General features: G+C 38.9%; 2 protein-coding genes and 2 long non-coding RNA genes across 6 annotated transcripts; 1 reads left to right on the top strand and 3 right to left on the bottom strand.

The window, feature by feature from the left end:
* The first annotated feature begins 23,922 nt into the window (after window positions 1-23,922).
* Window positions 23,923-133,792, top strand: LOC105841896 (uncharacterized). Its single transcript, XM_012691674.4, has 6 exons — window positions 23,923-24,145; window positions 103,513-103,875; window positions 111,210-111,327; window positions 121,541-121,710; window positions 128,233-128,304; window positions 129,066-133,792. Exons 1-6 carry the CDS (start codon window positions 24,064-24,066, stop codon window positions 129,128-129,130), a joined length of 870 nt encoding a protein of 289 aa, XP_012547128.1. The 5' UTR covers window positions 23,923-24,063; the 3' UTR covers window positions 129,131-133,792.
* On the bottom strand, window positions 68,050-70,774 carry LOC134200013 (uncharacterized). Its single transcript, XM_062671916.1, has 2 exons — window positions 69,545-70,774; window positions 68,050-69,089 (listed from the first exon to the last, which is right to left on the bottom strand). The coding sequence occupies exons 1-2, from the start codon at window positions 69,761-69,763 to the stop codon at window positions 68,886-68,888; spliced, it is 423 nt and encodes a 140-aa protein (XP_062527900.1). The 5' UTR covers window positions 69,764-70,774; the 3' UTR covers window positions 68,050-68,885.
* On the bottom strand, window positions 78,513-80,283 carry LOC134199924 (uncharacterized). The gene is made up of 2 exons (XR_009974592.1): window positions 80,146-80,283; window positions 78,513-78,586 (listed from the first exon to the last, which is right to left on the bottom strand). It is a non-coding gene; the product is annotated as an uncharacterized LOC134199924 (long non-coding RNA).
* Window positions 121,701-135,240, bottom strand: LOC134200014 (uncharacterized). Of its 3 annotated transcripts, XR_009974758.1 has the most exons (3): window positions 134,935-135,240; window positions 122,680-123,009; window positions 121,701-122,187 (listed from the first exon to the last, which is right to left on the bottom strand). It is a non-coding gene; the product is annotated as an uncharacterized LOC134200014 (long non-coding RNA). The 3 variants fall into 3 exon arrangements; XR_009974757.1 differs by lacking the exon at window positions 122,680-123,009; XR_009974759.1 differs by lacking the exons at window positions 121,701-122,187; window positions 122,680-123,009 and adding an exon at window positions 123,056-123,129.
* Window positions 135,241-144,179: the final 8,939 nt, after the last annotated feature.

Genomic DNA, 144,179 nt, shown 5'->3' with positions numbered 1-144,179 from the left:
TATGTGTAGTTGTTTTTGAAGCTCTCAACAGCTATTTAGAGAAATTATTTAAAAAAATCTCTTCAATTAATCGAAATACTAAATTTGAAAAGTCATTGACATCTAATTCTCATCTCGTATATGTGTATGATTCTGACACTTAAAATAGAGCAGAAATTTCTAATGTGCTCGATGTTGAACGTTTATATTGAGCTAAATTGAATTCTATTTATAAGCACATATAGCTGAATTTAAATTTAATGTAAAATCAAATTTTATAAAAACTTGGACGCCATAGCTTAGAGACTAGCCAGTCAATCAGCTTAAAATCTGTGACACAGTTAAAAGTGCCAGGTGCTCAAATCTGGCGCGCAGCCAACATTTTTCACCGCGGGATAAACAATTCTGCTTTCCGGCCCGAGTTTCCCAAATCATAAATGACGTTAACTAATGATTAGGTTGAGCATGTGCTATGGTTTATTTTATCTTATATCTTTAAACGATATAATATATATAATCTGAACCTCGGAATGGACGTTTTTTTTATTGCTTAGATGAGATGAGTGGACGAGCTCACAGCCCACCTGGTGTTAAGTGGTTACTGGAGCACATAGACATCTACGACGTAAATGCGCCACCCACCTTGAGATATAAGTTACCCCACCCTTCAAACCGAAACACATTACTACTTCACGGCAGAAATAGGCGGGTGATAACCTAGCCGTGCGGACTCACAAAAGGTCCTACCACTAGTAATTACACAAATTATAATTTTGCGGGTTTGTTTTTTATTACACGATGTTATTCCTTCACCGTGGAAGTCCATCGTGAACACTTGTTAAGTACGTATTTCATTAGAAAAATTGGCACCCGCCTGCGGGATTCGAACACCGTTGCATCGCTCGATATGATATAATATTATATCAATATGTAATTCGTATTTAAATACAATTTCTAAAAAAAAAAATGTGTGCGTGTACTAGTGTACACACGTAAGAAGTGAAACTTGTTTATGGCCTTATTTTTCGAAAAATGATCTACATGCAACTTTCTAGAAATTGGTTAAATAAAGTTAAATTAGATAAAGTTTAAACAAAAGGATTTTATTATCATAGACATGAATACAAAAAAGTTAAATTAGATAATGTTTAAACAAAAGGATTTTATTATCATAGACATGAATACAAAACAGATGGCGCGTAACGGAAAAATGTGACGCGTAACCGAAAAATGTGACGGTAAATTTTTTTCCAACGCCGATAAGGAAGTTTCACTTCAACAATTTATCAAAAAAAAAAAGAAGAAAAAAGAAAGAAAGAAAGATAATTTACTCGCTAAGCATGGTGAAAATGAGCTATAACAGAAGTTAAAAGCAGCGTGTATGCCTTGTCATTATTTGACATGCGAATTTTAGTGCAGTGCAAGATATTATAATATTATATAATTTACCATTCATTCATCCATAATTCAACTAATAATAAAAAAAAAATCATTTATTTTCAATGCCGTCCCTAAGAAAATCAGAAAGATAGACTATGTTCTCTGAAACATGGCTGATACTTCCAAAGCCATACAATCTACATCAGACGTTTCTATTTGTTAATATGGTACAAACATATCTAGTTTATGACCTAAAGAGAATAGATGGTATATTTTCTAATAGCCATTGTTACGTATTTTATTCTTGTGAACTTATAACCCAACGATTTAAGCTTAAATAGTATAGATGAAAAGCATTGCTTGTCAACTAACCTAAAAAAAGTTAGTGTATATTTTAAGCAAATATACTTTTACAAAGGTAAAATAACATATGAAACAAATGAAAACAAAACTTATTTGTATGCGAACAAAGCTGGATTTATTGCAGCATTAAAGTAATGGGGCAATAAGGGAATGAGTCTACAAAACAACCATAGCTTTTAAGCGAACAATTTTAATAATCACTACTCTCGGTATCGAGGTTCTAATGTTGGACGTAAAGTGAGAGCATAACGCAAGGAAACATACGAATTGGATTATCGAATGTTATTGCTGTAGGTTTTTAACAGAACCTTTTAATATTTTTCGTTTTGAATTATCTATTTTTTTATTGCCCTTGTAAGCAGACGAGCATACGGTCCACCGTATTGAGGTGAGTGATTACCGTCGCCCATGGAATTCATCAATGCAAGGGACAGAGCCAAAATACTGCCTACCATTAGGCCAGCACAACCTCGATAAATGTACAATCTAAATATATTCTAGTCATTTCAATGTGTCTAAAATCTGCTGATCATTTAATGTCTTCTTGACTTCGTGTTACAAAAGCACAGAAAATTTTGGAGAGCCATCTCTTAATATAAAAAGGGCTTGGGTTTATTTATGGAAATATGCATTTGTAACATTTAAAATGTTGTTTTTGTGCCCAAAAACTTATTTAATTTTACTTAATGATTTCCTTATTATAGCTATTTATGGAACATTACAGAGCATTAAAAGCTTATGGAGCGGTTCTTCAAAGATAGTTTTTAATAAATCTATGCTTTTTTGTTAATTTCTTCCCGCGACAGTTAATATCTGAATACTAAGCCCTGTGTTTCCATTCTAAGGTGTGCTGCTTGTTGGCACAATGCCAACCTCGCACTGATTCCGGTAGCTCCCAGCAGTATTCTCTAGGTTATTGCGTTTAAATGTCACGTTTTGTACTATGTTCACACTCCTCATAGCCGCTTCTGTGTCACCCGTTTAGTGAGCATCGCTTTGGGAGACGTTGTCTATTTTGGTTGATGGATTCTATAAAAGGACAAGATATTTCATTGCTGCAGATTTCAGCTAACCAATACGTGGCTTATAGATGACAGCTTATTTTTAAGGCACATTATCTATTACGCTAGACTAGTGAGACATTGATGGGTAGCGGGTGAATGAGCCTCATTAAAAAGGTCATGTGGCTGCCGATTATTTTTTATTTGTTAATCTCAATTAGACAGCTCAATACGCAGTCTGATCTTACTCAACTTCTGTAATCTTATGCAACTACAACACTGTCAACCTACTCTGGATACCTGTATACATTGGTGTCGATGGAAACGAGGAAGCTAAACTAACAAAAGTGAATCCTGATTAGGCAACGATAGAACTTGGACCATGCATGATCAATCCAATGAGATGCGTATGTAGTTAATGCACTGATAGATTAGTCCCAAAAATAATTATGGAATGGAGAAACACCGCGCCGCTAAGACATGCTAAAACGTTTTTAAGTATTACAGAAGCCAAAAGGCTGTATTGAAATCATCTAACATGTTGTCTCTGGGCTCTCATGGGGAATTTCCGCATTAGGAAATACGTATGTAAATTGAGATGAGCCGATTCAATATAGGAGAGATAGATTACATTGTTGGCATGCTAACTGGTCTACGACAAGAATGAACATCTTGATAATGGCTTTCATGACCAAGATGTCTATAGGGTCTTGTTAGGAGATGAGGAGTAGAATACAGAGAAATAATAAAAAGACTCAACCCTTTGTAAAGTCAGACAATCGCTTGCTCTTCCCCTTAAATCTAAGATAAGTTAAGAAATTTTCATTAACTCTAAGTCTTAAAGTGCATATGTATGCACTAGGTTTGTGTTCCTAATTCTTCTTTCCTTCTGCGGGCCTACTGGAAGAGATTTCAACATGAAATAAGTAGTGCCCTTGTACTCCGTATCCTTATTGTCGTGTTTCATCTAACAGCTGTGTGTACGAAATATATTAAATAAATAAAAAAAATACAGAACATTTTGTTAATTCAGAAATCTTAAAAAAATTTGGAGTCCCAATTTCCTAAACGATTCAAAAAAAAAAGATCAATTTAGGAATGCACGCGCAAAACACTGTTCACTAAAAACAACGCTTTTCAGCATTGCACGGCGCAGTTCCGATGTTTTTGTCAACCTTTTAGATTCGGACCGTGAGGATTTGTTTTGGCTTTTTGCCGGTACCTTGTGGGTCCAATAACTATATTTTGTTCGTTATGGCCAATTAATGTGTCGTGGACACCGTTAAAAGCCCGTGGACAATCCTCGACGAGCGTTTAAGGCTTCAGAATGTGTGTCTCTGGTCATTTTGTGATTTATTTTGTTTCCTGTTTTATAACTCGAGCTTAAATCTTTTAAGGGTCAACTCGCGAGTTCTGTTTTGGCTTGAAGCTTAAATATACTAAGCATTAGCTATACTTTGATCTCACGTAAAGAAGAGGCTGGAGGAAAACTTGAGGTTTCATAATGAAAGGCCCCAAGCTAGAATTTTCTCCGGTGTTGTGCGTGCCAGAAATAAAAGCAAGATAAGAACAAGTCCCAGATTCTGAATACTTTTAATAAAGCTACTGATTTCCTTGTGGACCTCTAAATCCACAGTAGCCAAAGTCATTGACTAACAAAAAAATTAGATATTTTCGTAGATTTTTTAAACAAATTTAATAATATAAAAGTGCTGTCCATACTATGTTACCTTAACCATACCTTACTTTATCCATAATTATACTACTCAGAGCATTAAATTAATGAAATATGAGTGTAATTACCGGTCTAAGCTGTTGGCAACAGAATTTGAACACTGGAACGACGCCAGGATATCACCTACAGTCGTTTCCAGTGGATTAACAAAGTTAATTTCTCGATTATATTGTTGTGTTCAGTAAAAAATTGTGAATGTTATCTAATGTGGACATAGCAAAGAAATTCAGAAGTGGAAAATTTATTTGTTAAAACTATCATAGTCGAAAAATGTCTTAATCACGTTTGAATCGGTAGAGTAACACAGATTAATATCCATCGGTCCGTGGTCTGCTCCCAAAAAAAAATAGTTTAATGCGGTATTGAAATAAGTACGAAAACTGGACATTTCTATAAAAAACCCAAAAATCGATAAAGTTCTATTCTGCCTATTAATGCCACGAAGCATTAATCCGTTTCGGTTTGAAGGGTGGGGCAGTCGTTGTAACTATACTGATACCTTAGAACTTATAAAGGTGGGTGGCGCATTTACGTTATAGATGTCTATGGGCTCCAGTAACCACTTAACACCAGGTGGGCTGTGAGCTCGTCCACCCTTCTAAGCAATAATAAATAAGTTGTAAAATAGTATCACCCGAAAAAAAAAACATTATTTTCAGTTTACTTACTCCCTTACCAGTTTTACTGGAAAAAATATTGTCATTCGTACCTAATCACCACCAGCTACGTTTCACTGTATCTATATTTGAATGTATAAAATACACTCATTGTTGAAACTAAGCATGCACCAATGGCGAATGCTGATAGTTGTATAACAGATACTTGTTTTACAGTGCCAAAATCACATGTATCAAGGTTTATCACAATCAAATGCTTATGAACACATAAAGAAAAAACAGTACAAATATTACTTGCCTATTACCAGAGATACATAGTAGATAGAAAATAGAATTATCAAGTATATAAACAACAAATCAAATGTTTGATCAATTTGAAAATTATTCTGAAATTTCTCGGTACAGCTCACTTGATTTTAGATTTCTATTCATTTAATATACGAACAGTGTTTTGTTAAAGTGGAAATTAATTGATTTCGTAATAGAAACTAAATTAACCGAACACACGGAGTGTACATAACATATTGATGTTAAAAGATGAAGGGGTACAAATTAGCTTTCATTCAATTAATGTTGTAAGCCTATCAACATTAATTGAATGTAAGCTAATTTGTACCTGGAGCCACTGCGGTCATCCATAGTGCGTTTCCAGAGGTCTTTTTTGCCACGTACCATCCGGCTACGGAATGAGCTCCCCTCCACGGTGTTTCCCGAGCGCTATGACATGTCCTTCTTCAAACGAGGCTTGTGGAGAGTATTAAGCGGTAGGCAGCGGCTTGGCTCTGCCCCTGGCATTGCTGAAGTCCATGGGCGACGGTAACCACTCACCATCAGGTGGGCCGTATGCTCGTCTGCCTACAAGGGTAATTAAAAAAAAAAAACATGAAAATAAATCGTAAATAACTATTTATTTTTATGTTTGATAAGCTTACAATATTAATTGAATGTAAGCTAATGTAAGCTAAAAAAAAAGTTTAGAACGCCCCGATACAACACAGATCGCAAGTAGAGGGATAAAAAAAAAAACATGTGTGCAATTCACACGTGGTAGAAGTGAAACCTTCCAAAATTAAAATACAACTATCCTAAACGTCTTAAGTATATGTAAAATTTTGTCATTAGTAAATAATTGTAAGGTAGCGCCCTCGGTGAATTGATATTTTAATTTCACGTATAATCCTAAATTAAAATTCACTACAAGAGCTTTCATACACACGTTAGTATTAAAAAATCTCACAGATGGCGCTGTATTAAATAGTATGTATATTTCTGTCTCATTATTTGCTGGCTTCATCCTACACATTTTTGTATTTGTGTCTCTTACCTGTCGTTTTTTCCGTTGCATCCGGTTTGAAATCACAACGATTCTAAAGAAGTTTTCACTTCAATAAATGGTCAAGGATACAACTTTCTCATTGTATCTCTCTGTTTATCTGTATCTTTATTTTTTATATTATATCTTCTTATGCACAGTACAGAGATAATTTAAACTACTTTTTAAGTTTAATCTGGTGTTATTATATGTTTTTCGTGATAATGAACTAACAGTAAACGAAGTAGAAAAGGAATAAAAGGAGTATATGTATTGTAATATATTTATAACAAGACAAAATAATTCCCAGTAAAAAAATCTCTGTAATATTGGTCATAGGGAGCAGTCAAAAAAGCTAAACAGTGCTTATGGAGCGAAGCATTCGAATCTAGCGATGCAACGGTGTTCGAATCCCGCAGGCAGGTACCAATTTTTCTAATGAAATACGTACTCAACAAATGTTCACGATTGACTTCCACGTTGAAAAAATAACATCGTGTAATAAAAACCAAATCCGCAAAATTATAATTTGCCTAATTACTGGTGGTAGGACCTCTTGTGAGTCCGCACGGGTAGGTACCACGACCCCGCCTGTTTCTGCTGTGAAGCAGTAATGCGTTTCGGTTTGAAGGGTGGGGCAGTCGTTGTAACTGTACCTTAGAACTCACATCTCAAGGTGGGTGGCAGCATTTACGTTGTAGATGTCTATGGGTTCCAGTAACCACCTAACACCAGGTGGGCTGTGAGCTCGTCCACCCATCTAAGCAATAAAAAAAGCAGGTAAGAGATTCGCTTTGTAATTAAGCTATTATAATATTACAATGCAACATAGATAAAAATCTGTTCGTTCCAGGCTTCTTCGACGACCTTATTTGGTAAGTGATATACAATTATAACACAAAAAATAATTAAATTGGCATTTTCAAATTTCTCGAGAAATTAGAAATTTGAAATTTTCTAATATCAACAGTTGGCTTCAAAATTTAATAATACTTTTCAATTTCAGGATACGAAAACTATTACAACAAATTCTTCTATAATCCGAAACGTGTCTTAAACAACTTCATCTTAAACACACGTAGCTCGGATCGGAACTTTAATTAAGTTTAAATCCAGGAGGGTTGTGACCCTTGGAGCCGTAAGACAGAGCCACAGGGTGCCAAATACGACACTCCATTAACGCGATATAACGTTGCATCTACCATTAAAAGACGATTTAACGCTCTGTTTATGTGGCATTTTTAGCGAGTTATGACACTAAATTAGTTTGGTATTTTTTATTTATTTTTAAGATGAAATGTGAACGTGGTTGTACAGTAAAGTGTTTTTTTTATAGTGTGTTAATTAATCACCCTTTGATGTGAGTGAACCGTAATAGCTTCATAATACAAAGTTGTAGATAGTCGTTCCTGATTTGTTAATAATTATGTGCATGTAAAAATGAAATTACTGGTGGGAGGACCTCTTGAGAGTCCGCACGGGTAGGCACCACCACCCTACCTATTTCTGCCGTGAAGCAGTAATGCGTTTCGGTTTGAAGGGTGGGGCAGCCGTTGTAACTATACTTGAGACCTTAGAACTTATATCTCAAGGTGGGTGGTGCATTTACGTTGTGTAGATGTATATGGGCTCCAGTAACCACTTTACAGCAGGTGGGCTGAGAACTCGTCCCCCATCTAAGCAATAAATAAAAAAAAATTGGCAAAAGAATTGATCATAATTTTTAAAATTATCAATATATTTCTAAGGTTTAAGCCAATATTCGATATAGGAGTAAAGATAAAGAAAATCCTCAATAAAACTACACATTACTACAGGTGAATCGAAAGAGAGAAAATAAACGCGACGCTTTCTAATAATCGTGTATGTACCATATGACTACAGTGGAATTCACCTTTGTTTTCACAAAAAAATTATAGACAGTACAAACAAAAATATTGTTCAAGGATTTACCAAAGCTTTCCTCGGGGGCTTCTTTACTTACCTGAGCAGAAATATGCCGACAATAAGACTAATAGAATGCTGATGTAACGAATAAGTAGAAAGCTAAGTACCCACTAAATTTTTATGAAGCATAAAGGGAAGTTGGCGACGGAACAAAATAACACGAACATGAAATAATAATAAAAAATAGAGCACTCGCAGAGTCTTTGTGAGTTTGTTTTGGGAACTGTTGTGAGGACGAAGGAAATTTGGGGGACATGTAAATTTGCCTTCGCGGTTCTACACAATGAAAAAGTTGTGATTCGTCTTATGCTCGACGAGTACGTTGCAGAGATACGTTGAACGTGTATAAACAAGCAAAGTAAATAGGGAATGTTGTCATTATAAATTTAATGTATGAGTTTTCTATATTCGGTTATTGTATACTGTTTTTTTAACGGATGTCTTTTCGGTAATGGTATTCTTATATCGTTGGCCTAGTTTTTATGTTTTGTTGCTGTTTTTTTTTATTGCTTAGACGAGTGGACGAGCTCACAGCCCACCTGGTGTTAAGTGGTTACTGGAAGCCCTGCGCCACCCACCTTGAGTTGAGATATAAGTTCTAAGGTCTCAGTACAGTTACAAAGGCTGCCCCACCCTTCAAACCGAAACGCATTACTGCTTCACGGCAGAAGTAGGCAGGGTGGTGATAACTACCCGTGTGGACTCACAAGAGGTCCTACCACCAGTAATTACGCAAATTATAATTTTGCGGGTTTCATTTTTTTTACACGATGTTCCTTCACCGTGGAAGTCAATCGTGAACATTTGGTTAAGTACGTATTTCATTAGAAAAACTGGTACCCGCCTGTAGGATTCAAACACCGTTGCATCGCTAGATACGAATGCACCGGACATTTTATCCTTTAGGCCACGACGACGTTGTGCAATAGATGAGTTAACGTGTTCACGGTCCACTTGCTGTTAAATATTTAATGTTACATACAATATGGTGTTTTAGAGCTGATCACAATTATTTCTAAGATAATTCAAACTAATGGAAGGCAAAAAATCATAGACCGTAAATGCACCATCTGTAACTAACAGACCCAAACAAGCTCTGAACACGTAACAAAATTACAGCTCGGTAAATTTAAAACGAAGTAAACATTAAAACATCCCCCAAAATTTAAACGTCAAGGGTAAAATTGGAAATAATTAAATTAAGAGGGATGTAGAGTTTCCTCGAGAAAAAAAAATCATAATGAAATGCCACTTCCCAAATTCGATTAACGTCTTCTAAGGTAAAAGCCAACAATAGTATATTAAATTTAGGGTCCCGCAATAAATAAGTCCAAGGGCAATTTGCTTCAGCCGTCTGGTTTGTTTGTTTGTCCGGTCCTTAATCCAAAGTAACACAGTTTACCTAACGGTGGCCGACTCGGTTCGTATTTGTGTTTGTAATTTAGCTTACCTACGTGAATAGGTGTTAAGGTTGCTGCAGATATGAAGTATACTAGCATACATATACACAATAAATTTAAGAACTGTGCTTATACAGCGGTATAAGTATGTACAGAAATGTTTTTGGCTTTTATTAATCGTTACAAACTAATCTCCCATATAATATTAAACTATTTAATTTTGTTTGGGTTAAGGTTGCTAGCCTTGTTAAGCTCTAAGGAATTTTAATGTATAAATTATATATGCATCTATTATTTTTTCAAATAAATGGTGATTCGTGTTATTTCTCGGTAGTACGAGATGTGTAAGAAATTTTTTTAAAGATTTAATTGAAACATTCTGAATAAAGTAGAATTTGAATTTTACCGACAAAGTGTAAATATATCATAGCTGTTTAATAGTTCCCTTATTTGCTCATCGTCTAGAACAGATCGTTCAAGGAACAAGGCAACTCAATTGCATTTGTATTTTAAATTCAATATTTTTGCTAACGTGTGCAAAATTTTCCTGTTCGTAACTATGAATAACTAACAAATACAATACAATAACTGTTGTCTTTGTTTGGATTTTGCTAGAGCTATAAACGGAATAAAGGCTTAAGAAAAAATTACAATAAATAATTAAATGAATAAAATACAAATGACCCATTTAAAATAAGGCATTTTTTACTTTAAAAACACAGGGTTGTTTGTTTTTTGTGTTACGGTTTGCAGAAGATAATTATAAACACACTTAGACCCTAATGTGAAATAATTGATAACCACTGTACACTTGATTACAGGTCCAATAAGGCAATCAGATAGTAAAATTCATCAATAAAAACATCTCACGCCTAACCTAAAGCAATTTGTAAGTTCGACAATCGTGGTTTAACAATTTTTCCGAAGTCGAATAAGCGACAAAGCGAAAGTTGAATGTTGTATGTGAGGTCACGAAGGGTAAATCCGGTGAATGTATGCAGGGAGCGAGACCCCGTAGTCGTATCTGATCGAATGAAATGCGCGCAGGTTACAAACGACGCTAGAAACGGGTTTCAGGGCTTTCAAAAGGCTCTCGTTTGTTATTTCAGTTCAGTTTTGTTTCATGAAGGCCAATAGCTTTGGATAGCTGAGAAATAGAATACCTAATTTGCGTTTCGCATCCAATATTTTCCTTGTTGGTCTATATGATGCCAAGATCATTCACAGAACAGTTTTAGAAGGAGTGAGAGGTAATTATCACTGTGCACTTTTTCAAAATACTCACCATTTTTGACTATAAGAAGTTTTGTGAACCTATTTTAATAGCTATCATTATTGCCGTGAAGCAATCAGATTATCCAGTTTGTAGTGCCAAAAGAAGTGTCTTATAATTTAAGTAATACTTCAATAAATACCGGTTTTCGGATCGTAATGTATATCGGCCCGTATAGCTATATGATATCAGGTTAGCCTCCAGTATATTACGAAGATATTTTAAATACTTAAAATACAGAACTACTTCCTGCATTCTGCTATTCAAGCAATCCTGGCGTGCACTATTCGTGGGGACGATCGTAAAACTTCATATTTCGCTTCGGACACAGCGGATTTCGGGGACCGCAATCACAATGGACGCTGTCTGGATGTCGGGTGTCGGAAACTCGCAAACTTTCCAACCAGTTTGTCACTTGGTACCAAAGTTTGACCCTTTCACTTGAAACCGTTCGACTTTTAGCGATACGAAATGAAACTTTCGCAAGACACTGCTTTTATTTTATGAAGGGTGTCAATTACGGAGATTTTCTTTTGTTCTGTAGCTGGAAGTCGGAAGCTGTGGTTAATAAACAAAGTGCCGTTTCTCAGAGGGTTCTTACTAAGCTGGCGGTAATAGGGTAACAGAAATATTCTTGTTAAGTATTTTGACCTAGAGTCAACAGTAACATCAAGTTTTCAACGCTGTAGATTTGAGATCTTCATGTCACAATTATTAAGAGGATTAGTGTAGTTTTAAGTTAATATGAATCCAACCCATATTTAGCAACGACTTTTATGATAAAGAATAAAAATTGTAAAAATCAAAACAAATTTTTAGCAATTTTAGTACAAGTAACTCCTAACATTTTTTTCAACAGTCAGATAATTTTATCATCCACCTAGAGTATTAAAATTCTTAAACGTAACGTTAATATCATTATCGCACTATTAGAATAAAAGATAAGGTAATTAATTATTCGTGGTTGAAATATACGGATTGATAGCTTCGAGCAGCCATCTTGCCGCATGCTTTACCAATATTTAGGAAAATTCGTAATTTATTTAGATTCGATTATACAGGGTGTCCCACAAAAGGTATAAAATATTAGGCCAAAACGTGGCTATAGCATCAACAATGTAAATTACGTTAAAAATGTTTTTTTTTATTGCTTAGATGGGTAGACGAGCTCACAGCCCACCTGGTGTTAAGTGGTTACTGGAGCCCATAGACATCTACAACGTAAACGTGCCACCCACCTTGAGATATAAGTTGTAAGGTCTCAGTATAGTTACAACGGCTGCCCCACCCTTCAAACCGAAACACATTACTGCTTCACGGCAGAGATAGGCAGATGTAAAAAAACTTTAGATCGCAATTAGTAGTTTCGTACAAAAAACTATAATAGCTTATTAATTGTTTCAATTGTTCGATGACAGCCCTGACTTTATGCAACAAAAGTACAATTTATATAACTTAGACACAAGTAGGTACCATCTAATCAGATCGGAGCTAGATTTCAACTAATCTATATATTAATACGTGAAGTAAAAACTTTGTATCCCTTTTTACGAAAATTGCGCGGACGGAGGAGTATTAAATTTTCCACACTTATAGAGAATATAGAGAAGAAGTGCACAATGCTAATATGTTTTTTAAATAATGCATAAAAGATACATTAAATCAATAAAAAATAAAATAATATTAAAAGTATTTAACGCACACACGCATGCATACTATTTATTGTCAAACTTTTGTTCTTGACGTCTGTTGTCAAATTGAGAATAGATTAAATATTGTTTGTCTTTGTTAATATTTTTTATAGTGTAGTCTTGGCGAAATTTGTGATTATAGAAGTATAAAATACTAGCGACCCACCCTCGCTTCGCTTCGGAAACATTAAAACACACATGAAACCAAAAAAATAAAATAAAAAAAAGTAGCCTATGTTCATTAGGGACAATGTCGGCTTCTAATGGAAAAAGAATTTTTCAAATCGGTCCAGTAGTTTCGGAGCCTATTCGAAACAAACAAACAAATATTTCCTCTTTATAATATTGTTATAGTATAGTATAGACAATTATAATAGTGTACAAACTTACAAATCCAATTAATTATAGTCGAATCTCGACTACTGCGGGACCTCTAGTTACATAAATAACACGCAAGGTGAAATTTAACTTGTGTCAACTCTGTGTGTAATCAGTGTGTATGGATGTGTGTGTTTCAATCAGCTGAGATCACGTGCACCTTTTTAAAAGTTCGGTGAACCCACTGGATTAAGCAGGGCGTACAACCTTCGACCTCCAAAAGCAACCCGTACTTAGAATGTTAACAATATTGTTAACATTAATTATAATACATTTCTACAAAAAATTGTACCCTTTCGTGCATTGAACTTGACTTTCAGATATAAGCCCTTGTGATGTAAAAGAGATTCAAGTTATCACTTACGTAACCTTCCACTACAAGATATAGATAGTTTATCACGTGCCCAAGAGAGTTTAATGAACGTGATATAGCGAAAGTGCTTAATGAAAGTAATTTTTCAAATGAGATACGTACTCAACAATAAAATTGCTCACGATTGACTTCCACGGTGAAGGAATAACATCGTGTAATAAAAATCAGATCCGCAAATTTAATTTTCGTAATTACTGGTGGTAAGACCTCGTAATTACTGGTGGTGAGTTCGCGCGGGTAGGTACCACCGCCCTGCCTATTTCTGCCGTGAAGCAGTAATGCGTTTCGGTTTGAGAAGGGTGGGACAGCTGTTTATACGAGTATAATAATATTTACCTGCGACAATCGGACTTAAAAAAAAAAAAACATCAGAATCTTCATAAATGACATTTGACATGATGAGCGGAGCGGAAAAAAAGTTTTGAATTTTAATTTCAATTTTCGAATCACATAATCATCGAACCTAATTAAAGTACTTCTAATTTAGGCGTCCCCTATTAAGGTAAATAACTCATTGACGTTTAATTAGCGGAAAATTGTTTTCAACAACAAAGGGTAGGTTTTCTCATCAAAAGAACCATCAGGTCACGTTTTCGATTTTGTATGTTTATTAATAAGCCATGAATGCTCCCACTCCCTGCTTCTAATAACTGCTAACGATGGCGAATTAAATGCATAAAAAAGTCACATATAGGATATGCTAAAACAAACTTCACAGTAAAATTTTCTCCGGTCTTCGCGAGTAGTACACATAGTTAATTTAAAAAAAAAATTGATACATAAAATTAAAACTAACCTTACCTACGGTTCGTGATCAAACCGTAAAAGTTTTTTGACGTGACAACTTCTTATAATTCGATGGAGCTGGCTGCACGCACGAAAAAACATGACTCATGCGGCGTTACCTCACCCTGAGGCGTTCTATTTAAGGCTTGAAAGCGAGAGCGCGCAACGAGCGACAAAGAGGCACAATCGGCCTCCGCGTTCGGCAGTGTTCGAAATCTGTCTCTCTCCTACTTCCGGACAGCTGCTATACAATAATACATTTACATGTTTTCGTCAAGTATGAAGTTCAGTGAAAAGAGAATGTGGTGTCAATTGTTTATAGCAACGATAATTGCGATAATTGAAAAATGAAAGCATTCCATCAGTATTTTCTTATGACGTTGTCACGTTCAACTACGAGTATCGTCAGTAAACCGACTTTACAGACAACCGATTTTTTATTTACCTTCTGTTATTTCCGATATTTCGTATATTTCTTATTTAAATCGAAAAGTCGTCGTGACCTAAAAGAAAAACTTGTATCGAGCGACGACGACGCCTGTGTTCGAATCACGTACAAATATTTCCAAAAAATACGTACTTAATATATATTCACGAACAACTTCCACAACGGAGATATAAAATAAAAACGGGAAGATTTGTAAATTTTGTAATCCGTTATAATACAGCTGGTAGGGGTGAGAGAAGGGAGGGCGTGTCCACACGTGAACCCCTATATCTACTGCCCATTTCTGTGGTAAAGAAGTCTAGAACTCTGATTTTTTCATTATTCACTATTGAGACTTCAAGTTCATATCCAAGATGGCAGAACTATAGTTGCGATGACTCCGGTAACCACTTAACACTAAATAGGCCGTGAAAACCGTCTCTCATTTGTACCATCAAATAAAATCTCTAAGCTACGATATCAGAATTAAAATATAAAAGTAGTGCGGTCAATACGCCGCACGAATCTACTTAAGCCCAGCTTAGTCTCTGGAAGCTTTCTTTATGCCGAGGAAAAGCTCAAGACGTCAGAAACCTGAACGAATGTTCCTATTTTCTAAATACTGACGTTTTAAAATCCTGGTATGGAATAGAGACTAGTCAGGTATTCCTAGAAATTCGGTATGTACGGGATTGAGCTGAATTAGCTACAGTGCATTCTGAGTGCTTTGACGTCATGGTCTCGAGAAAAGGTTCAAACAGAGATGAGGGAGAAATAGGGAATGATAAATAACCACCTGAGTGCTCCCCAACGGTGACACTTACCGTCGAGTGGCTCGTATGCTTACCCGCCTTCGCAAGCTAAGAAACAGAAGTAAGAAATTAAATTCATTAGTTTTATTTAATAATTGCATTTCATTATTTGCAACATTTCAAATACTTTACAGTTTTCGTGGTCACAGATAAGTTCTGATTTCGATGACATTCGAATTGTGTACATAAGTAAATAAAGATGTAAAAAAAAATTAAAATCAACATTGAACCTTACAGGTAGTAAAAGTATAGGATAGTAAAGGTAGTATAGCAAAGGTATAATAATCAGATTCGATATTAAGTACACTAATTAAAATTGCGTAAAATAGTTTTTGAACATCAAAAAAAAAATCAAATAAACCTAATATATTTTGTAAGCTAGATTCACTAACTGGGCTTTTAACTTTGTACCAGTAAAGAATGCCTCATTTTGTTCGAAAGCACAATAGGTGTTTTTTTTCAAAGCCACCTGATTGATGATGAAATAGGCTGAAAGGGGTGAACAAAAGCCAGTCTGGTTAGCAAAGAACCCAAATAATTTAGACGAACACACAAAATCTACTCTTTTATTTGACTTAACGCTTTTGCTTTGTAATGCTGAAACTTGTTTTTCGAAGGAATTTTTTTCGGGGAAGCGGCAAGATGATTCCACCGGTATTAAAAGCAGCTGGGCATTTTTTTAATTACAGAAATTAGTGAACGAGCTCGCAGCCTATTTCGTACTAAGTTTTTTTTATATTTTTTTATTGCTTAGATGGGTGGACGAGCTCATAGCCCACCTGGTGTTGAGTGGTTACTGGAGCCCATGGACATCTACAACGTAAATGCGCCATCCACCTTGAGATATAAGTTCTAAGGTCTCAGTTACAACGGCTACCTCACCCTTAAAACCGAAACGCATTACTGCTTCACGGTAGAAATAGGAAGGGTGGTGGTACCTACCCGCGCGGACTCACAAGAGGTCCTACCACCAGCAAAAAAGTGGTTACCAGAGTCTATACAAATCTTAACAACAAATCTATTTCATTACGGCTGTCCCACCCTTCAATCCAGAACGCATGAAGGCTTCACAGCAGACTTATGAAGGGTGATGGTACTTACCGATGTGTGCTCTCGATTTATTCAGAATGCTCTAAGAATTTTAAATATATACATTGCTAACTTCTGTTCATCATCACACCGGACCAGAGTTCATTCGCACTATAGAACCACTGCATTTATCCACAGTGCGTTTCCATATCTGTTTCCGCCAAGTATCGCCTGATTTTGGAATCTCTCTGCTATGAGATATCGTTTCTCAAGAGGATCTTTGGCAGCAGGCAACGGCTTTGCTGGGCCCCTAGCATTTCTGACGTATATAAGCAACGGTGACCTTTCACAGTCAGAATTGGATATACTCGTCTGCTTTCTGGCAACAAAAAATATAAACTAGCCACAAAACAATTGGACAAACAGAATTTCAACTGTACAGCATACTTTGATAATGGAAGCAGCATAAGTATGCAAAGCAGACGTGTGACCTTGTAAAGGTTGCGGGAGGCGTAATGCCTCGCCTTAACATGCGGTCTGGTGACTTGGGGATATAACCTCTCGACTTAAAGGCACTACTAAGCTAACATATACGGAGTAATTTGGAGCGTGTAAAATAAATACATTTTTATAAATTCTTACGAACTATTTAAATAAATTCCTTTTTTTATGCTTAGATGGGTGGACGAGCTCATAGCCTACCTGGTGTTAAGTGATTAGTGGAGTCCATAGAGATCTACAAGTTAATGCGCCACCCACCTTGAGATATAAGTTCTAAGGTCTCAGTATAGTTACAACGGCTGCCTCACCCTTCAAACCGAAATGCATTACTGCTTCAGGGCAGAAATAGGCAGGACGTTGTTACCTACCCGTCCGTCTCACAAGAGGTCCTACCACCAGTACCTAATTACGCAAATTATAATTTTGCGGGTTTGATTTTATTACACGATGTTATTCCTTCACCGTGGAAGTCAATCGTGAACATTTGTTAAGTACGTATTTCATTGGAGAAATTCATCCCAATGAATATTAGGAAATATGTGAACGAATTTTAACTCAGACATTTCTTGTTGTCTTGAAGAGAAAACTTGACATAACCAACATGACGAATCAAGTAATTTTATTAACATACTGCTCAGCACAACATAGCTTTTTTGTATAACATCTACTAAAATCACTGTGTTTTACGTCAAAATAGTGGAAAATACTAAATTCGAATTTCTTGATTCGGTTTCAGAGAATATAGGAATGGTTTTTTATGCCAACGTATAATTTTATCGAAAGCCTCACTAAAGCTTAGACATAATCATTTCAACATTTGCCAAGCGAGCTTTATGCAAATAGAACTGTTAAACTTTTTCATTTCTATCTTGGAATATAATTATTGTACTTGAAATAAATTTATTCGTAACAAAATAAATCTGTGATTCCAAATTAATATTTGGTAAGCTATGGATACTTGTTAAATTAAGTAGTTTACTTTTAGATAAAATGGATTTTAAAATAATTAAAAGTATTAAATTCGTATTGTAGATGAGATAGGTATCCCGCCTTATCATCAGTAAGATAGACCTCATGTATCAAATTTGGTGATGGCATTCACGTTGTGCCACCAATGGGCTCCGGTAACCACTTAATTGAGGCCGTCAACACAAAACTGCCCTAACCCACAATTTTTCATACCTGTGCTTATATATTGCAATTTATTTATAACATAATAATTTTTGATGGAAAACCGACCTATCCTTAGTTTCACGCATAGATAATAGATGGTTTTATAAACATTATTTTTTCGCGTTAATAAATTTTGATGGAAAAGTTACTTTCACGCATAGATAATAGATAGCTTTGTAAATATTATTTTTGCGCATATTGTTTTTGCTTACCAAGCCGTGTTAAAGTAGGTTCGAACTTCATTATCTCCATAATAACTATGATAAGCTTAGGTCACTTTTGCACTGACGGCCAAAATTCCAGGTGAGTGGTGAGTTCGTTCACTCTTTTATAATATCACTACATAGTATAAAACAAAGTCGCTTTCTCTGTCCCTATATCCCTATGTATGCTTAAATCTTTAAAACTACGCAACGGATTTTGATGCGGTTTTTTTAATAGATAGAGTGATTGAAGAGGAAGGTTTGTATATCCATTAAATAGTGGAGAAATCAATAATAAATTACAGTTTCCGAAGCGAAGCGAGGGCGGGTCGCTAGTGAATATACAAAAAAAAACATGTACATTGTATGCGTATGAATTGTCTACTTATGAACATTTAAAATGTAAAGTTATTTATCGCTATGGAGAGGCCTAAAGCTCGCATGCTGTTATGAGAGAAGGCTACGCTTTTACTAATGGAACTATAGTTTTTTGCTCCCCCTTTAATGGACGCACTTTATAAAAACACATAAGTAGCAGCAATGTAGATTAACTTAAATATTTTTAATAGTACATCTCGACGCTTGAAAGGCAAACGTGACTAAACGACAATAACTGCTTTGTACATCAATTATAGGCAATAACCATATTCGATGCGCAAAAAATATATGTTTCTAGGTCTATTAAAATCATTTCAATCCTACAGCTAGATTCGTTAACATAGATTTTTTTTCAGATATTTCAACTTTAAATTAGTCTACTGTAAAGTTCACGCATTGTCGCTTAGTCACGTTTGCCTTTCAAGCGTCGATATGTATGAAGGGTTTTGTTTGAAGGGTGGGGCAGCCGTTGTACTGTAACTGAGAGCTCATATCTCAAGGTAGGTGTCAGTATTTACGTTGTAGATGTCTATGAGCTCCGGTAACCGATTAACATCAGATGGGCCGTGAGCTCATCCACCTATCTAATCAATAAAAAAATTAATAAAAACACAGTCACGATAAGACGAGTTTATACCTTACTTAGTCGTAGAGTGTTCACCAAAAACTTTAAAAGTGAAGCTTAAAGTCAAATCAAATCAAATCAAATCAAATCAAAAAAAATCTATTCAACATAAATGAAAGTACATACTTGTTGAACGTCAAAAAGAACTACCGCCAATTCACAAAAACTAACCTCCGTCCTGAGAAGAACTGGCAAGAAACTCAGCGGGGATATTGTCTTTTTTTTTTTTATATTAATTTTTACAATGAGTATTATAACGTAACAATTATTGCAATATTGAAAGTTCTTATTAATAACAACATGCCCTAACAATACCACTTTATCATTTACTGACGGTAGACCGTTTTGTGAGTCTACACGAGTAGGTAAAGCCACCATGTCTATTTCTACCGTGAAGAAGTGTTTTGGTTTGAAGGGCGCGGCAACCGTTGTATTGTAAAAACTGAGACCTTAGAACTCATCTGTCAACGTGGGTGGTGGCATTTAGGTTGTAGATATTTATGGGTTCCGATACTTAACACTAGGTGGGCCGCGAACTCGTTGATCCATCCAAGCAATAAAATAATAATATCTTATTTATTTTTTATTATTTTATTATTATTATTTAAAAAAAAATCTCATTTCTTTAATCTAACCCCCCTCAGAAAGTATTATTTAGAAATAGTATTCCAAGATATTGCATACCTGTATTCAGTCATACGATAAACATGCAGTCTACCTGTGATAGCAGAGTTGCAACAATACCGAAATATAGGAATGTTGAAATCGTGATAAGAACGTGTTAGATATTGGTATTTGTAATACTTATACCTAACTTTGTATGTCTAGTACTAAAATTTGGCTAGTGCTAGCTGCGACAACAAACCAAATATATCCCATAATTAAACCAACTACTGTTAGTGAACCCTAACAAAATTGATTCAACAATATTTCGAAATGCTTAATTAAAAACAAACATTTTGATTCAAAACGCCCAGAGCGTACCTACACTGTAAAATTACAAAATACTGTTGGAATTATTTATGTTTGCTGAAGTCAATTTGAAGGTTTTAGTTAAAAGAAAATTCGTCTAGTTCAATGAACCACCTTCATTCAAACGCAATCGAGACTGTACCCATATCGTCTTCTCGCATTAAAACTGTATAATTTTAAAACTTACTAATTTTACAGGAGTGTGTTTTAAAGATTTAACATGTAGTATTTTTATTATTAATCATCTTTGCAACATTTATTTTTTATTTTTTTACCAGTTACATTATCTGTCTTTTAAAGTAAGATAAAGTTATGTATTAATTTTGTTAATAGTGGTCGAAACATAAATAAACTAAAAAAAAGCTGAAACTAAACTACGCTCTTTTGACAGTATTTATGAGAAAAATACTGGTGATACCAAATGTTTCCGCATAATATTAACTCAATTTCGAATATTTTTGGAAACTACATTTTTTAATGCGAAAAGGCGATTTGTTCTCAAAAAAATCTCTTAATTGCGTCCTGGATTGACTAATTTCCCTGTCACACAAATACAGTGGTGACCATTCTTTATCAATAGCATCTTGCATGCAAAACAAAGCTGAGACAAACTAAAAATCCCGAAGTAGTTTAACTATGACTCTAGCTACTTAGTTAACCACGACTTCCTATATCCATTAACGACAATGAGAATATAATCCATACTAAAACCGTGCGCCACATAAAGACGCACTAAGCTTACTCAGCCATTTTAAAAGTAATAACTGCACTATTAGTTTACGCTTAACTTAGAAAATTAACTACATAAACAACTCATGGTACAAGAAACGATTTCTTTTCATTTGAAAACTGAACTAGTTAAAGTTACTGGTGGAAGGACCTCTTGTTAGTCCTTAGTAGACCTTAGAACTTATATTTCAAGGTGGGTGGCGCATTTACGTTGTGGATGTCTATGGGCTCCAGTAACCACTTAACACCAGGTGGGCTGAGAGATCGTCCAACCATCTAGGCAATAAAAAAAATCATCATAATTCACAGGTGAACGAAATTAGTCCTGCTCTTTTTGTATTTAGCAGATTGCCTTTGTACTTTTCTATTACTTTGTAGTTGTTGAACTTTCCGTGCATCTAAAGTTCTATTCAGTATTTCTAAAAGACACGACATTCAAGGATGCCATCATTTGAAAACTCAACTATTTCAGTGGTAATAAAATTGTCTACTAAATCATGGACGTTCATAACGCATTCTAAGAGCAGTTTCCTCATGCATTTCACAGTTAATATAATATATCTTCAGAATGAGACTATACTGAGTTGGTGGACATTTAGTTACGCTTATTTCAAAATGCATTTATATCTGCGAAGAAAGCTTACATACCTGAACGATGCCAGAAATCATTGATATTAAATTTCAAATTTACAGTTCACTTAGAATCAGGCAGCTAATGTTACAGGAGTAAATTTTAGTAACACGTATTTACAGTCGTTGGTCGCAACTGAATTTCTCTTTGGCAATAGTCGAGATTCCCAAATAACAACTTATGAATAATGCAATTGCACTTTCGGACAGCCTGTATATTCATAATATTATATGTATTAAACTAGTGTGTAACTGATAACATCGTAAGGCCTATTACGTTCATTGATACAAAAAATAACTAGGACAGAGGAACTAGTGTGATTAAGATTCGGCCAGGAATCAAACTATGCTCAAGTTATGACCACAATTTCCTTCTTATAAGTCCATTTAACCCATAGACAGAGCCCACTGAGTTTCTCGCCGGATCTTCTCAGTGGGTCGCGTTTCCAATCCGGTGGAAGATTCTGCGAAGCACTGCCCTTACTAGGGTCAGTGTTAGCAACAATCCGGTTTGAGCCCCGTGAGCTCACTTACACACGTTAGGGTGAAGATGAAATAGCCTCTCAAGGCTATCAGCAGCATAGGTAGGGAAAAAAAACGAGTCCATGATATGGTAAAATCTTTGCCTCATTCTATGAGTAATTTTCTTTTCACTCAAATTATGATGCCTACTTTAAGTACTGGCAGTAGTGTAAATATGTTCTTCCTATAGTTAAGAAAGCCATAAGAGCGGATAGTAACATTCTCTGAGTATCTTTAAATCATACGTAATTTTTTGTTTTACTCACAACCAAAGTGTAGTGCGTGGTACTTTGGTATTTTTTATTAGTGGTAGGACCTCTTGTGAGTCCGCGCGGGTGGGTACCACCACCCCGCCTATTTCTACCGTGAAGCAGTAATGCGTTTCGGTTTGAAGGGTGGGTCAGCCGTTGTAACTAAACTTGAGATCTTAGAACTTATATATCAAGGTGGGTGGCGCATTTACGTTGTGGATGTCTATGGGCTCCAGTAACCACTTAACACCAGGTGGGCTGTGAGCTCGTCCACCTAGCTAAGCAAAAAAAAATCTGAATAGAGTTATAACTGCATCAATAACACCATGATTTACATCGCAAAAAAATGGTAATTTCAGGTTTAAGTCTTGGAGTTTAAAGTATAAATTCAATTAACTCAGAGTCAGATCGGTGTTGAGACTCCAGAAGAGATCAAACGTCTGCCATTTGTCAAATCAATTCAAACGTCTCCAAGCACTTCGCTCAGTAAAACGGAACAACTCCGCTTCTCTATACAAATCGCTTCACACTTTTTTGTCCGATGTTCATAAAAGTTCACGAATCGTGTAGTAAACCTCCAAAGTTACTGCCATACTTCAGCACTCGGCTTTTCCGAAGTCCCGGTATCAAGGCCCAGGGACCGACAAAACTTGGGCCATCGTCGCCGACTTTAATACGAGTTTCGTGGTATTTCTGAGACGTTATCGTTATAAAATCGACGCCATGTTTTCTTTCTTGCAGCTTTCGGACGGAAGTTTCGAATATTTTTGTTTGTTCTCTTGTTCACGTGAAACAGCCGAAGGTCTTAAATTTCAGCGAATTTAGGTACAGAAACAGTGATTTGCTTTTGTTTTATCGATGTTTCTTTCTTCAATATGTTCAATTCTTCTTTCTTCAATATGTTGTTTGTTCATATTTCGGAAGATGATAATGAATTTTGAAATTTTCCGCATATTTATGATTTTAGTTAACAAAAGCATCCAAAATGTTTGACGTTAGTGATACAACTATAAATACAGATACAAAAACTTTTGAAAAAAATATTTGTTTATTGATTATTGATAAGAAATAATTTTAAGTTCAAACGGAAAAAAAATCATAATATATAGATCACTCCACAGTACATCCAAACGAAAACTGCCTGGATTGTAAAATGAAAACACCAAACTGTGAAGCAAAACAAAAAAGTCGCTCAATTAAACTCTCTGAAACAGTGGCCGGAAATCAACAGGGGAAGCTACGATCGCCACTAATGATGTTCCATTTAACGACTACAATAAAAATACAAATAGCCCTCGCGACGGTCGAGACAAAAATTGACTAAACACGGCACGTGGTCCCCACTCTTTGGGAAATAGCTGTGTGAGGATTCGAAGCACTTGATACTATACTACTCCCCGCCACCCTCGAAGCCTTCGCACACAGTGTTGCCTTCAGTTATACGGGACGCTCTGAGCAGAGCGGACGTCTCGCCAGCTCCTCCCGAACTTTCTGTTACGTCACACGATATAGCCCGGGGTGAAATTCGGTGTTGTGTTCCGATTTAGTGGGATGGTGATTCAATGATACAAGTGAAATGGTGCGACGGTTGGTAGACCGGCGTGTTTCGTTCACGCATCTGTGCACTGTCTTTCTATGGCTGGTCACCTGCTTCAATGGTAAGTTCAGCTTAGGGTCAAATTTAAGGGGTAGTAGAGTAATTCGATACGGTTGGTTGACTCCAACGGTTACTGTCGGTTTCCCTTGTTTGTTTAGTTTTAGGTGAGTTCGTATTATTATTTTAAATTCACTTAATATTTTTGTGTACGTCTGAATTTTGAAATCGCTGCGGGCTAGTTCTTTGAGTTTTAAAAAACAAACATTCTATTAGCCAGTCTGGGTTAGGGTTTATTATTTGAGATTTCTAAACTTCTGTCGGTGAAGAGTTCGTGGAAGTTTTGACAGATACGTGTTTTGCTTTTTTTTTCTTATTTCAATGAAGTTTATTTTTGTAGATTCTGTGTAATGTTCAAGTTCTACGATCTGGAAGTGACGATAAATATTCGATAAAGCTTTCAGTCCGTGTCACCGTTTTCGTTTCGATTGAATGAAATCGAATAATACGCTTTACGATTAATTAATCAATGTGAACATGAGGCATAATGAATGGGTGACGATTTGAAAGGTATTGAGAAAATGAATTAGAACAATTTTTTAAGAAGGATTACGAAAATATTGGTTTCGGTGTTGGTTTTGAAGAGTTTAAAATAAAAACCGTCAAAGTAAATGATTGTATGAATTCCGCTAGAGGTATATATAACATAGTTCGATTTTCTATACTAATATTATAAAGAGGAAAGATTTGTTTGTATTGAATAAGCTCCGAAACTGCTGAACCGATTTGAAAAATTCTTTCACTGTTTGGAAGCTACACTATTCCCGAGTGACATAGGCTATAATCTTTTTTGAAAAAAATAATAGGGATCCTTACTAAAACTCCAATAATATAACCCAACGTGTAATTTTTTTTCTAAAATATTCTTTACATCACGTGCCCTGCGAAAACTATTGATGATAGAATAAAATAATGTACTACGACTTTCTAGAACACATTATTATTTACAAAAAGTGTCGTGACAGCATATATCTAACTATTATAGCTATGCCGCAATAAGTGTTCTTTTATTTAAAAAAAATAAAACAACGTCAAATATCGTTGAAATCTTTGTTAAAGACCCGAGCGGAGCCGGAGCGGGCCCCTAGTATTTAATAAAATCAAACTATTACATATCGAATCGAATAATAAATTTTGTTATCCGTTCATTCGTATTTGTGTGTGTTTTCACGAGTGGTATTATACAATTCATATAATTAAAAACGGCATTACTGCTTAATCTGGAGTTATTTTATTTTCATTTTAATGTTACAGACGCTTAGCATAGAAAGAAGTACAGTATCTTATGGTCTGGGGAACCCTCTCATCGTAGCCGCTGGAAACAACATACCCGACCCAGTAGACCGAATGGTAAACCGTCGACGTCATCCAAAGCACGTCATTACGGATCCTCCTGATCCATTAACGGTGCTTTTAGGCACCACAAGCACCGGTCACTGTCCTCGTCGAACCCGTCGCTTGCGACGAAGGGCTCGACGAGCGAACTAACCCATAGACACAGCCCACTGAGTTTCTCGCCGGATCTTCTCAGTGGGTCGCGTTTTCAATCCGGTGGTAGATTCTGCGAAGCACTGCTCTTGCTAGGGTCAGTGTTAGCAACTCTCCGGTTGAGCCTCGTGAGCTCACCTACAAACGTTAGGGTGAAGCTGAAATAGCCTCTCAAGGCTATCAGCATAGGTAGGAAAAAAAAGGTCTGGGGTTCGTTTGGTCCCATTTGGTATGCCAACCACAATCCGCGGTTCATTTTCATATAAAGATTCTATTTATAACCAGCAAGCATCTCCTCTATTAGACAATTGTAGGATGATTTTTTTTGTAATTACGCGCATAGTTAAATACTTGTTTTTGAGTATTTTAATGTTGCTCTTTTTTTATTGCATAGTTGGGCGGACAAACTCACGGCCTACCTGGTGTTAATTGGTTACCGGAGCTCATAGACACCTATAACGTAAATGCCGCTACCCACCTAGAGACATGAGCTGTAAGGTCTCAGTTTATTTAACAGTACAACGGCAGCCCTACACTTCAAACCGAAACGCATTACTGCTTCACGGCAGAAATGGGCAGGGTGGTGGTACCTACCCGTGTAGACTCACAAGACGTCCTACTACCAGTAAAATTCTTAGAATATAGTTGGCACTATCGTCCAGAGAATGTTGACAAAATATCTCATCAAAAAATTTCTTCCCATTTCTTTATATAGTTTACAGCTCTGTGAACAGATGGCTCTATATTGTATCCAGAGAATTGTTTGTTATGGGCTAATTAGTAGGTACAGAAGTTTGTTTACTAAATAACATATTAGTAATCACTCTACTCTACTCTTACTCTATTAAAATTGTAGGAAAAATTCGTAGCAAAATGTTTATGTGTTTGTGAAAACATGATTCCTTTTTGTCAATACTTTAGTAAATGAAGACTTGGATTAAATAAAACCAGTTCCCCGTTCTTTTCTAATTCACTACGTCAAATAAACAAACCTGATACCTATATAAATATAAGAATTATAAGAATATTCCTTCTTATAAATATAAATCTAAAAAACATATTATGTCATAAGGGATTATAATATAACGGAAGAGAAATAAATGGTCAATAATAAATTTACGAATACGTAAAAAAGTTTTTCATATGAAACACGTACAACTGCCGATATCAAAAGGGATTATGATCGACGTAAAGAACCAGATTACGGACCTTTTCAATGGGAATTCCCTATTTTTTTCCTTCTCATTGCCGAAACCTTTTTGTATTAGAAGCTAAATGATTATTGAAAGTATTATCGTTATGATACGTTTTACGTAATATGCTGTTTCTGCATGAAGTTCAAAGAATTTGATTTACCAGATTATTTCTCTTTAGCGATTAGACTTTTTTGGATTTTGAATTGCTTTTTTTAAATGAAGCTTACAGCTTTAGCTTTTCCGAATGACAAACAGAAGAGAATACATAGAATTGGTTTGCATTTTCCGAAATTTTTGTAATGAAATATAATTTGTCTTCTGCGCCTAAATAAACTTAATTAGCTTTGAGAAGTTAATTTGCGTTCCACGAATACTTCTCTTTGTGTATCAAATTTGGCTCAAAATTTTCACATACCTGATTCCGAATATTCACATAAACTAGTAACGTTGCAAGAGTTCTATGTCCCATTCTCACGGATTGTTTGGAACCTCTGGGTCTGCGGAGGGACTTCGGTTCCCTCTGTATTTTGTACCGTATGTTCCATGGGGAGTGCTCTGAGGAATTGTTCGAGATGATATCGGCATCTCGTTTTTACCATCGCACCGCCCGCCACCGGAGTAGAGTTCATCCATACTACCTGGAGCCACTGCGGTCATCCACAGTGCGTTTCCAGAGGTATTTTTTGCCACGCACCATCCGGCTATGGAATGAGCTCCCCTCCACGGTGTTTCCCGAGCGCTATGACATGTCCTTCTTCAAACGAGGCTTGTGGAGAGTATTAAACGGTAGGCAGCGGCTTGGCTCTGCCCCTGGCATTGCTGAAGTCCATGGGCGACGGTAACCACTCACCATCAGGTGGGCCGTATGCTCGTCTGCTTACAAGGGCAATAAAAAAAAGGTTTTTACTGTATGACTTCAAATAGGTCTGGTTAAAGCAATTAGCAAAAATAGAATATTTAATTCAGGATTGGACAACGTAATTTACAACTGACCAAAACTTAATTGGATCTTTGCTAAAATATATATACACTATAGGCATTTCGAAATTAAAAATATTTTACATTTATCCATATAATAATATATTTTGTAGACACCACTTTACTGGTGGTAGGACCTCTTGTGAGTCCGCACGGGTAGGTACCACCGCCCCGCCTATTTCTGCCGTGAAGCAGTAATGCGTTTCGGTTTGAAGGGTGGGGCAGCCGTCGTGACTATACTGAGACCTTATAACTATATCTCAAGGTGTGTGGCGCATTTACGTTGTAGATGTCTATGGGCTCCAGTAACCACTTAACACCAGGTGGGCTGTGAGCTCGTCCACACATCTAAGCAAAAAATAAAAAATAAAAAAATGTTCTTAGATGGTTCCATTTGTTAGAGCATCAACATAATATCTAGAGATACAAAACATAGATATATACATTGTTAAACTCATATCGAGCAAGATCGAGGGACTGCTACTTAATAGCCTTTGCAGTAGGCACTTGGGAAAGACTAAACATTTTTTTTAATAAGTAGTTAGATACTAACGTGTTAGGTTTTTATGAATAAAAAAAAGAACCTATTGAAGTATAAAACGTATATTTTCTTAAAACGTTATTATCTTATATCTTATCTTATATACATTTAAACGAGCAATTCTTGTATATATATAATCTGAACCTCGGAAACGGCTCCAACGATTTTCATAAAATTTTGTATACAGGGGATTTCGGGGGCGATAAATCGATCTAGCTACGATTCATTTTCAGAAAATGTTATTTTATTCGTGTTTTCAATAATCAACTCTTCCCGATATCTATTGGCGAATAATAATACTATATTTCTTAATTGAGGGCAACTAGCCGCTTTAAAGACACAACAACATGGCGTTATAAAAAAAAAACCGAGCAAAGCTTGGTCATCATCTAGTTTTCTTAAAACGTTCATTTACAAAAACGAATCCTTGTCGAAGATTCTCCTTTGATTTTTTTTCTCATAATAAAGTATACTACCACGCGGAATCAATTTCCGAACGACGAAATATTTCAGAGTTCGTTATCTTTGTTTGCGGTTACATTGGATTTGATTCTTGGGAAAGGACCATTTTTTTAAATTACAAACGTTCTCGGTCGAATCATTTTTCGGTGAATGTTTCTATACGTATTTTATTTTAAGCTAGCTGCCCCGGCAGACTTCGTAGTGCCTCAATAGATAAACCCAAACTTTTGTATAAAATAAACTTAAAGCAAACAAAAGGAATCCGTCCGACGGGGGACAAATCAAAGGGAAAACAAAATTATTATTTTTATTTAATTGCGAGCATTTTCATATTTAACTACCTTTTAAATCTTCTCTGGACTTCCACAAATAATTCAAGACCAAAATTAGCCAAATCGGTCCAGCCGTTCTCGAGTTTTAGCGAGACTAACAAACAGCAATTAATTTTTATATAATATATAGATAGACTAGCTGACCCGGCAAACTTCGTAGTGCCTCAATCGATAAATAAAAGACCCAAACTTTATTTAATTCCAATTTTCATATTTATCTACCTTTTAAACCTTCTCTGGACTTCGACAAATAATTCAAGACCAAAATTTGCCAAATCAGTCCAGCCGTTCTCGAGTTTTAGCGAGACTAACGAACAGCAATTCATTTTTATATATAGTTATATAAGTAGAGATACGGATGGATTTTTCTTTAAATTCTGTTATCGGTCAAACAAACAACCCAAATGGCGTCATATTTCTTAGGACATAATTCCTAGCCCCCTTCTACTGAGAATAACCAATACTCAAAGTTAGTGGTCGGCAAACCGCGATTCGCGAACCGCACGAAGCTCTTTGACGCCTCGGTTACAAGTCCTCCGCGAAACGCTTAGTACGAGCGCGGAATATTACTTATCTTGCCTTGTAAGAGACGGGTGAATATTTTTGAAACACAAAGCTATAAAAATATATGTAAAAAAAAAAAACGGTTGTCTGTAAAGTCGGTTTACTGACGATAGTTGAACGTGACAACGTCATAAGAAATAAGAAAATATTGATGGAATGGTTTCATTTTTCAAAAGAAAATTTTATTTATTTGATAGATATTTTGTATAGATATAGAGAAGGAGGTAAATGAAAATTATTAATAAATAAATATTGGACCTATAAATATTGGACGAAAACATGTAAATGTATTATTGTATAGGAGCTGTCCACGCGGATGCATGGCTCACTGAAGTAGGAGAGAGACAGATGTCGAGCGCTGCCGAACGCGGAGGCCGATTGTGCCTCTTTGTCGCTCGTTGCGCGATCTCGCTTGCATTTCAAGCCTTAAATTGAACGCCTCAGAGCGAGGTAACGCCGCATGAGTAATGGTTTTTCGTGCGTGCAGCCGGCTCCATCGAATTATAAGACGTTGTCACGTCAAAAATTATATTTGGCTCTTTGACAAGATTGCCGTCCACTGCTCCAAGTGGAAGCGGGAGAGCTAAGTAGCAACACTTTCGTTATTAGATTAGTACATTATTATTTACGTATTACCGGAATATTACTGGAATTTACTGGTGGTGGGACGCCTTGTGAGTCCGCACGGATAGGTACCTACCACCACTCTGCCTATTTCTGCCGTGAAGCAGTGATGCGTTTCGGTTTGAAGGGCGGGGCAGCCGTTGTACTTTAAAAACTGAGACCTTAGAACTATTATCTCAAGGTAGGTGGCAGTATTTACCTTGTAGATGTCTAAGGGCTCCGGTAACCACTTAACATCAAGTGAGCCGTGAGCTAGTCCACCCAGATAAGCAATAAAAAAAAATATATATATACTAGTGATAGTTTGAGAAAGGCGTGGGTCTTTTGATAAATAGCTGAAGAGACGTTTCCCATTATGTTGGAGTGGCAACCAGAATTCCTCTGTTTCAGTATATCAATAATATTATTGAATAATAATGTTTATCCCACCCTTGACATCAAAACGCGTGATTGCTTCACAGTCAAAATAGATGGTGAGATTCACCCGAGTGACGTGAATCCAGCGATAGATAATTTGCGATCATAATATGTTGCTCAACTAAAATAACACAATTTTAGTATGGACGGAGGAGATTTTACTCTACGCCCACCTTATTGATTGATAGACTATAGCTACGTTGTAAGTGTTTGTTTAAATTTTTAGTATTAACCACACTATTGTCTGTAATGAAAAGTGTAAAACAGCTGAGCAGTGGTCTAAGCGTCTCCTGTTATCTTTTTTTTTTTATTGCTTAGATGGGTGGACGAGCTCACAGCCCACCTGATGTTAAGTAGCTACTAGAGCCCATGGACATCTACGACGTAAATGCGCCACCCACCTTGAGATATAAGTTCTAAGATCTCAGTATAGTTACAACGGCTGCCCCACCCTTCAAACCGAAACGCATTACTGCTTCACGGCAGAAATAGGCAGGGCGGTGGTACCTACCCGCGCGGACTCACAAGAGATCCTACCACCAGTAATTACGCAAATAAGAATTTTTGCGGGTTTCGCTTTTATTACACGTTGTTATTCCTTCACCGTGGAAGTCAATCGTGAACATTTGTTGAGTACGTAATTCATTAGAAAAAATGGTACCCGCCTGGGATTCGAACACAGCTGTATCGCTCAACACGAATGCACCGGACGTTTTATCTCTTAGGCCACGACGACTTCAAAATATGTCTTCAAATTATAATCGTTAATATAAAACAATCCATGTCATGCTTTAGTAATAACTCAATTTGGTACCCGTGATCAGTAAACATAGCCTATATAAACATGTCCGTGTAGCTGAATCACAATTAGGTACATACGACTTTGAAATTATAGCCTTCGTAGCGGAGGAATTTGACGTCAGTTTTTTTGTTCATTTAAAATGGTGACATTCATTTTTTTGGCCAAGAGAATAGAAAACATTTTTGTGTTATTTTTCTCGAGTCGCAAACGTCTCTTTGGTTTTGAATTTACGAATCGAGCTGGTCTTGCGTATCACGTACGGTTCGAGGCTAAAACATAAGTTTCTGAGAAAAGCTTTGAGCTGTCAGCGTGGCTTAAATCGCTGGACTGATGAAAATATTTTGAAGATGTTTTTTCATGTTTAATTAGATGCTATCGGATTCCCTTTAACCATTATTGACGGTTAAAATAATCGCGATACTAATGTCGATTACATAGAGAGAAAAAAAAGTATTTTTATAATTGCAAATTTAAAAAATACCAGAAATTTTAGGGAGGTCCTTAAGTATGTTTAGAGTACTGTGATAACAATCAGTATAGAATAAATTTTATATTATTATTATTTAATTCAGATCTCCATTACAAGATTAGCACACAGCTCATTGTGTGTTAATCTGGGACTCAGAGGTTGTCAGATTTTTTTTATTGCATGTATGGATGGACGAGCTCACAGCCCACTTGGTGTTAAGTGGTTACCGAAGTCCATAAGCATCTATCACGTAGATGCTGCCACTCATCTTGAGATATGAGTTCTAATGTCTCAGTATAGTTACAACGGCTGCCCCACCCTTCAAACCGAAACGCATTACTGCTTCACGGCAGAAATAGATAGATTGGTGGTTCCTATCCGTGCGGACACAAGAGGCCCTACGGCCAGTAATTACGCAAAAATTTATTGATCAAATATTTCATTCTGATATTTATTGATCTCTATTTTAGCAGGAATGATAATTGCATTAAATAATAAGAGCGTAATTTACCATTTTTAAATTGGATAACAGTATTTGCGCAACTTTCCCTAGATCGATTTGGTAAATGATAAAGTTGCTAAGACAACTGGTCGTTTTGACACTTTCGAGATTTTCCTTTTAATGTTGTTGATGTTCGTGGATTCGTGAAATTTCAATTCTATGCCTTACTAACCGAGTACTAAGTCGAGTTTAGCATGATATCTTGTTAATTAAAATAATTGAACTGAATTATTTTTTATAGACTTTTAAAATTATTAAGAAAAAGACTGCGCAGGTTGAAATATTTTAAGTATCCCATAATGTTCCCTTACAACTCTATCTGAAAAAAATATTCAGAGGAGGACTAACAAGTTCTTCTTTTTTTTGCTCAGATGGGTGAACAGGCCCGCCTGGTTTTAAATGATCGTCGGAATCCATACCGCCCCACCTACCTTCAGAAAAGAGTTTTAAGTCTCAGTTCTGTTTTACCACGGATGCTCTACCCTGCAACTGGCTTCATGACAGAAATAGCCAGAATACTGGTATGGTGGTAGGATGATAAGTGAGCCCACACATCATTCTACTACCAATGATGATAATAATTATTCGTGATAAATTCACCAGAATACTGTCTTTATATGAGACTAGCGACCCGCCCTCGCTTCGCTTCGGAAACATTAAAACACACATGAAACAAAAAAAATAAAAATAAAAAAATAAATAAAAAAAGTAGCCTATGTTCATCAGGGACAATGTCGGCTTCTAATGGAAAAAGAATTTTTCAAATCGGTCCAGTAGTTTCGGAGCCTATTCGAAACAAACAAACAAACAAATCTTTCCTCTTTATAATATTAGTATAGATTGAAGCTTCAATTACGACTGTCCCAACGTAATAATTCTGTATTATTATTTACAAAAAGTTTCTATACAATTTCGGTAGTCATAATCAACGCCTCCATCACAGTAATTCTTCTTTTGACCTTCATTTAACATCTGGTAAATTAATGGCTTGAATGGTTACCAGCGCTATTGAACTTTAGTACTAACGCTCGAATAGAAGCAATGGACTAATAGAATATGATGGACCGACCAAACAAAGGCAGCTCTAAGCGGTCCCGTTAACGAGTGCACAAGAAGGGCCGCGGTACGCGAGGAATGGCGAAAGGCGAGGAATGGTGAATCGCACTACTACCCGAAATGATTACCACGACCACTCTGCCAAAAGTGCATACGACTGGGCGTAGCAGGAATAGTCCCTTAGGCTACCAGCAAATAGGTAGGAAAAAAAGGATACCAAACAAATGTAAGGTTTGTTGTAAAATAACTATATTATAAATTTATCATGTTAAAATTAGAAACTTTCGCAATGCCATGTGGCAACACTGTTGGTGTCCCCACTGCTTCCAATGGCAGCAGTGGGGACGAGACATAATAAAAAAAGCGGTGGTCGGAAAAAAAGCGGGCTAATGGCGGTGTATTCTATAGTGAGCACATATCCAAAAGTGGTAAAGTGGATTTAAAAAATAAACGAGGACAGATTGAGGAGAACTACTGCAATCTATGTGTTATTTCCTGACTGCTGGAAGTGAAGTTTTACACAAATTATAAACAAAAGTACATCCAGACCACGAATACAAAATACATTTCATAAAAATTATAGTTGCGATTTAGTTGTTAATATTGTTTTAAATTAATTTAAAGTTTTAATTGAGCTCGATGGTTTTGCGCCAACTTATACAAAGATATGAATACATATTACACTATGTGAGTTATTTAAAACTCCAGCACCTGCCTGCGTGCTATGCAAGGCAAGCGTGCCGCTAATTGAACAAGTCACAAGTTCGATACTGGACACGCATCACTTCATTTCCTGTTCCTCTGAAATCTGATTAGGAATACTCACGGTAGGTATTCATTTCGTTGGTATTATTCACTAATGAATGGTTTAGTAGCTGCCATATTTCTATATTATTGCATTAACGGGTGGAGAAGCTCACGGCCTGGGTATATAAAGTTCCAATTCTTTAACTACCGTGCCTCACTTCAATTCGGACTTCACGACAGAAATAAGCTAATATCTACTCTTTTCTTTGGTATATTGGTAAATCAGTTCACAGTCCACTTTCACTTGGTGATAAGTGCGTAACCTTGCACGTGTAGATTTCACCAACCTACCTGTTTCTATTGGAAAGCCGTTGCATTTTTCGGTTTGAAGGACGGGATAATCGTTAAACAATAAAATTGCGGTTTTGACTTCGTGTTTCCAGGGGGGTTATTCACGTTGTGATGTCCATCCACTCAAAACCAGGTAGGCCATGAAATTGTTCAGCCATCGATATCTATACTTATATATATAAAAATGAATTGCTGTTCGTTAGTCTCGCTAAAACTCGAGAACGGCTGGACCGATTTGGCTAATTTTGGTCTTGAATTATTTGTGGAAGTACAGAGAAGATTTAAAAGGTAGTTAAATATGAAAATGCTCGGAATTAAATAAAATTAATAATTTTGTTTTTCTTTTATGTGTCCCCCGTCGGACGGATTACTTTTGTTTGTTTTAAGTTTATTTTATACAAAAGTTTAGGTCTTTTATTTATCGATTAAGGCACTATGAAGTCTGCCGGGTCAGCTAGTAATGAATAAAAAACCGTCTCCTCTAGCTTCAGTTGCTACTTCAAAGTAAATACTTCATTATCGGTTATCAAGCAAAACAACTGCTCTGTGCTTGCAAACCCAATTCGCCCCTTGATGATCCTTACATTGACTTCAAATAGGGCTGAATATATCGGGGTGGGTATGGTTAGTCATTTCCCTAAAATATCCTTGGGCCCGCGGTCTACTCCTAATATCTGCAGACGTTCAAGACCCACATATTCCGCGGTACTCCTAGGCGCGGGCAAATCTTATGAGGTTCGTCCCGGAAAAACTAAAGCGTATGGTTAGTCATAATCGCTGCACCTAGAAAGTCCTGGTGGTTGCAGTAGAGATAACTAAGAGCTATGTTATTCGACATCTTCAATGAGTAAGTAGAAGAACAGATGATCATCGTTGATAGTTCTTCTCAAGAGGCAGACGCAAGGCTTGTCAAGGTTGTAACGAATCATTTACAGCACACGCATTGTTGACAAAATTGGATGAGTGCTATGTCCAGCAGTGGAGTGTATAGGCCGGTGTAATAATGATGATGAAAGTCGCCCGTTCAAAGCATTGAATTAGGGCGCGCACTAAATCGCGGTTACAACTCTAAAGCAATTTCGTATGCTACATAAAAATAAAGTTTTGATAATCACGACATTGTTCTAGTAACAATCTAACCAGTCCATATCGCTGGCAATAAATCATTTGACAGTGACAGTAAAAGAGCAGTAAATATAACGAGATATGATAACTGCGATTCCCTGAAGATTTACGACCAATGAAACAAGTTTTTCAACCTATATAAATTCGGAGCTTAATGTTTCAAGTTCGTCTGATTACGGTTTCGTTATGGTATTTTTGTTCGTTGATTTCTGGTGGTAGATTTGAAGATGAACATATTGGCCGTGTGCTTGTTAATAGAATTATATAATATACATTGATTTATGTGACTGTGCTGGAACTCAAGCTTCTACGGCATGTACTATTTTTTTCCAAGTATTCACGAACGGTTTTCATAAATAAAATGATATAAATTAATTTTTGTAATTAATCGCAGCAGGTCGATTTTTGTGGCCACATGAGTAGGTGGTGCTTTTATAATACCTTTGTGTGTGCAGATAGCATAAAAAGTGGGTTTTGTTAAATTTTAGTAAATGAAGTTTAAAGATAAAAGCAACAGAGATACTAACGTTAAAAGAACAACAAAAACAAGGCAACTATAAAGAGCTATCGCAGCGGTGCTCTTCAAAAGGGGTCGCCCTCCGAACATCACTTCGAGCATCCCACTCCGTAGTAGGCGCGCAAACACCTCCGCCGTTAGTCCCATCACTCTCTTTGGCCAGCCCATTCCGTGGGTCTCGAAGGTCAAATATCTAGGCGTCACCCTCGACAGAGGGATGACATTCCGTCCCCATATAAAAACGGTACGCGACCGCGCCGCGTTTATTCTAGGACGACTCTATCCAATGCTTTGTAGTCGAAGCAAACTGTCCCTCCGTAATAAGGTAACTCTCTACAAAACTTGTATACGCCCCGTCATGACGTATGCAAGCGTAGTGTTCGCTCACGCAGCCCGCACCAACTTGAAATCCCTTCAGGTTATTCAATCACGATTCTGCAGGATAGCCGTCGGAGCGCCTTGGTTCCTTAGGAATGTGGATCTCCACGACGACCTGGAGCTCGACTCTTTTAGTAAGTATCTACAGTCGGCATCGCTGCGCCATTTTGAGAAGGCGGCACGACATGAGAACCCTCTCATCGTAGCCGCTGGAAATTACATACCCGACCCAGTAGACCGAATGGTAAACCGTCGACGTCGCCCAAAGCACGTCATTACGGATCCTCCTGATCCATTAACGGTGCTTTTAGGCACCACAAGCACCGGTCACCGTCCTCGTCGAACCCGTCGCTTGCGACGAAGGGCTCGACGAGCGAACTAACCCATAGACACAGCCCACTGAGTTTCTCGCCGGATCTTCTCAGTGGGTCGCGTTTCCGATCCGGTGGTAGATTCAGCGAAGCACTGCTCTTGCTAGGGTCAGTGTTAGCAACTCTCCGGTTGAGCCCCGCGAGCTCACCTACTAACGTTAGGGTGAAGCTGAAATAGCCTCTCAAGGCTATCAGCATAGGTAGGAGAAAAAAAAAAAAAGTGCGTCAACCACACGTTGTTTGAACAACTGATTTATAGATGGCGCTATCACACACATACGGCGCCGGAAGCTCGCCCCTCTTCCGGTCGGGCTCCGAAACATGCGTATCGGTTTATCTTTACTACATTTTGGTTGTCGTTATACTGAGCTTGGAGTTTAAATAGAACAGCTACAGAATACTGTTATAAGGCCCTAGATATTAATTTGGGTTGTATTGAAAGCATACGCTACATAGGTTTCGACCTCATGTCTCAAGGATAGGTCTCAAAATTTCGGCATTCGTTCTAATTCTTCAATGCTCCGAACACATTTTTTTTTATTGCTTAGATAGGTGGACGAGCCCACCTGGTGTTAAGTGGTTACAGGAACCCATAGACATGTACAACGTAAATGCGCCACCCACCTTTAGATATAAGTTCCAAGGTCTCAGCACAGTTAGAACGGCTGCCCACCCTTCAAACCGAAACGCATTACTGCTTCACGGCAGAAATAGGCAGGGTGATGGTACCTACCCGCGCGGACTCACAAGACGACCAGTAATGTGCTTTTTTTGTTTATCTATTTACTTTAACGACAGTACATAATAAAACAATAAAACATAGTCAATTAATAGTGGGCTGCTGGATCGTTACAAAATGTTTTCGATTCGAAATTACAAAAAACAACATTATTACATTAGACAAACATTAATTTAATTTCTAATTAATAATTAATGAGTTTTCGTGATACACGTTACGTTTGATGTTTTCGTTTCAAAGCTGTTAAATGTTTTTAAATTAATGAGAGTGATCTAAAAACGTTTTGAAATGCAAAAAATAAATAGGTTTGTAAAAAAATTAATAACGATTTTATACTTAGCTTAAATATCTCATTTATGTTTTATTAAAACGCCAAACCTAACCGAACTGTGAGTTTTGTTAGCTGTATGTAACATGTCTCTTTATACAAGATGCCTTGCAATAGTTTATACGTCTCATAGAAGGCAAGAGTGCCGTGGGCCACGCCAGCCAGATGGTCAGATCTGGTTAAGAAAGCGGCTGGTAGTAGTCTATACCACGTGGTCCATGTCATCCGTGATCGAGTCCAGGCGGGTAAGTACCACCACCCCGTCTATTTCTGCCGTGAAGCAGTAATGCGTTTGGGCTTGAAGGGGGGGGCAGCCGTTGTAACTATACCTGAGACCTTAGAACTTATATCTCAAGGTGGGTGGCGCATTTACGTTGTAGATGTCTATGGGCTCCAATAACCACTTAACACCAGGTGGGCTGCAAGCTCGTCCACCCAGCTAAGCAAAAAATAAGTGCATATAAAATTTTCTTTATTGGTTTAATGTATTTTTTATGCATAATTAAAAAAAATTATTAGGATTCTGCACTCCTTCTATACATTCTCTATAAGTGCCTTCAATTTTATATAGATTTAATTTTCATTTTCGAAAATAATGAACACAAATACAAATGTATGCTAATTATTTACATACATTACATAATATAATACATTCACTTCAAAATGAAGGAGCAATTTCAAATTGGACCGGCAGCATGCGTGTCCCAAGTTTGACTTTTTGCCGAGAAAAATGATGTCCTTGCCTTATGAATATTTAAAAGGTAGGGATGTGGGCAAAATGTTTTCACAAAGGCTCATTCACATTGATTTTTATACTATTATTTATTGTTTCTTATAATCTGAACTATAAGATAATTAGAACTTTAATTAGTTGATTAAGTTTTTATTGGTAATGCTACTATAATGTAATGGCTAAAGGTAACAAAGTTTTTCATGACCTATGCACGTGTAGTGTTATCTCACGCGGCCCGAAGACACTTCTAATTTCGTTTCTGCAGGATAGCCGTTGGAGCACCGTAGTATCTGAGGCATGTTGATCTTTAAGACGACCTAAATCTAGAACGGATACGTAAGTATCTTAAGGAAGCGTCAGAACGCTATTTTGATAATGCGGTGTGACACGATAATCCTTTATCGCGGTCGCTGCCAATTACCGATCCGATTATCCAACACAGGCAACGGGGCAACGCAAAGCTGCCGTTGCCCAAAACATGTCTTGTCAGGTCCTCCGGATCCGCTCTCGGTGCTTTTAAGCTCTTCAAACATCGGCCACAGTCCTAGTCAAACTCGTCAATTACGACGTGCGAACTAACCTGAGTTTCTCGTCGGAACCTGTCCGTCACTTATCGTTCTATGAGTAGTTCAAATAACCAACCAACAGGCTTTCAAAGATTTTTAAAAATCATATTTTTTTGATCTTTCACGTATAATTTCGGTCATAGAGCAGCTAGTATACTCCAGCTTACAAGCTTAGTGTGCTTACAAGAATCCGTTATCAATTTAACTAATCATTAATGCATATTATTATTGAAAATTAAATAAAGCACACTTAAAAAAAACGTCATAATGTCTTTCAGGCTAAAATTTTCTGTTGTCGAAAATTAAACCTTATTATTAAATAATTAAGCCCTAGGTTATGTGTTCCGTTAGGTCAAATGAATTGAAAAGTAAGTTTTCGCTTATCTCGGTTTCGACTATATTCTGTGTAAGCGAGCCCTTACACAGGTGTATGCAAAAAGAGTTTTGTCAAGCGCTATTTGGGTAGGACGGGTCTTTTGAAATATTCCGTATATTTTTCCGGTTCCTCGCTAGGAGTTAGCCGTGACGTAAGACCTAATTTAATTTACATCTACTTTACCTTCTCTTGTTATTTTGACGAGTTTGTCGGGTTTATAAACTATGAGCTTGGAAAAGGCCTTTTTTGTATTATCGTATTGAATGTTAGCCAAATTTGTCCAAATTACCTAAATTGTACTAGAAAGTGCAGTCGAATTGTATTTGGTATATAATTTAAAATTTTTAAAGCGTAATACATCTAATTAACGAACAAAATATCAAAGTGTTTTTAATCGGCGGCTAATTAAATTAACTACACTTTTTTTTACATTTACTTTGTAATCGTATTCCTGTTTTATTGAATGTTTTTTTAATTTGAATTTTTTATCAAAACTTGGGTTATAATTGCATTTTTAACTCAAATAATCTGCCTGATCCCAAAATACTGCGAATTACCTCTTTTTGTATGTATTGTAAAGATACTAAATGTCAATATTTTTTTTTAATTGGGTGTTTGTTGGCTATCTTGGTCGTGGCGATGAAAACGGTAATGTAGTCGAGACGTTTGAAATAATAAAACGAAAATAATAAACGCCAGATTGAATCATAAAAGCAATTTTGATTATGTCCACGACTCGTGAAAGCCGAAGGAAGTACTAGAAAACAATTAATTTGGCAAATTGAATGTCGAAGTATTTGCAGTCCAATGAGAAAGATAGGTACCGTCATGGAGAAATGAAATTATATTGATAGCAACTACTTTTAAATATACACGCAAAATATGTTCACGAACGTATTTCATGACATACCGATCACATTGTATAATAAAAATCAAACTTCATCTAAGTATATGTAGCTATTATTGTGTGTATACTTATAGATGTATGTTTGTAAGGAATTTGTATATGTATATGTGTGTATGTATGTATGTATACATATACATATATGTCGGAGATGGTCAATAGTTTGGTAGCTAAACGAAGTCTGAGACTGCATTAGTTTGGTAGCTTAACGAAACGGACCACGATTCTTTGGATTTTACGATCCATTTTTTTTTGTATTTAATGTTTCGCATTGTTTCTTTTGCTGGTGTATTCTCTAAGAATACTCTCTCTCTTTCTCTCCCTCTATCTCAAAATAAAAATCATGGTAATATTGTAAAAAATATTAACACACATCCAGTTAAGATTTTTGCTAAATTTTGAATTCCTTTTTGGGGTTTACTCTCTATTGTTACTTTGTACTCGATCCCGAACAAATTTTGTCCTAAAAATTTAACAGTAGCCCTTCTAAAAGATTAATTAAATACATGCTCTCATTCAAGAATTTGAAGATTAAGGCTATGTCGTTTAATATGTAAATTCACATCAATGTCTCACATACACTAGTTATATGTTAGTTATATGTCGACTGCAGTCTTATTAAAAATGGATATCAATTTAAAATGCTGTAGAGTTTGATCTCTAATTTTAGATTGTCTTATTGAAAGTTAATTTAAAATCTCTGAAGTACCTTTCAAAGCCCACCTTCAATTCGCCTACGTCACTGAAAATGTGTGTCTTACTGTGTCACTTCTTAATTGAGGTCGATGGGTAAACGAGATCTTGGGAACCTAATATTAATCGTCCGCTATAGTTTATCGAAAATAACTGTTAACTTTTGATTAAAATACTGAATTGCGACGATTCCCAAAATCTATTTTCATTTTTGTTCTTACGTATTTCGTGAATGCGAAATCTATCCCCGATTTAGATTTTGGGACTGATGAGGAGCTAACGTAGGTTTTGGTGAAATTCAACCTAGGTCACCAAGGATAAAGGTAGGTAATGAGTTCACCCTGTATGCCAACAAAGGGGCAGTCCGAAGCGCAATCAATACCGTGTTTTTCCGCATAAACCATAATCAATAGCATTTAACACGTGAACTTTCATTGACCTCCGCATTTATTGGTTCTGAAATTTCACTTGAGATCTATTGCTGGCTGTGGCGGTTAGCCATCATACAACGCAAGATGCAATAACAGATGGCTGAATCTCGCTTACGATATTTTCAAGATAAGCTTGCATATACATATACAAGTTCCGAACAATAGCATTCGGACCGTCGGTCTACCGAGCAATATCACCCGCTCCGTGGAAGATCTTCCTTTCGTCGTCAAAACTCCAAACTGGCTACAATATATTAAAATTTAATTAGTTCGGTAGTTTTTCAACTGAACAATGTTTCCTATTTATGTTAAAGTAGTTTAATAAGTATTCCCATATGGCTTCGAGAACAGATAAACTACGCCATATATTAATTGCTTTACAGTAACTTACATCTCTCAAACCTGGCTACATTGAATCACAGGGGAAACAAAAGTAAACACAGACGAAAGAAATTCATGTATGCATAACCAAAATTTCAAAGGTCTAGATTTTTACTTAGTACCTACCTACTAGAATTATAATTACTAAGCATAAACCCAGAGAAAATCCTTTTATTAACAATATTTTCAACAATTGTAACAATATTGTTAACAATATTTTCTGCTTTTTAATAATAACAGTAAATTATATTAGTAACAGTAAAAATAGCAGTAAATAAATTAATTCGTAGAAGTTTGGAGGCGAAGTCGAAGAGCAGGGACCTTAATTAGATTGTCATTTTTCTCGGACTATTTCTTGCGACTGTGCCAGTCATTTTTTTATGTCATCTTCCCAACATATTAATGGTTTTCTTTTGTAGCAACTCGCGGCCTTTTCCTGGTCGAATCTGCTTTGTTCAATCTGTGATTATTGACAAGTGCTAAATCCGACCCATTTACATTTGGCCTCCTAACATGACTCATAATATCAATTGCTTTTGCCTTTGTTGTGCATTTTATTGTTTTATTGTTGCATTTTATTGTTTTATATACAGTGTAGTTAGGCTAGTTGGAGAACCTGAATCCGGCAGAGCAAGCAGCAGACTCCGAAATTTCGAAGTCGTCGTGGCCTAAAGGTTAAGACGTCCGGTTCATTCGTATCTAGCGATGCACCGGTGTCCGAATCCCGCAGGCGGGTACCAATTGTTCTAATGAAATACGTACTTAACAAATGTTCACGATTGACTTCCACAGTGAAGGATAACATCGCGTAATAAAAATGAAACCCGCAAAATTATAATTTGTGTAATTACTGGTGGTAGGACCTCTTGTGAGTCCGCACGGGTACGTACAACCACCCTGCCTATTTTTGCTGTGAAGCAGCATGACCTTAGAACTTATATCCCAAGGTGGGTGGCGCATTTACGTTGTAGATGTCTATGGACTCCAGTAACCACTTAACATCAGGTGGGCTGCCACCCACCTCACCTCACCTATTCAATGAAAAAAAATAAAAAACTCCCATTTGTTAAGATTACTCACATACTTTTTGAGTTATTTGTATAGTATCAAATACTTTCTCCCAACACCAATAGCAATAGAATTGAACGCACAACCTCACAGACTAAAAAACAAAGATACTTTTTTTGAAAATAAATTGAGTCAACCCTATTTCACAAAGCATAAAACATCACGTAAAAAACTAAAATGAAGGTACGACGCTAATGCTTTATACTTTATCCATTTGTGAATAAAATATGAGTAAGACAGGGGGCTAAACGACCGTCGTCCAAATATGAAATCGATCAAAGAAATCACATTTCATCCCTATGAGGTAGGGTAGGTATGTTAGATAGAAGATATTCAGAATACAGGGTGCAAGAGAACGTTCTTTGAAATTGAACTGCAATGAACTCTAAATGTTTACTTAAACAAAAAAAAAACAGTATACATTTAATAAGATAGTCGTAAATACATATGTTATTTTAGTAATTTCAAATGTGAACATAACGCGATAATGGACGAGATCCGTCATGCCGATCCCACAAATCCGTTGCTGCCAATGACCAGTTTGTATTTGTTTGTATTGTATTGCATTGATGTATTGTATTCAATAATGATTAATGAAATACAATTTTCAAAACCTGTTTTTTTAAAAGTAATGTTATTGTGCTAGGAATCACTTTTACTATCAAATAATAAATAATTTTAATTTTTTTATTTTTTTTTTATTGCCTTTGTAGGCAGACGAGCATACGGCCCACCTGATGGTGAGTGGTTACCGTCGCCGATGGACTTCAGCAATGCCAAGGGCAGAGCCAAGCCGCTGCCTACCGCAAATTATAATAATTAATAGTAATAAATAAAATTGTTTTATTTTTTCGGCAACTTTCAGATACGTCCTGTATAATTTAGTACATGTTACAATTGTGTAAAGTTTCGAATAGTTTTGAAACCATGGCTCGTTTATTTTATCATTGTTTACATTTCTTTAGGCAATTTAGTACTTTGTATAATTTGGACAATTATTCAACCGATCGTTAATATTTTTAAGAACACAGAACACAACATATATGGTAGTGTAATACTCAAGATACTGAACGTATTTAGAAACATGTTAATGATGAAAAAGGAAATCGAAAATGAAAATAATCAATAAAATTAAAAAAATATATATCATTTATATCAATACATTTTTCGCACGCACACTTATTCGTTTGACATCATTTATTTTATGTGAGTAAAAATCATCTTATCTTATCACCTCACTTTATTTATAACTTGAAAAAATGAACACTCCTTGATGCCGATAGATCAGTAAAAGCGCTTTAAGCCAAAAACATAAACCCAGATATATAATCATTTATTTATGATATCAGGCATTACCACCACAACACATTCGCTCGACATTAAGTCATTTTGAAATATCAACAATTTAATCTACACATTAAAACAGTACAAATAATAACATTTATTTGAGATGATAATGTTTCAACGCGGGCTTAATGGCCCGCCTGGCAATTTGTGCGGACGCACAAGTTAATAATATTTTGGCTAAATTTGTATCGTTTCATTTTGTCTCATTATTGATGGCCGTTCGTGGAGTCTGATAAGCATACTGATGCTGGTACTCGTGAATTTGTATGGGTGTTTTAAAAACAGAATTTCGAAATTGGAATTTTTGAAGGAATGGGGACGAATGGTGACGATGCGGAGGGGTGTACCCTAACCGGGAAAAAAACGTCCGTAAAGTAAGATTTTTATTATTTATGTATAGTCTTAGTATGATGGCTATACAGTGTCTAATGTATATGGTATACTCTACGTGATTATGGTTATTATTATTATTCATATAAATAGCTGTTTTTTTGTATATTATGACTATTTTTTTTTTTATAAAACACTGTGAATAAAATAAAGTTGATAACTTTGTAAAGTAGTTTTTTTTATCAATAAAAAAATCATAATAAAAAATGTATACCCGAATAATTATTTTCTTTATACCTCGAATAGAACTTAAAATTAATATTATTTTCTAGCGTCTTATTTTTGTTCCTGATCCTTAATCTAGTACTATTATTGATCGAAGATTATTTTAGAACTTCGTTCCTATCCGGTGTCTCACGACACCACACATCTTTTTTAATTGTACATTTAAATATCGACTGGCCACTTAGAACAGGAAAAGTTAAACACTTATTCTAAATCAAATATTATTACGAAGAATGTTTCTTTCAAGTGACTGAAGTGTTAAAATTGGCTATCAGTTAGTAGTGTTGGTTAGTAAATCAATGGTATCATTTAGTTTCTGGGGAATAGCTATCATACAACATAAGCTATTCGACATATGCCTGAATCTCGCTTACGACATTTTCAAGATAAGCTTGCATATATACAAGTTCCGAACAACAACATCTGGACCGTCGGTCTACCGAGCAATATCATCTTAGTCGTAAAACCCCCAAAGGTTTATGCTATCATTTTATTGGAGATACAAAAAACTTACTTTTCCATATATACTATACTAGCGACCCGCCCTCGCTTCGCTTCGGAAACTGTAATTTATTATTGATTTCTCCACTATTTAATGGATGTTATTATACATATAAACCTTCCTCTTCAATCACTCGGATGTTATTATACATATAAACCTTCCTCTTCAATCACTCTATCTATTAAAAAAACCGCATCAAAATTCGTTGCGTAGTTTTAAAGATTTAAGCATACATAGGGACAGAGAAAGCGACTTTATTTTATACTATGTAGTGATTAGCTTCTTGGTTTATAATTCAGGAGGTGTCTCGAGATACTTTTACTTATAGGTCATTTATATAATATTATTATCTTCGTCCTAAGACTTTCATTTGACAATTTACATTCACGTGGTACTTAATATCTATGCGTGGCCTCTGATAATGACGTCATAATATTGGTACTAACACCTACGACTCACCTACGAATACGACTACGAATTGTATCGTATCGTATTGATCCTGTATAAATGTGTCTCAACACCCTGCCTATACTGTCGCATAGCAGCAATGCCGTTCGTAAAATTAGAAATGGGTATTTAAGTGGAAAAAATATAGAGTGAGTAGCGCTAGTGACAGGCAGGGATTTTGGTAGGGTGCGACTTGGCTCTGCCTCTGACATTAGTGGCGCCCATGAGCGACGGCTACCACTTACTATCAGGGGGGCCGTATGCTAGTCTGCATACAAAGGCAATTAATATATAATACCTTTATCACGTATAATGCGAAGATCTCACATAAGCTTTTCTTTCTTTTTCTTGCTTCTTAATTTTTTCTTGCCACGTACCACCCGGATTTGGAATGAACCCCCCTCCACCGTGTTTTCCGAGCGACATGTCCTTCTTCAAACGAGGCTTGCGGAGAGTACTTAATGGTAGGCAGCGGCTTGGCTCTGCTCCTGGCATTGCTGACGTCCATGAGCGACGGTGACCACTTACCATCAGGTAGGCCGTATGCTCGTCTGCCTACAAAGGCATTAAAAAAATAATAATAAAAAAGTTGGAATTAGGGCAAGAAGTAGAGCAGTATGCATGGATATGTACTAGTATGACTTAGATTTCATAGATGATGATCTAAAGTTGATGACGTCATTGACATTGAATATCTATGGACTCCGGTATCACTTAACACGAAATGGGTCATAAATTCATTCAACTGTTTATGCAAAAGCTTCAAATTCAACTAAAAAAAGCCCTAAAACACAGTACACTTTAGTTCTAAAGAATAAAAAAAAACCGAAACAGACTTCGAAAATCTACTCTATGTGAAAGCCGATAAAATACAAATTGCCTTATACCCTTGCAGCCCCAATATTTCAGAACAGTCATTAACGTCAGATTCAAGATGGCCCAATCGTTAAATTTGTTATTGTAATATCGTATGAAGCCTTTCGAGTGTGCCCACTTTACATATTCTTTATGGAATATAAGCTGCAAAATGTAATCCTACAGGATTATACTTCACTTAATCTTCAAATTTTCAAACGTTATCTATATATTAATACGTGAAGCAAAAATTTTGTACCCCTTTTTACGAAAATTGCGCAGACGGAGGAGTATGAAATTTCCCACACTTATCTATACTAATATTATAAAGAGGAAATATTTGTTTGTTTGTTTGTATTGAATAGGCTCCGAAAATACTAAGCCGATTTGAAAAATTCTTTCACTTTTTGGAAGCTACATTATTCCCGAGTGACATAAGCTATAATCTTTTTTGAAAAAAATTAGGGATTCCTACTAAAACTCCAATAATGTAACTCAAGGTGTAAATAAATTACCTAAAATATTCTTTACATTGCGTGCCCTGCGAAAGCTATTGATGATAGAATAAAATAATGTACTACGACTTTGTAGAACACATTATTAATTACAAAAAGTGTCGTGACAACATATACAATGTCTACCTATTATAGTTATGACGCAAGAAGTGGTCTTTTACTTAAAAAAATAAAACAACGTCAAATATCGTTGAAATTTTTGTTAAGGACCCGAGCGGAGCCGGAGCAGGCCGCTTGTAGAGAATATAGAGAAGGAGTGCAGAATGTTAATATTTTTTTAAACTATGCATAAAAAATACATTAAATCAATATAAAAAATATATTACACACACTAACATGTGTTAGACACACACGCCTGCAAACTATTTGTTTATTGTGTAATTTTTATTGCTTATTGTCTGTGGTCAAATTGAGAATAGATTAAATACTGTTTGTCTTTGTTAATATTTGTCTAAAGTGTAGTCTTGGCGAAATCTGTAATTATAGAAGATTATGAGTCTTTGACAATAGAATCATAATAGTGTACAAACTTATAACTTCAATTAATTATAGTCCAGAATTTCGATTATCGAGGGACAACCAGTTTTATTTATAGTATAACTTTTGTTGACAATTTATTTTGGGTTCATTGCGCTGTGGTACTAACGTGATTCCCAGAAAAAAACCCTTTAAGTCCTTATTTATGTATGTGTATTATTTACTACCTAATAAAATAGGCCAAACAGACGGCTTTATGCAAATAATGACCAAATCAACCAAAATCCAAATTAAAGTTCGAACGAATTAAAAAAAAAACCTGACCCATTGTACTATTATATTCAAATAAGCACTTTTAATCACGTAGACAATAATAATATATGTATGTGTATATCTAAATTCGAAATTGTGCGCTTTTGGCAGTGACATTTAAATTGTATTTACGTCGTGAGCATCTGTGTTATTGAAAGCTGATATAACAGATTTTTGACCCGAACGACTGGAGCTTGAAGATTCAATTTTGAAACTTAATACAAAATGATTGTCTAGCTTTGGACACGCAGAATAAAAGTTTCATGATTAATGTCCCTAGTTTACACCATTTAGCATTTTTTTTATTGCTTAGATGGGTGGACGAGCTCAAAGCCCACCTGGTGTTAAGTGGTTAATGGAGCCCATATACATCTACAACGTAAATGCGCCACCCACCTTGAGATATAGGTTCTAATATCTCAGTATAGTTACAACGGCTGCCCTACCCTTCAAACCGAAACGCATTACTGCTTCACGACAGAAATAGGTAGACTGTGGCGGTACCTACCCGTGCAGACTCACAAGAGGTCCTACCACCAGTAAACCAACCTTCTTTGAAGGTGGTTTGTGGAGAGTACTTAACGGTAGGCAACGGCTTGGCTCTGCTCCTGGCATTGCAGAAGTCCATGGGCAACTGTAACTACCCACCACCAGGTGGGCCGTATGCTCGTCTGCCTACCAGGACAATAAAAAATGTTTTGGGCAAACTATTAAATTCAAAAGCATTATTTTACTTCAGCAATATTATATTTAATACATTTAAATAAGCGGTACGCTGATGTAATATTTATTTAAAAAAAATCACTACTATCGACTAATGTGTAATGCGAATGGCGAGTTTGTCGTAATTTGATGTACTATTTAGTGACGGTGGCTTCATCATCATCAGCCTATAGCAGTCCACTGCTGGACATAGGCCTCTTCAATTGCTCGCCACTGAGCACGATCCTCGGCTTCTCTCACCCAGTTCCTGCAAGCCACCCTGCACAGATCATCACTCCACCGAGCCTGAGGGCGTCCTGCACTGCGTTTTACAGTTCGCAGTCTCCACTCAAGAACGCGTTTACCCCAACGGCTATCGGTTGTCCGGCTAATATGGCCAGCCTATTGCCACTTCAGCTTACTAATTCGCTGGGCTTGGTCATACGTAAATTTGAATAATGGGACTCACAATACAACTGGGGCTTCAACCTCATTTTTCAATGGGAATGCTAACATTTACGTAGCGATGTCTATGGATTCTCGCAGTAAGTGAGAGTTCGTTCACCCATGTAAACAATAAAAATATAAACAAACCAAGCTTTATTGGTCTTAAATAAGTCTATTTTAACAGCAAAACCGCGCGATTTTCATTATCATTTTATTATGTCCATTACGATTCGTCTGAGTCTGATTGAGTCGCACGTGACCACAAAAATCGTGGAGTATTAGAAACGTTACAAATAATGTAATGACAACAAAAAACGCGATATTAAACCGTAAAAGTAGTCTTGGAAGTAACGAGAAAGCGAATATCTTCCAGCGAGCGAATGCTATTTCTCAGTAGACCGACAGTCCGAATGTTGATGTGTGGATCTTGTATTTTTTTTTATTGCTTTGATAGTGGACGAGCTCACAGCCCACCTGATCTTAAGTGGTTACTGGAGCCCATAGACATCTACAACGGACATTTACAACGTAAATGCGCCACCCACCTTGAGATATAAGTTCTAAGGTCTCAAGTATAGTTACAACGGGTACCTCACCCTTCAAATCGAAACGCATTACTGCTACGCTACGGCAGAAATAGTCGGGGTGGTGGTACCTACCCGTGCAGACTCACAAGAAGTTCTACCACCAGTAAGACAGTATTTATACTGTCTCGAAAATATCATAGCCAAGTTTCAGGCATCTATCAAAAGTCTTGTGTTCTATGATGGCTGTCGCTACATAGTTTCAATTATATCCAAAACTTGCGAAATTTTAAGTACTTTCTTATTTTTTCTCACTTTTGTCAGGTGTTGCTAGGCTTTGGCGTCCCTGGTTTTGGCCTAAGTCTTTTGAAGATTGTGCTTATTAGTGGCCCAATTCTTCGAACCATACTTATATTGATGGCATGCGCCTTAAAAAATCAAGTTCAACTAGTGTTAAGTTTCTATTGGAGCCCTAAGTGAATGCCCCTGACAATCTCAAAACATAAGCTTCGCGGTAGAAATTAACAGGCTCGTGGTTTCTACCGGTGCTGGCCCATAAGACGTCCCACCACCAATAAATAATATTTTAAAAGAAGTCCAAGTCTGCGATTCTGTCATCGTTCTTCCATCGAAAGTTTTTATATTTCTCATTACATTGAACTAACTTCTTTTGAATTCGGTTATTTTACAATCACAACTTCGGTGCACGCTTTTAAGTTTGTTTGAATTCTTTTCCAATGGGAATCGAATTCCGGTGATTTTGTTTTGCTGGACCGTTATCGCTCGGGATAATTGCTGAAACCGATTTTCGGTCATTCTTGTCCATTTTTAAAACTGACGATCGATCATGCGATCTAGTCGGTCACGCCATCGCGTTTGTGTCAAATCACAGGGTCTGTCCGCCCAAGACCTTGGCTAACTTTAACTGACGCTTTATGAATAACAAAAAAAAAAAAAAGTTTTGTGTCCAGTAACTAAATAAAATTAAAATATAATTGAAAGCTATTTGATGAGCGATTTTACAGTTATAGCGCATGGTTAAGCCCGATTGGCTCGCTGAATAAAGAAAAATGTATAGACCACTGAGTTTCTCGATCTTTTCAGTGGGTCGCGATTCCTATACGATGGTAGATTGCACTGTTCTTGCCAAGGTTAGCTTTAACAGCTTTTCTCAGGTTGAGCTCGTGAGCACTCAACGGTCATTGCTAACGTCCATGTGGGTAATCACTCACCATCAGAACGGCCATTAACTTGTCTGCGTACCGCCTGCGTGAGAACGATCGAGCTATAAATCGAAACTATAAATCGACACGGAACAAAAAGATGAAATACAAATCAAGAATTAGTTTGTTAATCCGGATAATCCTAGTCAGGATATCAGGCGAGAGTCATAAAATTATTGTATTGTCAACGGCTCCTGGAACGTTAACGGTCCTTGATAAATCTTCAAGCCTATCGGACGTCTTGAAGTTTATTAAAATTACATTAAAAGATTAAGTAAAGTGCATAATTTAGTAAAAAACACTAGCAGTAAGTACTTGAGTAAAGCAATTTTCACAAACTTCAGGATAGGTCCAATTAACTTGATAATTCCCACACCCATCAAGGAGCCATGATGATAATAATTTAATAATTTTGACCTGGTGGTAGGAGCTCTTGTGAGTCCGCACGGGCAGGTACCACCACCCCGCCTATTTCTGCCGTGAAGCAGTCATGCTTTTCGGTTTGAAGGGTGGGACAGCCGTAATGAAATAGATTTATTGTTAAGATTTGTATAGACTCTGGTAACCACTTTTTTGCTGATGGTAGGACCTCTTGTGAGTCCGCGCGGGTAGGTACCACCACCCTGCCTATTTCTACCGTGAAGCAGTAATGCGTTTCGGTTTGAAGGGTGGGGTAGCCGTTGTAACTATACTGAGACCTTAGAACTTATGTCTCAAGGTGGGTGGCGCATTTACGTTTAGATGTCTATGGGCTCCAGTAACTGCTGAACACCAGGTGGGCTGTGAGCTCGTCCAAACATCTAAGCAATAAAAAAAATACAATTTGGTCCACCATGTCTAAGGTATCGTTTACATCAGAGATAGCTAAAACTATATTAGCTTCAGTTTAAGTCACAAATATATTGTATGCTAAAACGTTGTAGATAATAATACCTTTCAGAAAAACTTTATACATTAAGTAAAGAGTTCAAACAAACAACAAATTCAATAATGTGTTCTAAATCATCATCATGAAAATGTTAAGGTGCTGTTGTTGTGAAAACGATAATATGTTTTTGTGAACTGAAGTTAAGTCTATTAGCTGTCACAGCTATCAGGATCAGGACATCAATCACAACGTATGTTCTACCCATCAATACGTATCGCTTAATGACGGGATCGTCTCAAGCAACTACTATCGAAGAGCAAGCGTCTTATCTTATGGTTAATGCCGTCCAAACTCCACACTTGGGTCCGATAATTACTAGGCACACTACATTGCTTTGGTTCTCTGTCGGAATCAGTCCAAATCGCAAGCTTGTTTGTTCTGGTGTTAAATGTAACAGCTATGTATTGATCGGTTTGGACGGCTAATTAATAAATAGTAAAGCACAGGGCCGCGCTTAATTACAGCATTTGCTTTATTTTAACAATCACCTTATATTTTATCTTTATTTAAAAATGGAATGAGTTTCAAGGATGACATCAAATACACCGGATTAACTAAATGATTTATTGGTTACCAGGGCCATTTTACTACAGATTACTCACCGATTTTCTATTGTATCGCTACGATAATGCCGCCACTCACTCCAAGCTACGGGTAGGGTTTCTTTTCCTACCTATTCGATGGTAGCCTAAGAGGCTATTTCAGCTAGGCCCGGACGAGTAGCTGCGCTCACGGGTTCAACCTGAGAGAATTTGCTAACACTAGCCCTAGCAAAAGCAGTGCTTCACAGAATCTAGCACCGGATTAGAATCCCGACTCATGGAGTAGATACGGCGAGAAACTCAGTTGGCTACGAATAGGATTGTAATACTCACGCAGACGGGCTTACAATCCGCCCTACAACCAGTAAATACCAGATGGGGATTGCTATAGTCAGACATTGCTATTGCTCATTCTTATTACAAAATTACATGGGTTTACAATCCGCCCTACAGCCAGTAAATACCAGATGGGGATTGCGATAGTCAGACATTGCTATTGCTCATTCTACGGCAAATCTCTTAATCACTATTACCGACAGCCGCGGAAGGGCTATTGCGATTTTAGGCCACAAATATACTAAGTCTTTAATAGGATAATACAGTCCATTTTTATAGATAGTATAATTTAGCCTACCATTTTCTTAAAGTTCATACTTTAACTATAACTGTGTGTAAGCACTTATCAAAGTACCTGTCCATTGTGGAAACCACAATATTGTCATTAAGAAGACTAATCACCCAACAAGGCAGGCCGCGTCACAAATGATAAATTACTCGTAACGCGTCCATCCTTATCGATTATAAATTGACGTATTTATTGCTGATTAAAGCTCGCCTTGACTGTAAAACAACACTTTATGTTCATTTATATATCGCGCTGTATCAGATATGACCTTAAATTAAGGCGGTGTTTATTTAGAACAAAGCGCTGCCCGCGGCTTCAGTCGGGATAAAATATTTTTTTATTACATGGATAGGTAGGCGACCTCACGGCCCACCTGATTTTCAGTGGTTACCAGAGCGCATCTTCAACGTAAATGCCGCTACCCACCTTGAAACATGAGTTCTAAGTCTCCGTTTTATAGTGTAACGACAACCCCACCCTTCAAACCAAACCAAAGAAGAATAAAGAATTATCAGAATCGGTTCAAGCATTCTCGGGAAATCAGTGAACATACATAGATAAACCCTAAAAACCGAAACGTTAGTTTTTTTTTTTTTTTTTTTTTTTATGATTGAAAGTTTACTGGTGGCCCTAAGGCCTTTCCAGTTTCACCAGGACAGGTGGGCGAGCAAAGGCTCAGCCAAGAGGGGCGGGATTTGCTAACAACTGCCCGAGCGCCTCCGAAGGAGACCTAACAACTCAAGAGTAGCTGCTTCGCAAATGAATCTACCACCGGATCGGAATCGCGACCCACTGAGAAGATCCGGCGAGAAACTCAGCGAGCTGATGCATGGGTTAGGTTGCACGTCGACCTCTTTGTCGAGTTCGACGAGTACGGTTACCGGGGTCCCTAAGCCTGCTCCTTGTATTAGAGCTGAAGGCATCTAATGCAAAGGTTATTGGATCTGATGGATCCGTAAGGACGTGTCTAGGGCGTCGACGGTGACTGGCTCCTGCATGATCAGGATTCGGGGAGTAGTCAGCGGCGGCAACGATAAGGCGATTATCATGACGCATAGCCTTATCGAAGTATCGTTCCGACGCTGACTTCATGTATTTCCGAATTGATTCGAGGCCCAGGTCGTCGTGTAGGTCAACGTTCCTCACGAACCACGGAGCCCCGACAGCTAATCTGCAAAAGCGGGATTGTAGGGATTGGAGGGTGTCTATGTGTGTGCGGGCCGCGTGAGCGAACACCACACTCGCGTAAGTCATGACGGGCCTTATGCAAGTTTTGTAAAGTGTCACCTTGTTCCGAAGGGACATTTTACTCCGCTTACAGATCATGGGGTAGAGTCTACCGAGAATAAACGCGGCACGGTCACGGACAGATTTTATATGCGGGCGGAATGTCATCGATGCATCCAGGGTAACGCCCAGGTACTTGACCTTCCTGGCCCAGGGTATGGGTTGTCTAAAGAGAGTAATCGGGGGTGTGAGATTCCTCCTCCTAATCCGGGAGGAAATCCGTGAGGAGCTTCCCCTCTGAAATAGCACCGCAGTACTTTTCGCTGGGTTGATGTCTATGAGCCATTTTCGGAACCACTGTCCTAGGGCTAGGGCTGCGCTTTGAAGCTTCTTCGCGATTAGGGACTTATTTCTACTAGAATAGTAAACAGTCGTGTCGTCGGCGAACAAAGCTAAATGGGTCGACGGCGACCGGGGAATATCGTTGACGAATAAGCTAAATAGGAGGGGTGAGAGGACAGAGCCTTGCGGGACTCCAGCTGTGAGAGGTCGTGGGGAGGAGCGGGTTCCCTCGACTCGATATCGAAAAGAGCGGTTCGACAAGAAGTCCCGTATGATGAGCACGAGACTATCCGGCACGCCCATGTTGAATAGTTTGAAAATCAAACCATTGTGCCAGACTTTGTCGAACGCTTTTGCGACGTCGAAGAAGAGAGCTCCCGTGTATAACGGTTTTGGTCGATTAAGCCCCACAAGAATGTGCTCCGTGAGGCGGTGCACCTGTTGAACGCATGAGTGATTTGTACGGAATCCGAATTGTTCATCGATGAGAATGCCCTTGGATGAGACGAAGTCTCTGAGGCGTTTGTAGAGCAGACGCTCATACAGTTTGCCTAGAGACATGAGGAGGCTAATCGGGCGGTAGCTCGTCGGATGATTTTTTGGTTTACCGGGTTTATGTATGCCGATAACGTCCGCTTCTTTCCACACCGCGGGAAAGATACAGTTCGCCATAGCGGCATTGAAAATAGATGCCAACATCACGATGAGTTGGACGGGTAGAAGTTTAATAACGCGGTTGGATATACCGTCGGAACCGGGAGCCTTGCGAGGACGTAGGTCTTTGATCAAGTCTTTAACTTCCATCGGGGTGACGGGTGGTAACGCATCCGAGGGTGGCAAGGAGGCTCTGCGTTCTACCTCACTGTCTACTAATTCTACATGAACAGGGTCCACGGATTGAGTGCTGGGCGTGCACTGGGTTTGCAATGTATCGGCCAGTAGCTCTGCTTTTTCGTCATCATCGAACGCCGCGAGTCGGCCTGAGGGGCCTACGAGGGGGGGCATAGTTACTACCGTATCCGATTTGAGAGTACGAGTTAAGCGGTAGTAAGACCTTTGGGAGGGCGCGAGTCTTTCTAAGAAATCAGACCACCTGGCATCTCGGACTTCGGCGATGCGAGATTTTACGTCGCGTTGTAGGGCACGCATTCGAATACGATTATCCACGGTAGGATACCTATCGTAGGCGCGGATCGACGCGTTCTAAGCTCTAAGGAGTTCCCTAATATCGTCGGGCAATTTGAAGCGGTGAAGGAAGTCCTCCGCTACAACTTGCTTCGATGACCTATCTAATGTCGAGGTGATGTGTGACGTTAAGATGTCTATGGCTTCAGCGGTATCCTGAGGAGACGGGGTAGAGTCCGGGCTAAACGGGAGCGATGGTGGATCAGATTCAGCCAGGCTGATGCCCAGCGTGTGCCAATCCACCACAGTCCTCGTGACGGGAACGGAATCGGGAGCGCGACCGAGCGTCATAACGACGGGACGGTGGTCTGAATCTAACTCTGAAACTACTTCGATCGAGTGTAGGCGCAGAGTTACGTTTTTTAATAACGCTATGTCGAGTATATCCGGGCGATGCGCGATATTTAGCGGGTAGTGAGTCGGGGTTAGCGGAGCGACGATATCGAAGGCGAGATCATCGACTAACGCGTCAAGCCGCCTGCCATTCGGGGTTGTGGTGTGTGAGTTCCACCTGACGTGTTTACAATTTAGGTCGCCCGCCAGAATGACAGAGCTTCCCATGCCGAGCAGCGCCTCGATATCACTGCTTAGAACGATCTTATCCGGTGGAAGATAAACGGACACGATAACGATCGGCGCGTGTCCAGTCAGTGAGATTCGGCATACTGATGCTTCGATGTTAGAAAGCACGGGGGGGTCGAGTGGGACGCAGTGCAGGGCTCGTCTATAGTAAATGACGGTACCACCACCACGAGCAGTGAGCCTGTCGTTCCTAACCATGTTATAGTTCGCGATTTTAGGGTCGCGGCGCGCGGGCTTAAGCAGGGTCTCCTGCACCAAAAAGATGTCAATTTGATGGTCACGCAAAAAATCACAAACCTGATCACGTTGATTTGCGAGACCGTAAGCGTTAAAAAATCCTATCGTTACGGATAGGGGCTTTATTCTACTTATGTACGCCATTGATTACCGGCGAAGTGAGGGGAGGACGTACGTATTTAACGACGCGTATACGTCAGCGTATTCTTGCACAACGGCGATGAAGTGTTGTGCAGTGGAGGCGGCGCGAATGGCGTCACCCAAAGCATTAACACGCTCAAAGTTGATCGACTGAAAAAAGTCGATCGCTAGAGCGAGATTGTCGGACGCGGTCGGAGTGCTGGTCGCGGGGGAGGAACGAATCATGGGGGAGGGACGTATCGCGGGGGCGGGACGAATCGCGGGGGAGGGAGCTACAGCCGTGTTCGTGTAAGGCAACGGTTTAGCCCAGGCCGAGCCGCTGGGCACCGGCGCCGGCACGAAGGCAGGCTTAGCCTTCGGCACAGAGGGTGCCGTGGCTTTGATGTCAGGGCCGGAAGCTCGGAGGCGGTTTTGGCGCGCGACGCGGCGATTTATTTTAGGGGCTCGGGGGCATCCACGGTAATTCGCGGGGTGACCCTGTGTTTGGCACAGGACGCAGCTAGGTGGTTCAGTCGCGGTTTTTTGATCGCGAGTGCAAAGAGTCGTGGAGAGATCGTCCAAACACTTGACGCATCGAGGGCGCGCGTGACAATTACGGGAAGAATGCCCGCACAACTGACAATTGTGGCACTGGCTCGGAGTGCCTTTTTTATGAGGGGTTTCCACGGTGATTCCGGAAAGCCTACAGACCGTTCGGACGTTAAAGATTTGCTTACCCTCGGGGGTAGACTGGAGGGCGACGAGAACCATATTGTATGGCTCCCTCCCGCGTCCTGTGTGCATGCGGTGCACGGAGTTTACGGGTAGGCCTTGTTCGAGTAGGTCGGCCTTTACAAGCTCGGCATCTAACTCCTTGGGGATGCCACGTATGACTGCACGGAGCTCACGCTCCTCCTGGAGCGTATACGTATGACAACTTATACGCTCCTTTCGGAGGTAGCTTGAGAGGGCTCTATGGTCGTCGGGTGTTGCTACTTTTATCTGTATCCCGTTCGCGAGGTTACGGGCACTGGCAAAATTTATGTTCTTGGCCTTAAGGGCCAGGGAGACACGGTCCCAAGCAGCCTTCTCTTGAAGAATCAACGGAGGAGGGGCCTGATTTCTCGTTTGTGCCACCGGGCGCGGTGACGGCGTGGCACGGGGACAAGGAGCGACGGGGGTCGGAGGGCGGGGGCGCGACGCGTTCGCGGCTTTGCTTATTTTAGCGGCCGCGGAAGGTGGGGATTCCGCGGCGCGCTTCTTACCCTTTTGCACGAGGGTGAATCCATCTGTCAATGAGGCGGGAACGAGGTCAACCTCCATATCCGAGTCTGAGTCGGAGGACGAGGAGGAAGGCGCGGGAGCGGCGGACGCGACGGAGGCCGCAGACGATCGCTGAGGTAGAACGGAAGCTGCCGCGGTAGACGCGGGAGTTTTTCGCGGGAGTATGGGGGACACGGGTGTGCTGGGCGCGACGGAGGCTGCGGTGTACGGCGCGGGAGATTTGCGTGCGCTTGCAGGGGACGCGGGAATGGCAGGCGTGGCGGAAACGGCGGGCGCGGCGGGCACGGCAGAACAGTTCACGGCGCGTTTAGCTTTGTAAGCTAAAAATTCTGCTTCGAGGGCCGGGTATTTCTCGCTTAAGAATTCCGCGAGCAGTGTGTTGGTTGGAGAGAACTCCATTTCTTCGGACTGCCCAGGGGGGGCTGCCCCGGGACTTAAACACGCGCTCGCCTTGCGGCGAGGCCCCTGCGTCGGTAACACTAAATTGGCCGAAGCGATTCTAGGAATTTTAGAAATTTTAGTGAATAGAATAAATATAATAGAATTAGAGTGAATAGAACCACTGCACAGTTCCCGGGCGGCAATGCCTTGCAATTAGGCGCAGGTACAAATTCCGAGAAACACTTGGGCCACAGATGTGCCACGAACAATGATCTATTATCACCGGTAGTCACTTCCGACAAAACACTTGGACGCCAGATGTGCCACGAACCGAGGTCGGGCGATCGAACGAACAATGAGCACGTCCACGCGCGTCGGTTGCTCAAATCGGAATCGGAAACGTTAGTGCTTAGTTGCAGGGTGTTGGTACCTACACGCCTGGACTGACAAGAACAAGACTCCCTTCCACCAGTAATAGCAACACGCAAATCATAATTTTTGAGCCTTTGATTTGACGATGTTATTCCTTCACCGTCGAAGTCTTTTTTTTATTTTATTGCTTAGATGGGTGGATGAGCTCACATCCCACATGGTGTTAAGTGGTTACTGGAGCCCATAGACATCTACAAAGTAAATGCGCCACCCACCTTGAGATATAAGTTCTAAGGTCTCAGTATAGTTACAACGGCTGCCCCACCCTTCGAACCGAAACGCATTACTGCTTCACGGCGGAAATAGGCGGGGTGGTGGTACCTACCCGTGCGGACTCCCAAGAGGTCCTACCACCAGTGATTACGCAAAGTATAATTCTGCGGGTTTGATTTTTATTACACGATGTTATTCCTTCACCGTGGAAGTCAATCGTGAACATTTGTTGAGTACGTATTTCATTAGAAAAATTGGTACCCGCCTGCGGGATTCGAACACCGGTGCATCGCTACACCCGAATGCACCGGATGTCTTATCCTTTAGGCCACGACGACTTCAAGTCGTTCGTGAACATCAGTTAAGTACGTGTTTCATTAAAGAATTGGTACCTGCTTGCGGGATTCGAACACCGGCTCAGTCGCAACGCTTGGCAATGAATGCACCGGGTGTCTTATCCTTGAGGCCATAATGATTTCAAACGACTTGGAAGCTTTTATTTGCATAAGAAGCCTTCTCCTACAGAGTACCACTTTTTTAATGTTTAATAATAATATAGCTTTCCAGCATATGGCCTAATTTTGTAATGGCAAGCCAGAGCAAAATGAGCCGTAACAACTCTAAGACACGACTAACATTCGATTTGGGCATACAATGGGTAAAATAGTGATTCTTCAGATGTGATTCAGACTCTTTCAGTTTCTTTGGAGATACATTCAATTGATGACATCATTCGAGTGAGCCACATTACATTATACCATGTAGGATGAAAACACGGAAAAAGACTAACAGCGTTGCTTAATTATGATATGTAAATAAAAAACATGCTTCTAACTTCTAACATGACCCTAAACAAGCGGATAACAGTATGTGTACTGAATACAGAAAATTTTGTTGTCAAAAAAAAGAACACATGCGGAAAAACTTTTTTGCGAAATTTGTCATTTTGTAGCATATTTTTTTTGTAAAAATAAAAACGGGCATGTCTAAAATGAAATGAAATGGGCATGTCTATATATTGTAATTTACATTTCATTGCGGCTTTTAATATCTCTGAGCTATGTTACACCAACCTGACTTCAAATAGGCAGGTTCATGATACATCCCGACACAATATTATCCTACCTTCAGTTTTTCGGTATATTTTTTATTAGGTCCAATATAAAGTATAGGAATACGAAATATAAATTAATACATTCAATGACAAATGAATTGTAAGTTGCAATAGAAGTCTGTCTCTACATTAAAGAAAAAAGCGAAAAAAACAGCGAACATTAATAAGTGAATCCGTTCCCAAACTCAATTCGTAATCTAAAGCTTGCTAAATACTATTTGCTACTATTTAGTGAAATAAGTGCTTTACACAGATAAGCTCCAGCTGCTAACACTAAAGCTCAACATAAACAAAATCATACATCAAACAACAAATTTATTTATTTGATAAACTCAATTACTAAATAAATCACACGATTTGTGTTATGTCAACAAGGTGATGTTTTTATTTACATTTTCCTACTGATTCAATGTATTTTTGTTGACAAGCCACTGACAAAGCTGTAATTCATTTAACACGACTTCTTGGGTTGGGATTTGATAAATAAAATTGTAGATTTTTTAAATCTAATAATCTTTTTCAAAATTACTTTTCATTACGTCATTATTAATTCACTGGCTTCTTGCTTTCGCGACTCTTGAATGTTGCGCGAAATAAGTTTGAGGTGACAATACATTTTTCGTGTTAATTTGGAGACTTTAGTATTAGTATCCTATTCAGATTATACAGTCCATCTTATAGCTATGTTTTAATGATTTTAGACTAAAATATCATTAGCTTAGAATACACATCCTGTCAATTTTGTTTTTGCTTAACATTCTAGTCAATATTTTAAACTATTAGATATTGAAATACAAATATATTAAGAAAGACCTTAACGGAATAAGCTAAGTCTTATCAGTTCCAATCGTGTCTGCAGATATTGCGAGGAATATGAAACTCCTTAACATAAGCTGACTGACTCGCTAATGCGGTAGATAGCGGCCTTGACTGTTGTGCTCTAGGTCGCGGGTTCGATTCTCACATCGAGCAAATATTATTGTGTTAAACAGGTTTGTTTGCTCTTTGTCTGGATGTTTATTATCTAGATATGTTTCCATTTAAACGTATTTATATCAGACTCTGGTGCCCATAATACAGTGAATCCTAATTTGGGGACGGATGACTGTTCATGATTTGTTTCCAGTTGCTTTTATTTATTTATTGCTTAGATGTGTGGACGAGCTCACAGCTCACTTGGTGTTAAGTGGTTACTGGAGCCCATAGACATCACTCAAATGCGCCACCCACCTTGAGATATAAGTTCTAAGGGCTCAAGTATAGTGTTCCCAGTTGTAAGCTGTTTGGCTGCTGCACTTTACAGCAAAATACACTCTTCTTTTTTTCACCTTATCCCACTAGGTTTGGTCGGCACAGCTAATTTTTCTCTTCAATTCTCTCCTATCAGCCGTCATCTCAACACTCACTCATCTCTCTCTCATATCGTCCGTCATTCACACATTCCATCCATGTCTTCTTCGGTCGACCTCTTCCCCCTCTGCCTATAGCTACCATTTCCATACGTCTCTTAGTCACATGCATCTTCTCTCTACGCATCACATGTCCATACCGTCCTAACCATCCGTACCACGCTAACGCAGCAAAATACACTCACTGCTCACAATATTCACTGCACATTATTTGCCCAATCGAGCCCACAGTCACATAATCTCTACATATTATTATTATAAAATATATGTGTGATGATACTAATTTATTTTGATATTCTATATGTAATTAACATATCAAATAGTGCTTAAACGGAGATATTCAAATATTTCGAGTAATAGTAATAAGTCGAGATACATCGTAATCCTATGGCTATCCTCACCTCTTATTATCAATGGTTAAAAAAAAATCAGAAAAAAAAAATTCAGAAAAGTAATTGAACTTCTAATTCATTAAATTCGCTCTAAATGACGAGAGCTGAATTATTCTATACGCTCATCAAACTAACGAATAAAATTCAATCAAATTTAGTCGTGTCCTCCCAAAACTCGATTCGTGGGCACCCTACCATCACTCAACTACGTTCCACGTTCTAGACTATGACGTGTATGTAATTACTTAGGAGTTAAAGCGTAGTCATGCCTTGTCATTTTCGGTAACGGCCCGTTCAACATCGCTGGCTCAGAGTGGAATCGTTTGTAATTCGAGCGCTGACATTTTTAGACCTCGTAAGCTTTGTTTTTGAATATAATATTAGACATCGAATTAGCAGGGTCGGATTTTTTTTTAAATTAAAATCATTCAGGTATTACCGTCCTACAAAATTTGGACATAATGTGTATGGGACATATAATTTAAACATCCAGTCGACTCTAAAATTAAAAATTAGTAATTAAAAAAAGTGCGTGCGTACAGAGTACACATGTCAGAAGTGAAACTTTTTTGGCGAACTAATTTATAAGTTTTGCTTATATATATACAAATCTAAAACTTTAGATTTTCGCGACTTAGAGGAAGGGAAAAAGGAAGATATGTTCCCGCCAAAAGTCTGTCAAATGTCAATCTCAAACCTCAGTGTTGACAGTCACATTATGTTTAGATTTCTAAATTGAAAATTACTAATATTTTGCCAATTGAATTGACTAATTTAATTTCATGCTATTTGATTAATGTTCCAAATTCTTTTCATTTCATTTCAATTCCTATTAACATTTTTCACAAAAAAATTATAAAATATTAGGCCGTATGGTATGATACATTTGGCTTTCCAGTTAGAAAAATACAACAACTACTACTACTGACATTTGACAAGTACTTAATTTCAATAGTAGTTTGATGTCACTTCCGTTTCATACCTGCGTGACGTTCTGTAAAAAATTTACCCTCATGCGCCTAAAGAAGTTTCACTCCAAAAAGTGTTCTGCCAGGTTGTTAATTTTATGTCTGAATCTTCGTTTCCTGATGATTTTACAATACTATTTAGATTATCTAGGCAAAGTAGAATGGATCGGCTTCCATATATTCAGTACATCATAAGGCTCCTCTAAATTTTCCATACTGTTGTTGTTGTTCTTCTATTAAATGCTTGCTTTGATAATCACTCTGTTAGTCTTACTTATCTTCCTAGCGACCCGCCCTCGCTTCGCTTCGGAAACATTAAATTTTATTATTGATAGGCGAGTCCCGCCATGTTGCGCGCGGTACGACAATAACTGCAGGTGACGCCACGGGGCGAAGCTAGTCTAAAAAAAGTAGCCCAAGCTACTCCTTATATCATCAGCTACCTATTAGTGAAAGTCTAATCAAAATCGGTCCCGCCGTTCCAGAGATTAGCCGGAACAAACAGACAGACAGAAATGTTACTTTGGTGTATGTACCATATTCATATGCATGTAGTAAAAAACGGTTATTTCAATATTACAAACAGACACTCTAATTTTATTTATATGTATAGATATCAACTAACCAAAGCTATCGTTATACAATTACGTTAGTTTTTATACTCAGTTAATTCATAGTAAGAAACAGTAACACAGTTATTCATTACGTTCAAAGGAATAATACATTCGGTTACTTTTCGCCTAAAGCGTATTATTTTCAGGGTATCATTCGAAATCCCGAAAACCACGTTTGTGATTTCTGAAGAGGATCTCGAATAGCCCCGAGCGTCGGGAAGAGAATGGACATCAAAATATCCTTTGTGAACGTTGACGTCTTAAAGTGCTTCCGCTTATTCACTCCGGTACCTGTTATTCGTTAAGGGAAACGTCTTATAATTTCATTGAGTACTGAGGAGACTACAGAGATATTGTTTATTGTGGGTAAATGTTTTTTTTCTTCCAATTATTCGCAGAAAGAGTTATTTTAGGAGGCAAATAATAGAAATGAAAGTAAATCTATTTACTGTATTTCTGTGAAGGCGGACTCATTCAAAGATAAATTCAAAGATAGAAGATAATTTCAAAGATAGTAATAAATTCAAAGATAGTTCAAAGATAATTTCATAAAATAACTTAATGCAAGTTGAATCTTTAAATAGTCCTATAGAGTAGAAATTAAGGACTTTTGAATACACAAATGTAGCATAGGAACGGCCTTAGCGGAAAACTATCGATGAATATACATATCATTACTGGTAGTAGGACATCTTGTGAGTCCGCACGGGTAGGTACCACCACCCGCCTATTTCTGCCGTGAAGCAGTAATACGTTTTGTTTGAAGGGTGGGGCAGCCGTTGTAACTATACTGAGATCTTAGAACTTATATCTCAAGGTGGGTGGCGCATTTACATTGTAGATATCTATGGGCTCCAGTAAACACTTAACACCAGGTGGGCTGTGAGCTCACATTTAAACAATAAAAAGATTACTATTTTTTTCAAAATAAGATGGTGCTAGGGGAAGCCGGGTTAAGGCCGAGTTCTTAATAAGAGCGAATCATGCCATTAACATGTCACAACTACTAGCCTTAACAGATCTACAAATATAGGGAGGTTTCGACAACGCAACCACGTCTTGTGAAATTTCATGACTTCATTGACAAAAAGATCTCATATCTAATTTAAAGTAACTAGAGGTCCCGCAGTAGTCGAAATTCGACTATAATTAATTGGAATTGTAAGTTTGTACACTATTATGATTGTATTTTATACTTCTGTAATCACAAATTTCGCCAAGACTACACTATAAAAATATTAACAAAGACAAACAATATTTAATGTATTCTCAATTTGACAATAGACGTCAAGAATAAAAGTTTGACAATAAATAGTATGCATAGTGCGTCAAATACATGGTATGTAGTGTGTGTAATGTTTTCTATATTGATTTAATGTATCTTTTATGCATTATTTAAAAAAAATATTAGCATTGTGCACTTCTTCTCTATATTCTCTATAAGTGTGGAAAATTTCATACTCCTCCGTCCGCGCAATTTTCGTCAAAAGGGATACAAAGTTTTTGCTTCACGTATTATTTAAATTAATCATCAAATAGCTGGGTAACATCTGTTCGTGCTTACATGAAATACATTTTCGATTCAGTCTAGATATTGGGATCGCAACAAAACACAATCATGTCATATCACATCTTCTATATTGCTTCGGCCTCGATTTTCGGTATCCGATACAGCGTTACGTAGGCACTTCACGAAAATTGGTGACAGTATCAACGACACTATTTTCGGGCAAGTCCTAGTGCGATGGAAGCCGCATTATTATTTCAACGTGAGGACATCTCGTTCGCTTTTGTAGCGAAATAAAAATGCTGTAAGCATTTTTGGTTCGTATTACAATCTTCGTTTTTTGGGTTATCAACAGGGAGCAATATAGTTTCCTGTGTTGGTTGGGCTTACATAAAATTGGACGAATAAAATTGACGCACGATCTTCAACTTTAAGTGAAGCTGTATAGTTTCACGCGTTTTTTATTATTAAGAACAACAAGAGCTAATAAAACTAATATGTTTATCTGCTTTGGGCGAAAATGATCATCTTTTGTTTTTGTTTTTATGGTTTTGATAGTATATGTAGGCTTGAGGGTAGACATTATCTTGTTGAACACCAAGTAAAACGATTTCACTTTTTGATTCCTGATTTAATCAACAATATGTTATCTTAACAATTCACTTTAACACTTGTCCAACTTTAACCAGTACGTACAACAGTCACTGAATCACACAACGTAACAAGGATATAGTAAGTGCACCAGGCAAGCGCAGTCCAACGAATGTTTCTCGCAAGGCACGCACCGCCTTTTTATACTAGCCGGCGCAGCTGGCTTATGAATCACTTCTGTTGCACGAGTGGAACGACACGGCCGGCGCACCCGGCTTGTGTGAGTCACGCCTGTTGCACGTGATGTTTATTAGAAATATTGTTAACGCCGTCATATACATCTAGCATTTAAGTTAGGTTAACTGTATCGAGTGATTCTAACTATTAAAATTATATTATGATGATTAGATATGTACTTAGTTTGTTATCTAACTAATCTGGTCTAAAATATAAAACTAATATTTTTTTCAACTTTAATTGTTTTGAATTTGGAACACATTATTTTAAAATCTTCTTTCGATGTTGCGCCATTTCACATATTTTTTCGTGTTCATTATCACATTCCGATATGAAGACGTTTTATTTTTTCTATCAAACAGTTCCTTTGAAGCCAATCACGTCTGTCTTTTCATTATAATTACTAATGAGCAACTCACTCTCGCCCGCTTATTACTGAAAATTTACAATTCAAAGTCTACTCGATGTCTCGATTACGCAACGCCGATGTTTCGTTCGCCATTATCGATATTGGAATACAGATCGCGTTGCGAGATGTTTTTAACATCGGTATCGAGTGGCAATCATGCAAATAGCGTATCGTTAACATTGCAAATCGCTTGGAATAGACAGACTGTCAAGCCGTCCCATTTACATTGATCCAGTCTGATTGCTCTGTGCTCTGTGTTTTGTTTGAAGAAACTAATAGGTTTTACAATCGAGTGTTAAAACTTTTAAGAATTGATACTGTCTTAAGTGTATCGGGACTTTTTTAAACGGTTTTATTTAGCTCGACCTGTACGGAATTTGTTTTTTATTTATTTGGGTCAAAATTAGAAATTGAAATTTAAGCACCTTCCCGTTGTCAGATTGATCTGAAATTTGGTACACACATTTAATTTAGATGACAATACAATATAATAAAATCAATGACATTATAAATCTAAGATGGCCGCCGATACAAAATGGCGGATTACATATTTTTCCTTAAACCCCTCAATATGGGTATCAAATGAAAGGGCTACACTAGTAAAACACGATGATTATGTCAAATTTAAAATTCAAGATGGACGCCGTTCCAATATGGCGGACTAGGTACATATTTTTCCACAACCACCACAATATGGGTATCAAATAATAGGACTACACTAGCAGAATACTGTCATTATGTCAAAATTTCGTATTAGGTGTTACAAGTTACAAAATGGCGTATTAGGTGGGGGCACGCACCGCCTTTTTATACTAGCCGGCGCAGCTGGCTTATGAGTCACTTCTGTTGCACGAGTGGAACGACACGGCCGGCGCACCCGGCTTGTGTGAGTCACGCCTGTTGCACGTGATGTTTATTAGAAATATTGTTAACGCCGTCACGGCCATACTGACATGCGCTCGTCCTCGTGCGCGCATTCTTATGGTATGTCTGTGAACAACAAACGTGTTCGTTCATCCTGACATTAACGGATGCAACTTAAAACGTGGTCTATGATATTAACAATCTAGTACGGTTCGGTTCGCATAATTCTTCAGAAAATCCTATACTGGCTATAAATAACCTTCAGACTGCTTACATACCTGGGCCAGTTCAAAAACTCTTCAGGAATGTAAGTATGTCCCTTTTAACTTAGACCGGAATCCCTTCAGTTTTTCGAACTGGACCGGATAATGCTAGACCGAATCGCAATCCCTGTAGCTAATTGTTGTGGCTAATCTGGATGAAAATCCCTATAGCCAAGCCATTGGACCGGACAGACCCTTCAATGACTTCACACTTTCTTTTTTTTCTCTTTTTTTTTTTGCTAGTCCGGATTAACATCTCTCTAGCCACATACAATTCTCTTTTTTTTTTTTTTTTTTAATCTGCGTGTACGGTAGCGTTTGTTAAAACATTTCTTAAACCAGAACATTTATACGGAATTTCTTCAGAAATAGTGCGAGACCGACCATCGTTTTCTACATTTCCAACACCTGCACCTGAGGTGCCTGAGCTTACAGACATTGTATCACTACCCACAGACTATGTTTGCTGTATCGCTATTTGCGGACAAAAATGTCGCTTCTATTGTCAGTGATAGAGTCGTCATCATTAAGATCAGTTTCATGAACAAGATTAATTAACCCATCTGTGTACGCCGTCACGTCATCGTCACTATAATTTTCAGAAATTTCTAGTAGGCCTGACGGGCCTCGAGGTATTTCACGTAAGTTTTCATGGGGAAATTTGTACACTCTATTAGAACTATTTACATGTCTCAATTTATACCTATCGTTTTCCAAAACTGCAGTAATGTTGAAGGGACCTTTACATTTTCGGTCAACTTACGAAAACAAAATCCCCAGCGGAAAAGAGTTTGACTTTAGCTTTGCCTCGACTAAACCAAGCTTCTGTTTGTGCCCTTTTTTTATGTTTTCGCCGGTCTTCGACTGTGCTAAATCAAGATCTAATCTAGAGGGATTATCACTCTGTTGAAACTTTAGATATTTCAAGTGAACTACCCTGAACGGCAAACGTCTATTCTATTGGAGTAAACCCTGTTACTCGACAACGTGCACTATTAAGGGCGAGTTGAATATCCCCTAAGTGCTCTTGCCATCATGATTGGTCTAAGTTACTTTCAGATCAAAGAGTGACTTGTTCATGAAACCGCTTACCATTGAATAAATTACTATGACTTTGTTTTATAAGACTACATTCTGACCCTGAATGGAACATAAAGGGGAAGCCAAAACCACTTATCTGTAACACACTGAAGCTCTGGAACACACGTTGACGTCTCTGGTTGGACCTGCCACAGCACCTGGAGCAGTGTCGTTTTTCTTCTTGTAGCGCATGGAACACCCAGAAGCTACATGGCTCGCATCACCGCACACGTAACAGCCGACTTGCAGGCGAGAGCCGGGCGCCCACGGATGAGGAGGTTGTTCAGGTTTTGCAGGCTGTATTTTTGTGAGGCAAGTAGTAGCTCGAGCCTTAAGCGAATGTGTGAGAGTCAAAATTAAATCGACACCATCCAATACTTCAACTACTTTAAACGGCCTTTTAAACTTCGTATCTAATTTCGTTTGATTATGCTCTTCGTATTAATGTGTGGACGAGCTCACAGCCCACCTTGTGTTAAGTGGTTACTGGAACCCCTAGACATCCACAGCGTAAACGCACCACACACCTTGAGATAGAAGTTCTAAGGTCTCAGTATAGTTACAACCGCTGCCCCACCCTTCAAACCGAAATACACCACTGCTTCACGGTAGAAATAGGCAGGGTGATGGTACCCGTGTGGTCGATGGCACTATACGGAGCACCCGTCTGGTGCCACGTCCTTACCCACGAGAACATCGCCGCGCTGCGACGCCGGCAGCGCGCGATCGCAGTCAGAGTTATTCAATGATACCTCACAGTCTCCTACGAGGCGGCGCGCCCTAGCGCAAGTGCAGCCGGAGCGCGGGGGCTCCAATATCGGCAGTCCGTGCTGGAGGCGTGGTCTCGTCGTTTGGCGGACCCGTCGGCCGGCCTCCGTACCGTCGAGGCGATCTGCCCGGTTCTCGCGGACTGTGTGGGCCGCGACCGCGGAAGTCTCACCTCCGGCTACCTGTGCAGACTCACAAGACATTTTACCACCATGCAAACTTCTTACCGCAACAAATCTTACCAGCCACCACGCAAACGGGTTCCACCTGTCTTACACGATGTTACTCCCACACTGAGGAAGCCAACCGCGAACACATGTCAAGCACGCACTTCACCGGAAAAACCTGCATCCGCCAGCGGAACCCGAACACCGCCGCATCGCCAGACACGAACGCACCGGACGTCTTATCTTACAGGTCACGACGACTTCAGATGTGTCAATTTTTCTTCCCCACGGAAACTTGCTTGCTTTCTTGTTTGCTTGCTGGAGCCCGAAGTCATCGAACGTGTAGTGTTATTGGTATTGAATCGAGTAGATTCTAAAATTTCAGCGACAATTCACAGTCTCATGTCCTGGTTTACTGTACTAGTGCCATGTAACTCTAGCAGTAGTCATTGGCTTAAAAACGATTCGTGTCGGAACTACCCACTCGTCATGACAGATCCATTATTGCGATCGAAGTTTCACTTGAGATTTGCACTTGCCTTAATTTCTTGCAATAGCTTGTTACGTGTTGTATTTCCGTTAGTAAATGCCATGTGATGAAGTCGACAGTCAAACTGGGCAACATGAGCCAGAACGTAAGATGTGACGATTTCTTCGTGGCTCAGATCTTCCATCGAGGTAACAGAGACGTTATTACACGACTTACGTATGCTGCATTCACGCTCTTGTGGCGTACCACTACTAGTATTCTGATCTGCATCATGTTTTTTTTTGCTGTACTTCGAACATGTTCAAACACGTCACGCCAGTGAGAGTAGAGTCCTGATCTCACTTCTGATGTAGGCTTGAGGGTAGACATTATCTTGTTGAACACCAAGTAAAACGATTTCACTTTTTGATTCCTGATTTAATCAACAATATGTTATCTTAACAATTCACTTTAACACTTGTCCAACTTTAACCAGTACGTACAACAGTCACTGAATCACACAACGTAACAAGGATATAGTAAGTGCACCAGGCAAGCGCAGTCCAACGAATGTTTCTCGCAAGCAAGAAGGGTCGTCGTACCCCCTTTCGGGGGTACGGAACGGGCCTCGGGGCAATCCCCACTGCCCGGGACGAAGCTCCCTGCCACACAGGGCAGGGGTGATGTGGATGCAAGATGTTATACTAGGGGGGGGCTGTTCGTTATGCGCGTCTCGGCGCACTACATCGACAAAATAAATAAATACTTAAATATAATACGATGGGCTTGAATGGCTCCAGGGATGACGCCCGGCAGCAGGATCCTCCGGCGTCGTGTTGTCCTCTGCTTCCTAAAGCTAAATTTTTTTTTTTTTTTTTTTTTTTTTCTTACTGACTAACTACAAGCTAACTAAAACTAAACTACACTACTATTTACAACAGCACAGGACAACAGTCAGCGGATACGAGGGGCCCGCCACCGGCCCCGTGCCGCGGCCCCGCCTCTACAAGTCAGAGGGGGAGCCGCGGCACTAGTAAGGCGCTCACCCGCTCCGGGCTCCCCAGAAGGGGAAGTCCGTCACGGGGAGGGGCCGACTTAAAACACTCCCCAAACGGGGGAGTGGTCCACCCTCGGGGGTGGAAAATGGGTCCCCATAGGGGGGCACCCCAACAATGTGGGGGGAAGTGACGAGTGTGGACAGCTCAGTCCCATGGGGGCACTCATTATGAGCACTCCCATATCACTCCGATTAAGCCGACTATCTTACCATAGCCGGGGGTTCCAGTAGCTCCCTTGGTAGCGCCAGACCATCAGGTGGTCTAGCGTGCAAGGGAGCTAAATTGTGGAGATGCTCGTGGGGTCCACCGTCAGCCCGCTCGTAAAGATTACGAGCTAGCCTCCGGATGAACTCCTCGAGCGACTCCACATCCAGATCCCGGGCGATTACGGCATTACTGACGTAACGCCCTGCTCCGACTATCGTGCGAAGAGCCAGATTCTGCTGGGCCTGTAACTTCACCCGCATGGCCTGCGGGATGAGGTGATACCAGGCCGCAGCTGCGTACGTGATACGGGAACGGACATACGTCTTATAAATGCCGAGCTTAGTCCTGACCGGCAACCTGGAGGCCAACACCGGCCGGAGGAGGAATCTCGCGTAGCGAGCGGCCGCCAACGCCAATTTGGCGTGGGCGGTCATCCTCAAACTCCGGTCGATATCGACCCCCAAGTACCGGACGCTGGATCTAAACTCGACATTAGCGCCACGGAGACTGAGCTGTCCCGGGACGACTCTTGTGCGGACCGGACCGAAGAGAATAGCCGCGGTCTTCCCCACGTTGACCGCGACCCTCCATCGGTCCAGCCACTGGGGCAGTAAGTCCAATAACCTCTGCATCCTCGAAATGGCCGCAGAGGGGAAGTTGGATGACGCGAAGTAGGCGCTGTCGTCGGCAAACAGCGCCAACTTCACGTCGGCTTCCCACGCTTCGAGGTTGCCCTCGAGCGTGGGAATGTCGTTGGTGTAGAGAGCGTAGAGGAATGGTGCCAGGACGCTCCCCTGCGGAACTCCGGCCGTGACTGGGCGCACCGACGACTTGGCGCCCTCGACCGCGACAAGGAAGGATCTTCCCTCCAGGTACGACCCCAGCAGTCGCACGTAGGCGTGCTGGAGGTCCGTGTTCTGCAACAGCTTGTGGATCAGTCCCGCATGCCAGACACGGTCGAAGGCCTTCTCGATGTCGAGAAAGACTGCGGCCGTGTACTGGCGCGCGTTGGTCCGATCCGCCAAGTGATGCATGACGCGGACCAATTGCAGCGTTGTCGAGTGACCGCTACGAAACCCGAATTGCTCGGGTCTGAGAAGGATGTGCGGCGACATCCTTCTCAGCAGCAGCCGCTCGAACAACTTGCCCACGTGCGACAGCAGCGTGATCGGACGGTAACTGGAGGGATTTCTCCTGTCCTTGCCGGGTTTGGGCAAGGCGATAACCTTGCCCAATTTCCAAATTCCCGGGAAGTGTCCTGTGGACAGAATGGAGTTGAACAGCCGTGTCATATATGACATGACCGTTTCAGGGAAGTGGAAAAAAGCGAGGGAGGGAATACCGTCCTCGCCCGGCGCCTTGCGCCTCTTCATCCGCTTGATGATGAGGCGCAATTCGCTGGGAGTGATGAGATCACCATCTCCCAACGGTGGCACCGGGGAGGAGAGTAGGCTTGCTACGCTCTCTTCCACCGATTGGTGGAATGCGGCCTCTGAGGGTGCAGAGTCATTAGGAGCGAACTGCCGCTCCAGCATTTCGGCCAGGACATCGGCGCGGGCCTGAGCCGAGAAGCATCGGTTGCCCCTCTCGTCCACGAGTGGACAAGTCGGGGCAGGCCGATTTGAGAGCTGGCGACAAAGCCGGTGGAGGGATACTGAGGAGGGGTCCTCGCGGGCCTCCTCGATCCTCTCCTGCCAGGCATAGCCCCGAAAGGTGCTAATCTTTGTCGCCAGCTCCGCTTCCAGTTCATTAAGCTCGCGCTTTATCCTGGGACAACGAGTTGTCGCCCAGAGCCTCCTCAAGCCCCTCTTCCGGCGAATAATCGCCTTCAGATGGGCCGGGAGTATACCTCTGGGCCCGCCGCTGGGCACAAGAGTCGTCGCCTGGTCGATCGCTCCCCTGATGGAGTCAACAAGGCGGGTTGCCGCATCGTCGACCCCATCAGGGGTGTTGGGGTCCTGAATCACGGGAAGGTCGACTAGTCGTCTCTTAAAGAGCTCCCAGTCGACCTTCGGTCGTAGGGGCGAGGTCGCAACCCGGGTGAGCCCCATTCCCAGTGTCACCAGGATAGGGAGATGTGGGGTACCCAGGTCGTACAGTGCCTCGATCGTTACGGGGCACCGTAGCCCCTTGTGCACACACACGTCCAGCACATCGGGCTGATAGCGCGCGGCGGTCGGGATGTGTGTGGGTTCGTCGGGGCCGACCACGGAGTAGTCGCCCCTATCGGCATCTTCTAACAGCCGCCTGCCCACTGCTGAGTTAAGTCGGGAGCCCCACGCGACGTGCTTCGCGTTGAGGTCCCCGACCAGCAGAGCTGGGCGGCTGTCGTGATTCAGGGCCCGTCTTATGTCCTCAGGGTGAAATTCAGGCCCCGGGGGTCTATACGCGGCATAAATCCGCATATCTCCCCCCGAGGTGTGTACCCTCACACCGACTGACCTTGTCGATGTGAAGGACAGCAAATCCAACTGATCATGCACCACGTCCCGCCTGACGAGGGCCGCAGTGCCCCTGAACGGCCGCCCGGCAGGGGTAAGCTCGTCACGTCGGTACATGAAGTAGTTTGGAATCCTGAACGCATCCTGAGGACGTAGCTTGGTCTCGCCCAGGAGCACAACCTCTGGGTTATACTCCCGGGCGAGAACAAGCAGGTCGTTCTTTCGGGACTTTATCCCGTCGGGGTTCCAATAAATGATGCGCAGCTCCTGGCTAGCCATTGAACTGCGCAATCATTCGGTAGAACCCCGACAGGAGCGCCCCGAAGGGACTGGCTCCCGAGGCGATCTCACGGATTACTCCGGAGATCACCTCGGACAATTTCTCCCACAGTGCGAGCAGCCATGCAGCAAAGCCGGCAGGCTGGGAGGCCTGTCGACCGCTGCGGCGCTCGCGCTGAGGGCGGGGGGGGAGGGGGGGCTGAGATGTGCCCGAGATGGCTGGTTGGGCCTGGGGCAGTGGGGTCGTTCCCGATTGTGAAGTCGGTTGAGAAGTTGGGTCGATGGGTGGGTTCACGTCCACCTCCATTGTTAAAGGAGCCGCGGGAGCCGGTGCAGTAGGAGCACTCACCACTGCATCCCGTTGGGCTCTCTTCCTTAATTTTTTTTTTATTTTTTTTAGTCGGTTTTTTTTTTGTTTCGGACCTGATAATTGTGGGACTTGAGTTCCAGCACGAGCTGGAACACTGCTATTAGGATGGGGCAATCTAACAGCGTGTGAACCACGAGGGGTAGGAACAGGTATACCCCGCCGCGGAGCGTTGGCCTCTGCCATCAGCGTTGCCGCTGATGGATTGGCCTCCACTGACACGGCAGGGGGGATGGGTGAGGACGGGGGAGGGGGTTGGGGTTGGGAAGATTTCCCTTTCCCTTTCCCCTTCCCCTTCGGAATGGGAGCTACAGAAGGAGGAGGAGCTGTGTTCCCGGATCGAGGCACCAACGGCGCAGGAGGAGGGACGGTTACTCCCATCATCCTGGCCCTCTTGCGGTAGACCGCGCACCGCCTGTCGACGGCAGCGTGATCTTTCCCGCAATTGGCGCAGGAGAATGGGCCGTCCCTCGGCCTCGGGCAGTCCGCTACGACATGCTCCCCGGCACATCGAACGCAGCGGACCGCTCGGTGACAATTATTGGAGGCGTGCCCGAAGGCCTGGCAGCGATGACACTGCGCAGGCCCGCGGGTTGGTCGCCATCCCTCAATCGTCACCCCCGGCAAGTACAGCAGTTCATTGACTGCGTACAGGCGGGCGAGGTCGTCCTTCGAGAGGTGGTCCAAGGCTACGTGGAACACGCAGCCCGGGCGCCCTCTCTGGGACCTGATGCACCTGGCGTGACGAGCCGGAAACCCCAGCTCCTTCAGGGCATCGGTTACTTCTGCCGCGTCAGTATCGGCAGGGAGGCCCCGGACAGCCACCTTAGTCGGAATCTCCCCTGTCAGGGCATAGCAGTACCATTTTATGGTACCATCCCTGGCAGAGGCCTCCGACAGGTAGGCCTGGACCGCCCTGTATTCCTCTACCGACGTCGGCAGGAATCTAAAGCCGGCGCCGAAGGGTCGCACCGAGGGGGCGCGACCGAGGCGCTCCCTAATGGCCGCCATGTGGCGGGACCAATTAGGAAGGGCCTCCACCATTATTGGCGGATGTCGGCGCAGCCCCTCTTGGGCACGACCCTTCGGCCTCGGGGGAGGGACATGAGAGGATTGGGATGTCCTCTGGGTGGAAGGAATACTCGGCCTAGCTGCCATGGCAGCATAGGAGGTAGAGGGAATGGGGTTAGGCATAGGGGCGTGACGTGGTCTGGTGGACTCGAGGTCCATGTACCTGGTGGAGTCCAGGTTACCCGCCGTGCCGCTTAGGGCGGGGGCACCTCGGGTAGAGTCCACCGGGATTGGGGATAAAGTTGGGGAAGGGGAGTGAGGAGGGGTTCTCAATTGCCTAGGAGCAATCCCTGTCCTGGCGGGTGCTCTAGGCTTGGGAACGGGTTGGACTGGGATTGGACTCCCAGAGGGGGAAGTGGATCTTGACGAGGAAGGAGTGATAGACTCGGTAGAGGAGTGATCCGTGGACGTGGTCACGCTCTCTTCTCCCTCCGACCTGGAGGAAGGGCCTATACGCGGGCGTTTATCTTGGTCACCCGATGAGCCTCGGTCAGACTCTGACCTGGCCTTCTTCCGCGGCCGAGAGGGCCCGGAGGGATCGGCCGACGAAGGAAAGTTACTTTCCACCGGTACGATCCTCAGGGATTCCCTGGCCGCGGCCGAAGGCCCGGACGAACTGCCCGCACCGGGTCCCATCGGGGCCACACGGATTGCAGGTGTTGGGGTTGGTGTATGACATTCCGGCATTGCCTGTCGTCCCTTATGAGACGGGCCGGGTGTGCTGATAGTTGGGGGTGGGTTCCCCCCCGACATGATTTGGCCGAACTATGAACGGCCACTACGGCTGGCGGTACATCCGTACTACTATTAACGACAACGACCGACCCTCCTTGTTGTTAGGATTTTCAGTGTAACTGATAATACTAATAGTAATCGTTAATCAACTAAACTTAAGATAAAAAATATAAAATGAATAATGTACAAAAAAGAAAAAGAAGAAATTTGACCCGAGCCACTCTGCGGGCACCCCCCGCGACCGGCTACCGAGTTGTACGTGGGTAAACCAACCTATGGGAAGGAAAGTAAATGAACAAAACAAAACAAAAACTGACTTACCCTCAGGAGCTCCAACTCGATCGGCTTATACAAATATGGTAAGGAGAAACTATGATTCCACCCCAACTTTAATTAAGAGGGGGATAGAATACTACCAGCTAAAATAATTACTTTAATAAATATGAAAAAAATTAAATTAAAAGGAGAAAAGAAAATTAATACTAATAAAGTAAAAAAACAACCGGCAACGACGGGAGAGCCCACAGTACGTCCCGTAAAAAGCAAAAGAAAATCACAGAAATATAAACCTAATGATCAGTAAAACTGGACTGAACTACTAAAATGGTCACTTAAGGAAGTCGGTCGGTTCACCAGTATAAGGTCAAAAGAATTTACTAAAAAAAAAACACAATTTATAATTTACTAAAAATATTAAAGTTATAGAGGGTATATCTAATTTAAACTATTTAATTGTAAATAATTGCCACAGTGGCGCTAGTATACAGTTGAATAACTACCCTATAATAATGATTACTAATTACTAATAATAAATCTAATTATATTATATCTTAGGTTAATTGTAAAAATAATAATACGGGAAAGAATTTAATTTAGAAAATGGACAATAAAACTATATTCGAACTAAACATTAACCTAAGCACGGAACTAAATACGGGGTTCCCGTCGCCGCCGTGAACCGCCACCATAGTTCAGCTACGCGGGTTTAATAACAGCCCCTCCTGACCCCGAAGGGTAGGGGAGGACTGGGAACGGACACAGATGGCCAGACTCAGAGGCGCTAACGTAACTCGGTTTTTATTCTTAGAATAAAATGAGTACGCAGCTTCTCCAGGCTGATCGACAACTACCCGCAATTAACTGATGTTAAAAAAGAAAGTGTCAATCAACTCACCTGTTCCCGGGTCCTGCGTTACGCTGCTCGGAACGTCTCCGCGCCGAAACAACACCGCTAGATAGAACACTCGCACTTTGGGCACACACAATCGCACAGCACAAACAATCGGGGCCTCGTAGCACTGGTGTCCCGGGCGGTGTTTCTCGCAAGGCACGCACCGCCTTTTTATACTAGCCGGCGCAGCTGGCTTATGAGTCACTTCTGTTGCACGAGTGGAACGACACGGCCGGCGCACCCGGCTTGTGTGAGTCACGCCTGTTGCACGTGATGTTTATTAGAAATATTGTTAACGCCGTCATATACATCTAGCATTTAAGTTAGGTTAACTGTATCGAGTGATTCTAACTATTAAAATTATATTATGATGATTAGATATGTACTTAGTTTGTTATCTAACTAATCTGGTCTAAAATATAAAACTAATATTTTTTTCAACTTTAATTGTTTTGAATTTGGAACACATTATTTTAAAATCTTCTTTCGATGTTGCGCCATTTCACATATTTTTTCGTGTTCATTATCACATTCCGATATGAAGACGTTTTATTTTTTCTATCAAACAGTTCCTTTGAAGCCAATCACGTCTGTCTTTTCATTATAATTACTAATGAGCAACTCACTCTCGCCCGCTTATTACTGAAAATTTACAATTCAAAGTCTACTCGATGTCTCGATTACGCAACGCCGATGTTTCGTTCGCCATTATCGATATTGGAATACAGATCGCGTTGCGAGATGTTTTTAACATCGGTATCGAGTGGCAATCATGCAAATAGCGTATCGTTAACATTGCAAATCGCTTGGAATAGACAGACTGTCAAGCCGTCCCATTTACATTGATCCAGTCTGATTGCTCTGTGCTCTGTGTTTTGTTTGAAGAAACTAATAGGTTTTACAATCGAGTGTTAAAACTTTTAAGAATTTATACTGTCTTAAGTGTATCGGGACTTTTTTAAACGGTTTTATTTAGCTCGACCTGTACGGAATTTGTTTTTTATTTATTTGGGTCAAAATTAGAAATTGAAATTTAAGCACCTTCCCGTTGTCAGATTGATCTGAAATTTGGTACACACATTTAATTTAGATGACAATACAATATAATAAAATCAATGACATTATAAATCTAAGATGGCCGCCGATACAAAATGGCGGATTACATATTTTTCCTTAAACCCCTCAATATGGGTATCAAATGAAAGGGCTACACTAGTAAAACACGATGATTATGTCAAATTTAAAATTCAAGATGGACGCCGTTCCAATATGGCGGACTAGGTACATATTTTTCCACAACCACCACAATATGGGTATCAAATAATAGGACTACACTAGCAGAATACTGTCATTATGTCAAAATTTCGTATTAGGTGTTACAAGTTACAAAATGGCGTATTAGGTGGGGGCATGATTAGTCGTGTCGAGAACAGTTGCATCCAAGATTGTGTGACGTTAGAGGGGCAGATAAAAAAAAATAGGTAATTAGATACCTCGTTAGTAAGCGGTAGCTATACCACCCAAGTTAAGGTAATAGGTTAAAACGTGCCGAGGACTGTATGGCATTAGGGTGGGTAAAAATGTAATGTCGTCAGCGCTTCCCCCTCAAGATTGGGCGCATCTTGTTGTATATTAAGCCTTGCCCCTTTGATGGACTTCTGGCGGGGTCGACCGTCAAAATGCCCCTTAATCGTGGGAACAACAATAAATAAAAAAGCAAACAAAAATAAAAACGAAACTGCTACACAACGAAAAAGAAGGCTCGAAAAGGCAAAAGAAAAGTATAGAACGAAACGTGCAAAGGAGAGTGAAAATGAAACCCACAGTTGACTACAGAAACGAAGAGAACGGTTAGCAACAGAAACACCTGAGCAACATGATACCAGGTTAATAGCACAACGTGAGAGACAAAGGCAGCTGGTAGAATCAGAAACACCTGAGCGTCATGAGTGCAGGCTAGCATCACAACGTGACAGACGAAGAGAGCTAATAGCGTCAGAAACACTTGAGCGTCATGAGTCCAGGCTAAGATTACAACGTAACAGACAAATAGAGCTATTAGCGTCAGAAACACCTGAGCAACATGAGGCCAGGTTAACAGGACGGCGTGAGAGACGAAAGGAGTTAGAAGCTTCAGAAACACCTGAGCAACGCCACGACAGGTTAAATAACCAACGTGAGCGTGCACAGCAACGCAGAGCTGAAAATCATGTACAAGCGTTTGAAAATGCTATTAACACATCGTGTATACACGTTTGTGACATTTGCACGAAGCATTGATATCCTAACCAAATTCATACTGTACGTTACAACACAGCTGTATTAGGATATCTACCTGCAGAACTGTCTTCAAAAACAACATTACTTTTATGTTCGCGCTGCCAAACACATGTGACCAGTAATAAAACAATAGCACCATCAAAGGCGTACTGGAATAATCTGGATCCAGGTTCAATACCAGATGAGATTCAAGCGCTGACGCAAGCAGAGCAGCGATTGCTGTGTAGAATCATCCCGCTTGTTAAAATCGTAAAATTTACTGGGCTATACGGGCAGTACGGTTTCCGCGGACAAGCAGTGTTGTTTGCCCAAGATATCTTTGAGGTCAGTGAAAGATTACCTAATATGCTTCCAAGATCTTCCAGCCAGGTGGGTATCGTTGTAGTTACAGAACGTTTGGAGAATTTGAACATCACAAGAGAGTTCACAATATCTCGCGAAAAATTATACAGCGCTTTAAGATGGTTAACTAGAAATAACCCACTTTATAGAGATGTAAGCATTGACAAAAATGTCCAGATCAGTGAACAAGACTTAATACGACTTAGTGTGCCAGATATACCTGAAAACGGTGAACCTGAAAGAATTGAAATTCCAAATGTATTCATTAGTATTAATGACGTTGCTAGAATTATTCGGGCTTCATGGCATTAAGGTGACCACAGCGTTTTCACTTCGGGATTTGCCGGCGTGCAATGTAATGGCATGCACGTTATTTACCCTAAAGCCATACAGTTTCCAGCAAAATTCAATTATGGTACGGCTGAAAGAAGGATGTTGCCCTTAGCTTTGTCATGGGCATCCACCGTCCATAAAATGCAGGGCAGCACCGTCGACCATGCAGTAGTATATTTAGGCTCAAAATTGTTTGAGGAAGGACAAGCATACGTGGCTCTAAGTCGAGTCAAGTCTCTGGAAGGGCTATCTATGTATTGAGGAATTAGATTGTACTAAATTATCAGGTAAGAAACCATGTAATAATGATGCACTGAATGAATTAAATAGAATGAGGAATATTCGGTAGACAATTTCACTAAATACTAAAAACAAGAAAATAAAAATCGTTAAAAAAACTTTTAAGTTAAACGGTTTTATTTTATGTGCACTGAAAACTACAAAATAAATAAATAGTTACTTACCTATCAACCTACGTAGGTCATCTCGGTCATTAATATCTCTGATGGTAGTGGTTGTCATAACATGAACCATGTCAGCGGCCGAAAGGCAGTTCATGAAAGAACACTAACACCAGGGTTTGCTTGGTAGGTAAACTAAGCACACACTATAACAAGTAGGTATTATGACCTTCTAGTTCAGAAATATTTTAGTACTAGGCAGAATAGCTTTTAGGCATATTAGACTGAAATAAAAACGTGGGGCCCATTATTATTTCTGTATTACTTTCTACTATACTAAGTGTGGATTGTATCGACTTATTATAATCGTTATCATCATCATCCTAGCGGCTTATCCCGGTCGCATCTAAAACCTCATAGCTCCGGAGTCCAGGGTCCGCTGAATCGACTTACTATAATCGTAACTGGAGGTTTTGACCATTCAATAACCAGCCGTGGCGGCTTCACCAGCGAACGCCGAGCTCATGATCTACCAAAGTATAAGATATGCTCTGCCATAGATATGATTTCAGAGGGGCCCCACGTTTTTATTTTAGTCTAATATGCCTAAAAGCTATTCTGCCTAGTACTAAAATATTTCTGAACTAGAAGGTCAAAATACCTACTTGTTATAGTGTGTGCTTAGTTTACCTACCAAGCAAACCCTGGTGTTAGTGTTCTTACATGAACTGCCTTTCGGCCGCTGACATGGTTCATGTTATGACAACCACTACCATCAGAGATATTAATGACCGAGATGACCTACGTAGGTTGATAGGTAAGTAACTATTTATTTATTTTGTAGTTTTCAGTGCACATAAAATAAAACCGTTTAACTTAAAAGTTTTTTTACCGATTTTTATTCAAATGTGTGTTTTAGAAATTTATATTATGTAAGACGACAGTGTTGTGTTGGGCTTACTATCATGTGTTTGTAATATCAGCAGACTGAACTGCCTTTCGGCCGCTGACATGGTTCATGTTATGACAACCACTACCATCAGAGATATTAATGACCGAGATGACCTACGTAGGTTGATAGGTAAGTAACTATTTATTTATTTATATTTATATGACACGACTATGCATATTGACATCCACTGACTGATGGTGACTACTCACCATCGAACAGGCCGTAAGTTTTTCAGCCAACAATCGATTGTGTAATCATCGATATTGTCGTTGGTATTACAAGTAATTTATTGTGCGTTCCTAACGCGTCTGACTGCCACCAGAAAATATTTTACTGGCCGTCCTGTGTGCCGTCACGGGTATACAGGGTGTCCCAAAACTCAACGATAACCTGGTACCGGGCGAGAGGCCAAGGTATACCAGTTATGAAAAAAATAAGGAAAAAAATCTATGTCACTTAGTCAAGCGATGATAGACATTTTTCGAAAAAGTTAAAAATTTGACACCCTTGGTCGCATTTTTAGGTACTGCGATCGCAATTTTCACAATTTTACAGTGATTTTTTTAATAATGTTATCTCAAATAACAGTGCTATTAATCGTAACCACAAATGAAAGTAATAATCATTGTTAACTAAGTAAAACAAATTAAATTTGGGACACCCTGTATACCGTCCATGGCTATTTCTTTAAGAACTTACGTTTCAAGGTGATTAGCGTCATTTACATACGTTGTTGATGTCTATGGGCATCTGTAGCCATTCAAATCCAGATGGGCGGTGAGTTCGTTGACCCGCCTGAACGATAAAAAAGTAAATCCGATAACAGATCCGCGACATACAAGTATATTCGGAATCTCAATTGGAAACTTTTTTAGTTCTCCGAAAAGAAACTTTTTTTAGTTCTGCATTCCTACATAGCAACTTACGGAGAGACAAAATTTAATTTATGAAAAAGTACAAACACGTATTTAACAAAGAGGGAAACGGAGAGCGCGTGGGCCCGCGGGCGTTCCGAGATCACAAGAAATTACACGCCCTGCAGCTTTCCTTTCCGCCCTTCAAGCTGTGAACTCTTAGCGATTTTAGCTTAACGCATGCTACAGTTCTTTTTTTTTTCCTACCTAAGCTGAGAGCCTTGAGAGGCTATTTCAGCGTAACCCTAACGTTTGTAGGTGAGCTCACGGGGCTCAAACCTGATGACGTTGCTAACACGAACCCTAGCAAGAGCCGTGCTTCGCAGAATCTACCGCCGGATCGGAAACGCGACCCACTGAGAAGATCCGGCGAGAAACTCAGTGGGCTCTACAGTTCTCACGGAGAACCATCATTATATACCACGAGTACATTCTATGAAGAGTTTGTAACATGGAAAAAAACAGCTACCCTATGCTATATAGATTAGAAGGTTTTTTTCTTATTGCCCTTGTAGGTACTGTTTAACTGGTGGTAGGACCTCTTGTGAGTCCGCACGGGTAGGTACCATCACCCTGCCTATTTCTGCCGTGAAGCAGTAATGCGTTTCGGTTTGATGGGTGGGGCAGCCGTTGTAACTATACTGAGACCTTGGAACTCATACCTTAAGGTGGGTGGAGGCATTTACGTAGATGTCTATGGGCTCTGGTAACCCCTTAACACCAGGTGAGCCGTGAGCTCGTCCACCCATGTATACAATAAAATATAAAATAAAAAAGTTAGATGAGTACACATATAGTTCTCTCAGTCTAAAGGTTAGTATTGCACAAACACTTCAAGTTTTATTATAGTACCAGCTGAGGTCCTGCGATGTTACGACAATATACGCGTGTGGCGCCGCGGGGCGAAGCTAGTCTAAAAAAATTAGCCTAAGTTACTAGTTATCAGCTACCTAACTATCAGTGAAAGTCTCGTCAAAATCGGCCGGCAAAATTAGCCGGAACAAACAGACAGAGAGACAAAAATTGTAAAAAAATATATATTTTGGTGTATGAACCGTTTATATTCATATGCATGTACATAGTAAAAAGCGGTGTATTACAAACAGACACTCCAATTTTATTTATATCTATATATAGATTAAAGTAAAGAATCGTTTAAGTCGGCCCCCTGGTGTAGTGGTAAGTGACATGGTCACTACACAAGGGGGTCGCGGGTTCTAATCCCGCCAAGGGAAGATATTTGTATGATAAATATAAATGTCTTTTCCAGGGTTATGGATGTCTATTAAATATATGTATGTGTATAATAAAAATCTTACATTTATTTCCGTTATCTGGTACCTGTAACACAAGTTCTTTACGAACTTATCACGGGACCAGTTAAAATGGCGTGATTGTTTTAAAAAAAAAAGTTAAGATACAAAATCGGACTTTATGTCGTTCTTTTCACATTCAAACTTCATAGAGTCAACGAACTCTGCATCATTCTCAGCGCTACAACCACCGTGACTCATTATCGTATAATGTACGATATATGCTCATAAAAAGTAAAAACGCCCTCGCGCTCACAACTCGGAGTGGTATTTAACATCTTCGTAAGTTACTACAGAACGGTCTGACCTACATTTTGCAACGGTCCCTATCCACGGAAACAACGATATTTTTGTGTGGCAAAAGCTATTTTGTTCTGCATCTGCTCGTTTCGGCTTTAATTAATTAAAAGACCCACTTGTGACGTCTTTGTACGATTTGTTTAAGATAGCTCGTTGTCGGGACGAGTACGTTAATTTGTGGTGTATTTGTTTTTGAACTAGCGGACCCGGCGAACCTTGTTCCGCCATACGGTTTGTTTCAAACACATCAACCAGTCAACTTCAAAATTCTACTATAATTTAGCCCACTGAGTTTCTCGCCGGTGGGTCGCGTTTCCGATCCGGTGGTAGATTCTGCGAAGCACTGCTCTTGCTAGGGTCAGCGTTAGCAACTCTCCGGTTGAGCCTCGTGAGCTCACCTACAAACGTTAGGGTGAAGCTGAAATAGCCTCTCAAGGCTATCAGCATCTTCCTATTCGTACACTCTTGACAGAGTGGTCGTGGTCATGCATCAGTCGGATACGACCTGCTCATGACTCTCGTGGGAAATTAGTGCAGTGGTTTCCCGTTGTCTTCTGCACCAGCATTTTAGGGGGTATTTGATCCCCAAGGTTTCTTACGCCTCTTCCTTACAGGTTGTCCGGACGGGTGTGTATGGTTATACCGCCATTGCTCGGTCGCCATTGCCCAGTTCGTTATCTAGCAGGGAGCAACACGGCAACCTGTTGGTCGCCGCTGCCATCCGGCGCGTGCAGGTGGGGTTGACAATAGAGCCGGTGAAGGTAGCATTCCGATCTCCCCTTTCTCCTCTAATTAACACAATTAACCATAGAATATATTACGTTTAGCTGTCAGTTGCGTTTTGTTATAGTTACCACGTTTTATGTCACGTCCCACGGGAATGTGATAAAAATCCTAAGTCCTTCTCCTGGTTCTAAGCTACCTCCTCACCAATTTTCAGCCAAATCAGTTCAGTCGTTCTTAAGTTATAAATAGTGTAACTAACACGACTTTCTTTTATATATAATGATTACTAATATAATTTACTTTAAATAAATAACTGACTCGCCACAAGACAGAAAGAAATCGGTTTCCTTAGATTTATTTAGTGTCATAATAACAATCCAAATTGATCTAGCTTTGGAAGTCAAGATCCACTGAAGTCGTCGCGGCCTAAAGGATAAGACGTCCGGTGTATTCGTGTTGAGCGATGCACCGGTGTTCGAACCCCAGCTGGGTACCAATTTTCTAATGAAATACGTACTTAACAAATGTCCACAATTGACTTCCACGTTGAAGGAATAGCATCGTGTAATAAAAATCAAACCCGCAGAATTATAATTTGCGTAATAACTGCTAGGACTTCTAGTGAGTCTGCGTAGGTAGGTAGCATAACCCTGCCTATTTCGGTCGTGAAGCCGTAATGCCTTTCGATTTGAAGGGTGGGGCAGCCGTTGTAACTATGCTTGAGACCTTCTAATTTATATCTCAAGGTGGGTGGCGCATTTACGTTGTAGGTGTCTATGGGCTCCAGTAACCACTTAACACCAGGTGGGCTGTGAGCTCGTCCACTCATCTAAGCAATAAAATATATATGTATATATGTCATTAGCAGAATTGAAAATAAACTTACTCATTAAAATTATGGAACATTCAAAATTGTCAAAATTATATGTTTTGATGGTAGAGTTATTTTCATGTTTGATTTTGAAGTGAAGACAACAGGAAACTGTGAGTAAGAGTCACTGCTAATAAACAAACTTATGAGCAAGTCACGTACAAAAAACATCTGACAAGTAAAATAATGTGACCAAATCTTTCATTTCCGGCTTCTTTATCTTTTTTCCATTGTTCTTCCAAGTTCTCAATAGCGCCGTCAACATCAGTAGCGTCTATCGTGCTAAAATCCCGATCAAAGATCTTCTGTTTTTAAACAAAAAACTGGGATACTAACTTTTTTACTCGCAAGCACTTTCCAGTTTATCCTTGTTACATAAAAAAATAATTAACAACAAGTAAACTTGTTACCGCAACGAAAACCAATCACCCTTTTTATGTACCAAGCAAATTGGCCAAAGTTTCAATTGCCACTAAACCTCGCCTTTGATATTACGAACTTCGGTAGCTTCAACTATGTATATTCAATATATTTGAGTTCGATTTAATCGTTCGTAATGTACTCCGAATGATTCTCGGAAGGTTCTTCGAGTAATTTGGAATGCTTTCTCTCCGATAAAGGGAAATAGCAGGTTTTTTATTCCAACAGTTCAGTTATTGTTGCGCGTATTTATTTACACACAATAGCTATCATTGCTTACGAAATATATATCACAATATTATTAATCTATATAAAATATATAAAAATGAATTGCTGTTCGTTAGTCTCGCTAAAATTCGAGAACGGCTAGACCGATTTGACTAATTTTGGTCTTGAATTATTTGTGGAAGTCCAGAGAAGGTTAAAAGGTTTATAAATATGAAAATGCTCGGAATAAAATAAAAATAACAATTTTGTTTTTCCTTTGATGTGTCCCCCGTCGGACGGATTCCTTTTACTACTCGATTAAGGCACTACGAAGTCTGCCGGGTCAGCTAGTTTTTAATAAAAATATGGATCGTACTAATGACATTTTCAAGATAACATAGAACTAAAGAGACATATAAGGGCCAGATCACAACATCCGGATCGTGTTTCTACCGAGAAAAAACATCACTTCGGTGAAAAATCTTGTCGTTTCCTATGTTATTATTTTCGAGTCTTGTGGAGAGAAAGTGTAATTGGCTTTTTAATTATAGGGCTAAAACTTTATTGCCGTAAACCAAACAATTTATTTATATCTTTACTAGAATTAAATACGAAACGGGGAATATTATATTGTTCTAGCAGTATGAACTCTGCCTCGAGAAAACATTAATAGTTCCAGAAATTTAATTAAATAATTTAGTATGAATTTCATACAAATTTCAATTCAGTTTGGGAGGCTTAACGACAAAGGGAAGAATCTGCTATTGAACGGGTGATATTACTCGGTAGACCGACGATCCAAATGTTTTATTTTTTTACGAAGGAAGAATTATTGTTGGCCTCCTTGGTCTATCCAGTTTCACCAGGACAGATCGGATCCAAATGTTGTTCTTCGCAACTTGTATATATTTTATGAAAGTTTATCTTGAAAAGGGCGAAAGTGAAATTCAGGCATCTGTCAAATATCTTGTTATATGACGGCTACCGCATTGGCATTTTACAAATACCCAACCACCATCATTGATTGAGAGTACCGAATATTTTGTATTCATAATTCCAAAGATCATAATGTGAGTCGTTTGACATGTCGATTTTTTTTAAATAGCGCTCTATAGAATAAAAACTAGACGATGACCGATTTTTTTTAATAACGCCATCTTGTTGTGTCTTTAAAGCGGTTAGTTGTCCTCAATTAAGTAAAATAGTATTATTATTCACCAACTAGCGACCCGCCCTCGCTTCGTTTCAGAAACATTAAAACACACGTAAAACAAAAACAAAAAAAAAAGTAGCCTATGTTCGTCAGGGACAATGTCGGCTTCTAATGGAAAAATTTTTTTTCAAATCGGTCCAGTAGTTTCGGAGCCTATTCGAAACAAACAAACAAACAAATCTTTCCTCTTTATAATATTAGTATAGATAGATGTCGGGAAGAGTTGATTATTGAAAACACGAATAAAACAACATTTTCTGAAAATAAACCGTAGCTAGATCGATATATCGCCCCCGAAATCCCCTGTATACTAAATTTCCGAGATTCAGATTATACACATATATATTAATATACAAAAATTGCTCGTTTAAAGGTATAAGATATAAACGAAGCGTTAAACGGCTCGGTAAAAGTGCTGTCGTTACTGTCACTTGCATGTACACTTCGCAAAGAATGCCCATTATTAATAGCCGCCGGGCTCGGAGGTCCGCGGCGCCAAATAATATATCGTGACCTTCTGACTTGGGCGTGTACACAAAAGTACTGGATAGAGCCGTTTCGCACGAGCCCAGACTGGAAACGGGTCTCGTATTTTTCAGATAATAGATGCTGAAGCAAATAAAGTATTTCTAAAATAACAAAACCCAGAGAGAATATATAAGAAAACTTGGTGGTGGGACCTCTTGTGAGTCCGCACGGGTAGGTACCACCACCCTGCCTATTTCTGCCGTGAAGCAGTAATGCGTTTTGGTTTGAAGGGTGGGGCAGCCGTTGTAACTATACTGGAGACCTTAGAACTTATATCTCAAGGTGGGTGGCGCATTTACGTTGTAGATGTTTATGGGCTCCAGTAACCACTTAACACCAGGTGGGCTGTGAGGTCGTCCACCTATCAAAGCAATAAAAAAAATTAAGAATATAATATAAGAAATAAGTCCCAGAGAATTGATCGCCTAGCTTTTTTTATTGCTTATATCGTTGGAAGAGCTCACAGCCCACCTGCGGTTTAGTGGTTCATAGAGCCCATAGACATCAGCTAGTTGCAGTTTTACAGTCCAACGGCTGTCCGACCTTTCAAACTAAAACCCATTACTGCTTCACGGTAGGAATAGGCAGGGCGGTGGTATTTGAGTGATCGCAGTCAAAGTCTTCATCACATTCAGCAGACTTGGTCAATCGTAACTTACAACGTAGAAAAATATTGTGCTAAGGGGTCCTAGAATATGAAACATTCAATATTAATGTACGTTTATCAATATTGGCTAACACACTCATAAAATAATAATAGCCTTAGAATTGAACTCATGCAATCTCAATAGACCACGTATTCCAATACTCACAAAATTAAATATAAATAATGTAGGAGGGTTCGCTGGGGTTGGCCAATCGAATTAAAAAATAATAACGCGCCCAGGGCTGATGTTGTTTCAATCGATTCAAGATCTTGCCGGAATTTTTCTAGGCATAAATGTCTTTTGGTTGAACGAAGAGATAAAATTTATTGCTTTTACTCTGCTTGAATTTGAAGCTACATTTTATTTAAATACGTATTATATTGCCGGCTGTCCTAAAAAATAATATTTCTTGTCAAGACGAAAAATACCTAATGGGTGAATTTTTTATTTCTTTATAAATAATCAATATCTCTTAATAAAGTCAACCTTGCCCCCCACAGTATAGACGATTAATTCCCTGTTTGAATTTGATGAAGAATTCAAAACCTGTTCACTGCTGGGCAATATTTTAAAAGCTAGTTTTTAGAATAACAGAGCACTCAGAAAAAAAGAGGATCAAAGCTCATTCGATTCATGGTGCGTGGCAAAATTACGAATTGAAATGAAGGCAGGTTTTTTTGTTATTGCGTCCAACTAGTTATTTATTTAGGTTTAAATGAGCTCTTGTCAAGTGGTTAGTTGTGTTGTGGTGAAGGAGATGAAAGGAAGGAGAGGAAAGTAGATGATGAGATCATCTCAAACGAAGGACTATCGACAGCTTATCTGAACTGATAAATCAAACTATTTTTTTTTTATTGCCCTTGTAGGCAGACGAGCATACGGCCCACCTGATGGTGAGTGGTTACCGTTGCTCATGAACTTCAGCAATGCCAGGGGCAGAGCCAAGCCGCTGCCTACCGCAATATAATATATCTCCGGTTAGAAGTGCAAGGATGAATAATTATGCCTCTTTGGAAATTTAATTGGTTTATATGGTTGTATTACAAACATAACTTTGAGTAATTTTTGTAGTTTAATGGGTACCTTAACCCAAATTGAGAATGTAAAAAAAGGAAGTCACAATATCCGTTTAATATCACTTTGACCTTTTAAGCTCATTTTCATCCCACAATTTTAGCCAAGAGATTTAACATGAAAGTATTTCATAGAATAAGATTTTTTTTGTTGATATATGCTATGATTGTTATTGATTAAAATTAAAATTTCAATAAATAAAATAATAATAATAATTATAATCAACATTTTAATTAGCTACTTAAAATTAAAATCACTCTAAGCAAATTAATAGAACTAGAGGTCCCGCAGAAGCCGAAATTCGACTTTAATTAATTGGAATTGTATAATAAGTTTGTACACTATTATGATTGTATTTTATACTTCTATAATCACAAATTTCGCCAAGGCTACACTATAAAAAAATATTAATAAAGACAAACAATATTTAATCTATTCTCAATTTGATCACAGACGTCAAGAACAAAAGTTTGACAATAAATAGTATGCATGCGTGTGTGCGTCAAATAAATGGTATGTAGTGTGTGTAATGTTTTCTTTATTGATTTAATGTATCTTTTACGCATTATTTTAAAAAATATTAGCATTGTGCACTTCTTCTCTATATTCTCTATAAGTGTGGAAAATTTCATACTCCTCCGCCCGCGCAATTCTCGTAAAAAGGGATACAAAGTTTTTGCTTCACATATTAATATATAGATTAGGTGAATCATCCCTGTTCTTATGTTGGGGGCTCTCAAAATATGTTAATAAAAAAATAAGATATTGAACAATCGTATGAACAAATTTATAACTTACATTATTCACTCGTATACAGTTATAGCTTATAAGACGATAATTATCAAAATGAAGTCACGACGCAAATCGACGGCATTTTTCTGCTCAGGAATCAGATCATGTAGAGTTACCAAGAACACTTCTCAAACAACCTTCCAAACTATGTCCACACTAATGAGTTCAATGACATTTTATGAATCAGATACAAAAGTGCTCATTGTCAATACTCGTAGACTTGATCAAGTAGATCTGTCCATGATTGAGACCTAATTATCTTCCTTCGTTTTATTCTATTATTCATTACTATTTAATTTCAAAATCTCCGCCTCCCAGAAAATGTCTCATTATAAACTTTTGATGTTAACTGAAACATACCGAAGGTATGGTAAAGGTGAACTATATTAAAAATTCAAAACGATCCCAAAGCTCCGACGTAGTCCCCATAAAAGCACAGAAAAGCCCGGGGCACACTAGTGTAATAATGAAAGCATTGTTGACAGACGTGTTTCACGAGGACTTTACGTTATTCAAGTGCTCGTTAAAGCTATGATGATATTTGGAAGCTCCACGTCCTAGCTTAGAGTTGACTATCACTTCGAAGATTTCTCAACATTATATCATAGTTTTTTGCACTACATGGCTAGATGAGCGAACAGAGTTTCGCATTAAGAAGTTATCGGAGCTCATAGACATTCCAGGTTGTATACCACCACCCGCTTTCAGACATGAGGTTGAAGAACTAGTTATTTAATTCTGTACAGTAGCTGTGGACACTCTTCAAGCCGAAGCGATTACTCGTGATAAAACTACGCGGCAAATAGTACTAGTATTACAATAGTAAAATTTTTCTAATGAAATACGTACTCAACAAAAGTTCACGATTGACTTCCACGGTGAAGGAATAGCATCGTGTAATAAAAATCAAACTCGCAATATTATAATTTGCGTAATTACTGGTGGTAAGGACCTCTTGTGAGTCGGCGCGGATAGGTACCAACCACTACCCTGCCTATTTCTGCCGTGAAACAGTAATGCGTTGTAACTATACTGAGACCCTTAGAACTTATATCTCAAGGTGGATGGCGCATTTACGTTGTAGATGTCTACGGGCTCCAGTAACCACTTAACACCAGGTGGGCTGTGAGCTCGTCCATCCATCTAAGCAATAAAAAAAATATTGTATGTAGTATCTGGGTTATAAGTTACATTTTTCAACGAGACAGAAACATAAACGTATACGGAGCCTAGGTGGGGTAGGTAGAAATAAAAACGCCAAGCAGACTGTGCTTTGCCCTGTTGTTATTGTTGAGTTGATCGCACTCGACTTGGGAAATGTGTTGTGTGTCGTGTTCCATTGTGAACTATAAATATCAAGAGCATTAGTTTATCGCCAGAATTTCTGTGTGATCCCACGGATGTGATAATATTGTCGGCTACTCCGAGCATTGGTTTTTATTGATATAATAAACAGGCATGGAAAGAGACGCACAGACATTTTGACATGGTACACATCGGAAGCAAGTTTCACACAAGTGCTTTATGTTATCGAGTTATCGCCTCAATAAACCAAATTTTCTTTTATCGTAAATATAATAAGCTTGACTGTAAATATTTATTTTTATTTTATTTTTATTATTTATTTTTATTTTATTTTTATTATTTATTTTTATTTTTATTATTTATTTTTATTTTCACTGGTGGTAGGACCTCTTGTGAGTCCGCACGGGTAGGTACCACCACCCCGCCTATTTCCGCCGTGAAGCAGTAATGCGTTTCGGTTCGAAGGGTGGGGTAGCCGTTGTAACTATACTGAGACCTTAAAACTTATATCTCGAGGTGGGTGGCGCATTTACGTTGTAGATGTCTATGGGCTCCAGTAACCACTTAACACCAGGTGGGCTGTGAGCTCTTCCATCCATATAAGCAATAAAAAAAAAAAAAAAAAATTAATATGTTTTGTACACACAGCTGTTAGAAGAAACACGACAATAAAAATACAGAGTACAAGGGCACTACTTATTTCATGTTGAAATCTCTTCCAGTAGGCCCGCAAAAGGAAAGAAGAATTAGGAACACAAACCTGGTGCATACAGTAAACATTACATATAATAATATATACATATTACAAGATACAAAACAATATATATCGACGCTTGAAAGGCAAACATGACTAAGCGACAATGCGTGAACTTTACAGTAGACTAATAATAATTTAGAGTTGAAATACCAGAAAACAAAATTTATTTTAACAAATCTAGCTGTAGTAGAATCTAGCTAGTACCTGTAGGATTTAAATGATTTTAATAGACCTAGAAATATATTTTTTTTTGCACATCTAATATGGTTATTGCCTATCATTTATGTACAAAGCAGTTATTGTCGTTTAGTCACTTTTGCCTTTCAAGCGTCGACATACATACAAATACACACACACATATATTATTAACACAATATATTATTAATTCATTCAAATTATACAAAACTGCATACAAAATGTTTTTGGAAGAAACCGACAAAATACCTCATATAAGACTTTATTTGAAATTCTGGCCACAGGTGGACAAATCCAAGGCATGTGACCCGGTGTCTCGTTAGCGTGAATTTCGTTGGAACCGCTGCAAGTGCTCTCAGGAGACAAACTCGACGACTAACGACACATCTGAAGAATGAAGCCCGACTTTTACTAGCTCGTGTTTTATGTCATCAAAATTTTATACTACAATTGTTGAAAACTTTAAATAGGTCATAATCGGAGGTGGTGAGATGATTATGAGCATTATTCTTTCACAAGGCCCAACGGATTTGGAGCTCTGATCTCAGCTTTGTTGAGGCTGGAGTCAATGGACAACATAAATATCGCAATGTATCTCATTCATGTGTTCTTACAATCTTACCTAACTTACCTTTTAATGACCGACGCCCACATGTCAAGTCTAATAGACCCATTCAAGAGTAGGTCATTAAAAATCTAAACATACATTGCTAGCAGGTGAACACCCCAAGTGTAACCACTTGCGGTAGACTTGGCTGTGCTTCTGGCCTTGCTGACCACCTTGAGCGACGCTCACCATAAAAAATAGGTGAGCTGTATGCTCTACGTTCAACGTGTCGGCGATAGAGGATAAGATCTAATCGTATTGTGGAAAACTTTATAGGATAGTTCTCCAGGTTGAATATGGTAGTTGGCTTGGGATAAACGGATTCTGCGTTTCCTTTCAATTCTAATAGTAAGGCACTTCGCAAGCTCTCTCGGGAGGGTACCAATGTCCTACCTTCCACTTTCAGCACTTTGGCACAGAGCCGACTCTGCGGCAAAGTATTCAATACTTAGATTTCATATGCTAAAAATGTACAGTGAAATTAATGTTATAATCACAGTTGCTGTAGCGTGTTAACCCGCTTTATCAGGTAGGTCAATAATAATCAATTTCAGAAGAAAAAACTTGCAACACAATTGATTTGACAACAAAGCGAAAATATTGCCACTGTAAAACTATACATTCACATCACTAAACGCTTTACAGCCCGTTAGCAAAACACCTTTCACGACTATTAAGCTAACTTTTCAAGTGCTTTTACAGTGCGCTTTAAGCCCAGAAAAGCTTTTGACACTCTACGAAAGCTGTTTTCCTTTCTTAATATACAAAGTAGGACTCAAGTATTTTTTATTCTATTGTTTGTATGAACGAAATGCTTTCAACATGAGCTATCAGATGCTAATCGCCAGAATATCGGCTTCTGGCACAGTATTCGAAAGTAGATATAACAATTTACAGTAATTCCGTTAAAACTTAAAATTATATGTTAGAAAAACTTAACTATAGTAGTGATCCCTCGATAGTCGAAATTCGACTATAATTAATTGAAATGATAAGTTTGTTCACTATTCTATTCTATTCGATTCTATTGTTAAAGACTGTTATATTTCTGTCTCTCCAGACTGCTCTGTTCAAGGCTTTCTCCTTCCTCCAGCAGTCTGGAGAGACATACTCGACCAGGCTAAGGCCCACCCTCGGCTGTAAGGCCTAAGATGATGATGATTATACTTCTGTAATCACAAATTTCACCAAGGCTATACTATAGACAAATATGAATAAAGATTAACAATATTTAATCTATTCTCAATTTGACCACAGACTTTAAACAATAAGAAAAGTTTGACAATAAACAAATAAATACTATGTATGTATGTATGTGTGTGTGTGTGTCAACTACGTAGTAGTGTGTGTAATGTTTTTTTTAATTGATTTAATGTGTTTTTAATGCATAATTTAAAAACTATATTAGTGTTCTGCACCATTTCTTTATATTCTCTTTATATGTGGGAAATTTCATACTCATCCGTCCGCGCAATTTTCGTAAAAAGGGGTACAAAGTTTTTGCTTCACGTATTAATATATAGATAACTAATTAGAAAGTAAAGTAAATACGACTTTGACTTAATAGTACTTTTAATAAATTTGACGGTAGTTAACACAAATATAGACGAATAAGGGCTTAATCGTTCTTGACTACAAACAGTGAAACGTATTTTAAGCTTCGAAAATCATAAAATAAAAATTATAAATGAGCAATTCTACCGTAACAATAATTTTGTTTGCCCATCTTATCTAAAGATATATAACAAAATCAATGAGCCTAATTTGGTTTCTTGTTTTGATGGACTTATTATGTGAATGCCGACGGTAATGTTAAATTTAATACGTCATATTGTTTTAGATAGTTTTTTTACTTACCCATTCCCTATAGCCTAAGAGGCTATTCCAGCTACGCCCGGATGGGTAGGTGAGCTCATGGGCTCGACCTGAGAGAATTTGCTAACACTTGCCCTAGCAAGAGCAGTATTTCGCAGAACCTACCGGATAGAAATCGCGACCCACTGAGAAGATCTGCTTCAGAAACATAGTGAGCAGATGCTTAAGCCGACACCACTATACCAAATTAGTTTTACCCGTGATATCTATAAACGCAAGCATCATCATCATCATTATCCTGTCCTTCTCCCAGTCCCCTGGGGTCGGCGCAACATGTTTTCTCCTCCCATACTCTTCTATCATATACCATTTCATCGCTCACTCCCCTCTTATCTATATCGGCTTTCACGCAATCTATCCATTTCTTCTTAGGTCGACCTTTTTCTCTATATCCTTCCACATTCATAGTTAACACTCTCTCACCAACCTCATTTTCATTTCGTCTCATCACATGTCCATACCATCCCAAACGCGCACTTCTCAGCTTCTCTGTCACAGGTGCCACTTTTAGACTGCCTCTAGCATATTCATTCCGTATTCTATCAATTCTCATTACTCCACACATCCATCGCAACATTCGCATCTCTGCTGAATGCAATCTATAAACGCAAGCAATGGCTTAAAATCGGTTTAGACCTAAACATCCCTCGATAAAAAAACCCAACTCAAATTAAAATAACTATTGTTGAGCCCAGTGATGAACCATTTTCGTAGCACTTCGAAACGCAGCCTCCGTTTTAAGTGCTCCTTTATGAATCAGTTATCTGAAGGCTCGTTTTATTTACCTCTGTGAAATTTTAAGTGTGAATCAAATTTTTAGGTGGCGCCTATCTCTGCTTTTAGGCATTCCCAAGGATGAATTTAAATAACCTCTCAGCGTTGTTGACAGGGGAATTGCATAAATATTAATGGCCTTACTACAAGACTGATGGCTATAGATTAGTGGGGTGCGGAAAATTTCCTTAAAGCCAATTTTGAACGTGTACCTTGTAAATGTTTTATTGGTTCTTCAGTACACAGCCATTTAGAGTCAGGCTTTTAAATAGCTTTACAGGTTTATAAATCATTTTAAGCAATTACATTTAAGAGTTTAATTTAAAAATAATATATAATAGTTGTTTTTTTTTTGTTTTGTTGCTTACATTAAATTTATCGTTTTGGTATGCTGAAAAAATAATTACATGTGAAGTATTGTAATTTTAATTTCGACTTTTCGATAGACATAATTCTGTACACAAAAATATTAATGTGAGAATTCTGTTATGTCATAAAACGTTATTCCTTAGGCAACTATTTGGGTGCCGCAGACGTTATGTCGTGGACGTATCAAAAATACAGATATTATTAGTGAGTGAGTATTAGACAATGAAAAATACAGAGATTTTTGTAGAATAAGTATTTTCTAGTAACTAAATACATTGGCTAAATATATTAATGCTCTCCATATCAGGATTGGGATTTAACAAATATATAAATTTCAGAAAAAATTATAGAGTTTGCTAAATAATAATAATACAGATTAAAAATGATTGTAATTTTATATTCATTATTTATAGTACAAAGAGAGTCTTAGTCAAAACATAATCTTCTTCGAATCAAAATTCGAACAACAAAAAACAATAACATTCAATCTCCTTTTTGTGATCGTTGATTTAATGATTGTTTATTCAGATTTAAACGAGTCTATTATCAACAAAAACTGCCGAAGAAACAATAGCAGCGTTGTTATTTTTCTCGACGTTCCTTTGACTGACACTGTACACTGTTATCATTCATAATAAGAAATGCGGAAATACATTCAATAATATAAATTGCAAATGAACAAAATTGAAATGTTTCTCTATAATTCTATTGTAATTTTGCGGATAAAAAATAAAATAAAAAGATAAAAGTAAAAAAAAAACAAGGTGAACTATGAGCAGGTCTCATACACGTTACTTAAGATTTTTAGGTCTGTATTTAAGAAAAGGCTACGTACGTAGTCTGAAAAAAATTTAATGTTTAAGATGATCTGATTTAATTCTTTACTATTGGTTGCAAAATATACCTCCATCCGCGTGGTCTGAATTAATTTTTTTTATTTACAGTAGTTTTTTTTTTTGCTTGTATGGGTGGACGAGCTCACAGCCCACCTAATGTTAAGTGGTTACTGGAGCCCATAGACATCTATGACGTAAATGCGCTACTCTTTTTGAGATATAAGTTCTAAGGTCTCAAGTATAGTTAAAACGGCTGCCCCACCCTTCAAACCGAAACGCATTACTGCTTCACGGCAGAAATAGGCAGGGTGGTGGTACCTACCCGTGCGGACTCACAAGAGGTCCTACCACCAGTAATAAATCATAATACATTTCCGCTAGTTCTAAGCTAATTTTAGTATATGTCATCCAATTTCTATCAAATGAACTTCTGAATCTATCTAACAAAAGAACTTTTACTGTTCCCTTTCCTTGTTACTAGCTTTCCGAGCGTTGTAACCATGTCGACGGAACAAAGCGGAACTGTCATAACTTGAAAAACCTAAACCTAATCTAAAACCTATCCGAGTCTATTATTATAAATACATAGGTATCTAACAAATTTCAACTTTTTATGAATTTTTGAATTTATGAATTTTTGAAATATTATGTAGTTTTAAGGCTCTGGTGTAAAGTTGGGTTTTTCAAGTTACGACAATTCCATTTTCTTCCGTCGATACTCTATTTCAATCGAGGTTTGAAAGCGTTCAGTAGAAATGGGCTTAGTTGTACCCCCAATACTGTTGTTGTCCATTAGCGATGGTAGCCAATTCGACAAAAGAAGTATTCATACATTGCCCGTCATCTTCAAACGTGTTACATTATATGCACAGCTTAGCACTGGCGGCTAATTATAATTTGAAGTGACGCTAAAATTGTTTTATTTACTGCTAATTCGAAATCGAACACGCAATATTGTGATAAATTCTCCAGATGGGTGTATCTACAATGGACGCGATTAATATTCATGGTAGGAGAAACAATCTGTTACGAACACAGCTACATTATCTGAGACAAGTTGAGATATTGGGTCGTTTTGTTCATCAAAATAGCATGAATCGGTTAATCTCATTTTTGGCTCACATAACTTTAAGAAATCAAAATTGAAAAGTAGAATGTATTCGTAGAAAAAAAAATATTCACATTTGCACAATATTCAAATATCGATGATACTTAATCTTCTATGATCGCGGAAATCGTGAAGCATTTGAAAAACGTCAAAAATAACATAATGCAAGAAAAGGAGGGTAGGTTAAATTAGTATTAGTTATGTAATTTTAATTATTGATCGAATTCGAATGTTATTTCTGAAGAGTCGACAAAACAGAAGAAATAATGTCACTGATGTCATATTGAGGTTATGTTCAATAAAACATTAATAAACCTATAAATAGGTCTTCCATTAACGACTGATCGATACAAATATTTAAGTCACATGTTTAACACTGCTGACCTCAAAGATAATGATGTCATCGATATATTTTGCCACGGCGAAGATCGCTGGCTAGGTCATATTATCCAAAGTTCCTAGAATTGTCCTGAAAATATAACTCTATCTCGTATTATTTACTTTATCATAAATATTTTATTAATAATTAATTTGAACCGACTGCAGGTATTTGTAAATAAGTGCTTGAGGTCGATACTGACTTTTTGGCGGGAACGCGAGGAGTGAAGTTGTGTGATTTGTTTTATTTTGTCTATTTAGTGTTTCTTCAGGTTTAAATGTGTAATAATGGTGGTTTATTAACTGTTTAATATCTGTGAAAGTGCACAAATGTGGGAAAATGAAACAAAGCTGCTCGACGTAACTTCTCGGGTTCCTCCAAAAAGTCCACTGAAAAAATCTCAGTAAATGACCACCATTTTACTACGATTATATTTCATCCCATATCATTTCATTTCATTAAATTTCATCTCAGTTGATTAATGTCTCAAATTAATCATTTTCATTTCATTTCACTCCATATTATCATTTTTCATAAAATTAAGAATATAAAGTAAAATAAGACATGACTTAAAGGTCTTAGTTACCAGGTCATAAAATCTCTTAAAAAAAAAAAAAAGGTCGATACTCCGCATATTTTGGCCAGTCACTATCTCTAATACCTATACCTTTGGATTAAATGTGACCAAAATCCCATCGCGCAAGACATTGCTCATCGGAAATGGCGTTGGATAGGACACACTAAGGCGCAGCGGAGTCAACGCAGCATCAATCGCGTTTGAGTGGCAATCGCTTGGCAGGAGAAGACCTGGTCGCTCTGTACACACTTGGCGACGCACCGTGGAGAATGAGATGAGGACTGCCAACGTGACCTGGAGTGATGTCAAGGAGCAAGCGCAAGACAGGGTAAAGTGGAGACAACTTGTGAGGGCCCTATGTACCAGCGGGGTACCCTAGGACTACAACAACAACAACAACAACAATTAATTTGAAAAGTCTCAATTCGAATAGATGCAATACTTTTATCGTGGACGAGCTTGTTACAAACTACGGCTCGACTACTCAGCTAACGGTGTGAGATAAATGTAATTAGTTCACACGGGCACTGCACATTGCACATAAAACTATACAGACAAAGAGAAGTACATTTGACCAGATTTGAAATTCCATAAGTTTTCATTCAGATAATGAGATAAGAAAATTTCGACAGGCAATCAAGCACGAACCCCGTTGTCTAGTTCACTAACGAAAACATTGATGATTTTTTTTAAAGTTAAAACAATAGCATTTTTTAAATTTATTATAATCTGATTAACTAGAATTGATAATCATATGCATCGGTTGTACGATGTGGTCCTAAAATGACCGTACCACATTTTATCTCGTGGGCGACGCAAAATGCGACTAAGGGATTCGTCGAAGAATGAGTAGTAGTGTACTATGATCATTATATTAGCATACTACAATCGCCAACAGGAATTTACTAGTTGCAGGGCGTATTGAGCATATGGGTAGATACCATCATCACTTTTTTTATTGCCCTTGTAGGCAGACGAGCATACGGCACACCTGATGGTGAGTGGTTACTGTCGCTCATAGACGTCAGCAATGCCAGGGGCAGAGCCAAGCCGCTGCCTACCTCTTAATATTCTCCACAAGCCTCGTTTGAAGAAGGACATGTCATAGTGCTCGAGAAACACAGCAAAGGGGAGCTCATTCCGCCATGAGACCGCTATTATACAAATTGCGGCTTTAACCTCATGTATTAAGAAGGTAGCTGGTGGCATTCACGTCGCAAAGTTTGCAATCTTTGGTATTCACTTTACAGTATGTACTCCAAAGGACTCTTTCACTTATCTTCTCAAACAAAAATTTAATAGCAAAGAAATGGAGTAGGATATAATATGACTCTCCTAAAGATACTAGGGGTCCCGCAGTAGTCGAAATTCGACTATAATTAATTGAAATTATAAGTTTGAACATTATTATGGTTCTGTTGTCAAAGACTATTTATTATACTTCTATAATCACAGATTTCGTCAAAACTCTCCTAACTCACTACTACCCTAGGGGACCGGCTCCTGGAGCTATTTAATAGTTGCCTAGAGTCGGGACGGTTCCCGTTGCTCTGGCGGACGGGCAGACTTGTGTTGTTGCGGAAGGAGGGGCGCCCGGTGGATACAGCCGCCGTGTATCGTCCTATCGTACTGCTGGACGAGGCGGGAAAATTGCTGGAGCGTATTCTGGCTGCCCGCATCGTTCAGCACCTGGTCGGGGTTGGACCTGACTTGTCGGCGGAGCAGTTCGGCTTCCGGGAGGGCCGTTCGACCGTGGATGCAATACTCCGCGTGCGGGCCCTCTCGGACAAGACTGTCTCACGGGGTGGGGTGGCGCTGGCGGTGTCTCTTGACATCGCCAACGCATTTAACACCCTGCCCTGGTCCGTGATAGGGGGGGCACTGGAGAGGCATGGAGTGCCCCTCTACCTCCGCCGGCTGGTTGGCTCCTATTTGGAGGCCAGGTCGGTCGAATGTACCGGGTACGGTGGGACCCTTCACCGTTTTCCGGTCGTGCGGGGTGTACCGCAGGGGTCGGTTCTCGGACCCCTCTGGTGGAACATCGGGTACGACTGGGTGCTGAAGGGTGCCCTCCGCGTTATTTGTTACGCGGACGACACGTTGGTCGTGGCCCGGGGGGATGATTATAGAGAGTCTGCCCGTCTCGCCACAGCGGGAGTGGCCCTCGTTGTCGGGAGGATAAGGAGACTGGGCCTCGACGTGGCGCTCAGTAAATCCGAGGCCTTGTGGTTTCACGGGCCACGGAGAGCGGCACCTGTCGACGCCCACATCGTGGTTGGAGGCGTCCGAATAGGGGTCGGGGTGCAGTTGAGGTACCTCGGCCTCGTGTTGGACAGCCGGTGGGCTTTTCGTGCTCACTTTGCGGAGCTGGTCCCCCGATTGATGAGGATAGCCGGTTCATTGAGCCGACTGCTCCCGAATATCGGGGGGCCGGATCAGGCTGTGCGCCGCCTCTACGCGGGGGTGGTGCGATCGATGGCCCTGTACGGTGCGCCTGTATGGGCTGAGCCACGCAATCGGGCCGCTATGGCTCGGTTCCTGCGCCGGCCGCAGCACACCGTTGCTATCAGGGTCATCCGTGGATATCGCACCGTCTTCTTCGAAGCGGCGTGTGTGTTGGCGGGGACGCCGCCATGGGAGCTGGAGGCGGAGTCGCTCGCTGCCGACTATGGGAGGCGCAGCGAGCTTCGTGCTCTGGGTGTGGTGCGTCCCTCCAAAAGTGAGCTGCGGGCGCGGAAGGCCCATTCTCGGCGGTCCGTGCTCGAATCGTGGTCGAGGCGGTTGGCCAACCCCACGTGGGGTCTACGGACCGTCGAAGCGGTTTACCCAGTCTTTGATGACTGGGTGAATCGTGGCCGAGGACGCCTCACCTTCCGTCTGGTGCAGGTGCTGACTGGGCACGGATGCTTCGGAAAGTATCTGCACCGGATAGGAGCTGAGCCGACGACGAGGTGCCACCATTGTGGACACGACCTGGACACGTCGGAGCATACGCTCGCTGTCTGCCCCGCTTGGGAGGTGCAGCGCCGTGTCCTGGTCGCAAAGATAGGACCGGACTTGTCGCTGCCTGGCGTCGTGGCGTCGATGCTTGGCGGTGACGAGTCTTGGAAGGCTATGCTCGACTTCTGCGAGTGCACCATCTCGCAGAAGGAGGCAGCGGGGCGAGTGAGGCAAAGCTCTCCTCACTACGCAGAAATCCGCCGCCGCCGAGCAGGGGGTCGGGACCGGGGTCTCGTCCGTAACCCGGCCCCCTAAGAGCTTCGGGCTCCACCCGTTTTGTGCGGGAAGGAGCCTGGGCGTGGGGCGGCGTGGTAAGCCGTGTTCCCCCGACCGCTCCGGGGGAAGGTGTAGCGCGGCGCCATCAATGCGGGCTCTTGGCCCGTCGACCGAGGGAACCGGCGGTCGTGTCGCTGGCGGCCGCCGGTCCGGCGTCTGGGGGACGGCGGGATGGATGTAATGTGCTCTGCGTAAACCCTGTCCCGCCGTCTCAATAGCTCCGACTGGGTTCCCACCCGGTCCGGGGTAGGGCGCCGGCTGTGAGCGGCAGGGGTTTTTAGTGAGGTTCAACTCCCACATACCGCCCCGGGGATCCGGCGATTTTCTCCTGTGGAAAAAAAAAAAAACTCACTACTAACCTATTCTCTATTTGACCACAGACTTGCATAATAAAATTTTAAAAAAAATTGCATTAGCATTCTGCACTCCTTCTCTATATTCTCTATATTATTATGTGTGGGAAATTTCATTCTCCTCCGTCCGCGCAATTTTCTTAAAAAGGGGTACAAAGTTTTTGCTTCACGTATTAATATATAGATTTATCGTGTCTGTACTGCGTCCATTGCTTCTTCTTTTTTTTAAATTTATTTACTAATGTGTTTTTATTTTGTTCCAGGTCGAAACGCGGTGAAGATAGTGAAAGTTGTGGTCCCCGAGATAATTCAGTACGGTGTACAAGACGCTGTTATATTAGACTGTGATTACACATACGGAAACAACACGTCCGGCCTCATGGTTAAATGGTTCTTCAAGAACAACGCGAGGCCGGTTTATCAATGGATAGTGCCTCAAAAGCCACAGGACATGGGCATACTCAGAGGCCGGGTGGACCTCACTTATCGGGCGTCTAACGATCCACTGAAGATGCACAGAGCATTACGTATAGTTAAGCCCAATACAGACATTTCTGGTGATTACACGTGTGTTGTGTCAACTTTTATGGAGGAAGATTCTAGAACGAAACAAATGACTGTGTTCGGTGAGTTGATTTCGGTTTTAAAACACTTATTTTATGTACGTGCTAGTTTTTGTGACGTTCGTCAGTGAATTTAAAATTAGTGATGAGTTCAAGCTACAGTTTTATAATTCTTATTTTACATTCTTCACGGTAAAGGGACGGGAGTCGAATTAATTTATTTTAATTATCAAAACATCTTAATTTTCATTTATATTTTGTTTCTTTTAGAAAGAGTTGCCTAATAGGCATATAATTTTTAATGGTGTTCTACCAAATCTATTTCAGTCACCCAGCAGTCACTTGTTCGTCATAAATAACAATTGGGACTGTTTCAATTGATTCTGTGACACCGTTGGCGTTGCGATATTCATGGGCTCTAGTAACTAGTGGTTAGCACCAGGCGGAGTGAAAGCCATTTTGTCCAATTTCAAAAAGTTTACTTATATTTAGATTTCTCAATTACTCTCCCATTTAACCAGAAAACAAGATTGTTATTACTATTTTTTTTATTAAACACATAACATGCGTAAATAATTTTAACAATACTATACTGTACTGAAAAACATATCGGAAAACGAATATTTGAATAGTTAATACCTTAACAAGTGAAGGAGCAAGAAAATTAAATTAATTATTAATTAATTAATTGCTAGTTAAAAGATTAAGTATCGCTTAAAGCGAATAAAGTTATAACGTTACATCGGAACGAAACGAATAACCGCAAAGCTAGTTTTACATTTTGCGAGGACAGCGTCATGTAAATCGTTTACTTTTTGTATTTGTAACACAAACTATGGACGCCGACTGTCGATTGAGCCACGGCCTAAGTCTGAGAATGATAGCGTGTTGGAAAATCTTAAAATTACTTTTATCTCGGTATTTGCTTTTAATGTATCGATAAATCACCTCTTGTGAGTCCGCGCGGGTAGGTACTACCGCCCTGCCTATTTCTGCCGTGAAGCAGTAATGCGTTTCGGTTTGAAGGGTGGAGCAGCCGTTGTAACTTACTTAAGACCTTAGAACTTATATCTCAAGGTGGGTGGCGCATTTACGTTGTAGATGTCCATGGGCTCCAGTAACCACTTAACACCAGGTGGGCTGTGAGCTCGTCCACCCATCTAAGCAATAAAAAAAAAACAAGATTTCAGCATTACTCGATTGTGCTCGACTCGACTAGTCGACTTCTTCTTCTTCTTATCAGCCCACAGTGGTCCACTGCTGGACATAGGCCCCCCCAAGCCTCGCCAAAAAGATCTGTCCTGCGATGCCTACACTAGTTAACAGCTCGATTCAAATAATGATAAATTGCTGAAACTGCTGCTAAAACTCAAAAACCCTCAATAATGGACAGAGAATTGGTATTACTACATATAATATTTAGCCAAGACAGCTCACAATACGCACTGCGTTTGATATATTTCCCTATGGCATTTTTATTTCATCGTAAAACTCGTTCAGGTTTATAATTAATTATTAAATACCTAATTACATGGCTGTACATAAACATATGATTGAAATGTAAAGTATAGTAATAAAAAAATATACCTAAAGATAATAAGGCGATTGAAAATACTTACAAAACTTAATTAACATATTTTTTTGTCAATTAGTGCAACGATTTCCTATGAAATGGACCGGACACTACTTTTTGTAAGGTTAAGCTAGTTTTATACGTTCCGACATCTGCTATCCACATCCGCATTTCTTTTTATGCCAATACCACTTGTAAGTCTTCGGGCATCTGACGATCCCGATGGTACCACATCGTCAGATGGAAGACGACGCTACCGCAAACACTCACTTCCTTTTTTTCTTATAACTGTTTTATTTCCGTGGTTTCATTTAATGTTTTAGAGCTGATTATAATTTAATTTGCAAAATATTAAGAAACAGGACAAGTCTACTGGTGGTAGGACCTCTTGTGAGTCCGCGCGGGTGGGTACCACCACCCTGCCTATTTCTGCCGTGAAGCAGTAATGCGTTGTAACTATACTGAGACCCTTAGAAATTATATCTCAAGGTGGGTGGCACATTTACATTGTAGATGTCCATGGGCTCCAGTAACCGCTTAAAACCAGGTGGGCTGTGAGCTCGTCCCCCCTCTAAGCAATAAATAAAAAAAACCGAATAAAATTGTCTAACATCTGTCTTTCATCTGTAAAATTGTCTAACATCTGCACTCCAAAGCAAAATGCATAATTGTCTCGTAGCAGTAACGGACCGGATCCTAGATACTAACCGGACGACTTAAATACACCCTGATATCAAATAACGCGATCGCAGTCTGCTGGTACAAGACTTGGAGGATACCACTAATTTCAAATTAGTTAATAAAAAATCATTAATTATTATCCAACTAAAAACATGCCAAGAATCTGTATATCAATAAGTGAAGCAAAAACTTTGTACCCACTTTTACGAAAATTGCGCGGACGGAGGAGTATGAAATTTCCCAAACTTATAGAGAATACAGAGAAGGAGTGCAGAATGCTAATATATTTATAAAACTATGCATAAAAATACATTAAATCAATAAAAAAACATTACGCACACTACGATGTATTTAACGCACACACGAAAATATACTTTTTCATTTATTGTTAGTCTGTGGTCTAATTGAGAATAGATTAATGTTGTTTGTCTTTAATGTTATTTGTCCATAGTGTGGTCTTGGCGAAATCTGTGATTAAAGAACACTGATTATAGAAATGTGACAATAGAACCATAATAATGTTCAAACGTAAAATTTTAATTAATTATGATCGAATTTTGACTTCGGGGGGGACCACTAGTATTTATTAAATATAAAGCCCGTCAATTCGATACGAGCACATTTATCGAGCCGTTACGTCATCAATACTTATCCAATCATAGTTCCAATTTTAATTAACCTCCCATAACATGAAATACAAATTGAAATATTTAACCGCAGATCGAACACAGAGCGAGCTATTAATTTGGAAAACGCACACGTTGATCTAAATCATTGTTCGGTGTCAACTCTCAATTAATTATGTGGCTAGACGTAAATCTCTCGGCCAATATTAATACATAGATGTTGTTGGTGTAATTGTTTTGATTCTGTATGCATTATTTGGTAGTTCTAGGTATCTAATATTAAAAAATAAAAAAAGATATACCCGCTGAGTTTCTTGCCAATTCTTCTCAGGACGGACGCTAGTTTTTGTAAATTGGCGGTAGCACTTTTGACGTTCAACAAGTATGTACTTTCATTTTGTTGAATTTTTTTTTTTATTTGATTTTATTTGATTTGTAGTCGAAAATTAAAGGGTACATTGTGATCGGCCGTAACCTAATAAGTGAGATGCCTGATGTACTCGAACCGTGTGACATATTTCTGTTGGCATGAAATTGAAAGTGAAATTACATGTTGAGCAGACACCATTTGAACACGCTTTTATTGGTTTGGTATGCATGTATGCAAGAAAATCCTAAAATGTTTTTTTCACCGATTTTCATCTTATAACTTCGCTCTAATATCCTTTATCAGTATCGACACGAAAAGAAATGAATTGTTTCTTTTTTGCTTGTTTTTCTACCCTGAGACATGAATGTAAATCTCAATTGCATAGTATAACGATCGTATCAAACATGAAACCTAAACTTATTACTACTGCTTCAGGACAAAAATTAGGTGGTTTTTTTTTTTTTTTTTTTTTTTTTTTTTATTGCTTAGATGTGTGGACGAGCTCACAGCCCACCTGGTGTTAAGTGGTTACTGGAGCCCATAGACACCTACATATTCATTGAATATGAAGAAAAAAAAAAGTGTGGTGTCGTGGGACACCGAATAGGGACGAAGTTCCTTCCTATTAATTTTAGGTTCTATTCGAGGTATAAAGAAAATAAAACTGGAGGTTTCGCAACAACCCACGGTCATTCGGTAACGTGCGAACTTATTGTGGTACACTTCATTCACGGTTGGTTGGATAAGAGTTAGTGTATTGCGCAAACGAACGCTCTGAGATCGTGGTCAATGAATAATAACAAAATATGTTATTTTTTGTACGTTATTACAAAGTTAAATCGTACACTGTGTGAATTACTAATAAAAATCTTACGTTACGGACGTTTTTTCTCGGTTAGGGTACCCCTCCGCACCGTCCCATAAGGAACTTCGTTCCAAAATATACTATCTCTTTCACAGGTTTCAAAACCAGACACAGTCCTGTGAATAGTTTGCTGAGTTTCAGCAAGCTTGTTTGTTCTTAGTATCTAAGGTTATTAATTTCCCCTATAAAGAGAGATACGATTTATATTAACTATTAATATAGTTTACTACTTATGTATGCATACATATGTATTAAATTATTTTGTACAGTATAGTACAATTAGTACTATAATTATAGTTAAAGTACTGTAATACATTGTAGTTAGTTTACTGACTACATACAGTTAAAATATTCGATCGCATTAATCTAATGAAATCCTCACCTCGCAAATTCCTCAATGCCTGAAGATTCAAGTCTTTAATTAGTGCGTTCTCCCCGCGATGACCTGTGGCGCGGAAACCTGGACACTGACGGCGGGGCTGGCCCATAAGTTAAGAGTCGCACAGCGGGCGATGGAGAGAGCTATCTAAGGGACAAAATCCGGAACGAAGAAATTCTACGGAGAACCAAAGTCGACGACATAGCTCTCAAAGTCAGCAGGCTAAAGTGGCAATGGGCTGGTCACGTCTGTCGAACCAACGATGCCAGGTGGGGGAGGAAAGTCCTAGAATGGAGGCCACGGATGGGTACCAGGAGCGTGGGGCGTCCTCCAACCAGGTGGACTGACGACTTAGTGCGCACGGCGGGAAATCGTTGGATGCGGAAGGCGGAGGACCGCATTCTGTGGAAGGCATTGGGGAAGGCCTATGTCCAGCAGTGGGCAGGTAAAGGGTGATGATGATGATGATGATGATTAATCTAAGCGCAAAAATATTTGGTATGAAGAATAATCATTGCCATCTAGTGTAAGCAAATATATCCGCGACTCCAGCAGTGTCGAGTAAAAATCTGCGCAGTATCTATAATACTATCGATTGTTCCCCCAATCAATGTCACTGTTATTTAATAGTCCGGTAAGACATCGTTTGACCTCGATGCCGACAAAGGGTAAACAGGTACACAGGTATAACGTTACATTACCGGCGACAGAGTTCCGGTTAGCCAACAAAAAAAGAAACCTTCGAATCTACATGACGGTCATATAAGCACATCCAACTATTTAGTGTGAAACATTCCGTTTATTTTGTTTTCATTTTACTACGCTCCTGTATAATTATATGATTCAAGTTATTCATTCATGCCACTTCTGTTGGTAATTAATCCATTCATCTCTGTTGAGAGAAATTTTTTTTCAATGTCGAATACTGTATGATCCTGGAAGGTACCTTTCGCTACCAGAACAGAGTTAGCCCCTACCTTGTTGGAACATTGCGAAATCCAAAAAGCATTTACAGACAATACTTTTGCTATGAGTCATCCGGCTCAAGAATAAATACATCTCTGCGTTATTTCGTATTCCCTATGACGTATTCTTCAACCGAGAAAAGATTTTCAACACCTGACATGTCAATATTATTACGTGAAGTGCTTTTGCGAATGCACGAAGTTGGTACCCCTGTATATATTTTGCCTTTATTGGAAATGTATTGTGTTAATATGTCACGAGAACTATTGGCGAGCAATTTCACCAAATATATTTCAGTTGCCGTAGCAAGAAATCAGTGCTGTACTGCTTTTTACAAGTAATTTGATGTCGTTTTGTGTTTTGTTTGCCTGGTCAGCGGGTGTTCGTACGCTAAATAATTAACGTCGAATAAATTCTAACATTGATGTCAATAAATCCATTGAATTGTCTTTATTTTCATAGTGAAAACGGTGGTGGTGTCTAATATTGGAAGCTGATATAATGACGGTGTGATTTTTTTTTGTCGTTTTCAATGTACTTTCATTTTCATTTTTAAGCTATTGCATAATATTTATCGCGGGCTTTGAGCAAGGCGACCGAATCAAGGAATTTCGTAACGAAAATAAAACCTAACCAATACCTACCATATAGCTCGCGTTCAATACATTCACACGTTGCGCTTGTGTAGCGTGACGTCGCATTGCATGCGCATCATGAAAAGTCTGCCCATCTATCTTTCGCGCGGTCTAGCTTATGAGTGTAAAGGTTACAGTTAATGTTTTAGTTTCTTAATGTTTATAAATATAACGTGGTCGTATTTTATTATTGTTTTAATATTAAATTATTATTGTCTAATTATAATTGCATAAGTTGATAAAAAACACTATGCAATAGCTTTACCTCGGCAGTCCCCGAGTGTCACGCGTGTTTTTATTTTTATTTGTTACGAGCATACGACCTACCTAATCGTTATCACCGTTGCTGATGAAGATCAGCGATGCCATGGTCACAGCCAAAGCGCACCCTATCATTACATATTTTTATTCTTTTAATATTGTAATTAGGTCATAGTCTTTATCCCAAACGAAAACACCGCTCACTTCAAAGCTTGTTTACCGCGAGCTTTTTTATTTGTAACTGGTGGTAAGAAGTCTTGTGAGCCCGCATGGGTTGGTACCAATACCCTGCATATTTTTGCTGTGGAGCAGTAATGCGTTTGAGCTTGAAGGATAGGGCAGCCTTCATATTGTAAAAACTGAGACTTAGAACTCTTGTCTCAAGATGGGCAGCGGCAATAACGTGCTTAACGTCTATGAGCTCCGGTGACCATTTAACGCCAGGTGAGCCAGGAGCTGGTCCATTCTTCTTAGCATATTAAAAAAATTGGTAAAAAAATCTAAAAAAATACGCTTTTCCCAAAAAAATCCCACTAAAAATAGAAAATAATTCTTAATAAATTTGAATTAAAAATAGTGTAAGAAAAAATGATTTTATTGTTAAAAAAGCGTAGGGTGCATGTTATTAGTAGAAGGGTTGTTTTGATAATATCCTGAAAAGCAGCAAATTTATTCAGATTTATTTTTTAGTAGAATTTTCTATAAAAGCGTATTTTTTTCTTTTTTTCAACTATTATTTATTTTTCATTTTTTAGTTGAATTTCAACTTTTTTAAATATTGAATTGTCATCGGTCCTTAATAAGTATACCAAAGTTCGAGTTAATCCGACGTTTTGACGGGGGTCAAAATCATGTTCATAGATTCCGTTACATATTAACATACTAACATGTGTAATATTACATACGTCTGAAGTTAATAAAAGCGCATTAATATCTCAAAACAAACGTTGAAAATGCGTTTACAAGAAATTTGAAATATGTATAACTGTGGTCTCGAACATCATATGCTCAAAGTTATTCACCTAAGATATTTAATTACAGTGCCGGAGACCAATTTCCGGTTGATACAGAACAAAACAGACGATGACACAGTGAACGTCATCTGTGCAGCGGAAGGTGCCTTCCCAGCGCCGAACCTCACACTCGCCACGCCGGAAAGGTAAGTTTCGCTTTTCTTTTTCTTTTTAATGATACACGATCTCCTCTTCTATCTTTTGTTAAGTGGTGACTAGAACTCATAAAAACCGTAACGCGATCGACTCCATCCGTCTTAAAACATGAGATTGAGGTCTCAATTGTTTTTTAAAAAGGCTATCCCCTTCAAAACAGAACGAATGGTTTACTTGGTTGAGTGGTTTATTACTGGTGGTAGGACCTCTTGTGAGTCTGCGCGGGTAGGTACCACCGCCCTGCCTATTTATGCCGTGAAGCAGTAATGCGTTTCGGTTTGAAGGGTAGGGTAGCCGTTGTTGACTTGAGACCTTAGAACTTATATCTCAAGGCGGATGGCGTATTTACGTTGTAGATGTTTATGGGCTCCAGTAACCACTTACCACCAGGTGGGCTGTGAGCTCGTCCATCCATCTAAGCAATAAAAAAAAGAATGACTGAATCGGCAGAAGGATGGTGATACTAAGGATTATAAAATAGCTTTAATTTCTATCTTTATTTCTAGTGATAAGGGTTCGAGTTAGCACACGACGATTAGTACTGCTATCTAGAACATTTTTGCCACTAAGTAATCTTACGGTTCGGCTTGAAGGTTAATATTTTTGTTCTTCTATTTTTCTTCTTTTCTTCGGAATTATTTTTTCTAGATATAACTTGAACCCATAACTCATTGTAACCAAATGCTTTGCTCAAACCTCTGACCATTTCCAGTCTACGTTTGCCAATTTCTGGTAAGGCACTCTAGCCAGGTTGAATACGTTTTTAAAATCCAAATCAACCTACATCATAGCTGATACAATACTAACTATAGTAGTATTAGAGCAAGAATAATATTTGTGTGTTAGAGAGAAATGTCACAAATTGTGATTGTGTGCTTTATGTACTTTAGTATCTCATCATGTAATAAATAACTGAAGCTTTTATGTAGATTACATATGATAGAATCGACAAGACTTGTATGTTACTCTTTCAGACAAAATATTGGACGAATTTTCATGAATCTTCACTATGTAATAGCTTATACATAGTAAACCAAGATAGCATATTAGACTTAAAATATTTATTATACGGTATAAAAAACATAGGCGATGCGTGAGTAGTTTCAAGGAATTGTTTTTTTTTCATACAGTTAATGACCGTCAAATCGGCGCATCTACTTATAAATCAATCTACTTATAAATTTCGTCAATCTACTTATAAATTTAAGATTTAAGTAGCTAAAAATTTTTTTTATTCCAATTTCTTATTGCAAATACATTACAAAAATAAAATTTAAATAATACATAAAATAACATTCAATTTTAAGATTAGAACAATGTTTTCGATTCAATTGAAAACATTTGTTGTCAGCGGTAGAATCCCATGAAACCGAAATACGTCCCGTAATCAACAAAGCATCCAGTAACCTTTGACGATGTGTATACTTCACACTTCTAACACATCTAGAGCCTCCCATTCCATTGTATGCATAGGCTGAGAGTTCGTTTTTTCAATATTAATAGAAATTTATATTTTTCAAAAACATTTTGGGACACAGATAGTCCAGTTTGGATATGATTAAGTCTTATTACCACCTAGTATCGGTACGTTTTTTGATATTTGTGAAAGTTTGTATTTAAAGAAAGCTTAAAACAGGCGTGAATTTAAACCGTACTTTTACGTTTTTTATTATATTTTTATTGCCCTAGGAGGCAGATGAGCGTACGTGGTGGTACGTGGTACGATGGTGAGTGGTTACGTTGCCTATGGACTTCAGCAATGCCAGGGCAGAGCCAAGCCTATGCCTACCGTTCGTCACACACTTATTGTATATTTATTTTCGAACTACCCACTCATATATTTTACTGTAATTAAGTAAAATAAAATCTAATTACCATGAAATGGACAAATAATTTTACTGTAAGGTAGATAACAAATTAAAAATTATCGGAAAACCTTGAATCAAATTATAGAAATCATAAAAATAATAAAGTTAATACGAAATTGAACATTAAAAAAAATCTCCTCCCTCCTGAAAACCTCCTTCATAAGGTTCAAGGAAGCGCCTTTAAGCGGATAATTATAATTTACTGTATCTAATTTAATAAAGCCAGTAACGAATTTTAGGTCTGTGACGAGTTTCGCTCCCCCATTCCGTCAATTTGTATCATATTCAATATAAATTCGATTCCTTGACGCTTAGGTAATGCAATTTCCAACATTGTCAGCTCATAGTCCGTTCTCTCTAATTTCCAGCGAATCGCTTGACAGGTACTCGAATTATCCAACCTAACATGACCCGCCTCCCGCCTCCGTGCACCCACCGTTCAAGTACAACCGGGGGAGGCTGTAATAGAATTTCATATGTCAGCGTAAGCCGGTGAAGGTTGATGTATGAAGTTACCCATCAAATGTAGTGGGGCCGCATTGCGGACAGAACTCTTGTTATGCACTAACTAGTGTTAAGAGATTTAATGCGATTTCTTGGCAGACATTAATATTTCCAAGGAAATACGTTATTAAGAAGATTTCGTGAAAGATTACAACAATCAAGGAATAAAGTTGTGTACTAAAAATCATATCCATAAATGTATCGATCTGGGTAATTATGTTGCGTTTTGTTTGGGTAGGACAATAATTAAGCAATACATTTGAAATCTTATGTGAACTTAAGTGAATGACGTAATTGTCGATATAAAGCCTCCCATAGACTTCCGGCAAGCACTAGGTTATACTAGGTAGCATTAGGTTAGGCCGGTGAGTTTGTTCACTCATGTATGCAACACAAACGTTTATCTGAAATTTAGCTGCTAGATTTTGGCTTGACAATATATGTAATAGTACCAACACAGTGTTAGATTCATTTCTCAATTGAGCTCTCACAGATAGTTTGTCAAAATAGTTTCGGTTTGAAGGGTGGGGCAGCCGTTGTAACTATACTAAGACCTTAGAACTCATATCTCAAGGTGGGTGGAGGCATTTACGTTGTAGATGTCTATGGGCTCCGGTAACCACTTAACACCAGGGCTGTGAATACGTCCACCCATCTATGCAAATAAAAATTAATTAAAAATAATTTATAAAGAATTACTAAAAAAATTGTCTGCGATATTTATTGTATTCAGGATATTGCTATCATTACGTGATCGGCAAACAATCACTGAAGTTACTAGTGTAATAGTCAATACACGAATTTCAGTTTAGCTTGAGAGATGACATCTTATACATATAAATAAATACTAATACGTGAAGCAAAAACTTTGTATCCCTTTTTACGAAAATTGCGCGGACGGAGGAGTATGAAATTTTCCACACTTATAGAGAATATAGAGAAGAAGTGCACAATGCTAATATTTTTTTTAAATAATGCATTAAAGATACATTGATTCAATAAAGAAAACATTACACACACTACATACCATGTATTTGACGCACACACGCATGCATACTATTTATTGTCAAACTTTTGTTCTTGACGTCTGTTGTCAAATTGAGAATAGATTGCAATCATAGCAGTGTACAAACTTACAATTCCAACTAATTATAGTCGAATTTCGACTACTGCGGGACCTCTAGTATAAGTAAATGCTTAGGTTTGTCTACAAAGAGAATGTTTTTTGGCATAAATGGGCGGATAGTTCCACTGTTTACCGAAATAGTGACATAAGTCCGGAGCCCCACACCTTTAGACGTGGGCTCGAGATTAATGTCCCGTTTTCTTCTTGTTTTTATTGTTTCTCAGAGCGTTCTCTATAGTTTACGTAAAATAAAACAGATGAATTCAAGTTTGATAAAGGTATGAAGGATAGAGCCGAAAAGGACGATAAATTTTCGGTTTTATTGTAAAAATAATAGCTTTTTTTACAAAAAAATCTTTTTTCTTACACTATTTTTAATTGAAATTTATTAAAAAAAAACTATTTTTTAGTTGAATATTCTAGAAAAGCGTATTTTGTTAGTTTTTTTAAACTATTATTTATTTTTCATTTTTTGTTGTATTTCAATTTTTTCAATATATTTTGTCATCGGTCCTTAATAATTATACCAAATTTCGAGTTAATCCCACGTTTTGAAGGGGGTCAAAATCATGTTCAAAGATTCCGTTACATACATACGTCTGAAACTAATAAAAGCGTATTAAAAATGAGGTTTTTATTAAAATTTGGAAGTACGAAGAACTTGGCGAGGCTCGCCTCAGGTGGTAACGTGTGCCGGCCAAGTTTAATCTCACCGTCGGAATGGTTGGCAACTCCCGCTTTCACGAGAAAATCCATTGTCAGCTGTCGGACATTCTCGATTTTGTAATGTTAGTTTATAATTAAACGAGACGGCGTTTCTAAACTATATGAAAATTTAATTTAAACTAGTTTTACGGATTAAGTTCGCGTTTGTTATTGTTATTAAGTTATATTTGATGTTTCGAATACTTTAAAGATTTTTAAATGCGGGATTAAATCGTAAAAGTTGTTTTAAGTATATCTACAACTCGGGAAAACCGAGGAGAATATTAGGATAATAATATGTATATAAAATTTGGAATTAAAATTTATAAGTAATTTTACTCTTTGATCAATCATGTACATTAAAAGAAGAATGTTATTTGTTTGACGTCATCACATCATGGCGTCATGTTTGAAGTGTCAGTATTTTTTTTAATTACTGGTATATATGAAAATATACAAAATGACTGTTTTAAAAGTGTAAAAAAATCTTAGATAATTCTTCTTCTTCTTCGTCGCTTTCTTCATTGCTGAAGGCCGTGTCCCTGAAACATGATAAAAAAAAAAAAAAAAAACCTAAATAAACTTAATAGATAATAACGGATGCTAATTTTATTTATCAGTTTTATCAGTTTTTCACTGGTGGTAGGTCCCTTTGTGAGTCCGCACGGGTAGGTACCACCACCCTGCCTATTTCTACCGTGAAGCAATAATGCGTTTCGGTTTGTAACTATACTGAGACCTTAGAACTTATCTCAAGGTAGGTGGCGCATTTACGTTGTGGATGTCTATGGGCTTCAGTAACCACTTAACAGCAGGTGGGCTGTGAGCTCGTCCACTCATATAAGCAATAAATAAAAAATTAAAAAAAAAGTTTAGACATTTCGACCTGAAGCGATCTTGAAATTTATTTAAAAAAAAATTGTGTGGTGTCGTGGGACACCGGATAGGAACGAAGTTCCTTATTATAAAAATACTAATTTTAAGTTCTAATCGAGTTATAAAGAAAATAAAACTGGATGATTCGCAACAACTCACGGTCATCCGGTAACGTGCGAACTTATTGTGGTACAGTTCATTCACGGTTGTTTGCATAGGAGTTAGTGTATTGCGCAAACGAACGCTCTGAGATCGTGGTCAATGAATGATAGAAAAATATGTTATTTTTTGTACGTTATTACAAAGTTAAGTAATACACTGTGTGCATTACTAATAAAAATCTTATGTTACGGATGTTTTTTCCCGGTTAGGGTACCCCTCCGCATCGTCTCATAATGAACTTCATTCCAAAAATTTCATTATATACTTAAAGTGAGGAATGTAAGGCAAAAATTTCAGTGTATTGGATGGTTGTTGAGAAAGGGTAGCAGTAACTTGAAGAAGGTGAGTCAAAATGCAGTGACACTCACTTCATTGTGCCGATAAGTTCTAGTTACGATATGACGGATGTGAGTTCGTTCATGTCGATGGCGATAAATAAATGACAAAGCTGTTTTTACAGCGATATTGTGAGCGCCATCTATACATATATGTCGGCGCGTGTTTTTTATAAACCATTAGTTCATGACTAATACAGATGGGACGACAAACAACAGGTGCAAGCATTCATCGAAAACAACACGTACAAGATAAGAGTCGTAAACAACATCGGCCCACCACGATATCTTGTTATAAAAACGCTCCGTTGTTGTCTCTCGAGCTAGTACCACTTCGATAAAGCGGTACGACACGAGAACCCTCTCATCGTGGCCGCCGGTAACTACATTCCCGATCCTGCGGACAGTATGGAAAGCAGTCGACGTCGCCCAAAACACGTCATCTCGGATCCTCCCGATCCACTAACGGTGCTTCTAGGTACTTCAAGCACCGGTCACCGTTCTCGTCGAACCCGTCGCTTGCGACGAAGGGCTCGACGAGTAAATTAACTCCCAGACACAGCCCACTGAGTTTCTCGCCGGATCTTCTCAGTGGGTCGCGTTTCCGATCCGGTGGTAGATTCTGCGAAGCACGGCTCTTGCTAGGGTTCGTGTTAGCAACGTCATCAGGTTTGAGCCCCGTGAGCTCACCTACAAAAGTTAGGGTTACGCTGACATAGCCTCTCAAGGCTCTCAGCTTAGGTAGGAAAAAAAAAAAAAAAAAAAAAAAAAAAAAAAAAAAAGAACTCTCGAGCTCAGAAGCGAGCGAGTCGCCGTGTCGGACGGAGCGCTCCTGCGTAATATACGCTCTGAGTTCATTTCTGGTTTTATTGACTTATGAAGACCGCCCGCTTACCATGTCGCTACCCGAAAGTGGAAATACTCCAACATATATACATATAAATAAAATTGGAGTGTCTGTTTGTAATATTGGAATAACCGCTTTTTACTACATGCATATGAATATATATATATATATATACGGTACATACACCAAAATAACATTTTTTACAATTTCTGTCTGTCTGTTTGTTCCGGCTAATCTCTGGAACGGCTGCACCGATTTTGATGAGACTTCACTAATAGGTAGCTGATGATATAAAGAGTAACTTTTTTTAGAGTAGCTTCGCCCCGCGGCGTCACGCGCAGTTATTGTCGTACCGCGCGCAACATGGCGGGCTTCGCCTATCAATAATAAGATTTAATGTTTCCGAAGCTAAGCGAGGGCGGGTCGCTAGTGCTTCATAAATTTCTCAATCTCAAACTGGCCACAGAACGAACGCAAAGTTTATACATTTGCTTCCCTCCACATCTGTTCGTAAGTTTCTGTTAAATTTTCTTTGTAGTTCCAAAGACATATTTCTCTTGAGACGCTTTCAACGCGTTCTTCAAACGTGTGGTAGCGCACAATTCAAGCGCGGACAAACTTATATTAGACTTCGAAAATTTTGTTTCACTTTTGTAATGCAATTACGAACTGTTGCTGAGTTTCAAATTATTTATTTTATTACATTGATTGCACTGGGATAAGATTGTGTCTTACGGCGACTTTGCTTAGATTAATTATTCTATTTTTATTTAATTAAATTAAAATCAATTAAAAAAAAGCGTATTAATGATATATATCTATTATTTTGAACATGATATAATCGGTATCTAGATTCCGCTTACAATTATAATTAAAGTAATTATAAACACGCAGGGTCAGTCTGTCATATTACTCGTAGGCTCGTCCGTGTGTGTGTGTGTGTGTGCATGCCTGCGTATGTGTGTGTTATTTGTTTATATCTGAATTTTAATTATTATAGTTTAACCTAATTCTAAGATAAGAGAAAGAGGTAGACCTAAGCAGAAATGGATGGATTGCATAAAAGAAAATATGTGTAAGAGGGGAGTGAGCGAAGAAATGGTATTTGATAGAGGAGTATGGAAGGAGAAAACAGGTTGCGCCAAACCCAAATGACTGGGAGAAGGGCAGGAGAATGATGATGGTTTTACCTAATTCTTGTATTTGAGTATAAGTTAGTCCTGTTGTCAAATTTAAGTAGACCGCAGATTACATCTTTCCTTCAACATTTTTGCTTGTCTGACTACTCTCTGCAGATGTTTTTCTTGTCTAAAATTAAGCTTAGATATGTATAATAAGGGCCACTAATGAAATGGCGTGTATTGTGTATGTATATAGTAGAGTATGCTTTATTGTACGTCAATATGAAAACAACATAAAATATTGAAAACAAGAGTATAATTGGCGATGTTATCGCTAGGAGAAATCTGTTCCAGACGATCATTAGGAGGATACGTTGAAATTAACTGCCTTGTACTTATCGATTGAAAAATAATATACATGGAATTATCATCATTAATGATTATAGGGGTGAAAGGGGTGGTGAAAGGTTATTTGGTTTTTTTTTTTTCCTACCTAAGCTGATAGCCTTAGGGGCTATTTTAGCGTAACCCTAACGTTTGTAGGTGAGCTCACGGGGCTCAAACCTGATGACGTTGCTAACACGAACCCTAGCAAGAGCCGTGCTTCGCAGAATCTACCACCGGATTGGAAACGCGACCCACTGAGAAGATCCGGCGAGAAACTCAGTGGGCTGTGTCTGAGAGTTAATTTACTCGTCGAGCCCTTCGTCGCGAGCGACGGGTTCGACGAGAACGGGTTATTTGGTTTTGAGCGATATTTCGCTTAACACGCGACATTTATTTTTGTAATATAGCTTTAGTTTTATTTGTTCTTAGCATCAAGAATTCGATATTTTTAATTGAACTTTAATTTAGTGGGGAACTTTTATTTAAGTTAGATGGGTGGACGAGCTCACAGCCCACCTGGTGTTAAGTGGTTACTGGAGCCCATAGGCATCTACGACGTAAATGCGCCACACACGTTGAGATATAAGTTCTAAGGTCTCAGTATAGTTACGACGGCTGCCCCACCCTTCAAACCGAAACGCATTACTGCTTCACGGCAGAATAGGCAGGATGGTGGTACCTACCCGTGCGGACTCACAAGAGGTCCTACCACCAGTGATTACGCAAATTATAATTTTGCGGGTTTGATTTTTATTACACGATGTTATTCCTTCATCGTGGAAGTCAATCGTGAACATTTGTTCAGTACGTATTTCATTAGAAAAATTGGTACCCGCCTGCGGGATTCGAACACCGGTGCATCGCTAGATACAAATGCACCAGACGTCTTATCCTTTAGGCCACGACGACTTTACTTTACTTGTACTATAAAATTGAGATTTAAATGTATGCCCCAAGATGGGTTGGTGGCATTTACATTATTGATGTCTATGGACTCCCGTGACCACTTGACACCAGGTTGACGGCCAACTCGTCCGCTCATATAAGATATAAATAAAAAACACGTGTGGTAGCTTAATGGTAGGCGGAGTAAGAGTTGTTAGGTTTTATTTTCGTTACGGAATTTCTGGTTTCGGTCGCCGGGCTCAAAGTCCGTAATAAAAGCTATGCAATAGTTAAACAAGTAAAAAATTCAGAGCGTTACAGCAACACGTTATATTCACAAATCACTGGTTTATGTTTTATTACACTTATCTCTTCTCTACCTACGCTTTTTCTACTTTTATTCAATGTACACTTCATGTTCAATGTTAATTCTATTGTTTGATATACTATATAATATTATGTTTTATTACATTATATTTTAATACAGATTCTGTAAGGGTTTTTGCATGTTTGATGTTCGGTAACGATTTACCTTTTGCTTACATAAGCTAATTAAGTTTCAGCTTAGGAACGGAACGCGCTAGACTTAAAAAAGATGTAAGGGACATAGGTCCCGAGGGAAATCTTTTTCTTTCTACGCTTATTGGCTAATGTTTCTCAATATCTTGAATGAATGTTCAAAAAAAACCATAATATAATTTTAATTTATTTTTTCCATCACAAATCCTTGCCTAACTTAGTTGGTTCTTTCCAAATTTTTCTAGCCAGTGCTCATATTTCCTAGTATTGCTATATTTTAAGCACTAAGGACTATTATATTTTTGCGTATAGTCACTACTATATTAACTGTACCCGCGAATGTTTCTAAGGCACTGTAGTCATATTTTTGATTTAATTGAGATGTCAATAGGCATCATTTCGATGGGCGGAACCAGTCACATTGTGATATTTGCGAACTCGTAATTCCTACTCATCTCTGTATTTAAGAAATGATCTAAACCAGACATTTGGAGTCTACTCCAATACGTAACTAACTAAACCTGTAAAACCTTTTATTGTACGCTACAAATAATTGATTGAAAATTACCGGCCGTCTGGTGTAGTGGTGAGTGACATGGTCACTACACAAGGGGGTCGCGGATTCCAATCCCGCCAAGGGAAGATATTTGTATGATAAATATAAAATGTCTTTTCCAAGGTTATGGATGTATATTAAATAATTATATGTATGTGTATAATAAAAATCGTAAATTCATTTCCGTTATCTGGTACCAGTAACACAAGTTCTTTACGAACTTAACACGGGACCAGCAAACGTGGCGTGATTGTTAGTAAATATTTATTGTTTAATATTTATTTATTTATTGAATATTTTTGTATTCTTTAGGCGGCTCGATGGCATAGCTCACAATTTGAAGCTGGTCAACGGCAGATATTCCGCAGTAGCCTCCGTGACCCTCAACGATGCCGACCTTCCCTCCCCGGCGGAGTTCATCTGCACGCTGAGGATAACACAAGCGAACTACGCTGTTAGAAAAGAATCTATATACTATCCAGGTAAATAAGTTTGTTTATTGTCTTAGCCGAGTATTAATTTATTTATTTTAATGAATATCCAAGAATTGAGCAGAACCGGTCCACTTGTCTCTGAACTATGACGTCATACGTGGTGTATTGTTTAGTTGACGTTGGAGACCTGAATCTCACACTGTTCCACTACACACTCCGGTAATGCCTGATTAATTAGCTCGCTGAGTTTCTCGCCGGATCTTCTCGGTGGGTCGCGATTTCGATTCGGTAGTAGATGCAATCGCGAAGCATCTGTCCTGGAACTGTTAGCAAATCCCACCCATCCTGGCTGAGCCACATGTAATATTTCCTTCCAAAAAACCTGATTAAATACTAATAAAAAAGACCAAAATTTTCCAAATATTTCCATATAATGTCAATCAGGCTGCGTCTAGATTACGATATTAATCAAATACCATCTGGCCCATCTTCACTCCGTCCATCCATCCCGGATCCATTGCTTATCTAAAAAAAAAAAAAACTAAAGCCGGCAAAGAAATTTACTTGAATAATTTGCGAGCTTCCTGCCCACTTAAGCTTTTTATCAACGGAGTTTGTGTACGCAGCGATGTAAAGTCCACAAAGTATACACGAAGACCGAGTTAATTATTTTTTGCTTTTTAATTCCATTATGAAGTAAAGGATCTTATTCATGACAGAAAGGCGGCTTTAATAATATAATCATAATAATAATAAAGCTTTCTTTATTCCACACTAAAATACTTAATTACAAACAATTTGAACGTACATTAATGGTTTTATTTATTTATTTTATTTATTAAAAAATTAAAATATTTAAAAAATAAAGTTTAAAAAGTTAATTAAGAAGTTAGTTTACGATTAAAAAGTTAGTTTTTTTCTTATCGGATAAAAGCCTCCTCTATGGTACACTACTTCTTATCCTTGGCGGTGTTCAGCCAATCTTTACCAGCCACTGTTATAATTTCGTCTACTCACCTGGCGTACGGGCGGCCTTTAGCTCTCTTTCCTCGTGGACCTATCCATACGACCGATCTCTTTGTCCACAGGCGGCTTTAGAGTCGACCTAATGTTAGGAACTATAACGATACTACGATATAAAGATCATCCAACGATCTTAACAGTTAAGGTCGAAAGTGTCAATTGCCTGATATTTATTTTGGTCCATATTATAATAGTTGGTGAGTCCATATTAGCATAGTCCATATTTATTTTCCATGTGTTTTTGTTTGTCGTACTTTCACGTTGAAAGAAGTGACGTGACATTTCACGTTGACTTGATTTTTAAACGGTTTTATTTAGCTCGACCTGTACGGAATTTGTTTTTAAACGGTTTTATTTAGCTCGACCTGTACGGAATTTGTTTTTTATTTATTTGGGTCAAAATTAGAAATTGAAATTTAAGCACCTTCCCGTTGTCAGATTGATCTGAAATTTGGTACACACATTTAATTTAGATGACAATACAATATAATAAAATCAATGACATTATAAATCTAAGATGGCCGCCGATACAAAATGGCGGATTACATATTTTTCCTTAAACCCCTCAATATGGGTATCAAATGAAAGGGCTACACTAGTAAAACACGATGATTATGTCAAAATTTAAAATTCAAGATGGACGCCGTTCCAATATGGCGGACTAGGTACATATTTTTCCACAACCACCACAATATGGGTATCAAATAATAGGACTACACTAGCAGAATACTGTCATTATGTCAAAATTTCGTATTAGGTGTTACAAGTTACAAAATGGCGTATTAGGTGGGGGCATGATTAGTCGTGTCGAGAACAGTTGCGTCCAAGATTGTGTGACGTTAGAGGGGCAGATAAAAAAAAAAAAGGTAATTAGATACCTCGTTAGTAAGCGGTAGCTATACCACCCAAGTTAAGGTAATAGGTTAAAACGTGCCGAGGACTGTATGGCATTAGGGTGGGTAAAAATGTAATGTCGTCAGCGCTTCCCCCTCAAGATTGGGCGCATCTTGTTGTATATTAAGCCTTACCCCTTTGCTGGACTTCTGGCGGGGTCGACCGTCAAAATGCCCCTTAATCGTGGGAACAACATGGTAACAATAAATAAAAAAGCAAACAAAAATAAAAACGAAACTGCTACACAACGAAAAAGAAGGCTCGAAAAGGCAAAAGAAAAGTATAGAACGAAACGTGCAAAGGAAAGTGAAAATGAAACCCACAGTTGACTACAGAAACGAAGAGAACGGTTAGCAACAGAAACACCTGAGCAACATGATACCAGGTTAATAGCACAACGTGAGAGACAAAGGCAGCTGGTAGAGTCAGAAACACCTGAGCGTCATGAGTGCAGGCTAGTATCACAACGTGACAGACGAAGAGAGCTAATAGCGTCAGAAACACCCGAGCGTCATGAGTCCAGGCTAGCATCACAACGTGACAGACAAAGAGAGTTGTTAGCATCAGAAACATCTGAGCGTCATGAGTCTAGGCTAGCACCACAACGTGACAGACGAAGAGAGCTAATAGCGTCAGAAACACTTGAGCGTCATGAGTCCAGGCTAAGATTACAACGTAACAGACAAATAGAGCTATTAGCGTCAGAAACACCTGAGCAACATGAGGCCAGGTTAACAGGACGGCGTGAGAGACGAAAGGAGTTAGAAGCTTCAGAAAGACCTGAGCAACGCCACGACAGGTTAAATAACCAACGTGAGCGTGCACAGCAACGCAGAGCTGAAAATCATGTACAAGCGTTTGAAAATGCCATTAACACATCGTGTATACACGTTTGTGACATTTGCACGAAGCATTGATATCCTAACCAAATTCATACTGTACGTTACAACACAGCTGTATTAGGATATCTATCTGCAGAACTGTCTTCAAAAACAACATTACTTTTATGTTCGCGCTGCCAAACACATGTGACCAGTAATAAAACAATAGCACCATCAAAGGCGTACTGGAATAATCTGGATCCAGGTTCAATACCAGATGAGATTCAAGCGCTGACGCAAGCAGAGCAGCGATTGCTGTGTAGAATCATCCCGCTTGTTAAAATCGTAAAATTTACTGGGCTATACGGGCAGTACGGTTTCTGCGGACAAGCAGTGTTGTTTGCCCAAGATATCTTTGAGGTCAGTGAAAGATTACCTAATATGCTTCCAAGATCTTCCAGCCAGGTGGGTATCGTTGTAGTTACAGAACGTTTGGAGAATTTGAACATCACAAGAGAGTTCACAATATCTCGCGAAAAATTCTACAGCGCTTTAAGATGGTTAACTAGAAATAACCCACTTTATAGAGATGTACGCATTGACGAAAATGTCCAGATTAGTGAACAAGACTTAATACGACTTAGTGTGCCAGATATACCTGAAAACGGTGAACCTGAAAGAATTGAAATTCCAAATGTATTCATTAGTATTAATGACGTTGCTAGAATTATTCGGGCTTCATGGCATCAAGGTGACCACAGCGTTTTCACTTCGGGATTTGCCGGCGTGCAATGTAATGGCATGCACGTTATTTACCCTAAAGCCATACAGTTTCCAGCAAAATTCAATTATGGTACGGCTGAAAGAAGGATGTTGCCCTTAGTTTTGTCATGGGCATCCACCGTCCATAAAATGCAGGGCAGCACCGTCGACCATCCAGTAGTATATTTGGGCTCAAAATTGTTTGAGGAAGGACAAGCATACGTGGCTCTAAGTCGAGTCAAGTCTCTGGAAGGGCTATCTATGTATTGAGGAATTAGATTGTACTAAATTATCAGGTAAGAAACCATGTAATAATGATGCACTGAATGAATTAAATAGAATGAGGAATATTCGGTAGACAATTTCACTAAATACTAAAAACAAGAAAATAAAAATCGGTAAAAAAACTTTTAAGTTAAACGGTTTTATTTTATGTGCACTGAAAACTACAAAATAAATAAATAGTTACTTACCTATCAACCTACGTAGGTGATCTCGGTCATTAATATCTTTGATGGTAGTGGTTGTCATAACATGAACCATGTCAGCGGCCGAAAGGCAGTTCATGAAAGAACGCTAACACCAGGGTTTGCTTGGTAGGTAAACTAAGCAGCCCACACTATAACAAGTAGGTATTTTGACCTTCTAGTTCAGAAATATTTTAGTACTAGGCAGAATAGCTTTTAGGCATATTAGACTAAAATAAAAACGTGGGGCCCATTATTATTTCTGTATTACTTTCTACTATACTAAGTGTGGATTGTATCGACTTATTATAATCGTCATCATCATCATCCTAGAGGTTTATTCCGGTCGCATCCGAAACCTCATAGCTCCGGAGTCCAGGGTCCGCTGAATCGACTTACTATAATCGTAACTGGAGGTTTTGACCATCAATAACCAGCCGTGGCGGCTTCACCAGCGAACGCCGAGCTCATGATCTACCAAAGTATAAGATATGCTCTGCCATAGATATGATTTCAGAGGGGCCCCACGTTTTTATTTTAGTCTAATATGCCTAAAAGCTATTCTGCCTAGTACTAAAATATTTCTGAACTAGAAGGTCAAAATACCTACTTGTTATAGTGTGGGCTGCTTAGTTTACCTGCCAAGCAAACCCTGGTGTTAGCGTTCTTTCATGAACTGCCTTTCGGCCGCTGACATGGTTCATGTTATGACAACCACTACCATCAAAGATATTAATGACCGAGATCACCTACGTAGGTTGATAGGTAAGTAACTATTTATTTATTTTGTAGTTTTCAGTGCACATAAAATAAAACCGTTTAACTTAAAAGTTTTTTTACCGATTTTTATTTATTAAAGTGATAGCATTAGGTCAGAAGAATTTTTCTAATGAAATGCGTACTTAACAAATGTTCTCGATTGAGTTCCAAGGTGAAGGAATAACATCGTGTAATAAAAATCAAACCCGTCAAATTATAATTTGTCTAATTTCTGATGGTAGGATTTCTTATGAGGTGAGTCCGCATGGGTAGGTACCACCATCTTGCCTATATCAGCCGTGAAGCAGTAATCGGCAAGCATTTCGGTTTGAAGGGTGGGACAGTCGTTGTAACTATAATGAGACCTTAGAACTCATATCTCAAGGTGGGTGGCAGGACTTACGGTGTAGATTTCTATGGGCTCTGATAACCACTTAACACCAGGTGGGCTGTGAGCTCCTCCTCTCCATGCAATAAATAAAAAAGGCGAGTTACATAAGCCTATTTTTTATCCCGAAAAAATACTTTTTCTAAAAACTACATTTTCATTTCTAAAAACCACATTTTCACCTTTTCTGATACTTTTCTTTGACCGCGCGGGCGAAGCTGCTAGTTACTCTATAAAAATAGCTAGAATGGCGTAAAACCATCATAAATCCATTACAAAATAAAATCAACAAGTATTTATATGCGATAACGTTTCCGGTCAAGGCTTTTTTCCTGTATGAATCTGAACGATAGATTAATTATGATGGAGTGGATCTGCTTACAATACTCCCGAAGGTCTCGAGTTAATTTACTTCTAAGAAAATCTCATATCTTCATATTTTCTCTTGGTACAATAAAAGTTTTTGTATACATAAAACAAGGAAAATCATATTCATTTACATTAATTACTGTATTAATTTATTACGGAACGGAACTAATTTATTAAGTAATGTTACATTACATGTAAAAGTCATATGATATAAGACATAAGTTTGACTAACCTTAGTGTCAGAAGTGTTTATTGTACGATAAAATTATTGTCTACGAAATTTATTGTAAGATAAACTTGACTAGAGCCACAATAAGAGTGAATATTTAAAAAAAAAGTTGAAAATCAAGCCAAGCGAACAGCTGACCTGACGTCAAGTGGTAACCGAAGCCATTGATGTCACAGCTTAACACATTCCTAAGGAGTTTAATTCCAACACTCTTTACTGCGCACTTTTCAGTTCGCACAACAGTTCAAACCTAGGGTAGGTAGAAATTACTAGTGGAAGGACCTCTTGTGAGTCCGCACGGGTAGGTACCACCACCCTGCCTATTTCTGCGGTGAAGCAGTAATGCGTTTCAGTTTGAAGGGTGGGGTGGCCTTCGTAATTACACCGAGACTTTAAAACTCATATCTCAAGGTGGGTGGCGCATTTACGTTATGGGCTCCAGTAACCACTTAACACCAGGTGGGCTGTGAGCTGGTCCATCCATCTAAGCAATAAAAAAAAATACTAGTAGATAATTTACAAGTCTCAAAAGTTATTTAAGCAAAACAAAGAACGGCCTTCTGTAATAAGACCCACAAAAATTATCGATTTGCGTAATTGCTGGCTGAAAATTGTGGGTCCGCACCGCTCTGTTAGAAAGTCGTTTTTATTTCCACAACGAAACATTAGGTATTCCGTTCTTGTTTGAAAGTATAGTTTTAAATCGGTTACGCTAACTTGCATTCATTTCAAATTGCAAGTAAATTTTGGAACGAAGTTCCTTATGGGACGATGCGGAGGGGTACCCTAACCGGGAAAAAACGTCCGTAACGTAAGATTTTTTGTGATATCAACTGGGGTCTAATTTCTGTCACATAGGTCCTATCAGCACAACTCCCGAGATGCCAACAGCGGCCGACATGCAGCTTGCGGCCGCCGTAGGATCAAAAGGTAATGATGACAATAAGTTACAATAATAAATAAAGCCTTTTATTTCCCATCACCTAAGTATTACGTGTAAATATTCTTAAATAATATATAATTTTTACATATTTTTTTTTAATTATATTTTTTTTTTTTATTTTTTTTATTTCATTTGTCTACATCAAATTTTTTCTTCGATAGGAACCCCTATTTGGGTATAGGCCTCCTTTAGCTTAACCCAATTTTCTTTGTTCTTAGCACGTTTCATCCAAAAGTCACAAACTTTTGGTTTGTCTTACACTAATACATAGTTTATGTTTATGTATTGCCAATTTTAATTCCGTGTTCAATATAATAACGCGTTTAGGGTGCTGGTGGTGCTGCCCCGCTTTTGTAGCGCATCAAGAATGTTTGCAGACGCGCACTTAGATTGTTTTTACGCTACCATGCGTAAGAGGTGTGCATCTCTGGTAAGCAGAGTGAGGGCCAGCTCCAACAGTATCCTGAGCATGATCGCAAGCAGGCTGGACTGTGTATACATGGGTCGCTGTGGTGCCATCTCCCATGGGATGTTACCACAGTAATTCATTGTGATGTAAATATAACTACTAACATAGGTCTAAGTCTTATTAACAATTTATATGAGTCATGGTTACTTGAAATAAAAACATTATTATTATTATTATTAATTTACAGTCGCATGTCAATTCCCTTCTGTAGTACTGTTTCGAATGCAATCCGCGAAGTATTTATATAGTTTGTAAGTCATTTACAATTTCATTTTACAGGAACAAATATCTACACGGCGCTCAGCATATTCTTGCTGCCGGCTTTCATTCCAGCACTCTTATAAAGTTTGAAGACGACGAAGTTATGAAACAACCCTATAAAATTCCGTGCTCGTGTGACAAAGCTAATGTGACATTTAGATGTCGCGTGTAAATTGATCTTTTATTTACTTCAGCAAGCGTTCTTCTCAGTTACGAATGTACATTAGAATTGAAACGAGAAAAATGTATAATATTGAATTGGAATATTGTCGTGACTAAAGGCAATAAGCTTGTAACCGTTAAGTTTAAATCATTTCAAAGTCATTTGTACGTAAGGTGAAGTGTGTTCACGGGTGCTCACCGTTTTAAATTGTTCATAACGTGGAAAAAGAGTTAAATTTCAAAGTCTCCACGAACGTTTTGTACCAAACTGTTTTGGAACGAAGTTCCTTATCGCGCGTTGTGAAAGGGGGCTAGACGGAAAAAGTTCTTACGAAAAGTTGTCACGACACTTTTTAGATCCGTCATTTTGACCAATCAACGTGTAGGCGCTTACCGCGTGACATTGCTCGTATCCGATTGGTCCGCGTAATGAGTACAGTTTCTCGAGATAGCGTTTCAACAATAGTAATTTAGTTCATAGTATTGTTTTTTTCTTCTTCATAATGCCGTAATTTATTATTATAACTTAAAAAAAATATTACAATTCCTTCACTAATTAAGTAATCCTTCCTTAATTAAGTAGTTCCTTCCTTAATTAATCGAAAGGAGCTTCGTTCCATCCGGGTGTCCCTTGACACCTCTGAAGTTTTTTTTTTGTTTGTATTCGATGGCGGTGACGAAATTCGAATTTCTAGTCGGATAACCCAAAGTGAAATTTTAATAAATCCTATTTGTTTCGTATGCGCAACGTACAATCGTTCCCTCGTCCAAAGCACTGAAGCTGCCGTGCGAATAAAATAGCTTTACGTGTCTTAAATTAAGATTAATACGGTTTTAAGAATTACGACCACCGATGTTGTAAATAAACTGGAATTAGTATCATTTAAATACGTACATACGTATGTTTTAAAATAAATCCATATAGAATAAATACAAAGAAAGGTTCTGGAAGGCCGCTTAAAATACTTCAAAGTGAAACATGGTTTCGTTTAAAAGCATTAGTGTACCTGAAAAATGTCTACTGTTAGTCTTAATTAAAATTTCTTTTACGGTTTATATATTATTATCGCGATCGTTATTTTTTTTTGAATTTCTTTTCAATGTCTACAAACTTTTTTTATAGAGAATTAGAAGGTAGTTAATTAGCACAAAAATAAATGTCGATGAATAACATAATTTTTTTCCTACCTAATCTGATAGCATTGAGAGGCTATGTCAGCGTAATCGGGCGAGTAGTGTTGCTAAGACTGGCCCTAGCAAGAGCAATGCTTCGTAGAATCTACCACCGGGTCGGAAACGCGACCCACTGAGAAAGGCAATAAAAAAAATAAAAAAAAGATCCGGCGAGAAACTCAGTGGGCTGTGTCTATGGGCTAATTTACTCGTCGAGCCCTTCGTCACAAGCGACGGGTTCAACGAGGACGGTGACCGGTGCTTGTGGTACCTAAAAGCACCGTTAATAGATCGAGAGGATCCGTAATGACGTGTTTAAGGCTGAATAAAACCTTAATCCTTCGTGACCACGAAAACTGTAAAGTAGTCGAAACATATAAAACAATAAAATAAAAATAAAAATGCGAGACTAAACCGTAAAAGTAGTTTTAATTATGTCCATTACTCACGAAAACCGTAAAAAATATTACGTTTAGTCACAATCGAAATGAGTTATCGTAGTTATATAAGCCCGTTATAAATACAATGTGAAAAAATCTTTACTGGTGGTAGGACCTCTTGTGAGTCCGCGCGGGTAGGTACCACCGCCCTGCCTATTTCTGCCGTGAAGCGGAAATGCGTTTCGGTCTGAAGGGTAGGGCAGCCGTTGTAACTTTACTGAGATCTTACAACTGATATCTCAAGGTGAGTGCCGCATTTACGTTGTAGATGTCTATGGGCTCCAGTAACCACTTAACACCAGGTGGGCTGTGAGACCGTCCACCCATCTAAGCAATAAAAAAAAATCTATACCGTTATCAGGTAGTTGTATTTTAACGGGCTTGTAAATCTTTGATAACTAATTATGAATTAGTATTTGAAATTGAGAATTGTATTTTAATAGCCGCCAGAGTTAATAGTCTCGTAAGAGCGCGAAAGGTGTCCATGGGCAGTGATGTGAGATTCTTTACACAGCACACTGCAGATGCACGAAATTTGGATTTACTGAAACAATTGGCTGTAGAGCATTGGCACATATAGGTAGTTTTCCAATTACAGCACAAGAGCGCATTATGCGGCATAATGCTCAACGTTGAATGTTCAAACTACAGCAACGCTTCGCACAATCGAGCACTCTCAAAAGTACTGCTCTCGCGTGATACTCGCGATCGATACCGACTCAGTGACAGAAAATTAACAAGTGTTTTTTCTTTAAGTTATCATTGATCGAAATTTTGTTTATATTATCGTTAGTAATATTATTTAATGTTGAAAAAAATTGTAAGGCTTTCGTTTCGTCGTAGTTTCTTAGAAATAATTAATGTTAATTAAAACTGTGCTAACTCAGCGCACTCTTCTGATGCATTTGAAAACTAATTCACGTTCCAATTAAGCTTCAGCATAATTCGGCATTGGGCGTCACTGAGTGGCATTATGCTCTGTAATTGGAAAACTACCATAGTTGTCGATTTATTATGTAATTCAGGATATGAAGTCCATATTTACTTTAAAAAAATCACAAGAACTGAAAAACTAGATGTAGATGCGGCTTATTGTTTATTTGTGAAACGAAAGAACCCGACTTACAATACCGTTAATGTAAATAAATTGTTTGTCCTTCTTGTGAAGAATTTGTACAGTTTCATCGTAGCTAGTTTTTATGGGACAGAGGCCTAATGACGGAGTAAATCGTAATTCACATCCAAATTTATTTATTATAGTATTTAATATTAAATGGGCAAAATGTAAATCGTGACATAATATATAAGGAATTACGTGATTTTTACTCAAATATAATTAATTTTATTTTATCCCCATTTTTGTGATTTAATTATGAGGTAATTACTGAATAAGGTTTTTTTTACCTTATTAAGCAGCAATCGCTACCTTTACAAGAAGTATATAAGATATTTATTTCAATTATATCAATATATTTATTTCAAGGAGAAGCAACAGCAACAGATTACATGAGTTTTTGAGTATATTAATTTATAGAATTTATGAATTTAGTGAATATCGAAATTAGTGGGCGAATTTGACAATATAATAGTATTTTCTAAATAAAAGTATAAATTTTTTGCGCATCGCACGTCCTACGTCAGATATTATTTGATAAATCACGCTAATTCCCATTTTCTGTCACGATAATTACAAGTTGAAATTAATTATATCTAGTTAAGTTTTTTCCAAAGAATATTTTGATAGTTAAGTTTAAACATATTTATTTTGCGGCTTGAATTTAAAAGTGATGACGCAAAATGGAATATGCATGGAATGTACCAAAAGAAGTTTTTAATAAATTAATATTATATTTAAGATTTATTTAACAATGTTTTTTTTTTATAAATTTAAGTTGATTTTATGATTTCACGGGATGGTAATGTTTTTTACAGTCGACGAAATCTGACTTAGACTATCGCGTGAAATCTCTTAAAATGAATGATGTATGTGTTATTTAGCATAAAATCCCTAATAAACTTTTATCGAATATTTACCAATTCCCGGGGTATATATGAGGCAGTCGGCGCAAAAGTGTCCTAAGCTTATCATAGTTAATATGGAGATAATGAGGTTGGAATTTACTTTAATACTGGCAAAAACAATACTCGCAAAAATAATTTTTACAAAGCCATCTGTTCTGTATGGATAAGACTAGAGATAGGTCGGTTTTGCATCAAAATTTATTATCTCTTAAATAAATTGAAACATATAAACGCGAATATGAAAAATTGTGGGTTAGGCTACTTTTGTGGTGACCGCCTCATATAGGTCAATCAACCGGTTACATATAATCAAGGGATAAAGTTTCCGTAACGTAATCACAGTAATTTTGTTCTTAAATGTTGAAGAGTTAAAGCTGATAGCAAAATAAAATTTACGATATATTTTTATTTATTTGATTTGATATTTTTTATTGTCTTAGATGGGTGAACGACCTCATGGCTTAACTTAAATTCGAGTTATCGAAATCCATAGACAAGACAATAGCTAAGAGTCTAAGTCTTACTGCATAAGCTATTCCACACTTCAAGCTCGACCGCATGACTGCTTTACAACCGGAATAAGCAGGATTGTGGTATCTACCCGTACTGGCTCAATACGACCTATCAACAGTTTCATAGCTGTATCTGGGCAGACCAGCACACGGCGCGCCTGGTGTTAAGTGGGCGCTGCGTTAGCGTTGTCGAGCGCTTGCAAACGTCAACATATTTTTTTTGTCTCAAACAAAACATGTCACCCGACTTCGTTTGTAAGGGCCACTTTGTAAATATTTGTACGAATTATGATCACGTAAATAATAATAAGATTTTTATTTGTACTAAATGTATTTCGCTGTGCATACTGCTGTTAATGGATAAGATCCATTCGAGACTTTATTGTGAGATTTCAAAAAAAAAAAAAAGGTATGATTAAAAATGGATCGTTGTGTATTCTTTTGTTTTATTTTGACACAACCTCGCGGGCTTCGTAACACCGTATTACGTATTATTTATACTAGTGTAGAAGCTAGACGATGTAGACAACAGCTCAATCATTCCAGCCGCAATAAATGAAGTCTTTGAAGAGCAGTATCCTGAGTCCGTGCAGGTAGGTGCTACTATCATATCTGTCTTTTTTTTAAATGCCTTTGTAGGCAGACGAGCATACGGACACCTAATTGTGAGTGGTTACCATCGCCCATGGACTACAGCAATGCCAGGGATAGAGCCATGCCGCTGCCTACTTACTGTATGTCTCTGTTATTAAGCAACGCTTCCCTTATTGAAAGGACATCGGTCTCTCGATATTTCTACTGGCTTCAGATAATACTTGGAATCGTGCTAGCGATGAGTTCTTTTATAAGAGCAATCGATACCAAGCTTTTGATAAAAAAGAAAACTGGCTTCAAAAAATATTGTAGTCAATTAAATATACATTATCAAGTTTAACTCAAAATCTACTAGGTTAGATCTTGATAAAACTAATACGTAATTGGTGATCACATGAGGAGCACCAGCCGTTAATTTAAAAAAAATCTTCAAAATCGGTTCATATACATAAAAGTTCTGACGTAACACATAAAAATAATACAATCGAAACGATAACCCCCTCCTTGGTTTTGAAGTAGGTTAAAAATTAAAGTATATCCAAGCATGTTCCACTGTGATTCTTTATAAAGACTTTTTGTATGCAGAAGAGATTATAGCTCTCCTGAATCGGCAATCTAGCACTAATTCACTGCCGTAATCATATATTGACCTTGATATTTGAAGTCGAAGTCTCACATATGCCCCACCCTAAATGGAACAGCATGACGTGGCTAAAACAGATAGGAAGTAAGCACCCGTATGGTCCCTCAAAATGCCATTACACCAATTAAACTTTTAAACTAAAAGAAACGCGAACAATCCAGAAATCTATAAACCTAAATTTACACAACTAATTACAACAAATAATTTCAATTCAACTATCGCCGGAGTTTTTTATTTAATTCAAACAAGGACGGCTAATCACCTCAACGTGACCCCACGGTTTTAGGATCCAAAGCCTTTTAACGTCAAACGTTACGTTTGAAAAAAGAATATCCGATTACCTGAAAAACTTTTGTTTGGTAAAATATCCGGTTGGGTTAAAATTGGACCGGTTTTTTTTCCTAAAAACCCGGTGGAGCTGTTGGTTATAATTACACTCGACCGGCTCCATGCAATGATTTTGTTTGATTCCGCTGTTTGTAGTAAGTGAAACTTTTGTTTTTAAGATCAAAATGTTGAATAAATTTTGCCAGTAGCATTCACATATTTATGATTCTGTTTAGTAACTCTTCGATTTAGACTTCCGCAATTACATAATTGTTTCGATAAATACAGACTTCCAAAACTGACATTTAATTATTTTCAATCGAACTCATGAACTTTCAAAGACAATTTCTAGGTTAATTTCCTCTTTTAATTAGACTTCTATAAAAATATGCAATTAGACTAGAGTTTTCCATAAGACAAATTTAATAAAAAATAAAAGAAAATTCGGAGTTTTCGTAGATGCCATACTCAACATTACCACATGCTCAGGCTCAAAGTGAACTACACTAATCACCTTAGGACGTAAGCCGTGGAGCTACATATATCAGAGTTCTTGCTGCAGTGTACATTCCAAGATAACGTCATTTATGTACAAATTAATCGAGATACCTGAAACCCAGACCAAATGAAACCTTCGTCAACCAACCTTCATTCAAATTTTTGCAAATAACTCAAAATATCGGTGCAAATATGTATGTATATTTATATGTCGGAGATTAGTAGCTAAACGAAACGCAGCACGATTCCCGAGAGATGGAAGAACGATTGCGGTATCGTCGGAACTCGGCTAACTTCGTGCTACGACAGAGCCTAGCCGATGGAGGCGCGTAGACGCCATCACACTTACCAACCGACCTTCTTGCAGAGCGGTGCTTCAATCCTAAGAACTGTCATTCGTTTTCGTTTGCTAACATTAAGAGAAGATTTCTAAATTGTTCTGAAATAACAAACGTGATTGGTGTACTCTATATTTTTCTTAGTTCGATCACCCTATTCGCCCCTATACTATTATGTCTGACGATTATAATTGTGGCATCTGTGACGTTTAGATTTTCCATTTTTTTTACCTATTCACTGGTAGCTTATGGGGTTATTCCAGCTACGACCGGATGGGTTGATGAACTCACGGACGCAATTTGAGAGAATGCTAGCACTAGCCCTAGCAAGAGCAGTGCTTCGTAGAATCTAGAGCCGGATTGGAATCGCTACTCACTGAGTAGATTCTGCAAGAAACTCAGTGGTCTAATTGATAGACACAGTGCTATGTTTATCCGGCACCAATAAAACGAAACAGTCCGAATAAACTAAAAGCCCCAAAGATACGCTTCACATGCATTAGTCGAATTATCTGAATCATGGATTAGACCGTGAATAATAGAAACACTGACGTTCCCAAACAAAATTACCCGACTAAATTATTAAAGGCATCACCTCGACCGCGGACTGAGGGATAAATCGACTTCGTAACCTATTTGCGTTATACCCGCTGACCGATGTGGGAAAAACGGAAAAGTTGGAAATAAATAAAACAAACGTACCCCGGAATTTATCGTACGAAAATTGATTCTGGAATTCTGAAGTTCGGGAAATATTGAATTAAAAAAGTTGCTTTAGAGCGAATTTTAATTTTGATTGGCGTTCCTAATTTGAATTCAAAATTATTCCTCATAATAGGAACTCAGTATATAGGTAGGAAGTGAATGTAGACAGGTGTTCGCGTGCGTCGGACTTACCTTCCTTTTTCGGCAGGAAATTTTCAAGTTTTAATTGGCATTCATATTAAATCAACTATGAATAAATAAGAACAAAGAGACTTGCTGATTCAATTTTCATCAACTTTGAATTGGCTAAATGTGATTCGTATAATTCACGTCCCGCGGTGTGCATGACTCGTTTGTTCTAACATTTCATGAGGACTGGCCGTAATACCCACTCATAGGATTGTAAATTCGAAATCAGATTAGTCTTACAAAAATATTTAAGTTGTATTTGTGATCATATGGATTTTTTTTTTTGCTTAGATGGATGGACGAGCTCACAGCTCACCTGGTGTTCAGTGGTTACTGGAGCCCATAGACATCTACAACGTAAATGCGCCACCCACCGCGAGATATAAATTCTAAGGTCTCAAGTATAGTTACAAGTATAGTTCTTCTTCAAGTGTCAGTTTTACAGTAGAATGGCTGCTACACCCTTCAAACCGAAACGCTTTACCGAAACGATTACTGCTTCACGGCAGAAATAGGTAGGGTGGTGGTACCTACCCGTGCGATCTCACAAGACACCCTAACACCAGTAGTAACGTACCGTAGAAATCATTTTAGGACATTTGTCAAGTAATTTCAATAGACAAATTGGTACCAGCCTGCGGGATTCCAACACCAGCACAGTCTTATCACTCGGTACGAATGCACCGGACGTCTTATCCTTTAGGCCACGACGATTGCAACTTCCTTAATACTCTTCCAGTACCTCATCTCTATTTGATGCGATCAGCCGCCTGGTGAAGTTTTTTTTTTTTTTTTTTTTTTTTTTATTGCTTAGATGTGTGGACGAGCTCACAGCCCACCTGATGTTAAGTGGTTACTGGAGCCCATAGACATCTACAACGTAAATGCGCCACACACCTTGAGATATAGTTCTAAGGTCTCAGTATAGTCACAACGGCTGCCCCACCCTTCAAACCGAAACGCATTGCTGCTTCACGGCAGAAATAGGCGGGGCGGTGGTACCTACCTAAGTCTGGCGCTGACAGGTCCAGTTGGTGGAATAATTGATCTGTCCTACGAGTTGGGCCCTGAGCTCTTGGCGTTTTCCTTCGACTTTCCATGTCACCACCAGGGAATGTTATTAATCTATACTAATATTATAAAGCTGAAGAAGCTTTTTTGTTTGAACGCGCTAATCTCAGGAACTACTGGTCCGATTCGAAAAGTTTTTTCAGTGTTAGATAGCTCATTTATTGAGGAAGGCTATAGGTTATATAACATCATGAGACCGACACAAGTGGAGCACCAATAAAGAATGTTTCAAAATACTTTCACTTTCTACGTAAATGAAGTGGGGGGTAAAATTTTATGCTATGCTAAAATAACTATTCCACGCGGTCGGAGTCGCGGGCAAAAGCTAGTGATATTATAATACTTTTAGAACCAGTAGTTACTCTTCAAAAGTTGGTTAAATTTCTTTAAGTTCGTCTAGCAGAACCCGTTGGCGCGATGAGCCAGCTGTGATGTGAAGCTGACTTGCAGTTGAATGACTGCTATTGATGGCTTGAGTTTTGATACGGAAGTCGATAATGCGCGACTTTGACGCTATCTAGTAATAGCATCAAAGTCGCAAAATAGTTCAAAAACTATTAGGCTGGGTATGAATGCTACAGTTCTTCGCCGGTCTCCGATACATTCCAGATTTCCTTTGAGTGGCTGATGTTGGTCGGTAGACCGATGGCCTAATTGTTGTTTTTTTCAGAACTTACAAAAAAGTACGTTTTTAGTTAATAAAATTGGTACGTTGCATTTGAGCTGTTGTATATTCTCAATCAATAGGAATACAGGAGAGGTTTTGGCTTTAGGGTAAAATTTTCTTTTAAACTCATATTGCTTGCTGTGATTGCGATTTGGTAACTGTGATGTCAAGTAGCACAGCTTAAACATAATTATTGTTTATGACCTAAATCCCACTGGTTCATAAGTATTTAATTTAAAATAAAACAAACGTTTAAATGTTCTTGTCTGTGAATGAAAAATAACTGGGAACTCTCTCTGATAGAGCCACTTGTGATTCAGATCCAGGCGGCCGCTCCTACGTGAGAGGAGCTTACGCATTCACCTGTTTACATAGATGCCAATATATTCTAGAAGGTACAGCGATAGAAAACAACCGTTTATGTTTGAAGTTTAAGACAGTCTTAGTCTTGATATAAGAGTCACATCCAGTTCTTTATCCTAAATTGGGGGGCAGACCCACCTTGTAGCCAAAGACCTCATAGACATCACAACGTGGCTGTTATGCTCTACGGACAGGTGAGGTTTCAGATATGTTGTAGAGTGGCTACTTCAACAGGACTGCTTGGCGGCAGAAATATGTGGGATAGTGGTATCTAGACCACCATCCCACATATTTGTCCCTGCGGACTGACAATAAGCTATTCTACAACCAGTGATAACATCAGCGTTATACTGTCTCTGGGGTACGGTAACTAGTTAAAATTGCATGGGATGCAATACCTACATATATAAATATATATAGAAGTCGATGTCTGTATGTATCTTCCCTGTAGACTCCGAAACGGCTGGACCGATTTAAACCGATGAAACTTTTGGAGAATCTTCAAAATCTTTGAAGTTCCTTTAAAGTTTGGTAGCGACCAGATCAAAGTCGATTCAAACAGCACCCAGTTAAACGTGTTGGCTGTGATTAGTAGCGTTTTTTTATAAACCACATATACAAGCTTTAATCCACGGCATCGCTTGCAATTATCTAAAAGAATCTATGGAAAATTGTACTTTTGTGGATAAAAGCTGCCTCATGTCTTTTTTTGTACTCCTAATAACGTGTATGCAAAATTTCATGACGATCGGTTGAGTAGTTATGATGTGAAAGCATTACAAACAAACTCACTTTCGAATTAATAATAATAGTTGGCAAAAAATTGCCTTCGCACGACACGGTGACGCGAATCATTGCCGTGACAAATAACTGACTTTCATATTCATAGTGACGGTCCCAGCTAAGCAGGGTCAGCCGGGTCACTGAAATATTAAAAATATAATACTTAAGTTCATATCCAGCACGCCTCAGCATCAATGTTGAGCCATCTCATTTGTTTTGCACGACGCACATAATAACGCGATCAAAACGTATGAGAATTTTGACAGAAAAACGTGAGCGGAAAGCTTGAGCGGTACCGCGAATTCGTTCGAGCGACCAAATTGAGTAACTGAGTACATAAAACCGGCAAGCTCTGAAGGAAATGCTATGTTAACGATGATTGTCATCGATCGAAAGGTCTGATTAGCTGCGTACAAATTCCTCAATTCTACGCGTGTTCAGTGCGACGGGTTCTCGATAACAATTATTTTTATGTTAAGCTCACGCCTAACAGATATTACTGTATGAGCTTCTTGACTTTCTTCTTCAACCCGTGTCCACCCAATGACGAATGTAGGTCTCTTCATATTCACTCCATTCTTTTCGGTCTCTTGCCTTTCGCATCCAGTCTCTACCAGCTATTATGACCAGGTTATCGGTTTACCTGATTGGTCGTCTGTCCACGTTACGAAGTTCCTCAAAATCTTATCCCTAATACCCCAGTATCTCAAGACGAGTCAAGTCTTTGATACTTAGTAGAGAGACTGAGAAACGTAGTCAAACGTAGAAACGTAGTTAAAGTCATTCAAAGACCAATAGAGATGGCTGTGCTCGGATTCGAATTTGAATCAGGAATAAGGGAATTTATAGAAGAAACAAGGTAGCTAACACACGACGAATGATTGCAAGACCGACATATTGCAGCGGATAAGGCAAATAGCAAGAATAACAGATGGCTACTGGGACTAAAAACGTCTGGAGTAGCGGTTGTGCACCGGAAAATAGAGCGTGAGTAGGCCTTCCATTATGTGGACTGATGATATGCTAATGGTAGCGGGAATCCGCTGGATACGGAATGTGTAAGATCGATAGTTATGGCGAACCTTAGTGAAGGCTTAGGTCCATCGACCCTCGCGGACCGTTTCGAACCTCTGGGTTTCTTCGGTTCCCTCTGTATTTTGTACCATTCCATTGGGAGTGCTCTGAGGAATTGTTTGAGATGATACCATCATCTCCTTTTTACCATCGCACTTCCCGCCACTGGTGTAAAGTTCATCCATACTACCTGGAGCCACTGCGTTCATCCACAGTGCGCTTCCAGAGATCTTTTTTGCCATGTACCATCCGGCTTTGGAATGAGTTCCCTTCACGGTGTTTCCCGAGCGCTATAGCATATCCTTCTTCAAACGAGGTTTGTGGAGATTACTTAACGGTAGACAGGGGCTTGGCTCTGCTGAAGTCCATGGACGACGGTAACCACTCACCATCAAGTGGGCCACATGCTCGTCTATGTACAAAGGTAATAAAAAAATTATAAATCAGTGCATGTTCGTATAAAAAAAGTTTCCCACTTCTAAAAATAAATAAGTATTGAATTTCTGAAAATCGGTAATTGCTCCGTTAGTCCAACATAGGTAAGTATTGTACTATTAATATATTATATTATTTTATAAATAAAGCAAATTTCAGCCAAAATGAGGTCGTGCCACATAAAATAGGGCTACGTTACGTCCCACAAATGTGTACAACATGAATAATTAAAATATAGAAACTCATGTACTTTTTGACCAAAAGGGGTTTATGGTTGTCACAAAAATAATTAATTACAACTATGAATAATATTATATTACTTTAATTGTGGACTCAACGTGACTCCACTTATATCTGTCTTCATATAATTTTCCAACAAAAATTCAATTATAATTAAGGCATGGTATTTGTCTATATCTATATCTATATTCTATATTATAATATTATTATATATTATATTATATTATATATTATATTATCTATACTAATATTATAAAGAGGAAAGATTTGTTTGTTTGTTTGTTTCGAATAGACTCCGAAACTACTGGACCGATTTGAAAAAATCTTTTTCCATTAGAAGCCGACATTGTCCCTGATGAACATAGGCTACTTTTTTTTATTTTTATTTTTGGTTTCATGTGTGTTTTAATGTTTCCGAAGCGAAGCGAGGGCGGGTCGCTAGTCGTTTATAAATGTTGTTTTATTGGAAAATCATTATTATGACGAAATTATGATTAAGCCAACACGGATACCACTATCCTGCATTATATAGCCGTAAAGCATTATCGCTTCCAGTTTGAAATTGTAAAAGACGTTAGAATACAATTGAAATGTCACGTCACGTCTCACGTCTTAAGGAATAAGGTGATAATCAAATTTAAATGGTGATTAGGATCCGGTGATCACTTCTCACTAAGTGTACCGTGAATTCCTTTACCCATCTGTGCAATAAAAATATGAAATATGTTAACAAAAAATTTTTATAATTTAAGAAAAAATTTATTTATTTATTTATTGCTTACATGGGTGGACGAGCTCACAGCCCACCTGGTGTTAAGTGGTTACTGGAGCCCATAGATATCCACAGCGTAAATGCGCGACCCACCTTGAGATATAAGTTCTAAGGTCTCACGTATAGTTACAACGGCTGCCATACCCTTCAAACCGAAACGCATTACTGCTTCACGGCAGAAATAGGCAGGGTGGTGGTACCTACCCGCGCGGACTCACAAGAGGTCCTACCACCAGTTTAACATGTAGTAACATGTAACAAACATGTAGGTAAGGAACGTGACCTTTTTAGGTAGTACCGATTGTCTTTAATCTTCTATTTAATCATTTAAGAGTTTTCAGCGTTTTCCAATAAATATAACACTACTTTAATTTGTTTTTGTTGGTTAAACCCAAATATTGAATAAGTTTGTCGGAAATGTTGGATAAAAATCAATAATAGTAAATTACCACCACAAATTAATCTAAGACCTTGAATTATCAACAATCACGTTTGAATTTCGATGATTGCGCAAGTACTAGTACTCATTAGTGAGTCAGATTGTTAACAATTACATGAGGGAAAACAAAGGCTTATATTTTTACACCTACTCAATAAACCGCGCACAACTGGTCCCCAGTCTAAACTCTATTTACTAAACATCTAAATTCACACAAAATACAGCCGACAAGTGACATTTAGAACGACACAGTAGGTTTGCCCTTATGCCCCGGGACCCTTTCATAAAGGTCACAATGTAGATCGTCGATAATATTAATAAACAAGTTCAACCTTATTGTTAGGCGGATAAAGCTCAAGGTGAATCTGATAATATCGAATATTGTCATTTGAAAGTTGATGTTTATTCGAATTTGTATCTTGTTTTAACTCTTTTATATGAGTCGTCTATTATCAAAGGCGGCAATCTGTGCATTTGGACAAAAAAATGTTATTGATATGTCAATACAGATTGATTTGAATATAATCGTCTCCTTCAAAGAATACGGTTCAAAACCTGCATTAAGTAAAGGTTAATACTTAACCTGTTATTTATCTAAGATGTCGTTCCGAAGAGTTTTGTGACTGCCAATGGAATACAAAGTCAATAATTCGTTTTTCTGATTTACCAATAATTGTCCAAAAGTCAGATTGCCGGCTTTGATAATAGTCGACTCATATAACCTCAAATAATTCGTTGATTATACGGAAGCTTTTGAGATTCATAGATGGAATACAGTGCTTATTAATTAAGCTAGCTACAAAGAGGAGTAATTTTGTGTTTTTTGTGTGGCAGCGACGATATTTGGATCACGATCACTGATTGTGTTTATATGAAACTGTGTTTATATTTAATACTTTTGTACATGCCTTTGTACATAACTTTCCTATTACTCTGTACTATGTCTTCTTTTTTGTGTGCACATAAATAAGTAAATAAATAAAAAATAAATACTTTTTATTAGGAAACGAAAACGTAAATAAACTTAGACAAAAATCGAGTCAAACATGAAAATTGTTCGAATAAGTCACGAAAAAAGTTTTCTTGGAAACTTTGGAAATCAGAAACACGAGTTTCGATGAATTTTTATTTGTCTATACGTACCGAACGTTGTTTGTTTTATCGTCTACATTTCTGAATTCTGATTTGAAAAGTAGACCGTTTGCCGAAGTCTTTTTATTCCTATAGTTTCATTTTATGATGACACGTGTTGAGATTTAGAAACAAGTCGGATGATACGCGAAGGCTCACCTACTGTTTCCGCGGGAAGCATGGTAAGACACACTCATGTATTCAAAAGAGAGGCTCAAACATGATGTGTATTATATATACATATATACCATGTATATACAGCGAGCAACCTCTGACTAAAATATCCCTTAGCCTAGGCCCATGCGCTGGTCCGATCAGATTAGGACGACTTTGGAATCCAGCATCAATGTCGCTATCCACTGCGCGGAGGACAGAAGTGAATGGAAGAACAAAGTCCTGACAAAAGTGCTCAGTAAAGGTCACGACCTTCAGAACTGAGGAATACGACGCACGGAGGAGGAGGAGGCCCCTTAGATTGAGATGTTAGCTGTTTTAGACTGTGCGCTTAAAAACTGTGCCGGGCATTAATTTTTTTTTTATTGCCCGTGTAAGCA

Source organism: Bombyx mori, chromosome 13 (genome assembly GCF_030269925.1).
Source record: "Bombyx mori chromosome 13, ASM3026992v2".
NCBI lineage: Eukaryota > Metazoa > Arthropoda > Insecta > Lepidoptera > Bombycidae > Bombyx > Bombyx mori.
Note: the sequence above shows the minus strand (reverse complement) of the source record. Positions and strands in the feature narration are given on the sequence as shown.

Bases quoted from the DNA above. Each gene is read 5' to 3' on its own strand.
- LOC105841896 (XM_012691674.4), top strand. From the start codon at position 24,064: ATGGTGCGACGGTTGGTAGACCGGCGTGTTTCGTTCACGCATCTGTGC. The intron at 24,146-103,512 runs GTAAGTTCAGCT...ATTTTGTTCCAG, and splicing joins GCTGGTCACCTGCTTCAATG to GTCGAAACGCGGTGAAGATA. The intron at 121,711-128,232 runs GTAAATAAGTTT...TCTGTCACATAG, and splicing joins AGAATCTATATACTATCCAG to GTCCTATCAGCACAACTCCC.
- LOC134200013 (XM_062671916.1), bottom strand. From the start codon at position 69,763: ATGTCTTGTGAGTCTGCACAGGTAGCCGGAGGTGAGACTTCCGCGGTC. The intron at 69,090-69,544 runs GTATCATTGAAT...ACAAAAATACAG, and splicing joins GCCTCGTAGGAGACTGTGAG to CCTGCAAAACCTGAACAACC.